Genomic DNA, 139,528 nt, shown 5'->3' with positions numbered 1-139,528 from the left:
GTGTGGCCACGCCGGACCCTGCCCCGAGTAGTGGGAAGTGTGTGTCAGGACCCTGAGACAGTGTAGAAAGGAGCAGGCTCAATCGTGACAGCTTTTTAATTTATTTTTTAAAGATTTTATTTATTTGAGAGAAAGACAGCAGGAGTGGAACAGTGGGGTGGGGGAGAGGCAGAGGAGAGGGAGAGGGGCAAGCCAACTCCCGCTGAGTGCCAGGTGCCCTCATCCTGGTAGCTTTATTCTCACTGTCATTTCCCTTGGGTGTGGCCGTCACCTTCCACCTCTCCCTGAGTAAACCGGGTGACTTGGGTCTCCACACACACATACACACTCGCTCACACACACCCATACGTGCACACACTCACACACACATATAGACACACACATGTACGCACACACACTGGTACAGGCGTCAGCAGACACGTGCAGAGACACACGGAGACATGCGGACACGCACTTACATACACGTGCTCACACACATATATGCACACACGCACCCCCCCACGCACACACACTGGTACAGGTGTCAGCAGACACGTGCAGAGACACACGGAGACATGCGGACACGCACTTACATACACGTGCTCACACACATATATGCACACACGCACCCCCCCATGCACACACACTGGTACAGGCGTCAGCAGACACGTGCAGAGACACACGGAGACATGCGGACACGCACTTACATACACGTGCTCACACACATATGTGCACACACGCACCCCCCATGCACACACACTGGTACAGGCGTCAGCAGACACGTGCAGAGACACACGGAGACATGTGGACACGCACTTACGCACGCACACTCACACACGTGGCTCACCTGTGTGCCATCTCAGCTCCATGCAGGCAGGCGTGGTGGGAGGGGGCGGGGGCTTTGCGCTGCAGGCTAGAGTCCAGGCCTGTCTGCTCTCCTGCTGTCCCCCTCACTGGCTCACCAGGAACCAGCCTGCGGCTTGAGGCGCTGCAGGTTACGTGCTCCCGAGAGGGCCTGGGCCTCTGCTGTTTCTCAGCAGGTAACAGAAGCTCAGCTCACTGGAAAAAGGCGATTCAGGGCCCATTTCCCTAGCATGGGACCCAGGTTCTCCCACCTCTCCAGGGAAGCAGAGAGAGCTCTGTATTTATAAAACAGAGGCGGCTTCTCCCCTTCAGGACTCCCCTCCCTGCCACTGGGCGCCTAGCTGCCTCCCCCTCCTCCAACAGCCAGTGGACACTGAGCTGTGCCCAGGGGCAGGTCATGGCTTGGGGGTTCCTGTGCCAGGCTGTGAGGGAGGCCTCCAGCTCCTTGGGGCAGCCAGACTGGGGTCCCACAGAGGCTTTTGCTCAGTCAACTCTCAGATACCCAACCCTCGGCTCAGAGTCAGCGTCCGCGTCACAGAAGTTTGATCAGGAATATAGCAGTAAACAAGGGAGACCCCTGCCCTCGCGGGGCCGACCCTGCAGTGGGGCAGCGTCGGTCCCGTGTACGTCGTGGTCCAGGACGAGGCGCGCTATGGGGAAGCAAAGCAGAGGGGCCTCGTAAGCGTGTGTGTGGAGGACAGAGGGCCACGGAGGGAGGGAGAAGCCTTCGGGGAGGAAGGAGCTGGGGCTTTGTCTGCCCTCCTGGGGGTACTGGCTCTTGTCTGTGTGGAAGTGTTGAGGAGGGGAGGGTGGTCCTGCCAGGTCCTCAGGTGAAGAGGGTCTGTGAGGCGAGGGCGGGGGGAGAGGGCCGAGGAGGCTGGGGAGGGCCCTTTGCGGGAGCCCTGCCCGGGGGTTCCGAAGGGGTAGCCAGGTCAGAGGACAGGACAACATCCGGAGTCTGGCTGGCCGTGGCCAGCATCAGCCTCACCTGAGGTCTTTGGGAAGCAGGGTGTGGGGCTACCTGGGCTGTGGCACTCGCTCTGCCCACATGCTCTCCCCCTTCCCCTCCAGGCACAAGCTGAGAAACACCCAAGCAGGAAGGAGGCCCGATGGCTCCCCAAGGCAGCCCAGGTCCTTCTCAGCCTGGGAAGGTCATTGAGGTCCATTACCAGAGAGCTTACTGCTTCCTGTCTCCCAGAAACTTGGATCAGGAGGGATGGGGGGACTCAAGTAGAGATGGAACAGCAGATGTGGGCGGCTTTGTGGTGACAGCCTCCCCCTCCTTCCTGCCCAGGCTCCAACAACCAGAAACAGGCCCTACTGGGTGGGACCCGGGGGCCTGTCCCGAGTTTGGGGGCATGTCTCCTGTGTGGTCTTGGTGCACTTGGTGAGAGGGGTGGAGGGGTGTCTTCTCCTCTCCTCCCCCAGAGTTCCTATGGTCACTCTGAGAGCAGGGCAGGGAGGGAGGGAGGTGCAGGTGCCGATGTGTCTCGAGTGCGAGGGGTCACAGGCATCTCCGTGTACGTAAATATGCATGTGGGGGGTGGGAGACTGTGGATGTAGCTTGACACCCTCCGCCTGGGCCAGAGATGGACCCGGGAACGGGCCGTCGTGAGCAGGTTTATGCCAAAGGTCGGTGGGCTGGCAAGGCTGATTCAGGCTCGTATCAACCCCCGCAGAGCCGTGGTTCAGGCCAGAAGGCCAGGCCGAGGGGGGCTCTGGGGGTGGCCGGTGCTTTGCCTCCATGCGGGATCCTGCCACACCGCTCAGCTTGGTTCTGGTCCCAGGGAGTGTGAGCAGCCAGACTTTTCCACGGGTGGGGCAGGGTACAGGATGCTCCACAGGCCAGAGCTGTTGACCTTGGACCAGGCTCTCTGTCTGTGTGCAGGTGATGCAGGGGTGGGACGGTTGGAGGAGTAAGGCCAGGGCGAAGTGGTCTTCCCATCTCCTGAGCCTCCCCAACTCCTGGGCAGGGGAGGACAGACCGAGCTGGCAGCTAGTAGGGCCAGACGACGGGTCCTGCTGTGCAAGGCTGCTCATTCCTTACCCCTTCCCACCTGCCTGGCACCAACCCCAGGCTCAGAGGATGGACCCTGGCCTGACCCCGGGGCCCTGTACCAAGCATACCACGCACAACTTCGCACGGTACCTAGATCCCAGCACACCTGTCCTCCCTGCCCCCCACGTTCACACAGACTCCTGGTCAACTCCAGGCCCCGTCCGTTGTCTTTCGTTCCAGATGGTCGGGCGGGGCTGTCTGGGAAGGTCACTGAGGCTGGGCACCAGCGAGGGGCCCTCTCTGGCTGGAGGGCCACCAGTGATGGGGCAAGGTGCCCAGGGCAGGCATGGGGCCCCAGGTCCCATGCTTACTTCGCCGCATTCCAGCTGCACCGGTGTGGCTAGCACATGTGCTTCCTGCCCTGTGTTCACAGCGTCTTACTCACTCTTGCTCATGTGCACATGTGATTGGTTGAGACACTTCTGTGCCCCACCTTGGGTCTGCACGTGGCAGCAGCACGAGTCTCCTCTGTGCGCCCTGGGGAACTTTCCCAGGGGCACCCCCCACCCTCGCCTTCTCTTTGGCCTCTGTGGCCAGTGAACAGGGTCCTGCTGTGGTGGAAACCGGCAGGCCTGGTGTCTGCACGGCTGTGATGTGGGGGGTGGGGGGGATTTGGGTGTTGGGGGCAGGGTTTGAGAGGGGCTGTGCCTGGGTCTGGGAGAAGCAGTCCATAGCCTGGGGCAGTGTGGGGAGGAGGCAGGGCTCAGCTGGGGGGCGTTGGAGCTGGCCCCGGCCTCTCCCTCCAAATCCTTGTCCTCCCTCCGTGCAGGCCCTGGTGTTCTGCTCTGCAAGCCAGTGTTGGCTGCTGAAGGAAGGGTGCCTCCAGGAGTGGCCCCAGCCATGGCCCTGCCCCACACTGGGTCTCCTGCTCATGGGGCTGCCCTGGGCTCCACTCACCCTTTGGCTCACTGGTACCCCTGCGGGTCCAGGTAACAGACATTATATTGGCCCACTGTGCGTGCACCAGGCCTTAGACATAGTGCTGGGGGCCCGGTTAGGCTACGACCTAGGTGGGGTTGGGGTAGTGCCTCTGTCTAGGGCTTATGGGAGGGGCCTCCTGCTGGTCAGGAGAAGGGGCTGAGGCGGGGACCCCCCAGACCCAGCTGAGGATGGAGCAGAGCCAGGCCAGCCCGGGGGTGGGGGGTGGAGGAGGTGAGGGGCACCAGGGCCCAGTGTCATAGCAGACGCTCGGGGTCTAGCTTTGAGGTGGCCTTCCGCCCTGGTCAGTGTTCCCTTGTACGCAGAGTCCCTCCAAGTGCTTCGCTGGGGCTCCTGCTCTGTCTTGCCACTGGGCTTGAGGCCCACGCTTGAGTTAGGGTGTCCTCAGGGCTGTGTCTAGCACCCAGGCCTGGATGTCCTTCCTTACCTGGCCTCTTCTTGAAGCTCCAGGAGCTGCCAGGTCTTGGAGGAGGCTGTGTGCCCCACCCCTGTCCTGGGTGAGTCAGCAAGGGCCCAGCTCCCACCCGCCTATAGGCTCTCTAGTCGCCATGACAACCCTGTCTGGACAGGTCTTACCTGGTGTCTACTTTGGCTGTGCCCTCTGAAGAGCCCCACGCCCCCCACCTGTGACCCTGCGGTTTCAGCATCCCTTTTGTGGGAAGGGGGGTGACCAGCCGTCCTGGTTTACCTGAACCTCTCCTTACTACTGAGCATCTGAACTCCAGGAAACCCCTTGGCCCTGGACAAACCATTTATCTGTGGGGACTGTCAGGGTACTTATGAGAGGGTACTTCCCCTGGAGGGAAGGCCGCCTGGTGTAGCCCATGGGGGCCAGGCCTGGGCTCTGCCAGAAGACAACTTCGTGTCCCCCACCTCCATGCAGGGCCCAGGCACCTTCCCCAAATCCCCTGCCCCACTTCCTTCTGTGTTATCCGAATGCCCACTGTGAGCCAGGCAATACCACTGGTGTTTTTGTGGCCCACGATGACCCAGGAGGTGGTGCCGCTCCTCGCCCACTCTGGAGGTGAAAACAGGAGGCTCTGACAGCCTCTCCAGCATGAGCTTGCCATCCTAGCGCAACGGGACATGTTTAGCCTCCGACGGAGCTGCCACCGTCAGCGTCATCCACGGGAGGGTACTCAGGGGCTGGCCCTGGCACCAACCACCGGCTGTTCCCTCAGGAGCCTGGTCTCCGTAGGCAGGTGCTGGAACAGCTGGAAACTCAGAGCCCCTGCTTCCCTCCCAGGGGTCGAGAAGTATGGTTGTGAGCAGAGCTCATGCTCTCACCGAGGAGACCCTCGGAGCGGGTGGCTCAGGCCACGGAGGTGGATCCTGCCTGAGGTCTCTGTCTACACCCCCAGGCAGTGGTCTGGAGTGCGGGTCTAGAGCCCTCTCTGTCTTTGCTGTGTGACCCAGGGTGAGGCACTCAACCTCTCTGAACCTCCATTTACTCCTTTGCCAAATTGGGATCATAATTTCCCTGCCTTAGAGTGTGATGGGGGACAGGCTGAGACGGTGCCGGCCGATGACTCTGCTCGCTGCCCTCACAAGTTGGGCCCAGTGCCTGTTGATGCTGGGAGGAGTCTGCCTTCCTACCTGCCCATGCAGCTCTGGAGCTGGTCTGGTGTTTCAACCTGGGGCTTGGACAGCTCAGATGAACACCGGGAGCCAATGGTGACCTCACATCAGCCGTGAGTGGGACAGGAGGCTGCTAAGGGGCCGTGGGCTGCATGATACAGGGGAACAGGGCTTCCTGGAGGTGGGTGTGCCGGGGAAGGGGGGGATCATCAGCTTGTATAGGGAACTGGGAAACCAGGAGGCTAGCTACTGGCCCAAAGCACCTTGAAGCCCCCCTCTTCCAAGAGGCCCTCTCAGATTAGTTCTGTCTAACCCAAGAAGGGCAGCCATTTTCCCCAAGGCTCGGTGGAAGGGCAGCATCCCCTCCATCTCCCAGGCCATGTGCGTTCTGTGCAATGCAGCCCAACCCTGACACCCAGTGGCCAGTTTTGAGCACTGCTGCAGAAGAGACAGGACAGCTGGGAGAGCAGGGCGACTCCAGCCCTCGGTACCCTTTCTAAAGAATAACCTGGACAAGCGGGGCCTGGGGACAGGCTGACTTTCAGGGGAACTGCGGGTACCAGTGCCCTTGAAGACAGAAAGGTGGTGCTACCTGATGCTGGGAGACCTGGGCTGGAGCCTCAACGGCCAGCTGACCTAGTGGTGGAGCAGGTGCGGAGGGGTCCGTGGGGGAGGGGCTCACCCGTCTCAACTACCTGGAGACGTCTCAACTCCGTCCCTGCCTGATGCTTCAGTCTGCTTTCTTCCCAGCGGGGCAGGGGCAGTGCAGAGCTCTGAGGGCAACCCTGGCGGCCAAATCTTACATTTCCAGAGAGCAGAGAAGAAGGTCCCAGGGGTATTTTGAGAGTGGGGAGGTGTCTGGGCAGTGGAAGGCTGCCTGCAGCCCAGCGGGATGATAGACGAGGCAGGGGCCTGGGGGCCTAAGCAGGGACATAGCCGCTTGAAAGGCTCCAGAGATGTCCAGAGGGGCTTTGGGGACTTGATGTTTCTTTTCTTCTTTTCTTTTCCTTTTTTTTTTTTTTTTAAAGATTTATGTATTTATTTGAGACAGAGAGAGGGGGAGAGAGTACATGCGGGGGGGAGGGGCAGAGGGAGAGATGAGATCCTCAGGCAGACTCAGCACTGAGCGTCCAACTCGATGTGGGCCTTGACGTGGGGTTGATCTCACGACCCTGAGGTCATGACCTGAGCCAAAACCAAGAGTAAGACGCTCAACCGACTGAGCCACCCCCGGGGTCCCTGGGGATTTGACATTTCTGTGTGATCTGTGTGTGTCATTCCTACGTTGGTGCGAGCTTATGTGATGGGCAAGAGAATATGCATGTGTATGTGTGGTGTTCTGAGCACGTGTGCAAACTATGTGTTGTGCATGCACGCGTGTGGTGTGTGCACGCGTGTGGTGTATACACTGCGTGTGGTGTGTGCACGCGTGTGGTGCGTACACTGTGTGGTGTGTCGACGCGTGTGGTGTGTGCACTGTGTGTGGTGCGTGCACGCGTGTGGTGCGTGCAGCGTGTGGTGTGTGCACGCGTGTGATGTGCACTGCGTGTGGTGCGTGCAGCGTGTGGTGTATACACTGCATGTGGTGTGTGCACGCCTGTGGTGTGTGCACGCGTGTGGTGCGTACACTGCATGTGGTGTGTGCACGCCTGTGGTGTGTGCACGCGTGTGGTGTGTGCACTGCGTGTGGTGCGTGCACCCCTGTGGTGTGTGCACAGCGTGTGGTGTGTGCACTGTGTGTGGTGTGTGCACGCGTGTGGTGCGTACACTGCGTGTGGTGTGTGCACGCGTGTGGTGCGTACACTGCGTGTGGTGTGTGCACGCCTGTGGTGTGTGCACCGCGTGTGGTGTGTGCATGTGTGTGGTGTGTGCACGCGTGTGGTGTGTTCACACGTGTGGTGTATACACTGCGTGTGGTGTGCACTGTGTGTGGTATGTGCATGCCTGTGGTGTGTGCATGCGTGTTGTGTGTGCACACGTGTGGCGTATACACTGCGTGTGGTGTGTGCACGTGTGTGGTGTATACACTGCGTGTGGTGTGTGCACGCGTGTGGTGTGCACTGCGTGTGGTGCGTGCACGTGTGTGGTGTGTGCACTGCGTGTGGTGTGTGCACGCGTGTGGTGTGTGCACTGCGTGTGGTGCGTGCACGTGTGTGGTGTGTGCACAGCGTGTGGTGTGTGCACTGTGTGTGGTGTGTGTGCACATGTGTTGGCTATCTGGGCGTTCTCCTTTCTGCCTCTGCTAATTTCTTCAGTCCTTCTGTACTTGGCAACCAGACTGATTTTTCTAAAATCCAGTAGGATTATGTCATTTCTCTCTCTAAAATCCTTTAAAAACTACTCATTAAAATATTCATGAATGAAGTGATGCGATCATGTTTGGGATTTGCCCCAAGATAACCCTGTCGGCGTGGACACAGAGTAAACAAAATGGGAGTGGTCTGGAGCTGATCTTTGTTAGCGCTCGGTGACCAGCAGGGGCAACCCTTGCGTTCTTTACTTCTGTGTATGCGTGAAGTTTTGTCAGGATAAACTGTAAGGAAATGTCAAAAAAAACTACTGGGTGTCCTGTTGGCTCTCCCTTCCAGATTTTCTGTCTTTCATTATCTTTGAGCTATTTTATAGCTCTATAATTGCAGAAAATTGATAGTAATGCCAACGTTTCTTGTTCATTGAAATGCAAATTAATTTTGTCTGGTGGAAAGCAACTGATGATTGCTCTTTGGGTGGTGAACAGCGGTGCGTCTCTTACAAATTCACTGATTGCCTGTGTATATGTTTGTGGTTTGGATTTTCCTTTGAAGTAGGTTGTAACATTTTACTGGTTTCTTCATCAATGAGTGTTGTGAGTTGAGTTGTGTCCTTAAAAAGATGAGGCTGACGTTCTAAACCCCAGCACCCGTGAACGTGACCTTATTTGGAAGTCAGGTCTTTGCAGATGTGATTAGTTAAGATGAGGTCACACGGCAGTCAAATTCTTATTGGAAGAGGGAAAGTTGTGTCCAGACCAGAAGATCCAGCAAGAGGGTCAGGCGACGCACGATGCAGGCGGACATCGGGGTGATGAGTGTCTACAAGCCACGGAGCCCTGCAGACCACAGACGCTGGAGGAAGTGAGAAAGGGTGCTCACCTAGAGGCTTTGGAGAGAGTGTGGCCTTGCTGACACCTTGGTTTTGGGGTTCTGCCTCCGGAGCTGTGAGAGAGTAAATTGTGCTGATTGAAGGGTTCTGTGCACCCCCACCCCTCCCCATCTGTGGCAGGAAATGTGCACAGTGCTTTCATGCTGCTCACCGCTCTCTCTCCCCGGGAACTCCAAATAGAGGGGTCAGGCCTACAGGAAACGAGGGGGGTGGAGGGGGGGTCATGGAGACGAGTTTGTACTTTTTCCAAGGCAGTGGGAGGCATTTGGGAAAAGATGCAAAAGGTGAAAACCAAAATCATTCTAAAAATGTTGAAGAATAAACTTTTGAAGGTAAAGTCAAGATCTTCATGTCCAAGATTTCGTTTTACTTTCTTTTTATAAAAAGTTTCTATTTATTCATTGGAGAGAAAGAGTAAGAGAGCACAAGCAGGAGGAGCAGCAGAGGGAGAGGGAGAAGCAGGCTCCCCGTGGAGCAGGGAGCCCGACGTGGGACTCGATCCCAGGACCCCGGGATCATGATCTCAGCCGAAGGCAGGCGCTTCCCCGACGGAGCCGCCAGGTGCCCCGTTCGTCTTACTTTCATGAGCTCTAACTCGTGGGGCTGAGAACAGGGTGTGCAGCCTACTTGCTTCTGCAGGTGATGGCGGCAGAGGTCAGCCCAGGGGAGGGCAGGGCTCCTGTGTGGGAGGTAGAGCATTAGTCCGTCTGTCCTGGGTCGCCGACGCTTTCTCGATCAGTCCACAAAGGACAGTGGAAGTGGCTCTGGCCCTCGTGGCTCCAGATGTGCGTATGTGTGTGCACACGTGTTTGTAGACACAAGGTGAATGCAGACGCGGACCCGTGCCCTGGAAGGTGAACTGCAGATGCACCGCGGTGTAGACCCTTTGGGGTAGACCCACTCCACTCTGCACACTGCAAGCTGGATGTACAGGGTGTCGCGCAGGGAGGACCCTCTGCAGTAGACATGCTGGCGGCAGTATAGACGCCCTGCAGTGTAGACTCTGTGGTTCAGAAGCAGGCCTTGGAGTGGACCGTGTGGGCCGTCTATGCACACCACTGTTCCGAGGCATCTGGCTGGGCCGGGAGGCAGGGTGAGGACGGCTGCTGGGCTGTGGCTGGGCTGCCCATCAGAGAGGCTGAAACTCAGCCCTGAGCCCAGGTCAGCATGCCCTGGGGGGGGGGGGGGGTCATGGCCTCTCACATCCTGTGGGGACCCTGTCACTATCTGTCCTCATGGCCCCCCAGCCTGAGCTCTGTCTGTCCCATTGGAGCCCTGTGGTCAGGCCACGTTTCTCCTTGGGGTCATTGGGCCATTGGTCCTGGTCCACAAGCCACGTTGGAAAGGGCCCAGCTTGCTTCAGGAGCTCCTGGGGATTGTAGTAACCTCAGGACCGCACCCCACTGCCTAGGGCAGGGCGGGCCTGGTGCCTGAGTTTTCTTTATTTTTATTTTTTATTTTTTAAAAAAGATTTTATTTATTTATTTGAAAGAGAGAGCGAGAGAGCATGAGTGGGATGGAGGGGCAGAGGGAGAGGGAGCAGCAGGACCCTGGGATCATGACCTGAGCTGATGGCAGACGCTTCGCTGACGGAGCCGCCCGGGTGCCGCTCTGGATTTATTTTTAACTGAAGCAAACACACTGATGCGCTCAGATCCAGTGTGTGCCCCGTGGGCCCTCACAGAGACCCCTAGGTCACGCAGGATGTGGCCCCGGAACACGTCCCCCCCAGGTTCCAACAGGGCCTCAGCCTGCGTCTCCTCCGTCCTCTGCCAGAGGGCAGCAGAGTCTCCTCGTCCCGGAATACTGGGGGGAGCCGTCTGCGGGGGGCTGGCGTCGGCAGACGCTCCCGTCTCAGAGGGGCTGGCATCAATAGGGGGCGACTGTTGTCCCAGCCCCTGGTCTCCCAACACTCAGAATCACTTGGGGGGTCATCCCCACTCCAGGCCCCAGGGTCGGAACCTCTGGGATTGGCTGCAGGGTTGGGAACTAAGAAAGGTATATATCAATATTTTAATACATTTTTTTTTCCTTTTTGGAGGAGAGGGTTAGGGTTATACAAGCAGATGGTTCACACAGAAAAAGGCATGAGGGAGGGACACAGTGAGGAGGGACCTCTCCCACTCTTCAGCCACAGAGAGTGACCAGTCTCTCCCAGGCCCTTCAGGGCAGGTCTGTGCTACGCACACGCACACGCACTTCCATGGAGTCTGTCCACGTGGCCTGGTGTCCGAAAGAGACCCCACAGGGTCCACGAGCTGCCTAGCCGTTGTGCGTGGACATTCAGGCTGTTTTTGACCGTGTGTTCGTGGACGGTGGTGCCAGTGACGTCTTGTCTTGGGCTGGGTTCCTGGAGGTGCTGGGCAAGAGTGTGCAGTTCTGACTTTGCAGGATCTGTTGTCAAGCTGCCCTCGTCAGGGCCGGCCCAGGCCCCGGCCGCAGCCGTGTGAGCTGCTCCGCCTGCACTCTCCCCACGCGGCCGTGCTAAGAAGCCCTTGGATCTTGGCCAGTCTAAGGGGTTTGGAACGGAAGCTCCACGGTTTGAGATGACATTTCTCCCCCAGGACTCAAGCCGAACAACTTCTTATATGTTTAAAAATCATATTTCTCCTTCTATAAATTATTTAATCCTTGACCCACTTTTTATTGGGCTGTTGGACTTGGTCTTACCGATCTGTACGGCCTTTTGGCACAGTGAGGCTTTATGCCTAAATACTTGCAAATATTTTTCTTCGTTTGTCATTTGACTTTGTCTTTGTTTAAAGTAGTTTTGCCTTGTAGAAATGTTTTTACTACGTGAAGTGATTAATTTTTTATAATTTGGGCTTTGTGAGCTCATAATATTCTTATGATTTCTTCCAGTACTTCTATGGTTCTATTTAAACGTCTGCATCTTCGGTCCATTTGTATTTATTTTGGTATAAAATTCAAGTTAGATATCTGTGTCAGTTAGGGTCTAGGTAAGAGACACATGTCACGCTCCAGCTGGGAAACTGAGGAGAGCTGAATAAGGGGATTAAGGTGTAGGCAGAGGGACCACCTGGGGTAAAGTGGGGTCTACCTTTAGACCCGAGAGGGCCCAGGGCAGGCCCCCTACAGGAGCTGAGACCTGCGCGTGAGAATAAACACCCCAGTTCCAATCTCCTGCAAGGCTCCTCAGCCAGTAGCCGGCACACAGGTGGCTAGCAAGTGCACCATGGCTCCGGGCAGAGCGGAGAGATGAAGGCTGGGATAGGCTGCGTGCTGGGCGTGTCCAGCCCCAGATGGCGAACCAGTTACTGAATCAGCACATTGACTTGGGAAGGGGGGCTCTTTGAGGAGCTCCCCAGGGGCCTTGGACAGAGCCGCCAGGGTACAAGACGGGATTGGGAGTTAGGAGGCTCTGGAGGCCAAGGAGAAGGATCTGTGCAAGATGAGCTGACCTCAGGCTGGTGGCCCTCTGGATAAAGCCGTGACGCCTCTCCAGCCCCAGGCTGTCTCCACGGAGCTCACGGGACCTCTCTGGGGTGGTGGGAGGATGATGCTAGGTTGTGCGTACAGCAGGGTCTGTGGGGATGGACAGTGCGGTGGAGGCCATTGGTGTGAACAGGGGCCCCCAGCCTCCTCCCAGAGGAGGACCCAGAGGCCAGCGAGTGCACCGTGCTGCACCCTCATTCACTCATCCACTCAGCAAGGGGTCAGGCCCTCGCCAAAAAGTTATGTTTCTTGACATAAAATTCAACATTAAAACAATATTAAACTATAAATTGGCGTAGCGAAGTCCAAAACATTGTTAATTTTCCTCAGGATGACTATTTGCACACTTTTGGGAAAAAAAAGCTGCGGGGCGCCTGGGCGGCTCAGCTGGTAAGTGTCTGACTCTTGGTTTTGGCTCAGGTCCTGATCTCCCGTTCATGAGATCGAGCCCTGTGTCAGGTTAAGCACTCAGCAGAGAGTCTGCCTGAGACTCTCTCCCTCTCCCTCTGCCCCTCTGCCCCCTCTCTCAAATACAGAGCCAAATGAATAAATAAATACCTTTTAAAAAAAGCCAAATTCTTAAAACAGTTGTTTTTGGTGCTTTGCTTAGATAGTTCCTTAAACACTTCCTCTGAATGTTAGAAATTCAGTGCTCAGGTACGTGGGGTCCCTGTGGGTGGAGCCTTGACTGGGCAGACCTAGGAGAGGGGAGTGGGAGTTTGGGTGCAGCTCAGGCTGCCCAAGGAAAGGGCTTGGCTGCCATCCTGCAGGAGCTGTTGCCAACAGCGTCCTGGTCCCTGGGGTGGAAGGAACAGGAGCCATGGGCCACGGAGGACAGCAACGAGCAGAGCTTGGGCAGCGTGACTGTGGTGTGCGAGGGGTGGCCCCCGTGGTCCATGGCTAAGTCAAAGCAGAAGGTGGGGAGACGAGGAGAGCTGGCAGGATATTCCTCTGGGGGCACCTGGCAAAGGGGTCCAGAACCCACAGGAGGTCCTGCAGCACAAGGGCTGATGGCCCCACTAATGGCGGTTGAATTGGGGGAATCCACAGGGGCCCAGGCAGATGCAGTGCGGAATGGGCTGAGGGCCTGACCTGCTGCTTGCCTGACCCTGTGGTCCCCCACTGTGGTTTGCTTGACTGAGGGTGTTTCTAGGACTCTAGGTTTTAAAATCTGGACAGTCTGGGAAAACCTTGGCAAGTCAGCCGCCCTGCTTGTATGTCTTTGTTCTTGACGTGGCTGAGTTAATAGGCAGCTGCCCCTGCATCTGAGGGGCTGGAGCCCTGCAGGAAAGAGGGAAAGACGTCAGTTCAAAGTTCCAACCCCGGGAGCCATAGATGCAGGGGCAGCCCTGCCCACCGTACCTACCAGCTCACAGAGGAGGCGTCCAGCCCGGTCCTGCTGGTGCTGCTGGGACTTGGGCCACCTGAGACCCCTTGCTTCCCTGTTCCTGGCAAGATCCTCTGTATACCCCAGGGTCTTGCCCATCCTGTGGTTCCATGGGTGGTCGCAGCCCCAGCAAGTGGGGAAGACAGGGAGGGTGGCCTGGCTCTGCTCACCTGGGGTGAGGTCACTTCTCCTTGTCTGTACAAGGCTGGCCTGCTCTGCATTTTCACGGTAAATTTGTTTTCTGAGCCGCTCTTGAAATTCTGGAGGCAAAGAAAATGCATTTGCTCCATCACCTTCCCGGATGTGACAAGTCCTATAAAATCTATTAAAGCCTTTAATGAAATCCCTGCTCAGAGCTGCTCCGTGAATGAATGTGGAATCAGAATTTAAATTAAAATGTTGTTTTTGTAGTCTGGAGGCTTTTCCTGGGAAGAAATTAAAGGGACAGTTCACCTTTCTACCATCATTCTCAGGCTCATTGGGTAATTGTGCTTGGTGGCCCTCTGACTGGGGCCTGGGGGCCTTCTTCTGACCCTTGGTTGGGCAAGGCATGGGATGGCGTGGCCTTGGCTGTCCTTCCACCCAAGACTGTCCCCGCCTCAGGCCCCTGGAAGAAGACGCCGTGTAGAGGGAAGGCAAGGTGCACCTGTGGACCGGGTAGCCATTCAGGACTGGAGATAAACGTATTTACCTATAGGCAGGTACAGTTTTTGTGCCAAGAGCCCACACTCTGGGGGGACAGACATGCCTGGAAGACGTGTCTGTGGCCCAGAAAGGAAAGGGAGAGCAGGAATGGGGCTGTGGAAGGGCTGGTGCAGGATGGATAGGTGCAGAGAGCCGCACTTGGGAAGGTCTGCAAGGAGTCCGTGAAGAGGTGTGGGGGTGTGTGGCTGGGTTGGGGAGGAGGTGCCCTCCCTGCAGGATTCCTTCCTTCCCCCTCAGACATCTAAGTCCTGCCCCGTGGAGTTCAAACACTAAGAAACAACCCCAAGGCCTCTCTCCACCTTTGTCTCTTCACGGCTGTGGAGCCGCTGCTGCTCTGAGGTCTTCTGCCAGCTGCCCCCTCCCCCCGGGCATGGCTGCCAATGGGACAGACAGATACAGACACAAAGAGCTTGCGCAACAGCCTTATGTGGCGTGTACCCGGAGATAGCCGTGGGAAATCACACTCGGGACACCAAAAGAGGCGTTTCATCCTTATTTTCCAGGTTGGAAACATCATCCCATTCCTTCTATGAAGAAGAGGGTTTCTCAAAAACACCCGACACACAGAGCAGGAAAGTGCTGCGAGGCGGGGCTGGGGGGAGGAGCGCTGGCTCATGGAGGGAGGCCCCACACTGCGGGCAGGCCAGGGCAGCAAGGTATGCAGGGTCAGCGGTAAAGGGGCAAAATGTCATCAGGAAGGAAAGTGAGGGCCAGCTGGCTGTGGAGGTCTGTCACATTCGCAACCAGCAAGGGTTACTCAGAAACACGGAAATGTTCACAAATCAATCACATAATCACTACCAAACAGGCATAAAGGGCAACAGGGCGTGTGCAGGAGTGGGAATGGAGAAATGGCTTTGGGGACCCTGCGTGCTGCCTCCGTCTCTCCCCAGAGAAGTGGCCCTACAGGTGCTGAGCGTGACACTCACAAGCTGTCCTGGGCAGCAGACGGTGGGCTCCTGGGACTGAAGGCTGTGATGCATCACCGTCTTGCATGGAGATGTTCTAGGCCCGGGGGTCCTCAGGAGCAAGACCCAGGAAAAGCCCCTCCTGCCCTTGAAGACCATCCTAAAGCTCAGGGTCATGGCCTCCAAATTGGGAACTGGAGTGTGTGGTGCCTGCTTGTCCGTGAGGCTGTCACTACAGCCCCAGTTGTCTGAAAGACACCCAACCTCACTAGCCATCCAGAAAACACAAGAGGCTGGCAAAGCCAAAAGCTCAGGAACTCTAAGGAAGGAGAGTAGAGGCGGAGGGGTGAACTTTACGCGGTGGCAAGAGCCCTGGAGAAAGAGATCTGAGGCACCGGCGTCATCTGTAGCAGCCAGGGTCAGCGAGGCGCCCAGCAGCAAGGACACAGGACCATTGAAAATGTACTTGTCAGGGCGTCTGGGGGGCGCAGTCATTCAGCATCTGTCTGCGGCTCCGGGTGTGATCCCGGAGTTCCGGGATCGAGTCCCACATCGGGCTCCTCCGCTGGGAGCCTGCTTCTTCCTCTCCCGCTCCCCCTGCCTGTGTTCCCTCTCTCGCTGGCTGTCTCTCTCTGTGTCAAATAAATAAATAAAATGAAAGAAAGAAAGAAAGAAAGAAAGAAAGAAAGAAAGAAAGAAAGAAAGAAAGAAAGAAAATGTACTTGTCATGACAAAGTTGCAGGCCCGTGTGTCCCTCAGCGGGAAAAGACAGAGGCATGTGTACCCCTTCGTCATGCCACACAGGGGTAAACCAGCCAGACCAACTCTGAAACACCTCAACAACAGTGCTGAGCAGTAAAAGGGAGCTGGAAAAGGTTTGTTGTTTGTGACCACAGTAATGTGACCTGCAAAGAGGGCTGTGCGGCTGTTCTTGGATGTGTATGTAAATGGTAAAACTATGAAAACAAGTGGAGAGATGACACAAACCAATTTTAGAGATGCTCCCTCTAGGAAGGGTGGTGAAGGCCCAAATGTTTCTCATCGTCTTTGTTTTTGAACATTTCCATGCTTAAAAAAAAAAAAAAACCCAAAATACATGATGGGAGATGAGATGCAAAGGCAGCTTGCTGAAGGGCGTTCGTCCCCAGGTGGTGGAGGAGTGGGGGGGGGGGGGCTGGGCAGACGGAGAACTCTGAGGGTTCCAGACAGAATTTGGTAGCAGGAAGAGCTGAAGAGAAGGGAAAGAGTCCCGGGCAAAGGCCTCTGGAGAGGACTGGGAGGGTCAGGGGTAAGGCAGGTGCTCAGTTTCTGGCGTCAAGGTGGCCGGGTGCCGAGCAAGTCACGTGGTCTCAGAATGACACTTGTGGGGACGCCTGGGTGGCTCAGTTGGTGAAGCGTCTGCCTTCGGCTCAGGTCACAATCCCAGGGTCCTGGGATCGAGTCCTGCGTCGGCGGGGGGGTTTCTTGCTTGGCAGGGGGCTTGCTTCTCCCTCTCCCTCTGTCTCTCTCAAATAAATAAATCTTAAAAACAAAAAGAATGACACTCGTGGGAACGTGGGGTGAGGCGGGGACATGCATCATACCGCAGAATCTGGACAGTAGAGGCAGCGTGTGGCCCAAGGAGGGGTCACGTCCTCTGCATCCAGGCTTCTGGGGTCAGGTAGAGGGTCGGGATAGAGCTGGGCACGGAGGCATGGAGTAGAGAGGGCTGGAGGGCTGAAGAGTGGGCCTCTCCCGCGGAGGCCGAGCGCACACTTAATTATGCATCGTACGGAGAACGTCTCGAGCAGTACACAGAGCGTTACAGGCTAGCTCAATCATGGAGCTGTTTCCTGTGGTTCAACAAGTTTATAATAAACACAGTTAAACTTTTATTTATGGCACAGCTGCTAATTGCACCGTAAACGTTTTTCATCAAGCAATTGCTGTTTACTCATTGCCAATCAGCTCGTTATCCAACTACCTTTCTCCACTTCCCAAATCCTGCTGTTTGTCATGACTGCCCCCAAAGCTGTCCTCCAGCCCCGGCTCCAAGGCTGTGCCCACCCACGTCCCGGCAGGTCGCCCCTGCTCTCCAGCCTGCGGGGCACTGCTCTAGAAGCCTCATCCCGTCTGTGGATAAGCCTGCTGACCTGCTCTGGCTTGTCTTCCTTCTCCGGCTCCTGAACCTTGCAACCCCCAGGGCGCGCCTCACCTTGTCTCTCTCCTTGCCTTTGTCACAGCCCCTCATCTTGCCTGGAGGTCTCCAGCCATCTCTGCAACACTGGGAATTACAGGAAACTGAAACTTGGGATCCCTGAGGTTCATTCCTGTCCTGAAGCCAGCCGTGTCCCTAATACCCAGCTCTTGCTGTGTGCCTGTGGGTGCCTAGGGTAGCACCTGGGAGGCTGGGCTCGCACCTGCTCATGCCTTTGTGTGTCCCCTTGCTCAACCTTGACCACCTGATGTGTATGGGATGTGCTGGGAGCTCTTCTCCCTCAGCACTGCAGAAGTCCTCTTTCCCTCCTTCCCATGTCCCCTCTGCAGGCTGGCCCCTGGGCTAGTGGACACCCTGGGTGGGACAGACTTTCCACCCAGCACTTGGACACCCTGATGCCTGCCCCACCAGACCACAGGCCTAGGGCCTTGGTTTCTGAACTTTCTGAGAATAACTGATTAATCTTCTGGGTGGCATTTCTGGAGTCCTCTCTAGTCCCCTCAGTACAGAGAAAAGGGCTTCCTGTGGTCAGGGCCTCCTGAGATATCATTCTGAGGGCTTCCCTTCCATGCTGGGGGTCTAGCCATGTCACGTGGCCAAGCTTGGGAGGAGGACATGTTAACACAGGAGCCTCTTGGGAGGAAAGGGAGAGAGACTACCCCATCCCACCAACCCTTTCTTTTCTTAAATCAAACACTATTAGAGCCTCTCTGATGGGTTGAGTGTCCAGACTAAAGCCCGCTGGTAGGAAAAGCCATCAGGGCTTCTCCCCACAGGCTTTACTCCAAGCGGGAAGGGCAAGTCCAGGATTTGAATCCTGAGCTGGTGAGGGGCCATTTATACCCACTCACCTTCCCAAATGTTTCCTGGCCCCTTCTCTTGGGGTCCAGGGGAGGACTTGGACCAGGCCTGCTTTTCAGGTCTCCTGGTTAGGTGGAGAGCAAATCTGACATAGCCACATCAAAGTGAGACATGGGGGTCCCAGGACCCTTTGTCTTCAGGCCTGGGCCTGGTGCGTGGGCACTGGTATTTGTCAAGTGTATCAGCGGACCAGTGGGTTGGGCTGCATGCAGCCCAGAGGCCTGGCAGGATGCCCTGGACCAGCTCGTGGGATCTGCGGATATAAGAGGGCCTGTGGGCCCTGTCCTGTCCTGGGATTGGACACTCTCTGGCTCTGAGTCTGGCCCTTTCTCCCTGTGCCCACCAGCCCCACCTCCAAATCTGGCAGGGGGCTCAGGCTAGGCCTGTGGTCAGGAGACAAAGAGCTGCCCGGGCTGAGGCCCTGGGCAGCTGAGTGGCGTCAGCTTGGGCTGGGGGATGGGCTGCTGACTTCTTGGACAACACCCTTTCCTTCCTTCATACCCCTCACCCCCAGACTCTGTTTTCAATCAGTTCAATTAGTACAACTTTAAAGCAATTAGAGAGAATTAGCAGTGGGCTGCTGCAGGCATGTACTCCTGGCCCCCCCACCTGCCCCATCCCCCTTTGTCCCCAGCCTGGCAGCTGCCCTCCAGCTCAGTCCTCACCTTCTCTACAGGGTCTGCAGAGGGGAGGGCAGGCAGCCCTGGGGAGACACCCAGAGACACGGGTGCTGAGACTAGAAGTGGGGCAAGTAAGGGGGACAAGGAAATGAAAAACCATGGAGTTGCTTTCAGAGAAGACAAAGAGAGAACACTGGTTCAAAGCTCAACCCCTGAGCCAGGGTGCTGGGTGCAAACGCAAAGCCCTGACCAGAGCCAGCCCTTCTTCTGTGCACCTCCCCTCCTTCCCCCACCTCCCTCCACCTCTCCCTCTTCTTTCTCCTTCCTCTCCTCCCTTCCTCCCCCTCACTGACCTCCTTGACCTCTCTTGGAGGGAGAGAATTAAACCTTTCCCTTCCTGGTGCTGAGGGCACTGGGTGTTTGTGACTTTTCTGCTCAGACAGCTGCTCCCACTTCTGTGGTCTCAGAGGAGGAAAGGGGTGTGCAGCAGTTTTCTGGGGAGGGGGGATGTGCCAGCTTCTGCCTCCACTCTGTGTCCTCTAGGGGACCCCAGCCTGGGACCCCTTGCGCCCCTTGGCCAGACAGGGAGTTGTGCATCAGAAGGAAACCTCTGTCTGGGGCTCTGGCGCCTGCATTCTGCATACCAGGGTGAGTGGGTGCACAGCCCTGTAGCCCTGCATGTGGCAAGGGCTAGCTCCAGAGCAGCATGGGGGAGGTGGCCCCTGTGCTGCAGAACCCGGGTTGGGTCCGAGGCCTGGGCCCCTCTTCCAGGAGGATGGACTGGGGGGGGGGGGACAGGCCAGGTGCAGGCCTGACTTTGCAGACAGAACCCTTTGTATTGGGACCCACCCACCCCTCCCCAAGCCTTCCGGCCCTGCCCCTCCCCACTCCCCCAGCCTCTCAAAGAAGGCCTGTTCTCTGAGCCTCCTCTGGGAGACCCCCCCCCCCAAAGAGCGCAGCCTCCCTGAGATGTGTGTGGGCCTCAACAGGGCCCTTCCTTCTTTCGCCCACCCATGCGGCTCTGAAACTATGAGCAGGCCCTGAGCTGGGCCCTGGGTAAGGCAGACCCGCATTGTCCCTCATCCTCTCCCTGAGGAGTCGGCTGCTGGACGAAGGACGGTACAATTACTGTGCCGGCGCATCTGATAAGGCTGCCAGGAGGAGGGACTGGGGACCAGCAGAGCTCCAAGGACACCAGACCCAATCTGGAAGCTTCCCAGGGAAGGCTTAGCAGGAGGATGGGAGGGGGAGGGGGGAGGAGCTGGGTGTGGCAGATCCCGGGAGGTGGGAGGGAGCAAAGCTGAATGTGGCTGAGCTCTGGGGAGAGAGGCCTGAGGCCTGAAGGGGGTCTGGGTGGCAGGTGGAGGTCTGAAGGGCTGGGGCAAAGGACTGGGTGGTGGCTGCAGTCAGGTAGGTACAGGGAGGGGCTGGGCGTGTATGTGTGTGGGGGGACCCCATCTGTTCCCCAGCCTGGGAAGGGGCATGCCTAACTCAGCAGGGATAATGTCACAGGGCCAAGCTTGGCAGGCCCACACATTTCCCTGTGGACAGCTGAATGGTCTGGGGAGGATGTTTGCCCCTTGATGGCAGGAGGTGAAGGCAACCAGCCCACCTCTACTTGTTACACTGACACTTGGGTCCGGTCACCCCTGTCTTGCTCTAACTGTCCCTGGCCATGCCTGCTGGCGGCCCTCCCTGGGCCCAGTCACCCTTGGCTCCTGCGCATGCAGGTATCCGTGCCCCCTGTCCCTGAAGCTGCCACAGAGCAGGTGAGTGTACCTGGGGAGGCCCCCCGCCAGGGAAGGGATGCTGAGGCGTACAAGGCAGTGGGCTCCAGACTTGCGGATCTCACAATCTAGTCAAATTCCATTAGAAATGGTGGGACCACCCACAGGGCCACTGTGAACCACGAACTCATGTCACCATCTGGTCAAAACAGAACACGTCTTAGATGTCCCCCACCTGAAAGGGCATCATCTCAAATCCAGGGCAACTCTTCACATTAGAGACCTCCCTTCTGACCTTGTGTGCCAGTTCCTGGGTTTGGGGGCCTCCCAGTAGAGAAGGGCTGCTTTCTGTGCCCCCCAGCCCCCGCCCCACCGAGGGCTTCTGCGCAGACACAGGAAGGTGGAGAGGTCTCAAGTGATGCTTGATGGGCAGGACCTTCTGTCCCCGGGACTCACTGCTCCCATTACAAGTTTTCCCTTCCTGAAGCAATTTACAGCATAACGGCCCCACACTGCAGGATAAGTGTGGAAAACTGCCGGAGAGAGGCAAGGGGACGAAGGCACGTCGATGTCACCTGCGGAAGGCACAGTAGGGGCCGGTAGCTTGTGGTTGTGGTCTGACACGCTCAGGTCTGAAGAGGGCACCCACCCCAGACCAGGTGCCCGTCTCATGAGGCTCCCAGGCCAGCGGGAGAGGTACACATTTGCACCCATGGTTGGGACATGGTGCGGGGGGTGGGGATGGGGGGGAAGGAACCCCAGGATGGGTGTGGTGCAGGGCAAGCCTCTGGAGGGAGAAGGCAGCCTGCTCCCTTGGCGGCGGACAATTGGAGAGTGTCTTTGCTGTGGCCGGCACGCAGAGAGCCCTGCGGGAGTGGGGGCCCCAAAGGCCCTTGCTCCGGGGGATGCACACTGCCCACCTTGAGGTAGGCCTCCGAGCCCGAGGAGAGGCGTGTAGGGCAACATGATGGGCCTTGGGTTGAGAGGGAGGTCACCACGGTGAGGATGGGCAGGAAGGATGACCGCTGCTGGGGGGCCGGTCCATGTGGGGCCCTCTGGCGGGTGAGGGGTGGGGCCTGGAGCTCTTACGCTTTCTCCAGCTCCAGGCGCCTCCAGCATCCCCAGCGGTGCTGTCACACAGATGTGAGTGTGGACTGACACATGCCCACATGCACCGATGTGCAAACACACGTGCACAGGCACACGTGTACAGAGATCCACAGAGACCCACACGACACACAGGCGTGCACACACATGCACACATAAATGTGCAGTAAACCTGTACAAGATGTGCACACGCAGACATGTGATCACAGATGTGCTCACAGTGCACACGTGTGCACACACATGTCCACACGGGTGTGCACACGTGTGCACAGAACACACATACAGCAGCCCCTCTGTGCGGCTTCTCCCATCCATGGGTTCTCACTCCAAGACAGCAGAGCTCAGGGATGAGCGCGCACTGTTTGGAGGCCTGGGTTTGAATTATGACTCTCATCTCCGGGCCTCAGTTTTCCTGTCTGTGGACTGGGGACACTGGCATTTCACTCACAGGTTGCTGGAGGGGTTCAGTGCGCTCTCATGGGCCAGGGGCCGGTGCTGGGCCATCAACGAGGTTACTTATTCCTGTAGGGGCAGCGCCACCCTAGTGTCTGTGCTCTGGGGCCCAGGAGTGGGTGGGTGGGCTCCTGAAGAAGGGGAGGGGCTCTGTCTGTGCATGTGGCGGGGGTCGACGGGATAGCAGGCGTCACTTCCCTGCAGTGGGTTGGCAGGACTGGGTTCAGTGCCAGCTGGAGACTTACACCTACGGCCCCCTCCCATGCTCTCCTCCTTGAAGCCAGGCCCCTGGTGGGCCAACCCGCTATAGACCCTATACATTCTGAGGGACTTTTGGAGAACTTCTGGTCAAAAGGCCAAGTGACTGGGCAGAGTGGGGTCAGGAGGTCCCAGTGAGCTGAGAACTTTTACCTCAGAACCCTGGTTCAAGGACAAAATCTACGGACCCATGGAGACCTGGCTGGGGTTGGGGGATCCACCACTCTCAGATGGGATCTGGGAGCCACCCAGCAAGCCCTGAGACAACTGATTCTCACAGGTGGCTCTGTTGTCTTGCCCTATAGTGTGGCCAGCGTGAGGCCGCCATGGTGTCAGGGCAGGAGTCGGCGCTGGACAGTCACGCCCCCGTCCACGACCCGCCGGCAGCTGCGTGCAGTACCCCCTGAGCACATCAGCAAGGCGGCTGTCCACGGCCTGGCCTGGCCTGGCCACCCCAGACCCAGGGGCTCGGAGTGGGTGGGACTTACTGATGTGGGTGTCCCAGTTTGTGATGACAGGGTCATGGTTTTGGCTTTTCCTGCTGAGATGTGGGGGACCCACGTGTGGGTCTGTAGACTTCCGAGGGAGTTGGGAGCAGGCTTGGTTTGGGGCTGCAGAGTTTTCTCTTGTGACTCTTTGCTCCTTCTCTCAGCTCCGTGCAGACACAGGGACCCAGATGGCCCACAGCTCACTGGAAGCCAACCCTTCCCGGAGCAGGGGGGCCGTGTACCTCTCTGATTCTTGTGTCTGTATTCACTCATTCAGGAAGCACACAGGGCCCCCGTTGTGGAGAGCAGGGTGGGGACCACTCTAGGTGTCAGGACGCTGTGGGGAGCACGGGCAGGCCCTTCCCTGGGGTGCTGGAGGATAGGCGGGCCCCACTTTGTTGTGGGAGGAGGGAGTGCCATGGGGAACGGTCAGGCTGACACACAGGAGGTCACCCAAACTGGGGAAAGTATGAAGTGCCTGGGGTGGTTGAGCGGGGGTCAGGGAGGCCTCCCTGAGGAGGGGAGGGGCCCAAGGAGCCGGCTTTGGGAGGGGAGCCAAGGGCCATGGCTGGAGTGAGGCGTGAGGGTGTCTGTGGGCAGCCGCTGCACATGCTGCCTCGGGAGGGGAGGCGTCGGGGCCGCGGTGTTTGTTCAAGAGTGCCCGGGAGGTTCCAGGAGCACTAACAGGCCTCGCGTGGAGTTCGAGCCCCCGTGCCAGAGACAGCAACACACACACAGTCCTCAGTCACAGCTGGGGCATCCGAGGCCCTTGGGTTGGTCAGAACTGGTCTTGCTGGGGAGTTGGAGGACCGCCCAGGGAGGAGGCTCATGTGGTCACTGGGGTGGGCGGGGCCCCCAGGTGACCTGGGGCGGGGCCAAAGACGAGTGCAGAGCAGGCTTGGCGTGGAGCCAGGAGGAGGATGTGGCTGCCCCGCCCTGGAGGAGGTAGGGCTCTGAGCTTGGCTGCTGTGCCGCCCAGTCCGGCCCCCTGTCCCCAGGATGCTGGTGGGCTGCCAGGGGCTTCCAACCCACCTCCGTCCAGGATGGAGCTGGCAACAGAGGGGACGGTCATGGGAAAGCACCAGTCATAGATAAGTCTCCTGCTGGTTTTTCACTTGTGTTTGTCTTCTGCCCAGCACCGGGAGAAATCAGCTTTTTTGCAAACGTTGAAGATGAATGTTTAGTTGCACAAAGGGAAATGGCGGGAGTGGTGGGAGTTTGCAGGCTGCCTGTTCACGTGGAGCCTGATGTGGGGTCCGGAGTCTTGTTTGATTTAGAAGCAAGTGTTAGGGTATGAGTCAGGGCCGGGTTGGTTCGGGAGGGCCCAGGACACGCAGCGAGGATGCAGGACAGGGGCATGTGGGGGCATGCGGACGTGCCGTTGTCTCAGCTGCTTCGATTCGGACCCCAGGACTCGGTGTGTCACACTGTGCTTGGCTTCCTGGGACGCGTGTGGGACGTCGGTGTGGTTCTGGGCTTCCCTGTCTGTCTTGCCACTGTGGCCTGCTTCTGTGGACCCCAGAGAAGTCCTTTAATTTCTCTGAGCCCATAAAACAGGTAGAATCCCTGTTAGCTGAAACTCAGGCATGGTTCACTGCGGTAAGCGGGAGCCTGCGAGGGGCTCCCTTCATGGTCACTGACCCTCATTATCGGTCTCTGCAAACCCAAGCCGGCAGGGTCTCCGTGGAGATCCCACAGCTGCTGAAGGTTTAGGTTCACGCAGGGTCCTGTCCTATTCCTCAAGCTCAGGGCTCCCAGCCCCTCCTCCCATGACCCCATGACCCCGCTCGTCCCTTCCGGGGTGGGGTCCTATGGCCACCGCAAGCACGTCTCCCCAAGGTCAGTGGGTCCTCTGAGGCTGCCCTCCTCCCCACCCTCCTCACCAGCACCCTGCCCGTGTCTGGTCTGCTCAACCCTCCCTCCCCTGTGCCCCCCGCGGGATTTGCATACAGGTGCCCCTGTCTGGTGCAGCTGAAGGGGTGGGGGTGGGGCTCAGTAGCCCACGCTGGGAGGGCCGTGGCGAGGGAGCACAGGTGCTGGGACAATGGCCACTAGCAAAGTGGGTTTTATTCTCCTGCCTCCTTCTCAGAGCTGTGGCCTCGCTCCCGGGCCAGTTGGGGGAGGCGGGCTCTAACGCTGGGAGCCTCTGGGGAGCCCTTGTTCTGCCATTAGCTCCCCCTGGAGCCTTGTTCTGCTTAGTCACTGCTGAGCTCAGTTCCTTGTTTATAACTGAGTTGTTGGGGGGCACAGGGTGTGGCCCAGATGTGAACTTGCACAAAGACTTTGGGGCTCCCTCCACATGGGGTGGGGCTCAGCACGTCCATCAACAGACCTTGATGTCGCCGAGTGTCTGACATGGTTTTAATACTAATCCAGCAATTATCTAGTAAATTGTCCAACTGTGAAAAGGGTTGAATTTTAAAATGTACATGTTGGACCCACATCCCATTTTTGGTGGTGCTGCTTTGGCGTTCTCGGTTTCCTAGCGCCCTGGGAAAGGGTCTCCCTTTCCTGGTCTCATGAGATTCTGGTACCACCTTGGTGAAAGTTGGGGAGTTTCCCGTCTCCCAGTACCCACTTTCCGGCCAGCTCTGGGCCCTTTCCCAGATGCCTGTCTCTCATCTCCTTTCCCTAGCCTGTGCTCCTGGGGTGGAGGGGGGCCATGTTCTATTGGCCTGTCCCTCTTTCCTTCCAGACTCATGGATGCCTGGCATTTGGGTTGGGATCAATGTTATTCAGGTCTCTGTTTGTGCGTGGGGTTGCCTTGCCTGGATGTGTTCAGGGCTGTGTGTGTGTGTGTGTGTGTGTGTGTGTGTTAGGGGTCAATTAGGTAGGGGGACAAAGGGTTCTGGGCTTCAGGGGCTTTGTGGAGTATTTTCCTGGTGGCCTCAGTGAGCCATGTCTCCTGTGTTCAACTCTGGGTGTAGCCTCTCCCACATTTGCTGATCTGCACTAGGAAACCTGATGCATCCATCTCCTATCCCCTATTCACAAACCCACCCACCCATCCATCTACTCACCCACACACCCATCCGTCCTCCATCCATCTGTCCACCCCCAACCCATTCATGCACTTGTGGATGGCAGGGTTGGAGCTCTGAGGGGTCAGGGCTGTTGATGGGCTCATTGTGGTCTCATCCAGGAGGTTCAGGACTCTGGTGTGTGTGGTGGGTGGGAGGGCTGCACAGAGTTTGGAAGGTTCCAAGCTGCTCTTACCTGTGAAGGCTGGGATATCTAGAGATTGAACTGGGTTGGGGTCCAGGGAAAGGTGAGGCCTCGGGGCCCCCAGCAGAGCTGCTAGGTCTGGACTGGTTCAGATGGGCAGCCCTGGGCTGACCAGGCCCAAGCCCTGAGGCCTGTGTTCCCTGTGGTTGTCCTTGAGAATGTGTCCTTCGGGCATCAGCCCAGGAACCCTTCAGCTGTCCTTGCTGCCCTCCTACCTTTCTGGCTTTGCTCGCGTTCCCATCAGATGCTTCCTGCCCACTCCAGGGCTAGGACTAGCCGCTGAGTCTCATCATCCCCCTCCCCCACTCTACCTTTCAGCCTATGGTGGGACCCTTCCTCAGCAGAGGCTTTCACTAAAGACCTTTTCCCAGTGAGCTCCCACTTGAGGAACAAATGCCTGGAGGCTCTCTTTGTGGTGCAGAAGGCCCAGGCCCGGGCCCCAGCCCTTCTCCGTCACATCTACAAGTCAGGAACAACAACAGTCCCTGTAGGGCTGCATGCCTGTGGGCATGTGGTACCCAGCATAGACGGACAGTCTCCTGTTCTTCCCCCTCAGGGCCTAGACCTGTGGTCAAGTAACCAGTGGGGACATACTGCCTGGCTCCCTTGGTGGGGTTAGTGTGTTTGTTGGGTTGCCAAGACAGCATTCACCACGCTCTGTCCCCCACCACTAGCTCTGTTGAGGGCCCCAGTTGCCCTTTCCCCCTCCTGGGCTCTGGGGGCCCATTTGGAATGCGAGGCCCTGGTCACCTCTGGCCCTCACCCTGGGGCACTGTGTGGGAGACTGGGAGTGACGGTTCTGTGCCTTCACTCCTTCACTCACCCACGAAGCTGTTGTCACATCCAAACTGTGCTGTTGGCCCCTGGCTGGCTTTTAGTCTGCAGTCCTGGGTGCAGCCACAGTCTGACAGGGTCAGCCTGTCCTGGGCTCCAGCTTGGGCATCTCAGCACAGAGTTTTGGGAGGCAGTGCTTCTCCTGATGTGGCCAGAGTGTTGTTCTCAGACCTCAGCCCGTGACCAGCCAGTACCACGGGCTCCAAAACCCGTGCCTGCTACGGTGGGGTGGGACATTCAGGCAAAGGTGTTTCCCGCCTGGGACTCTGCTGGGGGGCTCCCTTCCCCATGAACCCGTCTTGACATTGTGGGCCGTGCTTTCGTGGCCACTAATAAGCAGACACCACCGGCCCAGCCTGCCATGGCAGCTGCCGCGGCCTCCCTCCCTGTCCGGGCTCTGGGCAGCTTTATCTCCGAGGCCATCTGCTTTGAGAGCAGCATTCCAGAGCGGTTTGAGCACGGCCTGGATCGGGGCAAGGAGCCGAGCCCTGTACCCGCCCACGTGTGTGTGCACACGTAAGAACACAGCACACACACTCACGCCCCACGTACGCACATGCACGCGCGGGCGAATGAGGCGCGTTCCCTGCAGGTGCAAGGACAGCGGAAGGGCAGAATCAGGGGAGGCTCCCACCCAGTGCTCACTTTCTCCTGGGCCCAGGGCAACCTGTCTCCTTCATAGCCCCTCCCTCCCCTTCTCCCTCCTCTCCTCACCTCTCTCTCTGTCCAAGCCCGTCTGATTTCGGCCTTTGTCTCTCCTTCATCCCCACTCTGGTCCCCTTTTTTGCTTGTCTGTATCTGTCTCTGGTCCCCTTGACCCTGGTCTCCAGCCCCTCCCCATTTCTGCCTCTCTCCCAGCAGCTCAGCTGCTCTCTTTTCTTGCCTTCTCTGTCCTCAGGAGGCTTCCGATCCTAACCCTGGTCTTCCTGACCCTGGTCCTGGTTGGCCCAGACAGTTTGGCAGGGCCAGCTGCTTGTTCATACCTGGACATGTTTGCTCTCCATGCTCCCTTTCCTCCCCTCCTCTGACCCAGATGGCCAGAGACTGCTCTTGGCTTCCTGGCTCTCCCAGGGTTTGGGGTAGCCTGGGGAGCCTGCCCACAGCTGGCACCATGACCCTCGCTGTCTGGGCAGGCAGCCCCCAGCCTCTCTGGGACCACGCAGTCCTTCCTCGGTGCTTGTGCTGTGGTGCTCTGTCCTTTCCCTTCTGGGCCTGAGCTCTTGCTAAATTTTCTGAGAGCTGCCCAGAGACAGGTAGGCAGGGGACCTGAAGGGGCAGACCAGGGGTCCTCTTGGGCACACATATTGGGTGGGGCTCTGTGAAAACACTCCCAAAACTGGTGCAAGCCTGGATTTCCAGTGGCTGTGATCCGAAATGCCTTTCCCGCCTGGGCACCTTGTGGCGCCTGGAGCCCCCACAGGCCCCACTGGGCAGACCCCACTCTCGCTGTTCTTCAAGCACACAATGCTGACCCCTGGAGCTGCTCACGTCTCAGCAGGAATATACCTGTGGCGGGCTTTCTTCGGTCAGGACAGTTGCGCTCAGGGCTGCGGTCTGGTCAGAGGGAGGGAGGTGCCATAGCGGCACAGGCCCCTGGGAGAGCCTGGGGCCATGGCTGCTGCCGGCGGCTGGAGCCGCTGCCTACAGATGGAACTCTCCCAGGGGCCTGCGGGTCACTGCAGGCTCCTGTGCTGGTCCCTGAGCACACTTTAAGTGGGGTGGGCAGGGAGGGGGTGGATGGTGGGGGGGTGGGGGAACCTCGAGGACCACCCCCTGCAGCCCCTCAGGCCTTCAGAGAATACATTCTTTGCCTCACCTGACCTGGAACTTGTATGAGTGGTTTTTTCATATGACGGATTATGAGGCTGTTTGGTTTTATTCTATTTTATTTTTTTTAATATTTTATTTATTGATTTGTCAGAGAGAGAGAGAGAGAGATCAGGAGCAGGGGGAGCGGCAGGCAGAGGGAGAAGCAGACTTCCCCCTGAGCAGGGAGCCTGATGCAGGACTCGATCCCAGACCCCGGGATCATGACCTGAACCGAAGGCAGACACTTAACCCACTGAGCCCCCCAGGCATCCCGCTGTTTGGTTTTAGTAAAGGAAACAGCACCAGTGTTCCCACACTCCCCTCATTGGGACTTTAAATAACCGGTCTCAATTAACTACATCCAAAGAATGCATTTTCTCAAAGTTAGGGAGTCCTACTCAGGTGGATTCTGCAGTGCTGGGAAAAGGCCTTTCAGGCTTCTGGGGGGGTCTCCAAGGTTGAGCGGCCAGAAGATATGAGGGGATGGGGGCTCATTAGCAATGACCACCAGCCAATGTATGTGGGCCCCATCGGAGGACCCTCAGGGAAGGTGCTCTATTGCTCTCCCTTTGGAGATGAGTAAACTGAGTCACAGAAGGGTTAGATAACTCACCTGAGGCCACCTCTCTGCAAGCACGTCTGTCACTGCAGACGAGGCACAGCGACGGCCTAGAGGGGGCCTCCCACTCTGCCCCAGCAGCCTCTGCAGCCGCCACTCCTCCATGCCTCTGCTTTGCCTCCAAGCTGCCCACACCTTCACCAGGCTCTCTCAGTACCACCTCTAACCAGATGACTCACCTTTTATTTCCAGCTTGATCTTGGCCCTGAGCCTCAGATTGGAGCCGCGCTCCTGGGGACAGCAGGAGCCAATTCCCACAAACCTGCTCCCCACCAGCTCCCCCTCTCAGTAAGTAAGCATTGCCCCCACCCGATGGCTCAGGGCTGCCCTCTGGAGTCCCACCCACATCCTCAGTAGCCCAACCTGGACACTCTTCTCCTTGGACCCCCAGCTGTCCATTTCTCTCCAGTTGACCTTTACTGGAGGTTTCACTGGAGGTGTGGAGACATTCAACCAGTCACAGGGCTGGGAGGGGTTAGGGGATCTGCCTGGCTCTAGGACGGTGAAGCCTAACCACACAACCTATTCCTCCAGCTTGGAAGGCAGCCCCAGAGTGCCCAGCACCCCTGCTGGCCTTAGCAGATAGGTGGTCTTCACCACCAACAGCCTTTGCTTAAGGGTGCGTCTGTGAGGACACAGACTGGGAGTTCCTTTCCCAACCCCATCACCTGAGAGGCCAGCTTTGGGGCCTTCTGCTCTAGAGGAATGCTCTGGTAGGCATGGGGCTTCATCTGACCTTCTCTCCTTGCAGGGGGTCCATGTCTGGGACCCTTCATGGCCTGGAGGGCTCCACCTGGCCCTAGGTTCCAGGCCTGCTCTAGAGTCAGTGAACAGAGGGCTCCTGTTATGGGCCGCAGCTACCCCACAGTGGACTCAGGCCTCTACCTGTGGGGGATAGACACCTGCACAGGAGCAGGCCAGTACCCAGAGCTGAGGATGGAATGGGGGCCTCCTAAGGAGGTGGCATTGGACTCGCCTTGGGATTGAGTGGGAGCTTCCTCCCAGCATTGGGGAAGTCTGGTGGAGGGGATGGCCAGGCTCGAAGCTGGGAGTGTCCAGCCAGGTCCAGTCTTTTTCCAAAGGGCACTGGTGGGTTGTGAAGGGTCATGAACATGGAACGAGGCAAGAGAGGTCAACCCAGAAAGGCCTCCTCCACCCTCCACCCCCACCCTGCACCCCCGCCCTCCCCACACCTGGTCTGGGGAGCAGGTGGAAGTCCAAAGCCAAGTTCTTCTCCTTGTCCCTGCAAGTTCCACCCCTCCTAACCCTCCACCTCTTGAGGGAGTGAGTTCCTGGCCCTCCCTTCACCTTCCCCACCCCTGCCCCCAAGCCTCCTGACCTGGGTGGTGGTTAGTCCATAGTTCAGGGGCACCAGGGGCCTATCCCCTTGGCAGCTGTTGTGTTAGGGAGAGGCAAGGACTCCCCAGACCTGATCCCACCCCACCCCATCCAGACCATTCTCCCACCAGGTTTCTGGCCCGACTTTGTCTGGAGTGTGGCAAAGAGAAGGGAAAGTGGGAGGAGGAACGGGATGGGGAGGAGGGGAGAAAGAATCCAGGGGGAGGGGGAAAGTGGGAGAGGGGAGGAGGAAGCATCTTTGGGAATAGCCCCTCCCCTCCCTCATTTGTTTGTCCCCCAGTGAGAGGAGGCTTCGCTTCCCCCACCTGCAGGAGGGGCTCATTGTCTGGGGTCTCCAGGCCCATTGTGTGGGGAAGGGAGCCTCATTGGCAGGGCATCAATTTGTGACTATCTGCTCCCTGGCCCGGATTGGCTGGACGAGAAGGAGACTCCCCAGGGCCCGGGGACACAGAAGTTTGTAGCAACTTTTTCCAGCGTGATGTGACTGTGTGTCCAGACTTCGGAGTGAAGGTGTGCCCGCCCAGCCAGGATGACGCTCTGTGGGACCTTCCTGGGTGCGTACCTTTCCCAGCCCTGCACACCCCTCCCTGGGCCTGTTCACACATTTCTGCCAGGACACCAAGGGGACTAATTAGCTGTGTGTCCGTCAGCACTCAGCGTTCTTTTCTGGGCAGCCGAGGAGGTGACAGACATATGCTCCCTCCTGAGCGAGGCCAGGGTCTTTGGCCCGACGCCTCTCCTTCCCGCTGCTTGTGTCTTGCGGGACTCCAAGGCTGCCCTGTTTGTGGACTTGCCTTCAGAGGTTGAGGGTGAGGACAGTGGGTGGGGCTGTATGCAGGGGCCCGGAGGCTCTGGGGGAATGTGGGGTGGAAAGAAGGCATGTGTGTGACCGACATGCACCTGAGACTAGCCGTAGCCAAGAGGCTTTGACGGGGACTGCTGCTGTTTGTGTTTCCAGCACACACAGAGTTGCTGCGTGTGTGTCTGTGTTTGAAATATTAGCACAGTGTTAGGGCAAGAGTTCGTGCGTGAGCCCCACAGTACCCCCCAAACGTGTGTGTCTGAGCATGTGTGTTCACACAGTGTCAGAGGGTTGGTATTTGGGTGTCCCAGCACAAAACCATCCCACAATATGGCCCAGAGCATGTGTGTGTGTGTGTGTGTGTGTGTGTGCGTGCGTGTGAAAGGCTCAGAACCCAGCAAGTGTGAGACAGGCACACAGAGTCAGCCCAGGGTGTTGGTAAGAGGGGCTCTCGGTTTTGTTTGCTCCATCTGCCAGAGCCTGCCTGGGGCAGCGGCCCCCTCGCCCTCAGCTGTTCCTATACAATATTAATGCTGACCATCTCGGCTCCACACACAACGGCCCTAATTGTCGTCTGCAGCTTTAAGGCGGGCGCCCATCTGCAGGGAAGCTTTCAGAAGGAAACAAGAAAACTCTCACCCCCAGCTGGTCACCGGAGAAGGTGCCAATTACAGATGCAGAAAGTTGAGACCAAAATTACTTGAAAGAGTTTTTATGAAGCAAATGAACTGACACTTGGAATGTCTGTGTGCAGATTTGCACAAGTAATGACATTTTATGTGAAATGGTCTTACCGCGAAGCCATCATTAAGCCTGTTTCCCCCGATTCCCGCAAAGCACTTCCTCAGCAAGTGCTGCAGCCACAAGTTTGGTTCTGCAAATCTCCCCCTTTTCTCCCCGTGCCCGGTTCGTTCGGGGGACCCTCCGGTCAGACAGAGGTTGTCCCCCTGTGTGGCTCCCAGACTTAAAAGTCACGTGCGACTTGCCCACAGATTCTTAAGAAATAAAGCTTACAGGAACAATGTACTCCATTCTTGGTTACGGAAAAGAAAACATTTTATGACCAAAAAAATCCCGACAGTTTTCAACCTGTATCAGAAAGTTTTCGGTTACACCATGCTGTTGTCACTCGGGCACGGCTGGGAGCCTGGGTTTGAAATCCCTTCTCCCAGCCCAGAGTCCGGACAAGACGTCAGTGTGCGGAGAACAAAGGGCCCGGCTCCGGGGGAGGGAGCGCTGTCCAAAGTGCTGATCAGACCGCGGGCGCGTCCGCACCCACCACTCAGGCTGGAGCAAGAACCCAGACCCCCGGCAAGTTGCCCGCACAGTCCCTGCCCTGCTCCTTGCCTATAACCCCTCTTTGTTCTCTAGACGGAGTCGCTAAAGATTTTGAACCTTTACTCATCAAAACCCATCTTCTGAAACAGCTCATTCAACTGTAACCTCCCAGTGGGAGTTCCCGGGGCTTCTCTCCAGGTTCTTGGAACAGGCACCGACTTGAAATCTCCGAGCACATTCAGAAAGGCTGGCCCGAGCAGCCTCAGGTGGAGCCCTATCCTGACCACCGGAGCCACGCTCCTCAGGACACTGTGCCTGCTCTATGGGGGAGGTGGGCAATGCCGAGAGAGGCAGAGGTTTGCGCAAATACGACGTATGTTACCTGGAAAACCAGTTATGCACGCCAGGCTGTGTGCTGTCTACACAGCGATCTCTCCCTCTTGTCGCTGCTGTCGGCTGTTGTCCCCTAAGTTTGACGGTCACATATCTGAATTAAATACTTTGATGAAACACTGGGTATTGTTGGGGAATACGGCTGATTCAGCACCGGCCCTCCCTTTGATTCTATCTTCCTCGCGGAACAATGGCGTGCAGGGCTGCCTCAGCCTGCAGCCTGCCGATAAGAGTTTAATAGAATTTCTGAATGCCAAAGGTTTGGGATGTAAAATATCCCAGCACTCACAGCGTGTCCAGAGGAGACAGAAAATGGCTTTTCAGGAGAACTCTCGGCTGAATATGTCCTTCTATGCTAATGGATATGAGCTCACAAAAGAATAAAAACAATGGTAGGCAGTCATTGGAGGAGCCTCGAACTGTTCTCATTTGGCTAATTACTATTTCATCCTCAGTTTGACCAGTGAACGCTTGTGTTTATTTCCTTTTACTCAATCTAAAAGGGTACCCTGAGCACATCGCGCACTTTGTTTGTTGAGAAGAATGTGTGTGTATGTAAGAGCTGAACATACTTGCTTTAGGACGAAGCTCGTTGGTTTACATGGAAAGTGGGCTGCAGCACTGCATGTTAAAAATAATTGCTTGTGGAAGAGTTTGGGCTGATTTTCAAAACATGCTTTCTTAGAGGAAGCTCAATGTTTTAAGCCTAATTCATGCTTTTGGTGGCCTGAGCCATTTAGTGCTGATTAAGCCGGGGGGCTTGTGCTCCTGCTTAACATAGCAGGAAATGATATTTACTGTGTTGAAATCTCTGCCCCGAACTTCACCGGGCTGGCCTGCTTCTGCACGTGTCTTAGACAGCCGCTCATCACGGGCGTCTAAAACCCAGCCTGTGTCCTGTCTCAGGGCACAGCTTCTGACAACCTGATGACAATCACGGTCACTCGTTTGCCTGACCGACCAGGAGGAAGAGGAAGTTTGGGTAGGAAGCAAGAACACCCTGGCCCCGGGTCCTCTTCCTGAGGAGGTTCCTACATTATCCTTGAAAGGGGAAAACAATTTGACTGCTGGAAGTGTAGGTGGGCAGTTCCCTTGTGTGTGTGATGCCTTCTCCTCCTCGATTTCACTGGGTGGCTGCTTGCAGTCAGTTTAGAAAGACTCAGAAAGACAGAGCCGAGAACTTGAGCCGTGTGCTCCCCTCTGGCTGGGATAAACTTGGTGGTTTTAGGGCATAGAGGACTTGTGCCCAAGAGCTCATGGAGAGGATTTTATTATTTTAAAACTTAAGCCAAAAAGAGAATGTGTGATAAAAGAAAAATATCTTTTTTCTGATCTCTTCTTTGTGTGTATGACTTTGGTTTTGGGTCTGTGGCCATAGGCACCTTTTACGAACTTTAAAAAATATACACCTCTCCTTTGAAGTCACTGATACTTGAACATGCAGATGAACCCTATGCACCCCTCCCGGTCCATCTGAGTAATAAATCTGCAGTCCGTCCTTTATGATGGTAGGTCATATTCCTAACCACCAATAAATATTGTAAAGTACTTTCGCTGCAGCCGTGCTAACCCAGGGCATCTGTCATTCCGGTTGCTGCTATTAGGAATTATTGGACTGAACCACTGGTGGAGACAGCACAGGGGGGTGAGTATGGCGGTTGTGACGCTCTCTGCCCTTCTGTGTGTTTTGCATAGAAAAACCCCAATCATGCTGCATATTAATTATGATTCAGTGTGGGCAAACACAGCCACCTTCTGTGGGCTGATGCTTGGAGCAGGAGACCGGGGCTCTGCCGGCCTGGGCACCTCTCACTTTCCAAGTCAGCAGATCCATCTTTCTGATGCTATACTGTAAATTTATTTCACCTCGGAGAGTAAACAGATATATTGGAGCCCCGAGGGTTCATGGGTAGCGTATTTACAAAGGAGCCTCTCCGCCAGCCCGTGCCACCGCTGCTAATGAGAGCGGTCATTAAGTAAATGAGACGTCGCCTTAGCTGGCTTAGGAGTCGCACACTAAGGGGAGAAGATATTTAATTGAAACCCGCACACAGGCTTCCCCACATGTGACCGCTGTAAGGGAGGCAGCTGCCTCCCCTCTCCTCCCCCGTCCACCCTGCACCCCCCATGTAAATTTCATGATTGCTTTCCGTGATGTCATTTTGAAGGAGGACAGACAATAGCTGTGGGGAAAGGTAAGTCCATGTTATGCTCTTTCGCTGACAAAGGCAGATATCCAAGTGCTTGGCTTTTCCCCTTGGACCGAGACAGGGAGAGGGTGTGCGAGCAGAGTTAATTTCTAAGATGAAGGCGTTCTTTGCAGGAAAAGCAGGTCTGGGGATGGCTTTTTAAAGCTGCTCTGTTGGACTGAGGCTTTCTTCTCCTACCGGGTCTGCCCGTGGCTGTTTTCCTTCTCTTTTTCTGTCCCTCCCTGGCTTGTTCACGCACTCGGCCTCTCCGAGAGTCTAGTGGACATGCAGTGCGTCTGACAGAAAAGACATTGGGGGGACCGTGTACCAAGACAAGAAACTTTATGTGCATTTCTGGACGAGGAGCACAGATCTGTCAGCAGCCGTGGGACCCAGCAGCTATGTGCTGGGGGAGAATGCTGCCCCCTTAAGCGGAAGACCTCTCTGGAGCGGGGATCTCAGAGTTGCTACCTCGTGTGAGCCCCCCATCCAAGACACGGAGGAGAGATGGTCATGTGAGCATTTTGTCTTTGCGTGTCACGTATTTCTAAACTTAAGGAACAGCATTTAGGGTGCATGTGTCTGTGGGATAAGCGCACAGAACTAAATACCGGCTGCTCTCCCCAGCTGCTTTTCCTGCGGTGATGGGGGTCACCAGTGTGCCTGTTTATAATATTAGTGTAACTGGATTTGTGTATTTAAAACTAGAAATCAGGGTTGGCCAGGAAGATGGTATGAGCTTTGAACAGCATCACGCCGTTCCCTGTGGGTTGATGTGTTCTGGGGCTAGGGACTTTGTTCTGTCCTTTGGATTCACTTCCTTCTTTGTGAATCAGGAAATAAATAGGCCTCTGGTGGCTCTGGTGTTGTGGTCGTGGGTCTCACCACGAGGGTCCTGTTTGCTGTCTCCGAGTCATGGAGGGCTGTTCTGGTCTCACTGCTACCTTTGCGTCAGTGGGACCTCATTCCTGGCCCAGTTGGGTATGTAATTTCTGAAACAAAACCTCTGAGAGGTGTGTCTGGTCGTGGGCCCTCACACTGTGTCACCCGGATAGTGCTAATGACAGTGATTATTATTATTACCCTTTTGGGAGAGGGAAGTGAGGGATTTTGCCCCAGGGGTCTACATAGCAGCAGCAACAACAACAACCAGAGATGAGAGAAAGCCGAGGGCCTGTCTGAGGCTACCGGCTGAGTGAACAAACGGCAAGAGGAGTGTGGGGACGAACCTGGAGGAGGCGAGCCCCAGTCTCCGTGAGAGGCGTGGATCCTGCCCCTTGCGATGCTGAGGGAGCTTGCCTTGCCCTCACTCCACCCCGGTGCGGGGGGGGGGGGGTGGTTTGCGGAGGGGGCAGGGGTGTCCTTGCCTGGGGCTGGGCAGGCACTGGGGAGAGGCCCAGGCTCCTGGTCACCAGGGCTCCCTTCCCATTGGTGCTCGGCTGTGATTATCACCTCCTTCCATATGGCCCTGTTAACTAATGGTAAACAAAAGAGTGGGAGAGCAGAGATTGGAGTTTTGTGGTGTCAGTGGGGACGGTGTCACCAACAGGGCAGGACTCTGCCTGTCTCCCCAGAGTTGTTCACTGTGCAGAGGAGGTCGGTCAGGGTTAGAGGGTAGTTTGTTTGCAAAGAGGAGGCGACAGCTTCGTGACCCCTCTGTGCCCTGGAGCTGGAGACTGAGGCCTCCGGCACCTGGGTCACCCCCTGATCTCATAGGATGTTTAAGGATCTAGAGGGCTCAGCAGGGGCTGTGGAGAGTTTGACATGGAGGCCTGTCCATCCTGGACCATCTGAGCTCTGACTTCCTTGGACCATAGGGCCTAGATGTGGGCCTGGGAACTCACCAGGGAGGGGAGCTCTTTCTGTCTAGAGTATATCCCAGGGGGCTTCTGTGACCCTCAGGCATTGGCCCCAGGTCTGGAGGCGGCCCCAAATATTCGGAGCCAATGCTCTGGGCTCTCTTGAAAGATTCTGGGAATGGCAGCTGTCACCCATTGCCCACCTGAATGCTCCTGGTAGCTGAAGGAGAGGAAGCTGTGAGCAGAGACTCCAGGGAAGCAGAGCGGCTCGGTCCCCGAGCTGGGGCGGTGGGTCATAGCAGCGTTTCCCAGGGAAGTCCCGTCAGTGCCCGGAGGTGTCAGTGCCCGGAGGCATCGGGGAGAGGCTGGCAGAGTGTGCTGCCTCGGGAGCACTCGCTGGGCACTCAGACACGCCCCGGGCCTATGGCAGTGCAGGTTTTGGCCGGGGTTTGGCCAGCTGCCTGGCCCTGGCTGTGGAGGGCACTCTCCCTGGTGCTGCCCAGAGCCCAGGCCCCTCCTGTCTGGGCCCCATGGTCCTCCTCTGGCCTGGGGTCACTGAATGGGTCCACGAGGACACGAGTTCTGTGTGAGCGTGTGGGGTGGGGCAGAGAGGATCTGTGCTAACTCTGGCTGGGGAGTTGAGAGTGCGTATGACACAGAGATGGGCCGACCATGCGCTGGCAGTGCCCATGCCTGGGTTTGCATGGACCAGCACCGGGCAAAGACAGCAGAGAAGTACCCCTGGGCCTCTCACTGCGGCCTGGATGGCAGTGGGCAGGCTGGTGGGGCTGAGTGCCTCCTGGAGGGACACCATGCAAGAGGCGTGTCTGTTGAGTGAAGAGTGAGCAAGGCCTGGGGTTGCCCAACCCCCGCCTGCCTGGGGAGGGTGGGACCAGGAGCCCGCAGAACACCTTGGTCAGCACTGGGCCTGGAGTGGACGGGGAGGCAGGAAGCTGGCTGGCCTGGCCAGCAGGGCCGAGGTGTCTGCCAGGCAGGCAGGGACTGTCAGTAGTCACCTGATCCCGGGCAGGCAGGGCTCTGGGCAGCCTGTCAGACTTGCACGTTACTCAGGCATATGGGAAAGATAAACCCTGCTCCCGTCCTGGCCCTGGAAGATCTTGTTTTTGTTGGCTTCGGAGGGGTGCCTGGCTGGGGTCCCCTCCCTCCACTCCCCCCAGCTTCTAGAGCTGCCCTCTCTGCTCTTCCCTGGTGAACTCACTCATGAATAAACCAGAGTTTGGTTGTCTACCGAGGTAATTTTAACGGGAATTTTGTGGTGTGAGTTTACAGGAAAACGGTCTTTGGGAGTCAGCAACATTTGGAGATTAGTCAGCCCGAAAAATGCTGTTTCCCAGAAGGACGGAGCAGAGCTGCCCCAGGTCCTGTCCCCCAGGCGGGCTTTGTCCTCCTTGGGAGCCCTGACCAGGGGCCTCCTGCTGCCCAGCCCAGAGCGCTTGCTGGAGGCTCTGGGGCGGAACGTCTGAGGTTGTCAGCGTACTTTCTGTCTTTCCTGAATGTCACTTGAGAAAACCCTCAAAACGAAACGAGGGAGACGTTTTTCACCTGACTTGAAATGCTTTTGCTCTCAGGCTTGCAGTTGGTGTGCTTTCCGTCTTCCGGGCTGCTGAAGCTGGCCTTGTGCTCCTTTCCCACCTTTGCCCTCGCGGGCTCCTGCAGTTGGGAGCAAAGGCACTTTCCTTGTGAGAATGGGGGCTTCACCCATTGTTTCATCCCTCTTTTCTTTTAAAATTTGTGCTTAAAAAATGCAGTGTTATTTCAATCAAATGGAATAAGAATAACTCAGAGGACAGCTCCAATCTGTCCCAGCCTGACTGAGTACCCCCGACTCCATGGGGTTAGTCCAGCCGTTAGAGAGGTCGGCAAGCAGGGATGAGGGTCCCAGGCCTTGTGCTTGCCTTCCGATGGGCCCTGGGATCTGGAAGGGGCCGTGTGCCAGGGAGCTGTGGCCTGGGAGCCGGGCTGCGTGGAGGGTGCATGTGGGACAGGCCTTGAAGGACAGGCCTTGAAGTACCGGCCGGCTGGGTCTTCCTGCATCGCTCAGGGTGGTGGGCAAGGTGCGAACGTGTGTGTGTGTGTGTGTGTGTGTGTGTGTGTGTGTGTGTGTGAGATCTGGATGCTGGGAGGAAAAGCGGACGCGCCATATGGTCTGAGTTGCTGACAGATCAGCCTGCCGGGCTCCCACCTCACCCTCACGCCTGGCTTCACACCTTGATCATGCTCGACATCAGTCTGAGGGTGCCGGCAGGAGCCATCTGGGTCCTTTCCTTTTTTCCCATTTTGTTGCCTAAAAACTACACATTAGAGGAGTAGCAGAAGGGACGGCGCCCCCCAGAGCTCCAGGGCTGCTCCGCCTCGGCCTGGGAGGGAGAGGGTCTCAGTTTCTCCCTCCTGGGCAGGCCTCAGAGCCCCACTAGACCTCTGGTGTCTGCTTTAGAAGACCTCAGACCGACAGCAGCAAACACCTCGGGTGCAAGGCCCTGGGTTGCAGGACACCAGGCTCACAGCCCTGAGGTCGCCGAGGGGCACCCCTGATTCTGAAGCACTTCAGTCTCTGTACCCACAGGACTGTTGAATCCTGACAGTAAGATGGCCTCAGCAGTCAAGCTGTGTGTGCCCAATGGGAAGGGAAGCCTGTTCTCTGAGAGGGCTTTCGAGGACCCAGAACATCGCCTGGGAGATAGATAAGGAGCCTGGGGACGGGGGTCCTCTCGGCCCTGGGTTTCCTGGGGCGGTGACTGTCCTCGGGTTCCCCAGACTTGGTGGTTCAAAGTGACCCGCTCAGTCATGGGACTGCTAACTGAACAGTTAATTGGTTCGGTAATCCTAGTTTTACACATGGAAAACTCTGGTTTTCCAAACTAAAGAGTGCCTCTTGTTAGTACTTTTTCTCCCCCCCGAAGATTTTATTTATTTATTTGAGAGACAGAGAGGGAGCGTGAGAGCGAGAGCACGAGCAGTGGGGAGGGGTATAGAGGGAGAAGCAGACTCCCCGCTGAGCAGGGACCCCCCCCCCAATGCGGGGCTCGGTCCCAGGACCCCAAGATCATGACCTGAGCCGAAGGCAGACGCTTCATGGACTGAGCCCCCCAGGTGCCCCTTGTTAGTGCTTTTTGATGGTCTGGCTTTGTTCTGGCGAGCTGGCTTGGGTTTTGTGTGATCTATTTTATACTCATGCAGCCCAGGCCCCAACTCCAGCCTCCGGTGCTTCTTGAGGCCTCATTGTGCACCGAAGCAGCCTAACCGGAGGGCTCTCGTCTCCACGACACACACAAACCAGAAATTTCCACCGTCTGGGAAGGGCTGTGTGCCTGACGCCTTCTCTCATCCAGCAGCTCTGATGCTCCCTAGGAAGCCACTGGGGCCATCGGAAAAGCTCACAGAGGCCCTGAAGTCCTGGAGTCAGGGGTCTAAGTGCTCAGCACATCATCCCGGAGGGAGAAAAGAGGTGGATCTGTTGTTGGAACTGCGTCCGGCGAAGCCCTGTCACCTGCAAGGCTGCTGGAGCATGTCACCAGGGGTCGGCTGTCTGTCGGTGGCTGGGCCCTGACTTTACTTGCCTGGCAGCAAATCCCGTGTTCAGCTCCTGAGTTCAGAACCTGCTGCTGGGTGTGGGGTCCCCTTCATGCTCTCAGCTTGGGGGCTGCACTTCCAGCATCTGAAGGACCCGAATGGACACTAGAGTCCGCTCCTGTGGTCAGGATGCGTTCCTGGAGAGCACTCCACGAACACGTGTGTTAGCACGGGGGCTGGTTCTTCCCAGCCCTGTTCTGCTCTGCGCCTCCCAGTGAGGGCCCCCTTCCTGCCCCAAGTCCCTCAGAGGCCTGTCACCTGTGGTCTGTGTGAAGTGTTTATGTTTTCTCCAAATTCTGTTGTGTGCTGCCTCTCGGTGTGCTGGGCACTGTCCATCCAGACTGGGGAATCAGCATGTGCAACACCCCAACATTTCTGAGCCTAAAAGGCAGGAGGGTGGGCTGTTGCTGCACAGCACTAGGAGGATGACAGGTGGGTTCCCCCTCCCCCACCCGAAAGTTGGGGGCGACTCTGAGCCCTGGAGCTGGGGCTACAATTAAAAGCACGGGGAGCAGCTGCCTCCCGTCAACCGCCTGGGGCTCGCCCTTCTCCCCCTAAACAGGAATGCTTCCATTTCCTGCAGAGGGACTGGGGGTGGGAGAAGGAAAAGAGCACTGTTGTCAAAACCTGCTCCCCCACCCCCAGGGCTGCCTGTGCCTGGCTGGAGGGAACTCTCCCTCCTTTCCTGCCTGGATTCCCAGGTTGGGTGCCTACGAGCCTTCTCCTCACTGAGCTGGACATGAGCAAGGGTACGGAGAGACCCTAAAGAGAACGCTGAGCAGATTAATTTTATTCTGTTTGTACAAGAGAGAGCCCGTTTTAGTTGGGTCACCTTCAAGAGCCTAAATAAAGTGTGGTTTCCAGGGAGATGGAAGTGACCCTTTCTCCTCTCCCTGGGCTGGACAGTTCTGACTACGGAAGGGCTTTCTGGGACTCAGGGACGAGAGGCATGGGAGCAGAATTCCAGAGAAGGCCCCTCCTGATCCTGGGAGGCCAGTTTGAAGACCCCAGAGACCTACAAGGAGGGTGCCCAGAAACTAGCCTTCTTGGTTCCCAACCTGTTGGATAAGGCCAGAGCCGTCCCCGTCCCTTCCCCCTGCCTTGGTTTCCCTCTGTGGACCTCCTTGTGCACCCCAAGGCCCATGGGTCAGCCTCATCGTCCACACCTTCCTTTCCTGAGCCCTTGGTGTGGCCCAGGCTCCAGGCCTTGGAGAGCAGCAGGACGGACACATGATGGGTGGTTGGGTCTTGGGGGGGGGGGAGTTGTGGGGGCCTGGGAGCTGTGAGTGGGTGCAGATGATTAAGGGGGCCCCTTGCCCAGCACCCCCTCTGGACTGCAGTCTGGCTTGGTCAGTGGGGTGGGTCTAGGGGAGTGGGAGCCCCTCATCCCATTGCCTTTGTGGACACAGTAGCTGCACCCCTTTCCCTCGGGCTAGCCTCCTGTTCTCTCCTGTTGGCCTATCCTCCTGGTGTGGGGAGGGGGAGACACAGGGCTCCTGGAACCTGCCTGGCTCCTCACCTGGGGGCAGAGTGCGTGTGCCCAGCCTCTGGGCTCCGAATTTTCTTGCCAGCCTGGATGGAGGTGGGGATTGGGGTCGCTGTTGAGCCCCTCTTGGGGTGGGAAGTTCTTGATGAAACCCTATGAGTGCCTGCGTGGAGCAGGGCTTGAGCTGAGCGGTTTTGTCCTGCTGCCTTCATTCCTGGCTCTTGCCTGGGGCCTGGGTGTCGGAGGCTGGCCGCCACCCATTGCGCCTCTCCCCGGACACTGGGCGCCCTGGGGCGGAGCACCCTCCCCTCGATCCTGAGCTCCTCCCTCTCCTGGCTGGCTCACTGACAGGCCGCCTGGAGAGCTGTCCCGTGATTTGGTTTGGAAAGTCATTATTACCGCCAAGCAGTGTAGCTGTTGTTTTTACAGCACTGGTAAGGTTAAAAGAAATAATAATAATAATAATATAAGAAAGACTCAGCCACAGTCACTGCCTGCAACATGCTATTTGCATTTTTAAGGAAACACTTCTTTGAGACAGCTTGGGTGAAAGGTCACGATTTGCATATAAATGGAAGAGAAAGTGTATGAAGCTGGAAGTTACATCTGTATTATTTTCTCAGCAGTGAGCTGCTGTTGGAGGGATTACGGGACATGGCTTGGATCTGGCTTTTATAGAAGAGAGAAAGTACCAGCGAGGCTGATGTAGAAGCAAAATAATGAGAGAAATGTGCAAAGCTATAGAATTGCCGACTCCCCTGCCCCCACCTCCCCCTTCTCTCATTTTCACCTAAACTCAGCAAAAGCAGGTCTGCTTTGCTCCACTCAGCAAGTCTCCATTTTACTTCTCTCTGAATTCCAGCTAAAAAAAAAAAAGGAAAGAAAGAGGAAAACTTGCCCTCGTTTTCCCCTGGGCCGTGATGGTGTTTCGGCCAGAAGGTGGTCCAGTGGGTGGGGTGCTGACACTGCTTCAAGACTCCCAAAACCCAGGACAGAAACCCCACGCAGTTGTGCTGTGTTCACTGGCACGGAGCTGAGAAGGGCCCCCACGCCGGTGTGTCTCGCCCCTGAGGGATGCGGGTCGAGGGGAGGTTGCTCAGGCCTGGGAACTGCTGGGGGCGGAATGAAGGGTCTTGAGCGTGCCCTGCCTTCCCTGCAGTCCCTCCCTGAAATGTTCAGGGCACGGATGCCACTTCCTTTTGGATTTTCAGGGTTGTTGGACTCTCCCGAGGGCCCACCCTGCCCCTCTGTCCCTGGGCTCTCCAGGGAGACGCCAGGCCTGGCTGGGCCGTGACCCAGTTGGAGCCGGCCTTGGCCTGGAAACATTTTAGCCCTTGTAGGCTTCCAGGAGCAGCTCTCGGGTATGTGGAAGGTGGAGACTTGCAGCTGGAGGGACCTGAAGACCCCCGCCCCTGGGTTCTGGCTTCAACACCTCCTCACAGAGGCCTCCACTGACCACCTTTTACTGAAATCACACCCCACAGCCCGTTATTTTAAAAATATATTTTGAAACGAACTCAAGCTCAGGGACATGTATCAAATACAGGACAAAAACCGTTTTTCCTGAGCCACCTGAGAGTATGTGGGCCACGTCCACGTCCGTTGCCCAGAACACTTGTTTGGGTGTTCCCGACACAGAAGGGCTTCTCTTGCAGAATCGCAGTCGCCTGCGTGGACATCTGCTCCTCAGACGGTGCTCAGACTTCTCCAGCTGCCTCAAAGGGTGGGCTCAGAGTCACCCTACCAGTGTGGCGTCTATCACGGCATTCACCTTTCGGAAGAATGCTTGTCCGTTTTCAGTAGAGCGCCCCTCAGTTTGGGTTTGTTGGCTGTTCCCCATGACCGGACGTGGCTTCTGTGGGACACTCAGGAGTCAGGCTCTTCTCCCTGCACCCTCGCGCTGTTACTTCAATCACTGGGTTACAGGGTGCTGTGCCACCATTTCTTGCTGCAACGACGCTCCTGTTCCCTTTGCAGTTAATAAGTATTGGGAAGGTACTTTGAAGCCATGGAAATACCTCATTCCTCATCAAACTACCAATTTACTTATTTTTATTGATACCTGTATTGACTCACAATTTATTTTATCCAGTGGGTTATAATTGTTATTTTGATGTTTGTGGCTGTGGGCCAGTGAGGCCACCCAACCCGGCAGTGTGTCCCGATGCATCCTTAACGCTTTCCAACGCCCCCTTGCTCACCCCAGGCTCCTGTGGTGCCTTCCCGGCCAGAGCCCGGCGTCCACCCGGCAGCAGCTTTCCGTGGGAGGACCTGGTGCTGGGTGGGCCCCCAGCCTCTGAGCACGTGCGCGCGTACACACACACACACACACACACACACACACACACACACAGTTACACACATGCATCCTTGTGCCTACGTCTGTCTTTATTTCTCCATTTTCTCTAGATATCAAAAATCACAAGTCCACACAGATACCTCCAACACTAATTTCCCACAGGGTACATTCTAGGTTTCTGCCTTTCTTGGTGTGTACCTTCTTCCCCCAACAGTGAGAAACCTGGTTTCCATCATCCTTAAAATATATTCTTATTTAATCAACCCCCGATTCCCGCCTCACTCACCCTTCACGGGACAGCCCCGCACTCCATTCAGGCCAGGCCTTCCAGGGGAGGCCTTCTCCTCCTGCTTGGGATCTGATGGCCCAGTTTGCCCAGGACTGTGGTCTGTGGGGTAAGCTCTAGGACAGACCCGACGTGAGGGACAGCCTCAGGACAACCTTCTTATGTCGAACAGCGTCTTTGTTCATTTATTTTCATCATGGGGCCAAGCGGTATGTGCCAGGGTTATTTCTCATATAAGTTCTTGTTTTTCTTGTACATAATCATCCCCGCCCCTCTCCCCTGGCTCACGTAGTGTCCAGTGGGCACGTGCTTTGGTGACTATGTGTCTCCTGAAGTATTTTTATTCTGCTCTTTCCCTCGCCTGATATTTTGTCTGGGCATAGACAGCACACAGGTTGATTTTCACCCTCCTAGTTTTGAAGTTCTCGCTTTCCTGTTGAGAAACCTGAAGACATTCGGACGGTATCTTCTGCTTGTGACCTCTCCCCTGTGGACGCTTCCAGGACCCCCTTGGCATTCCTGGTATTTTAGAATTTTACTGTGCTCAGCTTGGTTGGAGCGGATTTCTGTTTCGTTAACTGCTGGGTACTTAATGGGTCTTTTAATCAAAAAATATAATTTCCTTTAATGCTGGGAAATAATTTTTTGTTAGTTAATTCCGACTTTTCCCTCCCATGTTTTCGGTTCTCCTTTTCTGGAACCCCGGAGTCAGGTGTTTCTCCTCACCTAGTCTCCCTCCTTATTCCCGTCTCCTTACTAACTTTTCCAGCACACATCTTCAACATCTTCAACTCTCCCTACCAGGTTTTGTACTGGATTCTTCCTGTGGATTTTGCATTTTATTTCCGAATTGAGAAAGACAGACACAGAGGTGTGGAGCCTTCCCAAATAACTCCCATATCAGTCTCCAGCACCCACCGCTGGCTGGGCCAGGCCACGTCTGCTCTGTCTGGCTGTCCTGGGCTCTGTCTTAGCTTCTGCTCTGTTCCAGCCTGTGGAAGAGGGAGCTTCCTAAGACATGGACGTGCTCATCTGGTACAGGCTCCTAGATGCACTCCCCCCACCCCCCAACCCAAGGTTCTGGCCCACAGATGTAGGGAAGGTCTTGGGAAGAGGGATCTGGGATGGCGATCTTACTTTGAACTTGGAGAGGTGCTAGACTGCCTCTTGCAACCCCTGGGAGCTGCATGACATGTACCTCTGTGCCCTCCGAGGGCCTTGTCTTCCTGCCTCCGGAGGCACCGTCTGGACCTCAGGGTTTTGGGTTCAGAGAGTCTCTAGGTCTGGAGGGTGGAATTCTGGGCTGTGGTTCCCCCAAGTGTCTACTGTGACATGTGGTTGGTTTTGTGTGGGCCTTCAATTATTTCTACATTCTTTTTTTTTTTTTTAAAGATTTTATTTATTTATTCAACAGAGAGAGAGACAGCCAGCGAGAGAGGGAACACAAGCAGGAGGAGTGGGAGAGGAAGAAGCAGGCTCATAGCGGAAGAGCCTGACGTGGGGCTCGATCCCAGAACTCCGGGATCACGCCCTGAGCCGCAGGCAGACGCTTAACCGCTGTGCCACCCAGGCGCCCCTATTTCTACATTCTTATTCTAACTTTCCTTCTTGAGTTTCTGGGCTTTGCCTTAAGTCTGAGCGGCAGGCGAGAAGGCCTGGGAGCTGAGGGGATGGATGAAGATGGAGATGAAAAACAGAAAAAAATGTTTTTCCTTTTAAATGGGAAGATTTGTTCGTCCTCAATTCCAGGGCCCAGCTTTTCAGTGGATACATTCGATTCACGGCTTTGAGGTGGTTTGGGAACGATGGGGGAGAAGTATGCACGGCCAGAGTTCCACTCTGCTCAAGGGCCCAGGAAACTGAGGAGGCCTGCCCTCTCCCGGGCAGCAGGGCCCCAGGCAGGGGTGGCTGGGGCTTGCCCAGCATGGCGGCCAAGTGACACACAGGCCCAAGCTGGACAGGGGGCCCTGTGGTTGGTTAGTTACATGCGGGGGTGGGGGAGAGATCGGCGGAGCCATAAAGCTGCCGATACACCCCGACGGCAGAGGCGTATTTGTTCCGTGTCTGTGCTGATCGGGCTGCTCAGAAGCTCTGGTTGTGTTCACGAAGCTGCTGGGGGTACGTCCCCCATGCATCCCCCTGCCCTCCACGGCCTCCAGGAGAGGGACTGGTGGGTAGTCCAGGCCAGACCAGGACACAGGCTCACAGAACCCCGGGCTGGGAGAACCGAAGGCAACCCACTCAGACCTCCTGCCTCTGTAAGAGTCTCCAGAGCTGGCCTCACTGACCGGCCACGTGCCTCCGGGTCAGGGGCTCCCACGTCACAGCGGGAGGCAATTCCTCTCTTGTAAGGCAGCTCTCTCCAGAAAATTATTTTCTGATCTGAGCATCCACTTGACGGTCCTCCTGAAACTACCAGAACACACAGAATCCTCTGCGCACGGCCCCTGATGTGTGAAGCAGCCCTCACCCACCCCGAGCTCCGCTTTCCCCCGTGACCTGGTGTTCGGCAGGACCACCTGCTCTCCCTGCCACCCTCGAGGTTCACTCCCCTGGGCTGAGCAGGACGCTGCAGACGGCATCCGACCTGTGCAGGCCTCTCCCTGCCATCGAGCTGGTCATCGTGGCCCAGTGGGTGAGCCCTGGTGAGTGAGGGAGACTCACACCAAGGCTCCTTTGTGTATGCCACGGACTGTTAAAAACGGCATTATTGAAATATAATTTACCCGTCATACAACTCACCCATTAGCAGTGCACAGCTCAGTGGTCTTAGCAGACTGATGGCTGCACATCTGTCACCACAGCTGATTTCAGAACGTTTTCGTTACCCCAGAACCAAACCCTTGCCCATTAACAGCGGCTCTCCCCTTGCCCGCCTCCCCCGCCCAGCCCTCCTGGCAGCTAATCTCCTATGCTACCTTCCGTCTCTGGATTTCCCATTTCTGGGAATTCTGCAAATTCCATTCCATAAATACGGGATTGTACAGTACGTGGCCCTTGTGTCTGACTGAGTACGTTGTACCGCGTGGGATCACTTGAACGCTGTCTCGTTGCCAGGTACTCGGTCTATTCAGACCACGCACGCTTGGGCATTCTCCGTTTTGGACTAATCTGAATAAAGCTATGATAAATTTTGTGGACAAGACTTTGAGTAGATTTCTCTTGCGTCTGTATCTAGGCGTGTAATTGCTGGGTCATATGGTCAATCTGTTTAATATTTGGAAGAACTGCCAGACTGTTTTCCAAAATAGTTGTGCCGTTCTGTGTTCCCACTGGCAGTGTTTGAGGGTTTCGGCTTCTCCACATTCTCTCCAGCACTCGCTGTTATCTGTCTTTGTTTGTTTGTTTGTTGTTTTTAATTAGGGCCATTTCAGTGGGTGTCAAGTGGCAGCTCGTTGTGAATTTCATGGCCATTTCCCGAATGACTACACGGTGGGCTTCTTGTCATGTGCATGTTGGCCATTTATGTGTTGTCTTTGGAGACATGTCTATCCAAACATTTTGCCCATTTTTAAAGTGGGTTATTTGTCTAATCATGAAGTTTTAAGAGTTTGTCTTGTATTCTGAAAGAATTAGGTGTTCATCTAAAATGAGTTAGATATATGATTTGCAAATATTTTCTCCCAGTCTATGGGTTGTATTTTCACCTTACTGATGGTGTTGTTTGTCATGCAAAAGTTTTAAACTTTGATGAAATCCAATTTATCCATTTTTTTCTTTTGCTGCTTATGCTTTCGGTGTCCCACCTAAGAAACCACTGCCTAAGCCAAAGTCAGGAAGATTTACTGCAATGTTATGTAACATGAGTTTTAACTTTAGATCTGTGATTCATTGTGTGTTAATTTTTGTGTATGGTGTGAGAGGGGTTCGACTTCATTGTTTTGGTTATCCCATGTTCCTTGAATTGCCATATGAATTTTAGAATCAGTGTGTCAATCTCTGAAAACAAAACAATGGCTGGAGAGGTCAGAAGTGGTCAGATTCCAGCAAATGGCAACGGCAGGATTTGGGACTTGGGACAATCCCCAGTGTTCATGCTCGAGGAGCTGATGGCTGAGCTTGGGGAAGGGGAAGCTTGAGTCCTGTGAGAAGCTGATGTTATGAGAAGTGATGGAGTTGGAAAAGGAGTATGTGGGATGGCAGTGGGGAGAGTGAGTGGAGCAGAAAGAGCACGCGGTGATGGAGAAGAGACACTCAGGGTGCAGGGGGATGTGGGGGAGCACGAGGAGGGAGTCAGCATGTAATGGTGCACAGTGGGGATGTGGTATAGACATTAGTGGTGATCTCCCACCCACTGTTTTGGTGGAGGGCTGTAGGAGGAGGCCACTTGGAGTGGGGAGTGAAGAATAAAGTTAGCAAATTTGAGTTCCTTAAGAAACATGGTCATGCAGGGGGTGGAGATGGAGTGGTAGCAGGGCTGGGATGTGTTGTCCAGATGGACTGTGTTCTTTAAACATGGATGTCTCTAGTTAGTTGAAGAGTTGAAAAGCCCTAGGGTTCAGTTTAGAGGGAGTGATCAAATATTCGAGAAGAATATGGTTGATACTCTAGGTACCCTTTAATCAGTAGTGGGAAGGAGGGGATATCAAGCCAGATGGAGTGGTTGGCTCAGCTGGCATGCAAGACCTCCCTCCCTGTGTTGGGGACAGTAGGGACCGAGAAGGGCTGGGGCTGAGGGCCTGACATCTCCTACTAAGTGGTGAGAACTTCTGATAAGTGTGAGGAACATGGGAGAGCCCAGATGTAGGCTCTCTCTGTGTGAAGACCATTCCCCCTTCGCATGCTGGGTGAGGGGCAGGTGAGACCAGCCTCTGGCTCCAAAGGCAGCCCATGGTCACCAGAGATGCAAAACCTTGCGAAGGCTCTGAAAACACTTTGACTTTTTGCAATCACCTCCTGACCCCTTGCTCAGGCTTCTTGTCCTCTGTTCTCATTTTGGAGAGGGTGGGGAAGGTTTTGAACTGAGGAAGGTGTTGGGCTGTCAGTGCTGAGGCAGGGCTAGAGGGAGAGTGGTCTAGGAACCCACTAGGAGGACATATCATTCTGTATGGGGCCCTCCAAGAGTCTGTGGGGTTGGGAGTGGGCACAAACACTGGAAGGAGAAATGGATGCCACCTGTGGGCCCAAGGGTTTCCAGATGGGCCGCCTGGGGTCTCCCCAGGTATGGGAAGGAGGGTTTCGCGCTGCCTTTTCAGGGGACTGGCTGGGCTGGTTGCCGGTCTGCAGTATTCTGCGTTGGGGTGGCTGGGTTTCTTTAGTAGATGAACCTGGCTCTAGCCTGGGTCATGGCTCTGACCCAGTGGAGGGAGATGCCAACTGATCTCTCAGGAGATTCCCCTCCCTGAGGACCCACATGTATCTGCTAACAGACCTTGATTACTTTTCGGAGCTTATCTGTCCGCTAGAGTCCTGTAGAAGTGAGTTTGGGGCCTCTGTGGGGACAGATGCTAGGCAGTATGGAGCAGGCGGGGTGTGCAGGGCCAGGCCCCAGAGAGGTCATAGCCAGTGTCACCGTCCTTGCCGCCTGCACTTAAGGAACTTTGTGTCTATGAGCCGGTTCAGAAGAACTCATTGGAGGGGCGCCTGGGTGGCACAGCGGTTAAGCGTCTGCCTTCGGCTCAGGGCGTGATCCCGGCGTTATGGGATCAAGCCCCACATCAGGCTCCTCTGCTATGAGCCTGCTTCTTCCTCTCCCACTCCCCCTGCTTGTGTTCCCTCTCTCTCTGGCTGTCTCTATCTCTGTCGAATAAATAAATAAAATCTTTTAATAAAAAAAAAAAAAAAAAGAAGAACTCATTGGAGACCTAAGAACCCAAGAAAGGAACCTGTCTTGAGGAAAACGTGTTCCTCACTTGCAATTCCTGATAATAGAGGAAGTGATATTCTCATGTATTCACTATGCAGCAGACCCCGAGAGGCCACTTTCCAGACATGCTCCAATCCCGATGGTTCTTTCCTCCCACTTAATGTGTGGATGAAGGAGGTGACTTGCAGGTCAGGTGTGGGACCAGGAGCCAGATCTGCATCACCGCCTGCCTCCCTGCCACCCCCTGAGTGCTGGTTGGCAGCATGACTTCCAGAAGCAGCATCTGGAGGGGACCCCCATGTCTCTGTGCAGGGCCTTCCTCTGGCCTGGGGACTCTGCAGTTGTTTGGAGTGTGGGGGCTGCCTCTGTGCGGGCTGGGCTGCTAGCCGCTCAGTACTTCCAGACAGGCAGGGTCTTGCCTGTCGTGGGGCCTGGCCACACGCACTCCCCAACGGGGGACAAAGAGGGCCGCGCGGGGGTTTCTCAGCAGCGAGAAGCACGGCTGCACTTTACTGGGCTTCTAATAGTGACTATAGTTTGCTGCCAAACATTTCCCAGGAAAAGGAGACAATTGCATCAAGGTAGAGCTGGGTCCTCCTAAGTGAGGTTCTGGCCTTGAGAGTGTGTGCCTTGGTTCACATGGCTCCACCACCCAGGGGCACAGCACTAAATGTGTCACTAGGGCGCTCTTAGGCTCCTTTGGCCAGAGGAGGCAGGAGTGGCTATTTAGAGGTTGTGAGGCTAGAGCAGATGTTCGGGAGGCCCTAGTGCTTTGCCTCTGCCGATGGGGGCTATGGAGCCTTCCACAGGCTCTACTTGCAGACCCCCGGGGCAGGTGAGAGTGTCACACAGGAAACCAGAGGTCCCTTCACAGACTCGTGCAGCTCACCTTGGCTGGGCTCCCCTGGGAAGCAGAGGAGACTGAAGGAGAAAGAGCTCATCCCCCTCAGCTTCTAGGGCACCCTGCTGGCGTGTGAGGAGGAGGGGACAGTCCTGCTCCTGCCAGGATCTTAGGATCTCACGTCCTTCCCTCCAGCTGTTAGATGTGCTGCAGTTACCTCATATATTTACACGTGTTACCGTGACAAGAAATTCCTCCTGGGCCTTGCGGCTCAGCCCCACGTGCAGGGTTCTTCCTGGGAGGTATGTGTAGAAAGTGAACCCCATGGACTTTGTGGCCTGGGGTCTCCCAGCTTCCACGGTCACCAGAGTTGCAAGGGACACTCTCATCCCCCTGTCAGGGGTGATGGGTGATTCTTGTTGACTCATCTCCTTAATTTCCTCCCTCCCACCCCCGTGGTGGGATGCTTCCTCTTCCATCCTCCTCCTTGTGAGTTCAGGGTGATCCCCCACATTCCCAGCATAGGTCTGGGAATATGAGTACCCAGTGGGTGGTCTGGTCCCATTTGGAGTGTGCTGTTGACTGCTGGACACCCACCCAGGAAGAGCTACATTGCTCTCACTGCCCTGGGGGAGGCCAGTCCTCACAGGGTCCCCTGCAGGTGACCCATACCTCAGCGAGAGGGAGGCACACAGTAGGTGCACACGGTAGGTGTCAAGTCCTGGTGGTTTTACTCATTCCTTTGAAGACCTTGCATTAGGCCATCTCCTTGACAACCAGTCTGCTTCCCTCTCTGTTTGTGCTCCTTGAGGTCACAGGAGGCCCTTTAATGGGATGGAGACATTTTCAGACAAGAGGATGCTCTGGCCGGAGCCACAGGGCTGCCTGGGGCAGGAGTGGTGGAATTTAGAAAAGCAGCATTTGGAGTGCATGTCAGAAGCATGAGGGGAAGAGAGATAATGGGTATGACAGCACTGTGCTGACCTACCTTCAGCAGAATCCAAACTCACTTCTAAAGAGAAGCAGAGAGCAGAATGCGGGAACACTCATTTCCTGTTTTTATTGTTGGTTACTTAATGACCTTCCTTTGAAACGCTGCAGTTGTAGAAAGCTAGTTGTCATGGAAACAGGGAGTGCCATGCAGGGAATAGGCATTTCTTTGTCATGTCCAGCTGATGCCTTCAGCCTCTGCTTAGACATGTGAATTTATGTGTGGAATTAAATATTCACTGGAGACATTGCCCTGAAGAGAGGCAGAAACAGGGAGAGGAAAGATGGCGGAAACCAGGGCAGAGGGGAGGCAGGGTGTCCGACCTCACCTGACTTGCATCTGCCCCCTGTTGGAGCGGCCGTTAGTGGAAACCACACCCGCGCTGAGGCAGATTCCCGGACATGGTGCAGGGGTGCAGGGTGCTGGGAACCTCTGGGGAGTGTCCCAATCAGAGGCTGGTTTTCCTCAGAGAGCTTCTGTCCCTTGCCCCTGGAACAGCAATGGGGCCTCGACTTTGCACATCTTTCTGGTGGATTCCAGAAAGGGGGGATTGCATAAATCCTGTGAAAAAGAGTGGTCCAAGTTTCTCCATCTCCCCACCTTGAGCTGCCTTCATTAGGTTTTCTTTTCTGACCCCTCAGAAAATGAGTTCCGGGGCGAGCTGCTGAGTCAGAGGTGGACACAAGGAGACAAAGCCAGCAACTGCAGGACCTCGAGGCTTCTCCTGGGCAGACGCGGCAAGGTGAGGCGCTTGGAGGGCAGCCCCTTTCCTGCCCCTGCCCACCGGCAGGGGGCAGGGGTCCTTCTCACTTCCAGGCATGCAGTGCAGAGGTGACTTTTGGTCTGGTCGCCATTATTCTTGAGTAGGTAGAGGGTTAAGTGGGGTCTAGGACCATCAGTGATCTGGTCACTGTAAACTTAAAGGAAGAAAAATGACTCTGAATAGAGTAAAACTAAAATGTGACAGCAGAGTGTCACCTCGGGCCAAGTCCCTGCTCCATGTCTGGCCACACCTGGGCTGCCTCCATAGTTGCTCCCTGGGCAGGCTGAGAATCCTTGGTAGACTTTGCTGCAGGAGCTCACGAGGTCTGTTGACCTTGTTCATTTCCATCTTCCCAAGTGGAGGCAAATGGCACATGCCTGCTCATTCCTACCTAGAACTCACTGATGGAGGTGACTCAGGCTCCCTGCCTCACCAGAGATGCTCCCAAACCCAGGGCATACCATGTGCTTGCAGCCACACCAAGCCTCCAGTTCTGGAACCTCCCAGGATGCACTCTGGGTGACGCCGGCTTCCCAGGGGCTGGTGACTCTCAGAGGTGGAAGTAGAGGGGACAACAGGCCTTTGGGTATTCCTTTCTGGACCTCAGACTCCAGTCTCTCATTTTTTTCACATGGAGATGGTCCCCATCAAGGATCCAAGCTGTGAGGCAGGGCATGGCCCCCAAGATGTGATGGCCCAGGGTATGGATGGGAAGGGCTAGAAAGGTTGAAGCAGCAAGTTTATTTGAGGATGTTAGTAGTTTCCTTTGAACCTGGTGACTAGAATATACTTCTTAATGGGTCTCTCCTGGCACCTTGCTAAGTTCCTCCACTCCCACTTTTATTCCTGTAGGCTTGTCAGTGTTCTGCCATGCTGGAGCCTGAGGCAAAAGGAAAAGTTGGTAGTACCGAAACTATCTTTATTTAAATTTTGGGCATTTTGTTCATCATGGATTTTTGGCATTAATTTTGATATTTTGAAATATCACATTAAACCATTATCTCCATCCCTGAATTTTTTTTTATTTTTAAAGATTTTATTTATTTATTCAACAGAGATAGAGACAGGCAGCGAGAGAGGGAACACAAGCAGGGGGAGTGGGAGAGGAAGAAGCAGGCTCATAGCAGAGGAGCCTGATGTGGGGCTCGATCCCATAACGCCGGGATCACGCCCTGAGCCGAAGGCAGACACTTAACCACTGTGCCACCCAGGCACCCCACCATCCCTGAATTTTTGTTTCCCACCTTAAATTTGCACCTGGGTGAATGCCTCACTCATCTCTTCCCAGTGCTGAACATTCAAACAGACATTTTGTGACTGAAAGAGTTACCTGAGGTCAGGGGCTTTGGATGACATGTCTGGACAGATCTTGGAGGTGTGGGATGGACAGCGCCGGCTGAGAAGCTCAGAGGGTTCAGGGCCTGCTGTGAGCAGCCTGGTGGCCTGTGGTCAGTCTTTCCCAGCAACAACTTCTCCGTTACAGAGTCTTCCCTCTAGTTTGGGTAGATAGGGCCTGATTTACTGTTCTAAGCAGAGAAGCTAAGAGGACAGAGAAGGAGGGAGGATGTGCCTTTGACAGACAGGGTGGGTTTTCAGAAGGGCTAAGGGGCTGGCCCAGGTGGTATGTGCTCACTGAGCGGGCTAGGGGAGGCCGAAGCAGGGGGGCAGTGGTGGCCACAGGAGAGCAGAGTATCACACAGCCGGGGTGACTGACTTCATATGGGGGTGGGTGATGTGGACCTCCGTGTCTGGAGGGTGGCGGGCCGGAGCACAGTGCTCAGTGCCTGCCGCCTGCCTCTGGGTTCAGCACTAGGCGTGTGGACAGCTCAGAGCTGGGTTGAGAAGGGGCTGTTAGGAGGTGCTGTGTGTTTGGGGAAAGTGCTGGGCATTGAGCTGTGTATTTTTAGTTTTTAACTTAAGGAAAACAGGAGTAGGCATTGATGGTAAGTCCTTAACGCACTTTTTGACCTTAAGAATGAAACATTTAGGCTCCAATCACATAATATTCAATGGAGAACTTGGATATGAATCCAGGAGAAGGCTGATTGTGTGGGAGTCTACCAGTCCTTCTTCCTGACAAGGGAGGGGTACCACTCTGCATGACCTTTCTGGCCTGCTTCACTGGGTGTCCCTAGATTTCTACCCTTGAGTAGATAGAAATTCCTTTTATGTTAGAGTTTTAAACAGATGGACCCACACATAGCTGCTTTATCAGGGTGTCTACTACAGGGCTGTAATTTTTACGAAAGATTTATTTATTTATTTGAGGGAGGGAGAGAGAGGGAGAGAGAGGGAGAGAGTGCTTGCAAGTGGGGGGCGGGGCAGAGAGAGAGAGAGAATCCTCCACAGACTCCCCTCTGAGCACAGAGCCCGACTCAGGGCTCGATCCCAGGACCCCGAGACCATGACCTGAGCTGATACCAAGAGTCGGATGCTCAACTGACTGAGCCACCCAGGTGCCCTTATAGCTATAATCTAATGAATTAATGTATTTTTAATTTCCAGCACAATTAACATACAGCGTTATATTAGTTTCAGGTGTACAATATAGCGATTCAGTGATTCTATACATGACTCAGGGTTCATCACAATGTGTGTGCTCTTCATCCCCAACACCTGTTTCACCCATCCCCCACCCACGTTCCCTCTGGCGGCCACCAGTCTGTTCTCCCGAGTTCAGAATCTGGGACTTCTTGTTTGTTTGTTTGTCTCCATGTAACTATAATTTTTAATTTGTGGGTTGGAGTGAGCCCCAATCCCCTGCTCAGAGATGTTAGGAAAACTGCTCCCAAGACATGCGTTAAATAATGCTCCCTGGGGTGTCCTTTCTAGAAACCAAGGAGAAGCTTGCTCTATTCAGCTGCCAGTAGGTTGAACAATGGGTGGAATGTCAGCAAAATTTCAGAGACACAGTGGGACGCCCCCCAAAGGGGGACAGAACTATCATTTCAAGGGACCCAGGGGTGCAGTGATGGCTCTGGTGGGGAGGCAGGGCTGTGGGCACGCGGTTTAGCCTTGAGGATCAGAGAATGGAAAGCTGAATGTGTGCACAGGGGTCCTGAGGTAGTAGAACGTGTCCCTCTTCGAAGAAGAAGGCTGCTCTTCGGGCTGACCCTTGGTCCGCATACAGGTATGTGCTCAAAAGAACGGGGAGCCAGGGAGGGTGGGCAGGCAGGCAGCCTGTGGGACTGGGGATGGGGGCTCTGAAGGGTTCCACTGCAGTGCTTGGTGGGGAGAAGCAGCAAGGAACATATTTGATGCTGCTCCTAAATCCTTCAATGGTGGGAATGTGGGTCTGCTGGAAGGGCTTCCTGGTGGTGGTGTGTGAGCTGGCATTGCTCTTGGCTGTGTGCACCCAGATTGCTGCCCCTCCCCCACTGCCTCCCGCCCCCGGAGAAAGGGGACACTGGCAGATGTTGTTGCAGCCAATAGGGTGGGGGACAGCCGGTTCCCTGCAACTCCTGCTATGTCCCTCTGCCCTCCTCATCCCACGTCACCCCTTCCTTCTAGGCAGGTTTGCCTGTGGTCTCCTGGGAGTCAGTGGATGCCCCCCTCTCTTTGTCTAGGTTTTCCAGGAGGGAAAACACCGAAACCCGCCCACAGGGACACTATAATCCATAAAATCTTGTGGATTTAAAAAACGGTCCTAGGTTCGTGGAACACATTCTAAATAAACTGGAACACAAACCTGTCTCCTCCTCCAGCCCAGGGCTGGGAGGAATGTCCCCCAGGGTCAGGAAGTCTGGAGCCCCTGCCCAGCTTCAGGCTTTGGTATGTGCTCAGCCTCTTCTGACTGCTCCTGTCCGTATTCCCCAGGTCCAGGATCTCAGAGTTATTTCCAAGTATGGCCATCTCTCTCTGTTCGTCTGTCTGTCCCTCCTTACATAATATGGGCTGAGCAGTGAACGAAGCCCCGTAGGAGAGGCAGTGACCTTGAAAACGTGAATGGATGAGCTCGTTGCACGTTGAGATGAGGACCTCGAGGGAAATGAACAGGCACAGAATGGAGGCCGGGGGCGTGGCGGTGGGAAACAGGAGGCACAGGCCTGACTTTTGAGAGGACACTCAGGGATGTTTCCTGCTTCCCAGGACTAGAGCACCTCTCAGCCTGAGGCCATCACCCCTAAGACCCTCAGGTCCTCACTGACTCCCTGAGCCTCCCCGCTCCCACCCAGGATCCCAGGTCTGAACAGGCCCCTCCCTCCTGAGCTCTCCCTTGGGGTAGGGACCCTGCCACCTGGCTGCTGAGGCAGGCATGGCTCCTGCCAGGACAGGGGCTGCCGAGGCAGGACAGCTTCAGCATGAATTCCATTCTTCGTCCCACCCTTAGCCGTCCATGCAGAAGAGCAGGGACACGGCATAGGCTGGAGAGGAGTTGTGAGAGCCTGGGAAGAGTCAAGATGTGAGAGAGGGAGGATGTGCGAGGGGGGAGGGTCCCTCCAGAGACCACCACGGATGTTCCTGAACTTGGGGGTGGGCAGGGGGTCAGGGAGAGACCTGGACTCTGAAGGTAAAGGCAAAGATTGGCACAAAGTCTGTTGGGCCTCATTGCACACCTCGTGAAAAATCTCGGACTGGACTTTCTTGGACATTGGTAGTCTATCCTCTGTGCTTTCTTCCTGGCTGTGTGGCTGGTTTCTGAGTGCGTTTCTGAGAATCCAGACAAATCTGTGGTTTCAAGGCTGCATGATTACTGCATTTGCTTTTTTTGGTCCCCAAGTTTGTAAATGTCCAACTTAGGGAACTCAGTTCTGGTAAAGGTGCTACGCAGATAGGTCTGAAAAGGGTCTTTGTAGAATGATGTTGTGAGAACCGTTTAGATTTAAAAAGAGCTTATGTGATGAATCCTGACTTTATAAAAAAATACAAAACGGAACAAAATAGTAACACCTTCTTGAGTGAGACCCATTATACGGCACTAACAAAGTAAGTTAAAAGGAAGGGTGAAGAGACAATTCTCTCTGGTTAATGGATGTGGCAAAACAGGATGTATCTGCATTTGTAAATGATTCTCCTCCCCATAGTTTTCCTATTGAAATATTAATTACGGTGGAGTGATGGTTTAAGGAGCACAGGGAAGCTGTAAGACATGGTCCTGGTGGCAGAATGAGGGTGGCTCAAAGAGGCAGAGTGCAGACGATGTTCTCGAGAAAGATCACTGTCCCCTAGTGAGGGGGGGATTGAGGTTGGCTTGGCTGTGACAAGGGGGCCTTTTCACCTTCCAGGTAAGAGGCCATTCAGTTATTTCTGGGCTGTACAAAAACAGAGACGTGATTGACTTGTGCTTGGAACAAGAGAAGGGTTCTTAAAAATAAATCGGTGAAACATTGGGACATGTCTGGTCTTTGGACCAATGAGTGGCCTGTCTTTGTGTGGTGAGGGACAGAAGGCCCTGGGGGGCTGCCAGGAAGCCAAGTAGGAGCATGAGCCCAGGGGTGCTGGGCTGTATGGGCTTTGGTTCTCCATCTACAGCCCAGGGAGGGAGGCCAGCAGAGAACCCGCCTCTGAAGAATTTCCAGCTCTCTGGGAAGGAAGACAACGGAAATCGGAGATGCAGCGGGGCTGGTTTTATCACAGCTTTGCCCAGACGCTTGCGAGGCAGCCACCACTGCTCCTTTCAAGCAGCCCAGAAATCAAAGTCTCCCTGTCCGTTGTTGATGTCCCACGTCATCCTCTCACAGATTCATTCTCATATTAAAGAGCTAACCCGTTTTTCCTCCTGTGGTTGAGGTTTTCTTTTTTTTTTTTCCCTTTTAAAATCAAAGCTACATGCACTGAAGAGAACTTCTCACTTATTGACCATTTGATGCAGATAAATTGCGAATGGAAAGGTGCTCGGCAAAATGAATGTCACAGCTGTTAGCTTCATCAACGGGAGCTCGCAGTTTGCAAGCAGCGCCCATTACGCATCCCTGCAACCCTCTCTATTCTCTGCTCTTTGAATAATTTATCTGCAGGAAATCCAAATTGCCAAGGCACGCTTTAACCTAGCAGAATGATTGCCAATTTCCTTGGGAAAACTGACAAAAAAAAAAAAAAAAAAAAGAGCTGTAGATTGCATTTCAGCTGAAAGCAGGCGCCGGCAATCAGACGCATTAGCTCCATTGTGCGGCCTACATGGGAAGGCCCTGCGCTTGGGCTCCGCGCAGATGACATTTGAAGGCTCATAAATGTAATGAAGTCCCTTTGACACCTGCTCCTCTCTTCACTTTAAATGTGAGTCATTGGTCCACGGGGAACCTCTGCTTTAAAAATAGAGATTATAGTAATTGTCTTCCGTGCCATTGGAAGGCTGTAATAGACGCACGGCTCCTGACGCGGGCTCTGCAGCCCGGGGTGGGCAGGTTGCACGATCTACCCCAGGTTTTGATTTTTCTTCCCTAACAAATCATATAAATTGTTGTATGTTAGTGCCGCCTGTGGGGAGGTTCACTTTGCAAGTTCCGTCTTCCTAACTGGGGGGATTCCCTTCCCCTCCTTGGAGGGTCTTCTGCACCTCAGAGCTCAGGCTTTCTTGCAGGTCTCCAGGCTCTAAAGCCCACTTCTGTCGCCCTTCCTTCCGTTCTCCTGCCATCTGGCCTTGTCTTTGACAGCCTTGGTTATGGCCTGGGACAGGTGGAGTTGCTCCCTCCCCTTCCTGACCACAGGGACCGGTGGTGAGCCTTGTGGGCTCATGGGACTCATGGGACACACCCTGACAGAGGCCCCTCCCCACCTGGCCTCAGAGACAAGGAGCGCTTCAGGGGTCCCACCTACCTCCTACCTCTTCATGGCCTATCTGCCCAGATTTGTTATGGGTGACATAGGCCCAAGATTCTATGTGATGACCTGTAGCTCCAAGGGGCATCCCCTCCTCGGGCTTCTCTGTCACCATTGTCCCCAGGCTTCACCCTCCTGAGGGCTCTTCCTTGACTCCCTCACAGGACTTTGTGGACAGTGTTGGTCCATGGAAGTTGGTCAGGGGCAGGGAATGTGGGGGTACAGCGATGGGCTCAGGTTGGGTGGCCAGAGGATGTGAGGGGTCTGCACTGTGTGGGGTGCCCTGTCCCCCTCAGGGGGCCCCACTCACCCTGTCCTGGGAGAAGCAATGTCCCTGGGAGGGTGGCCCGTGGGTCCTGTCCAGATGGCCCCTGGGCCTGCATTCTTGCCTGAAGCTGGCTCCCACTTGAGACTGCTTCCCAAGTCTAGGGCCATGCTGTCCAGCACAGTGGCCATGGGCCCGTGGCATGTGGCCAGCCACACTCAGATGTGCTGTGAGTCCAGGAGACATGCAAGGTCTCTGTAAGTTTGTACAAAACAGCATCCCACTCACAGTGTTTTCTGCTGATTACTGTTGAAATGATAATGTTTTGGGTAGATTGGGCTAGGTGAAGGTTAGTATTAAAATCCATGTCGTGTGTCCTGTTACATGTGTAATGTGGCTGTTAGGACACTGAAAGCACTATGCCTGACTTGCTCTCCGTTCCCACGGGGTCGTAGTGCCCCACCTCTGGGAACACACACTCAGTAAGCACATCCCGTCTTGTGTTAGGGACGGTCTGGTCGGCTCAGGCCGCCTGTCCCTGGGCTCTCTCCAGGGTTGTACATGGTAGAAATCGAAGTCATTCATTTTCTGGAACCTTTGTGGAGGCCCGTTCTGGTCCCATCCGTCTGTTTCTAAAGGATGATTCTAGCGTGGTGGGGCACTCACTGCGATGGGAAGCTGGGCTCTGGGGCCCAGGGGGTGGCTGGCCATAAAGCCTGAGCAGTTCGCACCCCACGTGATCAGTGGGTGGTGCCCCTCAGCCTTGCCAGGAGACCGTGGGCCGGGACCCCTACCATCCATGAGGGTCCGGCAGGTGGGGTGGGGCTCCTGCTTGAGGTTCCTTAGGGGGTGGGAACCTGGGAGCAGCGGGAGGGCTGAGAGCAGGGCCGGAGCGTGGTTTCCCCACTGAAGCACCTCCCCCAGCCTGTTGCCCCGGGTTTCAGGTCTTCCCCTCCTGCGAGCCCACCCCCTTCTGTGTCACAGATTCACCGTGCCCAGCACAGCTGGAGAGAGACCACGGCTGGAGGCCCCGCGCAGCCCTCCGGGGGTGGTTCTGTGCTTGGCCTCCGTTAACATCACAGTTGTTTTTGCTTGCAGATGAGCTTAGAAAATGAGGATAAGCGGGCTCGCACGCGCTCCAAGGCCCTCCGAGGTGAGTGCCGCCCCCTCTCAGCCGGGTCTGGCTGTGAGTCCCAGGTCCGAAAGCAGCAAATGTCACGTTGCTCAGGAAAGCAGAAACTCACAGTGATGACCAGGCTCTGGGACGCTCCTCCCCTTATGCTGGGCCCTTGGGGTCCATGGTGTGTGGCGCCTGAGAGTGTGCTGTGGGGTCCAGACAAATCTGCCTGGGGTGGAGGTGAGGAGGCAGACGGCTGCACAGAGTAGGGAAGGCAAAGCTCAGCCAGGACACCTTTCTGTTTAGAGTTGAAATGCTGCCAGGCTTCTGTCCCAGCCTCCTGCCCTCCCAGGATGTCAGTCTTGGTGCTGGAGGGCATTGGGAGCTTGTCAGATTGAACCGGCAGCGGGCAGTGGGCAGGGCCCGTTGGCCGGCTCACCTCCCTGACACCGTAAGCACATGCTGGGCCAGGGTTGCATGTCCCATGTGTGGGTGGCCAGAGCTCTGAGCTTCTCAGGTGAGCTGCCCAGTTGGACCCCGAGCATTTTTGCCCCCAGTGGCCCCATTGCTAGGGACCAGCCGCTTGGCCCATCTGTTCTCTCTGTCCAGCTTTATCTGCTGGGTCAAGTTTCCTGTCAGAAGCTGACTTCCAGCTACAATTAGAGAAAGAGATACTGTCCTGGCTCTGAAGGCCCAGAGAGCTGGTGTTAGGTGGGGGCGCCTGATTCACTCTGAAAACCACCAGCCTCTCTGGGGGAGAGTCTGGTGCAAGCATCAGGGGAGAGGTGGCAGCTCACTCCGCTGGGCCCTGCAGGACATTCCAGGAGGTCAGGAAAGGAGGGGTTCAGTTCTCACTGGGATTGCCTCCACTTTTTTTCCATTTGTGCCATGAGGGCAATGTGCCTTTTCTGTTCGGACTCCCACATGTGTTTCCATTTCTCTCTTTCTCTCACCCAGTGCCCCCAGAGCCTACAGGTGCTGACCTCAGGTAAGAAAGGCTTTCTGCTAGCACCCAGCATTGCGCATGCCTGTGACCCTGAACACCCCAATGTCCCGCATGGGGCACTTCGGATTGCCCAACCGCACTCCTGAACCCCTTTCCTCCTTGCTGTGAGTCCCACTGTCTTTACCTTGACTCTGACCTCTCCCACCTCTGTCCCGGCCCCACCATGCAGCCAGCCTTGAGACAGGGGCACAGATGCGCAGGACCTGCCTGTCACCATGGTCCCCAGCCAGCAACAAGGTGCTGTATTAGGGGGCTCTCACAAAGGCTTCTGTGTCTGGTGGCCGGAGGCCCCGTTTGGCCAGAGATGAGGGAATGGGCTGTCCAGGTCCCAAGTCATCCACGGGCTCCAGATGCAGACAGTGGTTGGTGTGTTGGTGATCTTGCAATGGCTGAGCTCTGTGACTTTCCATATTCTAGGTCATGGCTCACCAGGGATGAGCACATTGAGGAGAAAGGGAGGACAGCCCACTGCAAGGGTTTGCTGGGTCCAAGCAGGAGGGGCCAGGTTGACTTGCCCTCACCTGCTGGCTTCTGTTCTGGCATTGGCCCCAGGGATTGGAGCAGGGGGATGGCCAGACAGAAAGCCCACCCAGGCCTGTGTGTCAGGGCTGTCCCAGAACCACCCACACAACCTTTGAACCTCAGACTCTGTGGGCCTGGGTTCTTGGTGCAGTATTGCTTAGACGGTGCTGATGATGTCCAGTAACAGACAAGGAAAACCAGCCCCAGAGCCCCCTGTTTTCTGAGGAGGGGTACTGCCAGTGTATTCTGGCTCTAACAGGAAAGATGAGAGGGAAGTGGTGCTCGTGGAGGGTCCCAGCGTGTCAGGTAGGCATCAGAGGCCCCCTTTAATGGTCACAAATTCCCCACGAGACGAAGCTAGGCTTGGACTGCAGCCGAGGCTACCTGCAGAGGTTTGTCCTTGGCGGATGGAAGGGCTCCAGGCCCACCCTCTTTCCCATAGAGCACACCACAGAGCCCTCAGCCCCCAGGCCCCCAGAGATGGCTGGCGAGGGCTGCCTTGGTGAGGCGCTCTGCCCATGTGGAGGGCCAAAGGCGACCACCACACCTCAATGGGGCTTCTGTGAGCTTCTGGACTCCCGGCTGGGGATGTGCAGACCATTCCAGTATCTTAGGGCCTGCGCCGTTCCTTCCCTGCCCCCTCTGCCCCCAGCCTGGAGCAGCCCTTTCCACGTCACTGCACGTGTCCAGAGCTTCGGCGCTTCCTAATTCTTAGGGGGAAAGATTTGCACCAAATTGAACAAGTCTGGGGCCGGGGCCACCTCGTTCTTCATCAGAGTTATTGATGGCTGGCTTTTGCCAATCAGGACAACAAGAGGACCCCGGAGTGTCCCAGCATCCCTCAGACCTTTGAGGCTGCAAGGGAAGGGGCTGGAGGGAGGTTGGAGGCCCTGGCTTGTGACGGGCTCTGCGATGGCCGCACAGCCTCGTTTTGCTCTCAGGAGGCGCTGCCTGGTGCTATTATCACCCCGTTCGTGAAGTGGGGAAACCGAGTCTCAGAAGGTTAGCGTTTGACCAGAAGAGTTGGATCCCACGCTGCACCACTCAAAGCCCCAGCCCAGGTCACAGGGTGAGAGGGTTAGGGTGGAAAGGCCGCCAGACCAGGCCGGTGGAGCTCAAAGGGGCCAGGGGCACCCGAGGGAGAGAAGGTTTCCAGGAGGAGGCTCCACTTCCCTTGGGCATGTGATGCTCCCCAGAGGACATCTTCAGGACAGTGAAGGGAAGGAGGCAGAGGACTCGAGGAAGCTCTGGGTTTGGGAAACAGCAATTAATTTTGGCAACAGATAAAGTTATGGAGGAACTTGCAAAGGCAGATCCAAAGAGCTTTCTCGCATAATTCTGAAACAGCAGAAGCAAAAATGACTCTGAAGGTAGAATGTTTTGAAATAGTCTCAGAGGGGACTCGGCCACGAGAGGGGTCTGTGAGCACCTTCATTAACCGTGTGGTTCCAACCTACTTCCGCAGTGATAGTGAGACTGGTAACAGTTTTTAGTGGAGAAACTGGGGACGAGCGCATTGACGTCTAAGTTTTAGCAGCAGCGTCTCTGACGGTTCCTCAAGTTTCAGGGAATGGCTGCTTGCCGTCGAGTGGAGTGGGCGTGCCTAAGCGTCGCACACGCTCTTCCTGGAAGGTGCCGGTCACGCTGCGTCCCCACCGCTCGCTGGCCGTGAGCTACGCCCGGAGCTGTGATCTGTGGCACCCTCACGGCTCTCGCTCCTTAACTGTGCACGTCAGCCCCACGGGCACCTTCATGCCGTGCGAATGGGCAGACAGTGCCGGCCCGGACGTCTTCCCCAGCTCACCAGCGCTCTGCCCCGACCTGGTGAGGCTTACAGTGGGCGCCAGTGCAGGGAGATCACGACCTGGAGCAGGACGGCATGATGTTAGATAAACTCATGCAGGGTCACTGGAAGCAAGAGCTGAGTTAGGGTGAAGCTCTACTGTGAGACTTCTCCACAGATGAGGGATGGGTGCCTCCCTGTCCCAGAACTCGACCACTTTCCCCTGCCCCAGTGTGTCTCTTCCCAGGAAGAGCAGGCTCCCAGGAAGCTGCTTGCTCTCAGGGTGGTGGCACGGCGGTTCTTAGGAGCTGAGCTGAGTCAGGGCTCTGAGTGCCTTCCCCCACCCCTGGAGCCCACGTTGCTTCTCTGGGCCCTGGACTGAACACTGAGTGCCCACGAGAAAGCAAACGGACTTGACGGGTTCTCCCTTGCATCAGTGAAGAACCGGTAGACACTTCCATTTGTATCTTAGTCTGGACCCATCCGCTGCCACACAACCTTGGGGTGGCTCTGTTGGAGGTGTTGGCCGGTGGAAAGGTGAGGCACCTGCCCCTTCACAGACGCAAGCCGCCGGACCCCTTCCGGAGCATCCTCAGGGCTGCTTCCAAGTCCGAGGAGAGTTGTCTATCTGTCACACCTGCATCCGGGTTCCCTCCCAGCCCACGTGACCTCACCTGAGGGCCTCCTCTGAGTCAGTGGCCAGCTCCTGCCTAGGGGGCGGGCTCTTCCTCCTGCTTCCGGGGGCTGGAAGGAAGCCAGACCCTTTGAGGGCTGGTAGCTGAGTGCTGGGCTCCGGGTGGGACTTGGTTCTTCGTGGCCTTGGCCTTGACTTTCCTTGACACCTATTGTTTATGGTCACCAGGACCCTGCTCAGTGCTGACTGTGAGCAGCCCTCTGTAAGCCTCCCTGCCTATCTTCCTGTCTCTGCCACACTCAGGGAACCGCACCGGGGAGTTCAAGGAGAAGGTTGGGCTGCATCTGCCTCATTCCTCAGGCTGGGAAGAGGCTCCCGAGGCCTGGAGCTGGTGCTGCTTCTTCACTCTGGCCCTGAGCACCGTGATGGCACCAGTGATGCCACCCTGGGGGTGCTTGTAGGGGAAACGGTGCGAACCGTGTGGCACAGGCTGCTTGCAAGCAGCTGCTGGGCTTCGGCCAGGTCTCCGGTCGCCGCTGCATGGGGAGGAGTGCAAGGGCTCCCGCTTCTTCTCTCGCAGTGGTCCTCACCTGCTCCAGACATGTGGGTTCGCAGCCTGGGCTGCTGCCCCCTGGACTAGAGGCCAGGACTCTTGTGAACTGGGGGCTGGAGGTGTGGCTCGGAGCTGGTGACGTGTCTGGGGGCAGGGCCAGTGGCCTACAGGACTTCACAGCAGCTGTCCCGTAATTGCCTGATTAACTCAGTGATTAATCGGCTAATTGGGACCTCAGCTTCAAATCCCCAGTAACAAGGACCTTTTGTGAAAAGTCTCAAAGCTAGCTCTTGAGAGAGAGAAAGCAAGTATGGGGCATAGATTTTAGAATAGACAGGCCGGGTGCAGGAGTAAGTCCTGTCTGTCTGGAAGGGAAATCCACAATAAAATGTGGCATGTCTTCCCTCCCTCTCCCCTGTCCTCTCTCCCCCCTCCTTCCCTCCCTTTCTTTTCTCTCTTCCCTTCCTCCTTTCCTTTCTTCCTTGTGAACTCTTGAAAACCAGCCCTGAGTTCAGCCATGGTGGCCCCAGCCTGTAGGGCTGCAGGGAGACCGCCGCTCCCCCCGAAAGCTGCTGCTGAGCTCAGGGTGGGTGGGGCTCTGCCTCCATCGACGGTTCTGTTTCTCCCTGACCCATCTCTCATTGTGACCTGCATGGTCAGATGAGCCCCACAGTGCATTGCAGTCAGGCCCCTGATCAATCAAATTAGAGACCACCAGGCATGTCTAGACAGAGGTCTAGGGCCATGTGCCTTCTGGGGTCCACCCTGTTCTTCCCTTACAGAATCTGGAAAAACAAGGTCTTCCCATCTTGGGCACCTTGGGACGGCCACTCCCAGGAGGGGCTTGGGCACAGCCTCCTCTGGGCGACCACCCAGGCGTTCTGCCATTTCTCTGGGCATTAGCTTGCCACTCCGGAAGAGGGGGTGATGCCTGCTTCTTGATGTCTGTGGTCTGTGGTCATGCCTCGCAGCCTACAGGGCCCTGGCCTTGCATGGAGCTGACTCCAGGAGAAGTGGGTTGGGTGGCCTGCCCTGTGCCCATGATCAGAAGCTTCCAGAGCTTTCTGTGGTTTGGTTCAGTGAGGAGACAGATGATAGTGGAGGGTGAGGAACTCCTGGGGGCCTTGCCTTCATCCCCATGCACTAGCTGGCACACAGGGTGCATGAGGCCCAGCAGCTCCCTTCCCCACATCTATGGGTAGCCCCTGGGTCATCAGCCCTCCTGGCCTCACCTCCCTGCACCAGGCTGCCTGTTCTAGGTGGGTTGTCGTTGGGGCCAGGCCTGCGTGTTTACATTGAGCGGGTCCCGCCTGGAGGCAGCTGCTCAGTCCGCCAGGCCAGGCGTGTGCCTGTGGGGGCTGCGGCCCCAGAGCACCAGCGATGGCCTGCTTTGTCCTGGGGCCAGCCTCAGGTGCTGGCTCTGGGGCTCCACAGAGTGTCCTGTTTCCCAGCTGCTTGGAAGCCTGGTGGCAGTTTGCTGGCAGTGGGAAAGACTTATCCACAGAAAAAGAAGCCGTCTAGGAGACACTGATATTGGAAGTCTTGATCTCATACATACAGATCTTTAATTAAACACACATAAAATTGTAATGAGCCATTCGTTTATTTAAATGGGGTGAGTTATTTCATTAATTTTCAGCCAACTGCAAGCAGCCATTCTGAGATGCACTCTTTGGAGACAATCTCCCACTGCCCAGAGTGAGGGTCTGGGTTGGGCGGGTCCTTCCCCCAAGTGACCACCCCTGCTTGTCTCCCCCCAGCTGCCCCACCCCAGGATGCACCGGCTCAGGGCACATCCGGGGCAAGTACTCCAGGCACCGCAGGTAAGGAGGTTCCTGGGAGAGAGGTTGGGCTGCGGGGTGTTGGAGCCCCTCTCCCTTTCTGGGCCCTGCTGTAGACTTAGAACCTTCCATCTCTGCCTGCGGCTGCTGGGGCCAACAGGGCCAGGGCGTGTCATGCCGCGGTCTCTCTCTTGGGGGCTGTGAGGCTGGATGAGTCCACGGGGGAGAGCTCAGAGCAGACCTGCCATGCCTCGGGGTGACCCCATTGAGCTGCCCCCGGTGTCATCCTGGGGTGGGGGCGGTTCAGCTCGACTGCGGGCGGGTGAGGGTGTGCAGGGTCTGGAGGTGGAGAAGGAAGGGTGTAGGGCGTCCTGATGACCTGCTTGATGGGAGGAGGTGGGCTGGGTCTGACAGAGGGCCAGTGCCCTCCTCTTTGCCACAGGGGGAGTGGTGTGGACAGGGCCACTGAAGTTAGGTCTTAGAGAAGAACGAAGTGCAATTTAAAGCACATCACGAGTTTTTGATGTGGACAATTGATGTAAAATTGTAAGCACGTCAATCTGCCTGTCGTGAATGTGGGGCTTCTGATGGAGGGAGAGTGATGAGATGTGGAAGAGCTTTCACAACAGGAGGGTGTGAGGGTGAAGAGTGGGTGGGGGACCCCAGGGAGTGTTGACGGCGTGGCCCTGGTCCCCTTCCTCCCAGTCTGCAGAGCTGCCCTCTGGCCAAGAAGAGGAAGCTGGAGGGGGCCCAGGCCGAGCACCTGGCGTCCACGCGGAAGTCCCACCCCCTGAAGCTGGCTCTGGACGAGGGCTACAGCGTGGACACCGACGGCAGCGAGGACGCCGAGGTGAAGGACGCCTCTGTTTCAGATGAATCGGAAGGAACTCTGGAGGAGGACGAGGCTGAAATGTCAGGACAGGAGGGGATTCATCGTCCTGAGCCAGCTGAAGGTGCTTTGTGGCTCTTTTTCCCCCGAAATAAAGGGCGCTTAGTGTGGCCCCGGAGAATCGCAGCCTGTGAGTGGGGAGGGGGCCCCACTCCGCGTCAGTGAAAGGGCCGCCAAGGAAGCCCTTCCTGAGAACAAGCGAGGTCTTGTCCTGACATTTGTTGGGGCTTCCTGGAGAGGGGCTGGTACAGGGCGTTTGAGGGGCCTGTGGGCACGTCTCTGTGAGCACTGTGTGTGTGAGTGCGGGTGTGTGTCTGTGCGCATGGGGGAGATGGATGGACAGATGGACATGGGCTGTGTGTCGGTGTGTGTGGGGGGGGTCTCAGACAGACCCTCCCCCCACTTGGCCCCAGGGAATAGCAGCTGGGGGTGGGGGTGAGGGGGTCTACTTGGCATCAGGTGAGACTGGGGCGGGATGTGGAACCCAAGGGATTCCCTGCTGCACTTTCTTCCCTGGGGGGGCAGCCAGACTTTGGCAAATGCTGGTGTGAAGGTGACCCCAGGTTCTGGAGGGAAGTGTCCATTTGCCCCCCAGTCTGGCAGACTTCAGAGTCCTGGGGGTGGGACTGAGACCTGGGGTCCCAACCCCCCAGGACCCCCCAAGGTGCTTGTGTCTTCTGACCTTGCAGGGTCTGAGATGGATTTTTATTTTAGTTTGGAGCCTATCCTTAGGGAGAGTCCTCACACTTGCCTCCCTCCTGGGGGGTCTCTTGTTGTGCTTGAAGTGGCGTGCGGCCCCATGGGCTCTAGGGAGAAAGGACTAGCTTGCCTGCTTTTCTTACAGAGGACAGAGTTTGGGGTTTGGGCACCAGCCCTGGCGGGCTCCCTCCTGGAATGGGGGATGTCAGGGCCAGCTCCCGCACCCTGGATACCCCTGTCGACCGTCCCACAGGGCCTGTGTGTGCTGAGCAAACACCACAGCCCAGTCACGGCAGCTGAGGGGTCTAAGTTTGTGTATTTTATTTTATTTTATTTTATTTTATTTTATTTTATTTTTTAAAGATTTTATTTATTTATTCGACAGACATAGAGACAGCCAGCGAGAGAGGGAACACAAGCAGGGGGAGTGGGAGAGAAAGAAGCAGGCTCACAGCGGAGGAGCCTGACGTGGGGCTCGATCCCGCAACGCCAGGATCACGCCCTGAGCTGAAGGCAGACGCTCAACCGCTGTGCCACCCAGGTGCCCCTAAATTTGTGTCTTTTAGAAACCTCTGTTCGGTTTCTGCTTTGTGTTTGTGAAGCGATTTTTAAAATCTGTTGTATTCTTTAATTTCCATTTTGTGAAATTCAGGTTTACCTGATTTGAGAAAGTAGCTGTGAAGGGGAGGACCATTAATCACAAGTATCAGAGTGTTTCTCAGCTTCTCCTCCTAAAATAAGTTCTCCAAGGTCCAGGTGGAGGGGCTGGCACAACGACCACACTCCTCTTACTGGGGGTTTTGTGTTCGCCAGGCCGTGTGGGGCAGGGTGTTCCTGTGCTCATCCCGCACGTTTCTGATTCTGTGCAGGAAGGAGCCCCGTCAAGTCCCACTTCGGATCCAAGCCCATCGGCAGCTCCGCAGGCCCCGCCAAGGGCAACTACAGCAGCTACCAGGAAATCATTGCCACTTCTCTCCTAAACCTGGGCCAAATCGCTGTAGAGACCCTAGTTGGGGAGGACCTGGGCCAGGTGGCCAAGCCGGGCCCTGGTGTCGTGCACCTGGTTCAGGAGGAGGCTGAGGAAGGGGCCACCAGTGACGAGGGGGAGAAGGACGTGTTCCTCCGGCCAGACGGTACCGAGGAAGTCGTGGGAGGCACCAAGGAGCACTCCCAGGAGCTCTGTCCCCAGTCCGTGGAGGGTGTGGCCAGCGAGGAGTCCAGCAAGATGAAAGTCGCCCTGGGTAACGAGGAGGAAGAAGAGGAGGAGGAGGAGGAAGAGGAGGAGGAGGAAGAGGAGGAGGAAGAGGAGGAAGAGGAGGAAGAGGAGGAGGAGGAGGAAGAGGAGGAGGAGGAGGAAGAGGAGGAGGAGGAGGAGGAGGAAGAGGAGGAAGAGGAGGTAGCCGCTCCTGATGTCCTCTGCCAGGAGGATGCCCCCCTTGCCCCCACCCAGAAGGCCCCTGAACTCCGGCATCCGGCGTCTCCCAGCCCCAAGCCCGAGTACTCTGTTATAGTGGAGGTGCGCTCTGATGACGGCAAGGACGAAGACTCGCGCTCCCAGAAGTCTGCGGTCACGGACGAGTCGGAGATGTATGACATGATGACACGCGGGAACCTGGGCCTCCTGGAGCAGGCTATCGCCTTGAAGGCGGGGCAGGTACAGGCCGTCTGCGAGCCAGGCTGCCCTCCCACCGAGCAGGGCCCCTGCGAGCCCGGGAAGGCAGTGAGGCCCCTGGATGCTGCCCGCAAGAACTATTGCAGCAAAGGTAGGGCTGGCGGCCGGGCCCCGCACACCCACCCTTCCTCCCTCCATCCAGGGATGGTAGCCCCCTGTGCCCACGGGGCGCAGAGATGCGGGCTGAGTGAGAGGCGTGGCCAGAGGCACTTACAGGCTGGAGGCAGGGCTGACAGGTGCAGACAAAGGACAAACATACACATAACCACAGAGCGGCTGTTGATACTGAGAAAATGGGTTCATGCTGCTCACACAGGGTGGTCTGGGGTCAGGAGCAGAGCTCCAGGTGGGGAGAGGAGAGTGGGAGGGACACTGAGCTGGGGGGTCTGCCTTGGTCATGGAGAGACACAGGCCGACCCTGGGAGGACACATCTGGGTCATGGAGACACTGGAGTGAGCTTTGGGGAACCCCAGGCGGTAGGTAGGTAGGGACATAGGGCACAGATTTTCTGGGGATACTGACACGAGACAGGTTTGGGGCAGATATGGAGGACACAGCTGAGGGTACACAGATGAGGACATTATTTCAGCCTGGAGGACAGCTGTCAAGGGGACCCCCTTTCAGGGTGGCACAGATGTGGGGGACAGCTGCTTGTGAGCTCAGATTCTGACTGGCAAGGCCTTGAGGGGACACAGATGCAGGGAGACCCAGGTAAAGGTGACACAAATTTAGGGACAGGTGTTGCGGCCTGTGTGGGACTCACAGATCAGGGCAGACATCGGTGGGACACTGTTGAAGAGGGCATGGCTGGGGGACACAGGCAGAGGGACAGCCCCAGGCCCAGGTATTTGAGTGACTCAGACCTGTGGGAATGGACACTGGGGACCTGCTTTCGGGGGTAGAGTTGAGGGCATGGACCCAGAGGCCAGAGCCTCAGGGTGAGGCAGATGGCCTAGCTGGAAGCACCGGGCAGTGGAGAGATGGGGGACTGAGGCAGCGTGAGCCCCGGGTAGAGTCTTTGTGGCGACAGCAGCAGCTCAGGAAGCAGGCGCTGGGGAAGGGTTGGTGACGACCCTGCCCGCTGGGTTGGTGAACCCCCAACTTCCTGCCCATTTGAACGCAGAGATGCAGAGCCAGGGGTTTCCACCTTGCCTGGGGTGGGAGTTCTGAGTGTGGCTATGTGACTTCTGCATTCTCCCAGAGGGGATGGCTCCACCTAGGATAGGAATTTCTCTGGGACGTGGGCTGTGCTCTGGGGATCATCCGTGTCCCAACAGGTGTTCCCTTCTGGCCGCCACACCCACTAGTGACATCTCCTGGCCCACAGAGGCTAGATGAGGTCAGCAACTGAGATTCGAGTTAAAATTTCTGCATTTAATAGTCACGCAGCTTTTGGCAAGTTAACTTCTTTGTCCTCCTCATTTTGTCAGATCCAAAGGACATGTCCTGGCAAGGAACTTGCCCTATCTTTCACCTCTCTGTGCAGAGGCTGGACCTCTAGGCATGGGGGCTCTTGGAGGCATGGCCCACACAAGGAGGCCAGCGAGACTCACACAATGTCAATGGAAGCAGGGATAGAGGGCGCCAGCTGCCACCTGGGTCCTTCTCTTTAAAATGCTGCATGTCCTGCTCTGTGGGACAGTTTTCCTTGAGGATGGCTGAGGTGGACCAGTTTCCCCAGAACTGTGCAGCCTCAGTCCTTCTTGGGCTCTTGGGCAGTCTGGCCGCTCTCCTCTGGACAGAGTGAATGAAGAACCGTGGCTGTCCCATCCTCCTCCCCGCTCTCCACCTGCCACACAGCTTTCTGGCTACTCTCTAACCGATGCGTCTTGTGTGTTTAGATCCCTCAAGAGCTGAGAAGCGTGAGATCAAGTGTCCGACACCAGGCTGTGACGGCACTGGCCACGTCACAGGGTTGTACCCTCACCACCGAAGCCTGTCGGGTTGCCCCCACAAGGACAGGATCCCCCCGGAGAGTGAGTAGCTGTGCGTGGCTCAGGCCATCTCTGCTGCTTAGATGACATTCCCATGGAGGAGGGGTCACCCAGGGCCCTGTCCCTTTGGATTGGCACTGTCCAGATGCCTAAACTTGAGTCCTACAAGGCTGGGGATGGGGAATGTGCCCAGTTACCTACCTTGAGACAGCAACCCGTGTCAGGGCCCCCAGGAGGCCTGCAAGGGAAGAGCCAGCCACCTGTGCTCCAAAGGGCACAAGGAGAGAGCCTGTCCTCACTTCTAGGCTGGAGGCAGTGATTGCGAACGTGAATTTCAAAGGCAAATCACAGAACAACCAGAGGGTTTGAGGCCAAGTTGATTTCTGCCCCAGGGAGGCAGGGGGCCAGAGTGGGAGGGAGAACGGCTTGACCAGGCTGAGGCTTGCGGGCCATCCTGGCTTGCTGCTCTAAGCTGCTGTCCTCCTACAAAGTTGCTGCAGGCTCCTACAGCTTCCTTGGCGGTGCTCACGGTGTCCCTCCCTCTGGTTCCCTTACAGTCTTGGCTATGCATGAGAACGTGTTGAAGTGCCCTACCCCTGGCTGCACAGGCCAAGGCCATGTGAATAGCAACCGCAACACGCACAGAAGGTACTTAGCTTGAGCCAGGTGTGGCGAGGGCCGTGGTGGGGTGGGCTGGGCCTCGTGTGTGTGCCCCGGCTTGGGACGGGTGCAAGGTCAGGGCAGGCCTCTCAGTGGGGCATCAGAAGGACGCTCAGAGGTGCGGTCCCTGTGCGGTGGGGGGTCTTGAGAGACCAGAGGACAGCTGGAGCGATGGGCACGTGCCCTTCAGAGAGGCCTCCTGCCCTTGGGAAAAGCCAGGTGCAGGCTGTGAGTCCTGCGACGTTTAGGAAGCCTTGGCATACCGGGCCTCCACCGGCCTGGACCAAGCTCTGGGCTAGACTGTGGGTGCCGTAGGCCAGGTAGACGCGAGACTCCCGGGAGGCACTCAGGGTTTGGCTGTCTGCCATCTTGCACAGCCAGAGGTGACCAGATCCCCCTCCCTTGCCTTGGGTAGCGTGGCTGGGATGGGATGTGTCCTTGCAAAGGCTGCTAGAGCTTTTGAGGCCACTTCACTGAGAAGAGGTTAAATTCCTGAGCGGGGTTGTGACTGTCACCTCGTCCGTAGCCGGTCAGTATAATTCTGACTGATGACGTTGCTCCCCTGATGTCTTAGATTGGGTCATTTCCTGGGAGGGAGCTGGGCCTCCAGGGTCCGCACCCAGGTTGTGTGGCCCCCGAGTTGGCTGATGAAACGTGAGCCAGAGACAGGTCCCAAGGGCCGCTATGGTCTGCAGTGAGGGGAGGGCAGGGAGGTGAGCGACAGGCCCGTTGCCCAGACCGGCCTAGGGGAGGTGCCTTTGCCCAAAGCTGTGAAGGTGTTGAGGACACACTTCATCTCTGTGTGTCATTGCTTAGAGTTTCCCCCAACAGAAACTGTGCAGCTGCTACCTGGAGGGCTCGGGGACAGAGTGAGAGACACAGCAGCCTTCCCTGGGCTCCGGGGGGTGCCTGCAGGGTTCCCGGCTTGGTAAGGCAGGGTCTGGAGGAGAGTGCTTAGCCGTCCTCTTTGCCTTTTCTCCAGTTTGTCTGGGTGTCCCATTGCTGCTGCTGAAAAATTAGCCAAATCTCACGAGAAGCAACAGCCGCAAACAGGAGACCCTTCCAAGAATAGCTCCAATTCAGATCGGATCCTCAGGTGAGCTAAGGGGGCACAGACTGAAGGGGACTGCCTCCCCAGATCCTGCAGGGTCTCCCAGTGTCAGACTGCATGTGCCCGTGTGCGTGTGTGTGCTGATGCCCCGAGTTGCCCTGGGGCCTCCAGGGGCGGAGCTGGAGGGTAGTTCCTGGGGCACGCAGGACAGACTCTGACATACGCTGCACTGACCAGCGTCTCGGCTGTGGCACAAACACCCGTGAGGCCGCCCTGCCTTGCTCTCCCCAAAGGCACCTGATCCTCACAGCTTGAGATTGCTCAGGGGTCTGTTTGTGGAGATGCTGGTCCTGTCTCGAGACAGCACACTACGCTAGCTGAGGGCCACGGCCGTCCAGAAGCACCAGAGCGGCTCCTTCCTGGCTGTCCTGCCTACGCCTCCCTCAACCCAAAGAGAGACCCTAAACTGAGGGAGAGGAGTGGGCGCACCTGGTGCCCTTTAGAGCATGGCCTGCTTGTGGCCCCAGAGGTTCTGAGGCAGCCGTCGGCACGCCGGTTTGTAGACGTATGTCAGAATTAAGGGGGTCCCGAAAGGCCATTTGAAATGCATCTGCTTGGCACTCCTGCCACCCATGTGACTCTGAAGCAGGGGCCACGATGAAGGCCAGAGTCTCAGGAACTTGCCTGAGGCTGCAGTTATCAGCTGGGGGAGCTGGAGCTGGCCCCGAGCCAGCCCGGCCTCGAAGTCTCGTTCCTGACCAGCCGGTGTCTCCTCCCCGGCTGCCCTGGCTCAGTGGATACTCTGCTTCCTGTCTCTCTGAGGGACTAGGACTCACAGAAGTCTTCCCCGTCCCCAGTTCTCCAGACCCGAGTTCCATGTGTGCCACTCAAAGGAGAATGTGGGAGGCTAGTGTTGTCGGGCGGTCACGAACACGGACCCTGGTCTGGAGGGAGGCCCACCTCCTTTCAGGGCCCACCCAACCCCCTGTCCCTTCCCTGGCGTGTGCCGGCCGAGGTCTCAAGCAGAGAACCTGGCCACCCACCGTGGCTTGCTCTGCGGGTTCCCTGTGAGGGGTCTCTGGGGGGGGGCAGAGCTGGGGCCTCACCCTCCAGCACTCCCATCCACACGTGCCTTCAGCGCTGCATGTCCAGTGGGCTCCCTCCACCTGCTGGCTGTTAGCGTGGTGGGGAGCTGAGGGGTCTCTGGGGGGGGCAGAGCTGGGGCCTCACCCTCCAGCACTCCCATCCACACGTGCCTTCAGCGCTGCATGTCCAGTGGGCTCCCTCCACCTGCTGGCTGTTAGCGTGGTGGGGAGCTGAGGGGTCTCTGGGGGGGGCAGAGCTGGGGCCTCACCCTCCAGCACTCCCATCCACACGTGCCTTCAGCGCTGCATGTCCAGTGGGCTCCCTCCACCTGCTGGCTGTTAGCGTGGTGGGGAGCTGAGGGGTCTCTGGGGGGGGCAGAGCTGGGGCCTCACCCTCCAGCACTCCCATCCACACGTGCCTTCAGCGCTGCATGTCCAGTGGGCTCCCTCCACCTGCTGGCTGTTAGCGTGGTGGGGAGCTGAGGGGTCTCTGGGGGGGGCAGAGCTGGGGCCTCACCCTCCAGCACTCCCATCCACACGTGCCTTCAGCGCTGCATGTCCAGTGGGCTCCCTCCACCTGCTGGCTGTTAGCGTGGTGGGGAGCTGCTCCTTACTGCCACCCTGTAACTGTCCCTTCCAGCTTCCCGTCGGTTACTAATCCAGTTCTGTTCCTGCCTTGATCCAAGTCACTGGTAAAATGTCAAACTAGCAGGCAGGTGAGGTCCTGTGAGCCCAGTTGTCGGGGGCAACACGGTGGCTGCGTTCCTGGGAATTTGGCCTCCATCTGTTTGCTGTGAAAGTGGACAACAGTGTTAACTTGTGGACTTCACACGTGTCCCGTGCGGCGTGAGCAAGACCGTGATATTTAGCCTCCCCAGGCCCTTGGTGAAGAGCCTCAAATGGTAGCTACTGGGGCCAGGATGCAGGGCCTTTGTGTTTAAGCTCTGCTCATTCGCTGTGGCCACGTTTCTGGGGGTCATAGCCTGGAGTGTGGGGCGAGTCTTTGCAAATCTCTGCTGGCGTCACAGACGCTAGGTCTGCCGCGGGGTGGAGCCCTGGAGCCCTGGCCAAGGAAGACAACGAAACAGGGCACCAACATCCAGTTCTTCTCTCCCCTGGGCGGTGCCTGAGCTCTCTCCAGGAACTTCTTCAGATGTGCCTGGCCCTCCAACCCTCCTTGGGGAAGGAGAGTGTGCCCGTGCTTGGGGGCATCTGCTTTTCCAAGGTCCAGGCTCAGAGCTGACTTCCTCATGCTTGCAGGGTCTTTCTGTCACTGGGCGCCTGTTCTTGCAGTACTCGGCCCCTTGGAGACCTTACCATCGACCCCTTCTTAATTCCAGACTGCAGTCCTTGCTTGGTTCAGAGTCAGGAGCAAAGAGAGCTGGGGTCCTCCCAGCCTCTCCTCCTCCTTCCCTTCTCTCTGAGCTGGCCAGCACAGAAGCCGTCCACACCTTGTGTGGGGGCCGTTGGCCCCTGGCTGGTCTTCGTGCCCTGGCTCCTGTGCTGTCTGGGCTGTCTATGCTACCTCTGGCGCATTGACGATGCTGAGCTCTTCCAAGGGCTTTGGTGACAGGGAATGAATGCCCGCAGTGGCCTTTTCATTCCTGCCCTCAACCTTTCAGCCCCTCTGGGGCTCTTCTCCACTGGCTTCAAGCAGAGAATAGTGGAGGGCTGAGCCCCTGGCCTGGAAGAGCTGAGTTGGGCCCTCCCTGAGCCTGTTCTCAGAAGCACCCCGTCCCCTCTGGATGCCCTGTCTCTGTCCTCACTGGGCAGCTGTGTCATTGCACCAGGACAATTCTGTTTGGGGGTGGCTGGCCACAGAGGGATGCTCCTGTAGGCTTGCCTGCCAAGGGCTCACACTGGTGGTGGTGGAGTTGTTTGAAACCTGCCCTCCTAAGTTCTGGGGGAACGTTTACAGCCCTCCCTCCTCCTCTGGTCTTCAAGGACACATTCCATTGTTTCTTCAAGGCTCCTCTTGCTTGCTCCATGCAGGCAGTTCTTCCTCATACAGAGCAGGCCCCAGGCACCCTTTAGTGGTGGGACATGGAGGAGGGTCTCTGTGCACACAGGGCTCTGAGCGGTTCCTGCGCAGGCTGTGGGATGGGGCTTGGGGTCCCTGGGCCCTGTCCTCATGGTTTCTGCACCTCTATCCTGCACCTCAGGCCTATGTGCTTCGTGAAACAGCTTGAAGTCCCTCCGTATGGAAGCTACCGGCCTAGTGTGGCCCCCGCCACACCCAGGGCCAACCTGGCCAAGGAGCTGGAGAAGTTCTCCAAGGTCACCTTTGACTACGCAAGTTTTGACGCTCAGGTTTTTGGCAAACGCATGCTTGCCCCAAAGATTCAGACCAGCGAAACCTCACCTAAAGCCTTTAAATGTAAGTTGGGGAGATCCACTCCTGGGAGGTGGAGGGTTTGAGAGACGGGGGAGGAGGGACCCCCTCGCCAGGAGCACGTAGGGAATCTCTCCCCCGGGAGTACCTGGCCGTCCAGTGTCGACCATGGCGGCTTTCCTAGAGTCTATATCTTGCTCATGGCCCTGCTGCCATGTTCACCATCAAGCTTGATGTATCTCTTCACTATCTGTGAAACAAAACCTAGGTCCTTTATGGTGTGCATGTCCAGAGGGCTAAGAATAACTTCCGTGATGTGGTCCACCCTGCGGGGGCTCAGACAACCACTAGGCTGAGCCTGGATACCTCACAGAAGCTATTTGTCTTCCTGCTTGTGGACTATCTTGCTGGATACAGTGTGTTGTGATATTAGCCCCAAGCTTTCTGGGTACTTGTACTAACAAAATGCATTCCTACAAACTTTTGAGGACAACCCTTCCTGTCTGTTTTGGTCACTGAATATACCAGTTTGTGGGTTGCAAGCCCGTTAACCCTGGAAACACATATGAAATGGAAAAGCACCCCATTGTGCTCATGAGATTGGAACTGGCGTGTCCCAGTGGGTGTTTGGCCCTCAAACGCAGCAGTGAGGAGTTTCCGTCCTGTTAATACTGAAAACGCTGAGGGATGACGTAGCTGCCAGCTACAGTGCGGACGTCTGTTCCACTTGCTCGGTGCCGTTATGCCTGGGTACCACCTAACGAGGAGCTCTTCGTAGATCTGGAAATTCACTGGTGATACCATGATGTCAGAAATGTCATAACTGAGGGTTAGTTTATGACTAAGTATAATTACTAGAAAAGATAACATTTTATGCCCTCATTGGTCATGTTTATTTGAATAGTAACATAACTTTATTAAGTTGTATTATGGGGACACCAAAAGTAGGCTTTCGAGATGTTGTGACAAAAATTTTCCCACTTGAATGACATTCCATCCACTCCTATTACAGACTTCTTTACTCTCTCAGCCAGCGCTCACCGGTAGACACGCATGTCCCTTTGATACATCAGATGCTGGAATGTCTTTGGAGGGTTTTGCTCTCTCTGCCCAAATTTTAAACGAGCCAGCAATGGCCTCCTGAATGCCCTATGAGAGGATGAGTAGGGGTGTGCTGTGGGCCCCGCGCACTCCCCGCCACCCCAAAGTTCCCCCGTGTCTGTGTGGCCACCTCCCGTTCCAGTCGTATATCAGCCTGGTGTTGTTCCCTTTTTGCAGCCAAACCTTTCCCAAAGGCCTCTCCCCCCAGGCACAGCCCCTGCACCTCATCCTCTTCTGTAGGCTTCGACTACGCGCACGACGCCGAGGCCGCGCACATGGCCGCCACAGCCATCCTGAACCTCTCCACGCGCTGCTGGGAGATGCCCGAGAACCTCAGCACGAAGCCACAGGACCTGCCCAGCAAGGTTGGCGTGTCCCCTCCAAGGAACCCCTCTGAGGCAGAGATGGGAGGGTGGGATTTACAGTCAGGACCCCATGCCCCCGCGGGAAATGTGCTCAGGGATACCCAGTGTCCACTTGATCATTATCATTCTTACCTGTTCTTCCTGCTGGTCATCGCTCCTGGTGACCAGAGAGGTAGGGTGAGTTCCCTTTGAGAGCTGTGTGTGCTGTGCCTAAGGAGGACTGAATGGCTGTGCACACGCGTATTCCTTCATGTTCTCCTAAGTCTGAAGGTCCGGTGTCCTCGTGTTCCGCTAAGTCTGAGGGTCAGGCACACACACGTTCCCCTGTGTTCCCCCGAGTCTGAGGGTCATTGCATACAACGTGTGACCTCATGCTCCCCAGAGTCTGAGGGTCAAGCACGTGTCCTTGTGTGAGCATGGTCAGTGTGTCTCAAGGTTTTGTGATGTTCGCAAGACCTGCGAGAGTGGAGGCTCCTCCACGTGAATTTCGGGAAGTGGCAAGTCAAGATTCTTGCTGCTCAGAGGTTCTCCTCTTGTCTGGGTCGGCTTCCTTCCAAGGGAAACACCGCCCTGGGCTTTCTGTAATGCTGATTTCGTGTCCCAGAAGGCACACACGGGAAGGGGTACGTCATTAGCACGGATTTTGCCTTCACACTTGCAGGCTGCGGACATTGAGGTGGATGAAAACGGAACCCTGGACTTAAGCATGCACAAACACCGCAAACGAGAAAGCGCTTTCCCCAGCAGCAGTAGCAGCAGCAGCAGCCCTGGCGTGAAGTCTCCCGAGGCCTCCCAGCGCCAGAGCAGCACCAGCGCCCCCAGCAGCTCCATGACCTCGCCCCAGTCCAGCCAGGCTTCCCGCCAGGATGAGTGGGATCGACCTCTGGACTATACCAAGCCCAGCCGCCAACGAGAGGAGGAACCCGAGGAGGTGGGTGCGGGGCCTGAGGGCTCGTGTAAAAAGTGCTGGCTTCTCCAGGAAGAGCTTCTAGGGTCCCGTCCCTGTCCACGCGGGGCCTTGCCGCCTCTAGGAAGCTAGGACCTGGCCTGCCCTCCTGGAGGGTTTTTCACCCTTGGGCCACGCTCTGGTCTTGTCCCACCCGAGAGAGAAGTCGTCTTCTCACTTCCTCGGACTCAGTGATCAACACCATTGTGGGCCCTTGGAAAGCATGGGGAGGAGGGGGTTTCTTTTGCATCCCATGGGAATATTTGGGAATGGCTCCAAATTCCTTGGTTTTGTGGCCTCCCCCCAACCTGCTGTCCAGATAGGGACACCCTGATTCTGGCAGCAGTCCCTCCTCATCGTCGGCAGGACACCCCAGCCACCTGGCTCCTTGGACAGAGGAGCCCCCGTGGTGGGCAGTGGCCTCAGTCGCAAGACCAGCACCACCTGCTAAAGAGCAACAAGCTAGGTGTCTCGGTTGGAACCGCAGTCTGGGGACGGGGAACATCCCTTTCTAACCATTCTACCCTCTTGAGAGTGGGACCGATCGAAGGCTCTTCCCCACAGAGGTGTGCGTCCCGAGTAGCAAAGCCCAGCAGTGAGGGTGGCATAGACTCCGGAGAGCCTCCGCACAGTGTGGGCAGGCCCGCCTTTCCCCTCCCTCTCCCTCCCCGTTGCTGCCAGCAGCCCCCCAACCTCAGAAGGGCAGGGGGGCTGGCCCCTGTGGAAGATTCCTTTCTGGGAAACTACCACCCTCCCCCAGCTCCCTCTGCACACCTCACATGTATCTCTACTGGGCCCAAGGCTCAGGTCACTTGGCACAGTCCTGTGGCTTTAACTTGGTGTTAGCCCCAGAAGGGAGGCACCTCTGAGACTGAGCCCTGAGTAGAAGGGGCTGGCCCGGGACACGCCCTCCTGGGACTGTGTGGATGGTTTTCTCCCTGGTCAGTTGGAGCCCAGTCTGAGGCCAGGTGGGGCCCTCCTATGGGGGGGGCCACCAGTACAGTTTGCTCTTACCTCGTTCCAGTCCTGCCCCCAGGCCTAAGCCCCCTTCCTGGTGACTGCAGCCCATCGCTTGGCCCCTCCCTGCCCCTTTCCATGACCCCCAGCTCAGGCTGACATCCCTGGCTGCCTTGCCCCTCCCCTCTCCCTTCACACATGCTCTGAGCACCCCAAGACTCATGTCATCTGTCTCAGAGGTCTTGAGGTCCTTGCCCACAGAAGCCTCCCCCCCACTCCACCCTACAGTCATTCTCCACCTCAGAGTCTCAGCTCACTCCCAGTTCCTTCCTCTCCTCCAGCTCCCTTCCAGGCTCAGGTGGGTCACCCCCAGAAATGTCTCCCTCATCTAGGCCTTCCTGGCCCCTCTACCATGGCCCTGGACTCCTGACTCAGACTCTCCAGCTCTGCCCAAGGCTCCTTGATCCATCCTGTGTAAGGCTGCACCCCACCCTCAGCCTCACCTCCCACCCCAGCCTCCGGCAGCAGCCAGGACAGTGTCCGTGGGCCTCTGGGATGCTTTCCCTGCTCTGGAACAGCCTCCTCCCTGTGCTTCTGGGAAGCTGCCATTTATCCTGAGGACTCAGCATAAGTCCAACTTGCTCAGGGGAACAAGCCGCTTCTGCCGTGCCGTGTGCCGTAATAGTGTCGGCCGTGGGAATCCAACACCCCTGACATTGACGAGGTTCACTGTCAGTTCTGGAGGGCCTCCACTGCGCCCACTGTCAGTTCTGGAGGGCCTCCACTGCGCCCACTGTCAGTTCTGGAGGGCCTCCACTGCGCCCACTGTCAGTTCTGGAGGGCCTCCACTGCGCCCACTGTCAGTTCTGGAGGGCCTCCACTGCGCCCACTGTCAGTTCTGGAGGGCCTCCACTGCGCCCACTGTCAGTTCTGGAGGGCCTCCACTGCGCCCACTGTCAGTTCTGGAGGGCCTCCACTGCGCCCACTGTCAGTTCTGGAGGGCCTCCACTGCGCCCACTGTCAGTTCTGGAGGGCCTCCACTGCGCCCACTGTCAGTTCTGGAGGGCCTCCACTGCGCCCACTGTCAGTTCTGGAGGGCCTCGACTGCGCCCACTGTCAGTTCTGGAGGGCCTCCACTGCGCCCACTCTCAGTTCTGGAGAGCCCCCACTGCGCCCACTCTCAGTTCTGGAGAGCCTCCACTGCGCCCACTGTCAGTTCTGGAGGGCCTCCACTGTGCTCACTGTCAGTTCTGGAGAGCCTCCACTGCACTGGGCTCTGCACTCTGGATCCCCAGAAATCCTGTAAGCAGGTGCTGTTATCACATTTGAAAGTGTACCATCTGGGCCACGAGAGCTCGAACACCTTGCCTGAGACACATACACGCCAACACTGGGATCTGGACCACGAACTAGCACAGACCCACTTGCAGGGTGTTGACCTTCTCTACTTTTGTCCTTGTTCAGCCTGTGTCCTCTGCTGGTTACTGATTCCCTCCAGACCTAGAACTCGAGCTGAGGAAGGGCCTCTGGGGTCGGGGCCTGGCCCTGGCTGGGGAGGCACAGGGGTCACAGGTCACATTCTGTATGCTATTGCTTGCATTGTGTCCTCATGGTCATAGTGTTTCAACAAACACTTGTCTGGTGCTACTGTCTGCGGAGCCCTGGGGAGCTGCACTGTGTGTAGTTTCTTGTGTCTAGAAGGGTGGCCTGGCCGCCGTTAGGCGGAGGGGACCACACGCCCGAGGCCGGGGGAGGGTGGTGCTGCTGGCCACACTGGGCAGCACCCAAGCCCCCTCATTCCTGGGGCAGCTGAGCATCTCTGGCCAAGGTGGGGGAGCACTCTGGCCCCTCAGGGATGCTGTCTTCTGTGTTTTTTAGGGAGGTAAGGCTTCCTCCCTCATCCAGAAGGCAGGAGACTCCAGAAAATGTCTCTGTGAACACTGTTCTGAAGGGTCCCTCTCCCTCAGCCCCAGGGTCGGGCGCCTGGCCCCCCGCCAGCCGGTTAAAATGTCTCCCTGCTGGTTTTTTGCAGTCAGAGCCAGCAGCCCATTCTTTTGCTTCTTCTGAAGCAGATGACCAGGAAGTGTCGGAAGAGAGTTTTGAGGAGCGGAAGTATCCCGGGGAAGTTACCCTGACCAACTTTAAGATGAAGTTTCTCTCCAAGGACATAAAGAAGGAGCTGCTCACGTAAGTCCCCACCTGGGCCAAGAGGCTCCCCGAGAACCTCCGTAGTCTGGAAGAAAGTGCGCCCTGGTCTGAGTCTCTGACGACTGCGTCTGCTCAGCCCCAGGCCTTGTCCCTGCCCCAGCTTAGCTCTGACCGTCCTCTTGGCCAGAGAGGTTGGACACCCTGCACGACGACCCTCTTGAGCCTGGCAATGGGTGACAGGTTTCCCGTCATGTCTGTGCTGCACTGGGATGTAACACAACCTTCAAAAGTGTAAAGCACGAAGAGCCCCTGTTCGGGCCCACAGAGCGGGCCGAGGGCTGAGGGAAGCTGACCCTCTCCTGAGTCACAGCCATCTGCCCAGGCCTGACGTGTACTCTGCTTTAGGACTCGGGGCCCTTGGCTCTGGCAGCCCAGCCAGCCCCTTTGAGCTGGTCATCACAGGGTTCAAGCAGAAACCGTTGCAGACTGGGGAAGCTGCTGGTAGATAGGAGTCACCCCATGGTTGGATGCCACCCCACAGCCTTCCGGTCAGCCCCCTTGAGAATTGCTTCTCCTACCGGACTGTGGGAGGCTGTAGCTGTCACCTGCACCGCCGGTGACCCAGCCCTCCCCTGTGCCCAGTTTGTCTCTGGGGTTCCTCTTCTCCTTGCTGTGAACCAAACCTGTAGCTGGCTCTTCCCGGGCTCTGGTCTGGCACCTTGTCCTCAGGGAGGGTCACGCTGCTTTAGGAAGGAGCTTCCTGCCTACGTGTTCACGGGTGCACACACGTGTGTGTGCAGAATCACCCTAGCTTCAGGCTGAGCTTGAATTTGGTTCCTTTTTCCTCCTTGAGTTAAGTTGTGTGGGAGAAGCTTGCAGTCTGAGGACCGAGGGTGGGGAGTCACCCCTTAGCCCGTGGGTGAGTCGAGACCAAGTGTCAGCTGGTGTCCCTGAGGAGGCTCCGCCCGGGGGCAGGCCTGGCAGGTGTGCCCTGCTCTCTGTTCTGACGCTCTTTTTCCTTTGTCCAGCTGCCCCACCCCTGGCTGTGACGGCAGCGGCCACATCACCGGGAACTATGCCTCTCACCGCAGGTTTGTCCCTGCTCGGGTCCAGCCTGGCCTGGGTGCTGTGTGGTGGGTCTTCCCCTCTCCTCCTCTGCTCCCCCTCTGGCTCACCCCAATGTCCCATCTCTTCTCTTTCAGCCTCTCTGGTTGCCCTCTTGCTGACAAGAGCCTCAGAAACCTCATGGCTGCCCATTCTGCTGACCTCAAGTATGTCTGCCCTCCTGGCCTCCTGTCTCTTGGGTGGCTCCCTTGCTCTGCTCTCTCCTTCCTTGAGGCTCCAGCCAAAGTCGGCCCTCTCCAGGGCTCCAGCCCCAGGGGAGCCCCTCCTAGCAGGATGGGGCAGAGAGACAGGCCATGGAGGGGCCGACTTGCTTGCCTGGGGCTCCTGCTGCTGCTGCCTGTGTCTCTCTGCTCTGAGTGCTGCTGTCTGCCTGTCCCTTGCTGCAGGCCCCTGTGCTGCCCTCGGCTCTGCCAGCTGCTCTGAGGACTGAGGGCTGGAGGGCCTTGAGGGGAGCAGGACCTGCCTCTGGCTCCTGATGGCCCATCCCATCCTCCCTTTCCTGAGGACGCAGTACGGGGTTGTCCGGGCCTTCTTCTTCACTGCCCTTGAGGTGTGGGAGAAGCCCAGAGCTGGCCTTGGCTTCTAAATCTTGCTGTGGCTCAGCGGGCTTCAGGCTGTGCGGCTCTCGCTAAGGATCTGGGTGCTGATGATGAAAGAGAAAACTCTTTGCCCTTCCCTTCTCCTACGACCCCTGCAGCTGCTTCTGTCTTGGCCCCTGGTGATCCTCCCAGATATGCCTCCCCATGCTCAACCCTTCTCTTTGCTGAGCACCCCCTCTTTCTGCTTCTCCTCCCTGTCCCTAACACACAGGCAGGCCAGGCCCTGTGGGCACCCACCAGCCTGCTTGACCGCCCTTCTCAAGTGCGATGCAAGCACCTAGAGGTTTCCCAGGTTCTCAGTGTCCTCTGGGGGCTGGAGTTGGGGACTGTTGTAGCCTTTGGCTTTTATGCATTCAGTTGAGCTGTGACATTGTAGCCACCATGACCCTGAGCCATGCAGTGCTGATCCTGGGCTCCCAGGCCGAGCAGAGGCTCAGGAAGGAGGTCCTACTCTTGTCCTCTCTGCTCACTCCCTCCTCAGGGGTGTTTGTCCCTCCCTTGGGCCTCCATACTGGGTGCCCCTGAATCTAGGCTCATTCCGTTCTGGGGCCAGTTAGGAGCCAGGGCCCTAGGGCCTCCAAGACGAGGAGCTGTTGCTGCCAAAGGATTCCAAGGGACCTGAGCTGATTTAGAAACAGGGCAGAAGGCTGTGGATCTCTAAGGGTGCCCCCCTCCTGCCAGCCTCCTCTTTGTCACCCTGGGGAGGCTGTTCAGGTCCCAGCAGCCAGAAGTGTGTCATTGCCCGTTGTGTTGTGGGCAACGTTCACCACCAGAGTCGTCCTTCTGCGAGTTAACAGCTTTCACGTAGACGTTTTCTGAGGCTCGGGTCATCATGGCACATTCACACACTCACTCATCCACTGGCCGTGTCCAGCCCCAGGTGTCTAGTGAAACCATCTGTCCTGTGAGCTCAGAACCCTCTTCCCATTCCTTCCTCTCTTCTCTTAACGTCTTTCCCATGTGCCTTTTTCCTATTTCCTTTTCCGATTCAACTTGCGTCTTACTATAATTAGTTTTCATGGTTTTCCAGTTTGAGGGCCTGAATGATTTTAGAGCTCTAGGACATTTCCTCCTGCAGAGCAGGTGCCCGAGGCCTGGTCTGGGTCTGGAAACATGGTCATCCGGGAGGGTTAGCGCTTGTCTACGACCAAGAGCCCGTGAGGAGCCTTAACCCAAACTTGTTTAGAAATCGCAGCGGAAGGTCTTCCTTGTGTGGAAACAAGTCACTCATCAGCTTTGGCAAGGTCTGGGAAGGTGCCCCAACTCCTCCCAAGCTCTTCTCTGGCTCCAGAGGTCTTTCTGTGGGAGTCAACTCTGTCCTCTCAGGCCACAGCAAGGGCTTGGGGTGGACGTGGGCAGCTTCCAGTGTGGTGCTGGTGTGATAGTTCTTCCCCCTCCTCCTGTCCAGTGTGTGTCTCGTAGCAGCTGCTCCTGACCCGCCTGTGGCTGTGAGGGGGGGAGGTGAGCTGTCCCCAGGGAGGAAAAGACACCTACATCACTGCCTTGCAAGCGGGGCTCCTTTGGTGGCCTCCCTATCGACAACTGGGTGCGGTGATGGTCTCTGATCACGTGTTTTCTGTGCTTTAATCGCATCCCAAGGGCGTTAGCTCTTCCCTACCAAGTGCCCAGTGTGGTCAGGGGCTGGGGACACCGCTGCCCCGGGCCACTCAGACCAGTCTGTGTGTGGACTTGCGGTGCAGGCGCCCTGCAAGGATGTGACGGGGGCTCTGACAGGGTGGGGTGGCCTCCCCACCGCAGGACAGGGATGAGGCTCCGAGGCGAGACCTGGTGTGTGCCATCAAGCTGCAGTGTGTCCCTTAGACACAGGATTCTTCCTCTTGCCCAGAGAACGCACTCAGAAGCAGATAGCGGGAGGGTTCCTGAAACTGACCCTGTGGGTCCTCAGGGGCACGAGAGTGGCTGACACAGCCAGCACCCGGCACGGACACCTGCTTCTTCAGCCGCACGAACATCACCCTCTGCAGGCCATGCCTTTTTGGGAAAAGCCATTGACTCGGGCTCGGCGAGGAGTGTAGGTGGCCCCCCTGCCTGGAGAAGGTGTGCCTCAGTGGGCCCCCTTCTGCTGGGGCCTGGCAGGGACCATCGCCATGTGCGTGGTCTCCCCTGCCAGCCTTACTCACAGATGCCATGGGGTCTGCACCGGAGTCTGGACCTGCACTTACGGGCATCGAGGCCTGGGGCTGCTGATGCCCTAACCACCACCTGCAGGACTGAGCCTGAGTTCTGTTTGCCTGAGGCTGAGAAGCAGTGGAGCTCCAGGCAGCCACCGAGCACCTGAAAACCCAGGAAGGAGAAGTGCCCTCCTCAGTCTCTGCACGTAGCCTTCCAGAGAGCAGGAACAGGGCTTCTGCTGCCGCGGGCCATGACACTGCTTGACAGGACACTCTGAGCGGAGGAGGGGGCGGCAGGGCATCAGTGGGGCCTTGGCCTCAGCAGAGAGTCGTGTGGGGGCATACCCGGACATGCCTGAAGGACTTGGTGCCCACAGCAAGGGGCCGACCCCAGCAGCTCGCATCCTGGGACCTCGGGTGAGGCAGAGACACCAAGTGTCCCAACAGGACCCTGTACCAGTTGGGGGTTTGTGTGAAAGGGGTGAAGCCCCCCTAGATGGAGGTGATGTGTGGTTTCTATTAAAATGCAAAAACCTCCACGCCCTAGACACGTGTGGGTTGGAATGCGACCACACATGACCAGAGTAGAAGCCATCATAACCTCACAGGGTTTGAGTTATCCCTAAATCCAGCAGGAGGGTGACTGGACTGGCTGACTTGCTGGCTGGCCAGGGAGGCATCCCATGTGTGGCCCACAGGACAGGGATGAAGCGGGTGCCTTGAGAGACAGAAGGGCTGGAGAAGCAGCTGGTGGGATGGGCACTGACCTCTCCAGGTTGCCATGCCAGCTTTGAGCTTCCTCGATGGGAACAGGCAGTGTTGTCCTGCTGAGTTCTAAGAGGTAGCTGAAGAGCGGCGGGGAGTCCTTTGGCTGCGCCGGCTTCCTCTGTCCTGCTCCAAACGCCAGATGTTGCATTTGCCGTGGGAAGAGGATGCTGAGGAAGGGCCGTGGGCACAGCACCGGGGCCTAAGTGCCTCAGAGAACTCTGTTGATTGAGAGGCAGAGACCTATGCTCTGTTTTAGTTGGTGTGAGTCCCCATAACCCTCTTGGGACCACTTTTATATTGAGAAACAGCCCCGGCTCCCACGGTTTCTTCTCTGTGTGAGGATGAAACCAGAACTGGCAGATGAATATTCTGAGATTCCAGATGCAAGCCCCAAGGTCCTGCCAGGGGCCACACCGTCGGAGCTGCGCCCTTCCACGGAACAAGGTACAAAGTGGCAGACCTGCTCCAGAGGTGGCTGGTGGACCCGCCTGCAGAATCAGGCGCACCTCCCCATTCTGGCACCAGCAGGAACCCACTCACTCTTCCGCTGTGGACATTCAGGGAAACATATTTTAAGAAAACCCATACTTGTGTATTAAAGTGTAATTTTCACCTTCTACGTGATATGTTTGTCAGACATTTTAGACGCATCAAGTTGGGCTTCTGTGTTTTGTGTTCCCCTCCTCACCCTTGGCCAGTGCCTGCCGCCCCTGACCAGCCGCTGGCTGTGTGAATTCTGCACTCACGGAGAGTTACACCTCTAGGGACCGGTGCTGTGGATGGCGTGTCATGGGCGCTCAGTAGACATCAGCTCATTTGCTCACGTGGGGGCAATCCTCCATGAAAACAACCCCTCTTCCTCCTAGTCATGTCAAGGAAGATGACCCATCTTAGGTGTTAGGGTTGCCTTTCTGAACGCTGTCTAAAGGCCCATATGTGTTCTGGAACCTTCTAGTCCAGCCTAGAACCCCATAGAAGGCCGAAATAGGGGCCCATCATTCCTGCAGTGGAGATGTGCTCTTGTCTTGGCCTTCTTAGACCCCTGGGGAGATGGGGTGGCAACGTTCTGAAGGCCGGGAGTCATAGCAGCAGGCTGGCCGGGATGCGCAGGCCATTTCTGAGACCAGTGCTGAGGAGGTGGGTGGGCCCACATGGGGGCTGGGCACAGATGGGGTCCTTTTCTGGTCAAGGGTCTTCCCTGGCTCTGGTTCCAGCTCCGCTGTCCTCCACAGGTGCCCCACACCCGGCTGTGATGGCTCTGGCCACATAACGGGGAACTACGCCTCACACCGAAGGTGAGCCCGCCGTGCCCCGGGGTGCCAGGCCGGATGGAGTGGGGTGGGGCTGTTCCTCAGATGAAGTTGCAGTGCTCCCAAGAAGACATTAGTGTTGCTGGCAGCTGGAGCCTGGCTCGTCTCTGCAATCTGAATTGTCGTTCCTGAGGCCCGATCAGGTTGCCCTCTGCCACCAGACCTAGGGGCTCGTGGTGACACCTCCTGCCATTGCCCTCCTGCCCTTGAGAGCGCGCCAGGACAGACGCTCCCTCCGGACCCCCTGGGGGCTGCTGGGCACAGAGCTGGAGGGGGCGGGTGGGGCAGATGGGTGTGAGAAGTTGCTGTTCTGGGACCACGGTGGCTTTTTTTCCTTTTTCAAAACTAGCTTGTCAGGCTGCCCTCGTGCCAAGAAAAGTGGAGCCAGGGTGACACCCACAAAGGATGACAAGGAAGACCCCGAGCTGATGAAGTGAGTTGGGGTCTTGCTGACTCCCGTGGTTGCTTTGCAGAACTGGTGTTATAATTTTAAAAAGCTCCTGTGTGTTATAATTTTAAAAAGCTCCTTCTAGACTCTTTTTTCATTAACACAGCTGGTCAATGACAGTGGAAGTTTTCCTGCTGTGCATATGGACACCTAGGAGCTGTGAGCCATGTGTGTCATATCGAGGGCATGCACAGGCACTGGCTCCTGTCTGGGCTTCTCAGGTCTGGGGGTGTTGGATGGGGCCAGGAGAGGCAAAGGGCCCTGCTGCCCATGCACCTGGATGGCCACCTGGGTGAGGGCTCAGGGCATGGAGCAGCCCCACAGGGTGTTCATGGGTATTGACACCTGCACGGCTGTGGTCTGATGGGAAAGGACAGGTGCAGGAGTCAAGAGGACAGGCTGGTTAGAGACATGAGCAGTCTTTGAATCATGTGTGTCTGCACACTCACATAGCTTTGCAGGGAGCTGGTGTGGAAAGAGGGAGCCCAGGAGGGTCACCCTGAACTGGGACCTCGACCCTGTTGTGCGGAGGAGCAAGGACATCCTGGGCCTTACGTGACCGAAGCCCTGGATACCCACTGCTGACCACCTCACTGGGTGCCTAACATGTCATCAGGGGAGTGTGTGTGAACTCTGACCCCGTGAGTGCCCCACTTGGAAGGGGTTGCATCGTTGCAAATTTATGCTTCCAGAACGGAAGTTGCCCCCTGAACCCCCACTTGCCAGTAGGGGCAAGGCTGGGCCACAGGAGCAAACAGAGTGACCCACCATTCAATTTCCCCAGGACTTTCAGAGCTGACAGTGGACAGAGCTGTGGGTCCCCTTGCCAGCTGGAGAGTGGAAGGGGGCGGCTCTGGCTGTGTTGCAGTGCCGGCCTCGGGGCTCTCTTGGTCAGGGCATAGCCAGGCAGGTGCTCAGAAAGCCCGTCTGCCCTGATTGTGTTGCCTTTGGGCCAAGCACAGTGGATGCTCACCCCTGCAGAGGGGAGCAAACTGGACCACGAGTCAGTAGGTCCTCCTTGGAGCTTCCCCCAGCTGCACCTGAACATCTGCTTGGCCACAGAGGACAGACCTGACTGACCAGCATCACACCCTTCCAAGGGGCCAGCCCCACCAGCTGTTTGGTGTAAAAAGGCTGTGGCTTGTTTATTTAATTTGGTGAATGCTAACGCAAAAATGCCAAGTATGTGGATGTCAGTGTCACGAATGCAGCCCACTAAATGCTAGGGTGGAGGAAGAGCATTTACCCTTCTGAGAAGCCGTATAAACGCAAGCCGCTATGGATGTAGTGCGGGTCCTGCTGCAGGGTTACGCTGAGTGAATTGTGCTGCATTTGCAAATGATCAAGATCAGCGTTTTCAAGCTCAATCACTGGGAAAGATGGTTCCCTCCTAATGTGCTGTCGACTTTGCTTTTTAAAAAACAAGATTTTTGCAGCCAAGCGGAGACTATGACTTAGAAGCAGGTCAGCATTTAGAGGATGGAAGAAGTTCCTAATGGCTCCATGGCGGGGGGGGGGGGGCTGCCCATTCAACACCTCCATTTTATAGCGCCTCCTCTCCAGCCAAAAACTTTAACTGTATTTATAATTGATTATCATTTTTAAACAAGTGCAGACTGCAGCAGAAAGTTTAATCGGTGCTCAGGTCCTGTGGCGTGACGGGCTTTCGTGAGCATGTGATTGTGGAGGCCTGCTGGAGGAAGAATTCCCTTTTATGACATCTTGTGTCTGTACCATTTAAGATTAAGTCATATTGGCACATTGTGGTAAATCCCTTTGACCAAAATGAAGAGTCTGTGGATGTTCCGGTGTGGGGTTAGGAGCTCCACGCCCATCGCCTGTGGAGAGCCCCCCTCCCCTGCCGTCCCCAACCACACCGGCTTCCAACAGAAGAGATGCCTCTGACCTTGGGGTCCTGGTGGCCCCACCACCGGCTCACCTGGTAGGTGCAGAAGCTGCCTGACATGGCACCCCACACACGTCTTACGTGAGGTCACCTTGCAGCTCTGAAGAGGTGGACACTGGATGTGGAGGGAAAGAAAAGCAGTGTGACCGTCCACATGTCTGAAATACCCACTATGAATAAATTCCAGGGAATCATTCCTGTTGAGGAGGGTTAGGGTTTTGCAAAGAATGTGAGTAAAAGGAGTTCAGAGTCAACTGTGTGTTGTAACCATGAAGAGCTGCCTCTCATTTGGTCTTTTGATCTTGTGCTGCCGGGTGCTCAGAAGTGCTTCGGGGTGTCCGCTGGGACCCCACAGCTGGGCGGCGTCCAGGTGTGAGGGGCAGACATAGAGCGGATCCTCCCCAAGCTCCTCGCAGGGCCCGTGGCTGTGTTTCCACTCTGGACTGATTGCCGAGATGACCTTGGACCGGCTCAGTAGCCACCCTGCATGGCGGAGGCCCACATGAGTGGGACGAAGAAGAGAGAGGGACGGGCACCAAGAGAGGAGACAAGTGAGGACGGCTCCAGGCCAAGGAGGCTGGGAAGATGTCTGCAGTGGCCACCTTGGGGGCAAGGCCACACTGTGGGGGCAACTTCTGGGCAGTGAGGCCCTGTCCCCTCACCTGCTGTGGCAGGAGCCCCAGGGCGGCCCTTGCCCTCCAGAAGACGTCCTGCCTCTGACTTCCCCACCCCAGGGGCCTCTGTCTAAACTGGGGCAATGTGTCCCTTTTCAGGGTCCTTTGTGTTTGACAGTCTGCAGCCCATAAAAAGTGGGTGAAAACAAACGGCAAATTATATGAGTCTCGTTTGCTAGAGGGAGAAAACGGAGAACTTGCAGGGCCAGGATGTCGTCCTCGGTCAGTTTTTGGTTCCGAGGTGGTCCTGAGCTCAGATCCCACGATCCTGAAATGTCGTGCTCAGAAGGCACCGCAGGGAGTTCCTGGTCCAGGTCCCTCCTGACGGCCACGAGGGCGGATGCCCAGAGCCCTGTGCAGCAGCCGGTTCTCTGTGGTGCACGGATTCCAACGGCAGCCTGAGGGGGACTCACTCTGGACCTTTCTCCAGTTACGTCACCTGTTCCTGGGGCATATGTTATTTCCTCAGGGGATTCTCTCCCTGTCCTGGAACAACCTGAGCAAAGGAAAATGCCATTCCAAGCCAGCCTCAGGCAGGAGTCTTTCTTGCATGAGCCCCGTGGCCTGGGTTCTTCCTTCCAGAACACACATTTCGGATGTGGCAATGCTGGGACATCTATGGACATCATGCCATGACAGTCTCATTCTGGGATGCTGTGGGGTGATGGAGCCCCTGCTGTCCCCACACTGCCTGGCTGCAGTGTACTTGTGTCCTTCTGTGACCCCCAGAACCCCCAGCACTGTGCTTGGTGAAATCCCCAGGGAATGGCCTCCACATTGCTGGGGTGATGTGGACGCGATGTGGCAGCAAGGTCTAGGTGTAGATCCAGAGGCCCCAGAGAGCTAGACCAGGGCCCAGGGGCATCCTAGCTCCCGTGGGGGGTGGGGAGAGGGGGCAGCTGCTGACCTTCCAGGGGTGCAGGGGGCATGAGGTTGCGTCTGGAGAGGAAGCATGATCCCTGCTGCCTTCGTGTCTGGTTGGGAAGGCTTCAGGAATCGCCTGTCAGTGGGAATTTATCCAGGAGCCTCCAGCAGTCTCAGTGTCTGGCTTGGGAGAGTCTCTGGGCTTCTCCTTCCTCCTCCAGTGCCCTGTGCTCATCTCTGACCTCTCTGTGCCAGGTGCCCTGTTCCAGGCTGTGTGGGGCTCGGTCACATCAGCGGCAAATACGCTTCCCACAGAAGTGCATCTGGCTGCCCACTGGCCGCTCGGAGGCAGAAAGAGGGTTCCCTTAATGGCTCACCCTTTTCCTGGAAGTCACTGAAGAACGAGGGGCCTACCTGCCCCACTCCGGGCTGTGATGGTTCCGGCCATGCCAACGGTAGCTTCCTCACCCACAGGAGGTAACTGCCCTGCACATTCTGTGTTTCCTTGGGACCCCAGCCTTGGGCGTGTGGGCAAGGCTCTTCAGGAAGGGCCAGACTAGAGCTCAGTTTTGGCCTATAGTTTCTCCAGGAAAAAGCAAGGCCCAGACTGATAGCTGACTGGGGGAAGCCACAGGCAATCTGTTGGGACCGGATCATGGTGTTTGTGACACATGTCACCCCATGTGGCTGCTGTCATGAGCCTCCTTCCACATCCCAGTAGAGTCCCTCCGGCAAGAGCAAGCAGAGCCCTGAGTCTGGTGTGTGCACTCTGGAAACAGGCCGCAAGCTTCTCCTAGAGGCTTTGTTATACCCCATGCCCTGCCCCTCCCGCTGGGGCCTCTTCTTTGAAGTTTGGGTCTAGGCCTCTGCCTGCTGTGGAGGGGACATGGTGACAAGAGCCCTCCCTGCTTGGGCTCTCACTTGCCCCCCCCCCAGTACCTGCTCCAGGGCTGGGGGGCCTTGGACCCCCATTCGCTTCCTCTGGGTGACAGGCAGTCAAGGTGTCGGCTGAGGTGCAGGGGGTTACCACACAGTCCTTCAGAAACCTTCTTTGTCTTTCTTTTGTTCTGCCCTAGTCTCTCCACCTACAAGATTAATTAGCTCATTCGTTCCACAAGCCTTTACTGGTATGTCCACTACATACCAGGCCCTGAGATAGAGCAGAGAACAAGAGCTAATTTGGGCCAAGTGGGTGGGGCACCGACTGTAAGCAAAGAAATGAGTGAGCTACCTAGGACAGCCAAAGGGGTAGATGCTGTGGGGAGAATAGCGGCAGGGAGGAGTGAGGAAGGCCTCTCTGAGAAGTGGGTAAGGAGCTGGCCCCACATCATCTGGGGATGAACCTTTAGGGCAGTGGCCCGAGCTGGGAAAGGCCTGGGCTATTAAATAAGGAGTGTGACAGCTTGGGGGCTGGAGCCAGGGAGCAGGGGGCAAAAGGAGATGAAGGAGAAAGTTCCAAGCCAGGATCCTACCAGGCTGCCAGCCAGCGAGGACTTGGCTTTCACTATGATGTGCCATCTTGGACTGGCTCTTGGTTTGTGACTTTGGACTGGTTTTTGGTGTGTGACCTTTGCTTCCAGCTTATCTGGCTGTCCCAGAGCAACCTTTGCTGGAAAGAAGGGAAAAGTCTCAGGGATGAGGTTCTCAGCACGAAGTTCAAGACGAGTGATGGTAAGGTATCCCTCCTGCAGTTCGTCCAAGTGATCTCTGTGACCTGGGTGAGTGAGCAGTGCTGGCGGAAGGGGTTAGGGAGAGAGTCCCTCCTGGAGTGAGTCATGGTGGAGATAGACCTCTGACCTGAGCCGACAGGTCTCCCAGCCTCAGGTCTGAACCCCTGGTTGCCTGGAGTCTGGGTTCCTGGCCCTCAAGTGGCCTTGCTTGCTCTAACCTGGATATTGCTAAGTGTTGGCGTCAGAGAACCCTAGTGGCAGCATCAGAAGCCACGTTCTCGGGGTTTGTGGAGTTGTGAACTCAGTTTCAAGGAAGAGGGAAGCTGAGGAAATTCAGCACCACCTGGAAAACTTCCATCTTTATCTTAGCGATTAATACCTGCCGGAGAGATCCTACCCATCACCCAGGGTCAGGAGGCAAATGTAGACACATGCTACTAGTCTCCAAGACCGACTTTTCCAGCATGACATGTGGGATACGAGGTGCCCAGCATGCCAGGCCAGTTGCCTCTGCTTGGAAAGAATCCCTAGTTCCATCTAGAAAAGAGGCCTCCACTGCACCCCCACATGCTGGCCTGGGCGTAAAGCCAAGAGCCACAACCAAGGTTTCTCTCTGGAGCAGTATTGGAGAACGATGAGGAGATCAAGCAGCTGAACCAGGAGATTCATGACCTGAACGAGTCCAACTCTGAGATGGAGGCCGCCATGGTGCAGCTGCAGTCCCAGGTGGGTGGCACAGCAGCAGTCCCAGCTGCAGTCCCAGGTGGATGGCACAGCTGCAGTCCCAGGTGCAGTCCCAGGTGGGTGGCACAGCTGCAGTCCCAGGTGCAGTCCCAGGTGGGTGGCGCAGCAGCAGTCCTAGGTGCAGTCCCAGGTGGGTGGCACAGCTGCAGTCTCAGGTGCACTCCCAGGTGGATGGCGCAGCGGCAGTCCCAGGTGCAGTCCCAGGGGGGTGGCGCAGCAGCAGTCCTAGGTGCAGTCCCAGGTGGGTGGCACAGCTGCAGTCTCAGGTGCAGTACCAGGTGGGTGGCGCAGCTGCAGTCCCAGCTGCAGTCCCAGGTGGGTGGCGCAGTTGCAGTCCTAGGTTGCCCACCAGCCACCTCCCCCCAACCCAAGGGGGTCCTTGTCCTCAGCCTCCTCTTCTGTGAGGCAGGAGAGCTGAGCTCGTTCAGGTCGCTGTTAGGCTGAGCTGATGGTGCAGCGCTCAGGGATGCTCAGAATAAGCCACCTGCCAGCTTTGGTAGTTCTTCCAGCAGTAGGGGTCCTGAGGTGCCCATGCTGGGGGGTCCCGTCAGGGTTGGCTGTTGGCCCTGTCAGTAGGAATAGTATTACAGGGTGGGTTCTGAGGGCCTGGCTGGAGTCTGATTCTACCCCCAGAACTGCCGTGTAGCAGCCTAGTGACCTGACAAACCTGCTATCAGTCTGTACTGATGTCCTTACTGGTAGAATGAGGATGATAATAGGAATCAACTCCGTGAGGTTGTTGTAAGATAAACGCATTTCTATGGGAAAGTGTCTGACCCTGAAAGAGTCACTATTGCTGTGTGGTAGGTTTACAAAGTACTATAAGTGTATGTGTCGTATCTCTCTGATTTCCCCAAAATGAACATTGGTCATCAGAAAAAAAATGCAATGAGAGTTTTATTTTGAAAAGAAGCCCTGACTTTAGCTGCTGAGTAGGGGGCCAGAGCAGAGCTGGGGGCACAGAAGGAGTGGCTACACATAGCTCTGTCCCCTATGGCTGGAGGGACAGAGGGACAAGGAGGTGACCCGGCCCTGCAGGATCTGAGGGCAGAAGGGACAGATGGAAGGTGGGGAGGCCCTTTCCCAGAGGCTGCAGTGTGACATATTGGAGCCCCACGTGTCTTGTTATGCCGTTCCTTCTTCCATCAGCCAAGAGGCTTTTATGCTGACCTCCTGTGACTCGGAAGCCTAGATAAAAATAGCAATCAGCCTGTAGAGATCAGGAAGGATTTTCATTCTGCCATGCATCACCTTCCCCAGGCTCACACACAGTAGAAGCAGACGAGTATTGGGGCATCTCTGGGTGCCGAGACACATCACTGTGCGACTGCCACCCTCATCTGTCTCTCACTGCTCTCTCTCTCCCCAAAGTAACCTTGGAGCAGCACCTCTGATTTCTCCCCTCCCCTCCCCTCCCCTCTCCCCCCTTCCCCTCCCCTCTCCCCCTTCCCCTCCCCTTTCCCCTCCCCCTTCCCCTCCCCTCCCCTTTCCCCTCCCCCTTCCCCTCCCCTCCACTCCCCTCTCCCCCCTCCCCTCCCCTTTCCCCTCCCCCTTCCCCTCCCCTCCACTCCCCTCTCCCCCCCTCCCCTCCCCTTTCCCCCTTCCCCTCCCCTTTCCCCTCCCCCTTCCCCTCCCCTCCCCTTTCCCCTCCCCCCTTCCCCTCCCCTCCACTCCCCTCTCCCCCCTCCCCTCCCCTTTCCCCCCTTCCCCTCCCCTTTCCCCTCCCCCTTCCCCTCCCCTCCCCTTTCCCCTCCCCCTTCCCCTCCCCTCCCCTTTCCCCTCCCCTTCCCCTCCCCTCCCCTTTCCCCTCCCCCTTCCCCTCCCCTCCACTCCCCTCTCCCCCCTCCCCTCCCCTTTCCCCTCCTCCTCCTCCCCCTTTCTTTCTTTCTTTCTTCTTTCTTTCTCTTTCTTTCTTTCTTTCTTTCTTTCTTTCTTCTCTTCTTCTTTCTTTCTTTCTTTCTTTCTTTCTTCTTTCTTTCTTTCTTTCTTTCTTTCTACTGATTTCCACCTTTTTATTCACTAGCATCCTTTTGGACTGACTCAGAGCCCCCTTTCCCCTAGAGGGAGTTTTCAGTCCTATGCTCTGCAGAAAGGCTCAGGCAAAGAGCAGGCAGGCCCTTAACTCCTACTCAAACTGTTTTAAGCCAAAGACTTGTCACCAGGTGTGATGTTTCCCAGCCACGTGGTTGGAAGAAAGCCCTCCACCCCATCCATTGCCTCCTAAAAGGCAGCTCCCCTTTCTGCACCTAGGGGATGGCTCAAAGAGTTACACACATTGTGTGAGCTTGCCTCTGCCCAAGGCTCCTTTGGGATCCTGGTTGGGAACTGCCCTCCCAAGCAAGTCTCGTCCAGACTGGGCCCCAGCGCAGACTTTCCACCTTCCCCACTCTGGCTGTGAACCTCTGCATAGGGTTGTGCTGACCCTGAGCCTCACCTGTCTGCTCACCTGAGCTGATCAGAGCAGGCAGGACTGCTCATGACCGCCAGCCCTGTTGTCACTGTCACTGTGAGGGTGTGCTGGAGGAGTCAATGACTGGCTCCACTCAGCCAGGAGTTGCAGAGGGAGAAGTAGTTGCCCGTTCTGCTTGCCTTCCACGGGGTTATTAAGGCATTTTGCATTTTGTCAGTCTCTCTGGTGGGGGGAAGACCCGAAAGTGGTCAGACACCCCACAAAGTGGATGCAGTAATCCCATTACAGAAAAAGAAGAAGAAACATGGTGAACTTAACTGCATAGCTGGTGCTGGGCTGGGACTTGAGATCAGGGTGCTTTGGAGTCCGTGTTCCTCCGTAGCCCTACAGGACAGATGTGGCACAGAAGGCTATGGCCCCACATAGTCCCTAGCTCAGTCAGTGCATCCCCTCCTCCGTCCAGGGACCAGGGTCCCCTGCCTCTTCACCCTCTCCCAGAGAGACATGAAATGTGGCACAGTTAGCATGCTGGCTGTGTCCCAGGAGGACGTGAGGGATGTGGTTCATGGGACACCCATGGCAGGAGGCATTTCCCATCTTGGTCTGGTGCAGATCTCCTCCATGGAGAAGAGCCTAAAGAACATCGAAGAGGAGAACAAGCTCATCGAGGAGCAGAATGAAGCCCTGTTTCTGGAGCTGTCGGGCTGAGCCAGGCCCTTATCCAAAGTCTCGCCAACATCCGCCTTCCGCACATGGTAAGCAGGATGTGGCCCTGTGGGCACTCAGCTCAGCTGGTAGCTGACCCCCAGGACTCTGGGGAAGGTGAGGAGGGCAGGGCACCCCTCTGTGTCTGGGGTCCTGCCAGAAGGGCCCCGATCCAGGCGCTCTGCCCAGCAGGCTGCTGGCCGTGGCAGCTCTAGCGCTCCGGAAGGGTTGAGGAATCCACAGCAGAATACTCATGATTGTTTCAGCCCAAGGGTGCCAGCAGTGCCCCTGATAGGTGTGGGCTTGTCTCAGGGGGCGTTCTATGTTCATCCATGGATTTCTGTGGCTTCTGAAAATCATGGGGCCCATTGCATGGGTGGGGCTCGCTAACCCTGTTCTGTTCTCCAGGAGCCAATATGTGAGCAGAATTTCGATGCCTACGTGAGCACCCTCACTGACATGTATTCCAACCAGGAGTGCTACCAGAACCCCGAGAACAAGGACCTCCTGGAGAGCATCAAACGGGCTGTGAGGGGCATCCAGGTCTAGACCTCATCGTCCAGAAGCCACCCTGCCAATCGGGACACCTGGGGCACCCCGACTTGGCTCCATCGTTTACCTCCCTCGCCCTGCCCCCGCAGTGGAGATTCCCAACTCACAGTGACTAGTTGGCAGCCCAGGGCAGCCTCAGGCAGGCTTATCCAAAGGGGTGCCTGGAAATCCGTGTCCTTCTTATTACGCTTGCCAGGCTGGAGGCCTTGACCTCCCCACACGAGTGCAGGGCAAGGCACGGCATACTACAAAGTGATTTATTTTTGTTTTTTGAAAGAAATCTGAAGAGCAGCTCAAAGTCTCCAGTGGAAGCTCATGGACAAGGTTCTCAGGGAAGTTTTGGAGTTTGCAACCACAGTATTCCTTTGTCTGTCGAGGCTGGGAGGGTAGCCGTGGGCACGGGGCGGATGGTGTGTGTGACAGTGTCAGCCTGGAGCACGCGCCCCAGGGTGCGTGTCTGCTCAGTGAGGTCAATGTGGCAAGTGTGTTTTCTGTTTTCATTTAATTCATTTTTGTCTTAAGGATGGAATAAAGCACTGTTCCAGAGGGTTAGAAATAGACCTACAGCCCATGGGTCCCCTTGAGGACTGTAACCTGGGATGCCCCTGGACGTTCCACATGAAAGCACCTCACATATCTAGGGGTGGCTGGCACCCCCTGCCTGCACAGACGTGTACAGCTCGGGGTCACGCCCCCTCTTGGGGCTGCAGCCGACAGATCCAGGTCTGGGTCAGGGCCAGGGTCTCTGGTTCTCTGTGTGTCCACCCGTGCCGGTGACCTGTCACTGCCAGCATTGCCCGGGTCACGGCCGAGCTCGACTGAGGTGGGGACGGCGTCAGCAAAGTCAGGGGATAAATTCCTAATTCGGAGACCACCAAGATTCATTTCTTTTTAGATCCACTCAAGATGCGAAAAAAATTTTAATAGAAAGTGTTAAACACAATGTTCCTAACATGTAAATAGAGTCCAAATCGATTGTGACTACAATTCCAAGTTAGTATTTAAACGTAGAGAAATTGCACTTCCTGGAAGAAATAAAAAAGTAGTTAGTTTAATTATTCTGTAAATTATTTAATTTTGTCAAGATGTAAGTATATTCACAACCTCTTATGTTAACATTTGCTATTTATTTAACATTTTTATTTATTAATTTTGTACTATTTCAACCAGACCCCACACCAGGACACCATGAGAGGGAAATCAATGAAATCAAAGCAAAATTAACTATTGGACTATGAGATAGGCCACAAAAAAAATCTTGCTGTAACTTCTTTATATAGAAGTCTTCTTATAATTTTGATGCAACCAACTTATTTTTTATATATTTTGTTATTTATTCTTTTAATAATGGAATTTCTAAAAAAGTATTTTGTAACTGAGGAATTTTGATAATTTGGGGATATTTTTCCCTGGGTCCAATGGAAAGAAAGACTTTTGGTTTTCTTTACCCCTTTGGTTCCTTTTGTTTCAGGCACAGACAACGGCCAACAGAATTCTGTAGTTATTATTTATTTAAGTGTAGCGCAGCCGTGTGTGCTCTGGTGTGATCCTCGTGTTGCGTCTGTGTGCTGGTTCTTGATGGCTGAGTCGCGCTGCTGTGAAGGACTGCTGGCCACAGGCAGCACTGAGCAGTCCCCTCTCCCAGGCTCCCTGTCCCTCTGACAGCTCCGATACTGTGATCCCCTTCCTCAGGAAACGCGTGGAACCCACAGCACAGCACTTCTCGGTGTGTTTGCAGGGTGATTTCCTAATAAAAGTCCACTCTGACTGTGCACGGGAGCGGTGTGTGCTGTGACGCCGGCCTCTGTCACCTTCTTGGGGACTCTTCCATCTGGGTCTCTTCTTGATACCACATGTGGAACCAGCAACTTTCCCCCAAGGTGTGGTTCTAGGAGATCTAAGTCACGGTGCCCTGCCCCCTCCCACGTGACTGAGCACGTGCAACGCACCACTTTCTCTTGGGCTCAGAGAGAAGTCTTCCTGTTGGGGTTGTCCAACCAGGTAGGGTCGTGGGGGGGTGGGGTTGCAGGGTGGAATGGGGGTTGCCACAGTCTATCTCTTCTGGCCATAAGGAGACAGTTTGGACATTCTGGAGGGAGGCAGAGCTGAGAAATGGAGAGATTATGGTGGAAGTGGAAGGAGGATGAGAGGACACTGATCCTTTCAGAGCTCCTGGATCCAGCCATACCTGAAGGTCATCCACCCTTGCACTTCCCAGTTATGTGGGGCAATGCACTCCTCCTCTCCTCCTCCTCTTCTTCATCCTCCCCGCCCCCTCCACTTCTTCTTTTCCTTGTTGCTTAAGCTCTTCTGTTTGGCTTTTTGGCTCTGCAGTGGCAGCCCACTATTTCCACGCGTTAGTGTTGGCTGTAACTCCAGCTCTCCCAGGGTGAGACTTAGGTTTGGGGTTTCTGACCTGACTTCGGTTTGGATATTTGATGTGATCTGTCCACCGCTTTTGACCTCCCTGGGAATCTGGCCCCAAAGGCCAAACTGGAGCTACCATCTGACCTGACAAAGGAAAATTCTTAGACATTCTGACCTCATTTCCAAACCCTGTCCGAGTCAGGGGGCATCTGGTGTGTTTGTGGGGGCAGCTGACCCTTAGGAAAGCTGCCCATGAGCCTTCATTGCACCCCAGACCCACCTCCCCACCCCTGCTTCCCACTGTCTTTGCCTCTCTCGGGCCTCTTAGTGTCTACATGTGCAGGCTTCTGAAGCCTGGTCTCTTCCCTTCTGGAAACTTCTACGGCTCCCTCCTCCCCTCCTCCACTGGGCCCTCTTCTCATCTGCCTATGGCCCCTTCCTGGTTTCTGCCCCACCCTGCCCTGTCCCTGTGGATGCCCCTCAGGGGATGCCCCAGTCCATATCCTGGCCTCCCTCCTTCCCTGAATCGACATCCCTACAGCTCATGTCTGCCACCTGCAGAGAACTCCCACACTGTTTCCTAAGCCTGCTTTTCCCGGTTCTAGCACTTTCTGGGACTCCACTTGGACATCCCACAGGCCACAGGACATATACCCAGACGACCACATTAGCCCACTGGCTGCTCCCAGCCTGACCGTCCCTGGGCCCAGCAAGATACCAGCCGTCATCCAGCTGAAGAGATCATGGCCACATGCAAGCTACATAGAGGAGCCAGCACATGGATGCTGATGTCACCACGGAACACCAACTAGGTCGTGTGTGCTGCCCAGACAGGGCCACCCGTGGGTGCTGGCCTAACGAGGGCAGTGTGTGATTTGAGGAAAAACAGGCGGTTCTTTGGATTACATGTCTAGCTGTGCAGGGATGCATGTATTATGGCACCAGCCATGCCCTGTCCACCATAGGGGACAGTGTGGACACCGTGACTGCTGAGCTCCAAGGGAGCCCCTCCCAGTAACTGAGGTGTCTGCTTGGGCTGGTTCTGGCTCTTGAGGGCTGGCCACTCCCTGCAGCAGCTTCTTGAGCCAGTATAGGTCTTAGGGGCACACCGGGAGCCCCACAGAATTGGAGGAGCTGGTACAGTCTCAGCCCTGTGGCGCCATCCCCAGTCCGCCACTTCCAGGATGAGGGGTCTAGGGGGAGGGGCAGGGAAGCCCACAGAGCCACCCTGCTTCCCACATGGGATCCTGGGAGTGGATGTAGAGGAGGAAAGTACAGCTTCCTCCCCAGCACCCTGCCAGCAAACATCCCCTCATTAGACCCACCCATCGCTGCTCCTAGGGTGCCTTCTGCCAAATTGGACACATTTCTGCCCGTGTCTTTCACACACTGTCAAAAATGTTTTCCTTGTATTTAATTCTGTCGTGGTTCTCTCTGTAGAAGTTGTCAAAACAGCAAAGGAGAAACCTGGTGCTGTTTATGTTAAGACGATAAGGAATCCACCCAGGCCCACCTGCTGTACTGTGAAGACCAAGCAGAAGTGCTTGTAAGTCCCACACCATCCCCCCCAGCCGCTGCTTGAGACGCAAGCAGAGGTTGATAACCCAAGAGCCTATCAGGCACCAAATCTGGAAGGGCTCGGTCAGTCACAGCTGAGTCACCCCACACCAAACCCTACCTGGCTCAGCCCCGAGCAAGTACAGGAGAGAAGCGATGACAAGCCCACCTCTCAACACTGTGGTGCAGGACTGTCCCCATCATACGGACCAGGAGACTGAGGCCCAGGAGGCTGCTCGGGGTCACACAGGGATTGGCTATGCAGCCAGGATTGACACCAGGCCTCTGGCCCTGGGGCTTGTCCTCCTCAGGAAGAGGAACGGGTGCCAGCCCAGCTGAGCCCCATGGAGAGGTCAGACCCAGTGGGCACGGAGGAGCCAGAGGAGAAGGCAGGAGGCACCAGGAAGAATCTGTCCAGGCTCAGTGTGGACAGACAGGTCTCCCAGTCTTGGGACAGCTGGCCTGGCAGACCCCACTGCCTTCTGGGGGGCTCTGACCCTTCCCTAAGGTGGCCGGGACCAGACACAGACTGAAGGTTCATCTAGGCGAGGGCAGGTTCTCCAGCGACCCTCCGGCTCCTCCTGCCTGCAGGGCTGAGCAGGGTGGACCACGTCCCTGCACTGGCCTCTCCTTGCCCCCATCAGCTGGTCTGGGCTGCCCGGCTGATTCTCTGTCACTAGAGCTGGCCAGGGGTTTCCCACAGGACAGTTAGGCTTGTCCAAGATCCCTATTCTAGGCTCCTAAAGGCAGTTTCTCCCCCTGCACACATTTTTAGTCAGTAACAGAAAGGGCTAAGACGTGGTCCTTGTACTGGGATCGCGGCCTCCAGGACATTCCTGATCATTCCCTAGTCACCACCGCACTTGTACGCTCATGCTGTTCCCAGAGGGTATGATAGCTAGCTGCCTGGCCCCATCCCAGGTGCTGTCCCTCTGTGTGATTTCTGCCAAGCTCACGTCTGAGGTGGGGCCTGAAAGCAGGTCTGGGATCACTGGGAGAGACCCTCAAGCACATTTCCTTCCTGTAGTGCTGAATCTGGGGAGGGGCTTTCTGGGGTTTAGAACTCTGGGAGAGACCCCAAGGGACATTTCCTTCTTGCAGTGCTGGGGAAGCCTTTCTGGGGTTTGGAACCCTTTGACATTGTTTGAGAAATCATGTGTGCATGTGTGGGGGAGGGGGGTCTTTTTCCTGATGCACAGCCTTCCCACAATCTTGAGCAGTGGGGAAACTTCCTGACTCATAGTCCCCAAGAGTCCTATGAATATGACATTCATAATGGCCATAGGCTGGAGACTACCGTTGGCACTGACTAGGCCCTGGGAAGTTGACTCTCTGTGCTGCAGTTTCCTTATCAGTACCGAAAGAGGGGGCATCTGAAGAAGTAGGGCATGTGCGTTCGCCGCAGTGGAGACCGGGTCATTCTGAAACAGTCGAATGCCCCCACTCTCCACCAGCTCAGAGTCCCTGGGAAGCTGCCTCAGAGGCATCCGTGAGAGGGGCCTGTGATGATGCTGGTCCGCTTCAGGCCTCAAGGCCCACTCCATGCCTATAGAACCCTGCCCCAGACACTAACCACTCCCCCCCCAACCATGTGGGGGTGTCCTGGGGCAACTTCCAACAGTATCATGATGCCCGAGGGGCCGGTGGTATGGGCGGACGGGCTAATGCAGCTGCCCTGCTCGTTGAGGCCCTCAGTCAGGACTGGTGACCTTCAGACATTGTTCAAGCACTCACACCCTTTCCATGGAGGGTCACACAGAGCCGCTGTGCTGTTCTGGCTAAGGGTGAGGGTCAGAGCTGGTGCGGCCCAAGGGAAAGGCCCAGCACGTTTGGGCAGCTCCAGACAGATGTTCCCTGAGAGAGTCTCTAGCCACCTCCCTCACCAGCCACGTACAGAGCCTACGAAACCATGTGGAGGAATCAGCCAAGTATGGGATGTGTGCTCTGTAGGGTTGGGCGGGGGGCAGGAAATGTGTCTGCAAGGGGTGGCTATATGGACGAGAGTTGGGGTACTGGGCAATTCCCCTTTGTGGGGGCTCCTGGTTTCAGACACAGCTCTTTCCGTCTGAGTCAGGGGCCGTCTCACAGCTGGGGACATTGGGCAGGTCATTTCTAGCTTCTGTGCTTTGGTTCCCTTCTCTGTAGAGGGGTCCACAACACATGCTACTGAAGGAGGGAGGGAGAGACGGTGGAAAGTGTGGGCCCAGGCCCCAGGTCAGGCACTAACCCCCAATACTCTGAGGAACCCTTGAACTCACCTCCCCTTCCCTGCATCTCCCCATTTATGTCAGCCACCACTCCCAGCTCCAAGGTCTGCCTCTGGGGGGTTGCCAAGCCACCTTACATGTGACCACAGCTGCCAGGTAAGGTCTGGGTTTGTAGGCACCAGCCAGGGCCCTCCTGTTTGCACCCCCGAGTCTAGGTGCCTGAGGAGTGAGTACATCTGTTCCCAGCTCTGCTAGCAACTGGTCTGGCCCACCAACAGCTGCATTCCAAAAGTTCCAGAGTCTGGTCTTCCCAGACTGGCCTCCCTTCTCCAAGGCTGCTGCCCACTCATGCTCTCCCCTCAAGCCTTTCCTCTTGTAAGTTATAAGCTAGGGAGGAGAGTCTGAGGGGCTGGCAAAGGGGGAGGGGACCCTTGAACCCTAGGACTCACAACTTTAGAAATGTGGGGGTGGCTCAGTTGGGTAAGTGTCCGACTCTTGGTTTCGGCTCAGGTCGTGATCTCAGGGTGGTGAGACTGAGCCCTGAGTCAAGCCTGCTTAAGATTCTCTTTCTCCCTCTCCCTCTGCCCCTCCCCTCTCTCTATTTCTAAAAAAAGAAATGTGGGTGTCAGCTCCTCAGGGTGCTTCCATCCCAGGGACACTGACCCTGTGGGCAGGCCTCTGAACCCTGGTCTGACACTACTTCTTTGTGTCATATATGGAGAAAACTCAGACACACAAACAGGAAGTGGGCTGGGGAGGGGATTTATTTTGTGGAATTGGCTCACTCAGTTGTGGTGGCTAAATCTGAAATCTGCAGAGCATGGGGCAGGCTGGAGACCCCGGGAGAACTGATGTTGCAGTCTGGTGTCCAAGGCTGTCGGAGGCAGAATTCCTCCTTCCCTGGGGGATGTTAGGGCCTCAAGTGCTTGGATAAGACCCCCGCACATTATAGAGGGTTAATTTGCTTCACTCAATGCTTGCTGATTTAAACGTTAAGCACATCTAAAAACCACCCCCGGAGTAACATCTAGACCGGTGTTTGACCAACACCTGGGTACCATAGCTTAGCCAAGCGGACACATAAAATCAGCCATCACAGACCTCTTCCCTGTGCCCATGCATTACTAACTTTTTATTCAAGTGGTTTGTTTTAAGACAAGAAATTATTTTTTGGACTCCCTTCTCAATCATTTTGTAATACGAACACACTGGCGTTCGCCAATGCTTCCAGATCACGGCAAACTGCGCTCACCTGCAGAGCAGGGAAGTGCGAGGCACGTCTGCGAACTGGTTAGTACCACTTCCGGGCTGCAAAAGGGTTATGAGGAGGAAGAACTGTTTCTTCCCTTTTTGGTGGACGGTTTGGAGCCTCTCAACGCAACAGCGGCGCAGGGGCGACGCCTCGTGGTCAGTGTGGTCTTGTAACCCGCGTCCTCCTCCTCTGGATCCTTTGTAACATCTCTTTGTTCTCTGGGGGTTTCAAACTTTTTCTCTTCATCATTGGTTTTTAGCAATTTGATTCTATTGTGCCGTGGTACTTTTCTTCACGTTCCTGTGCTTGGGCTCATTGAGGGTTAGAGTTTTTATCAAATTGGGAAAGATTCCAGCGTTTTCTCCATTATTTCCTTCTGTCCCAGCTTGTGTCCCTTCTTTCTGGGAAGGTCATTACATGCGTGTCAGGCCACACGAGGTTGCCCCACAGGTGCCATCGATGCTGTTAGTTTATTCTCTTCTCTCTTCACATTTTATTTGGGATAGTTACTACGGCTGTGTCTCCAACCCTTCAGCAACATCCAATCTGCTGCTCATACCATCCACTGTATTTCCAACTCAGAATTGTAATTTTATTTCTGGAAGTTATATTTGGGTCTCTTTATGTAACCTCTGTGTCTGCACTTGACTCCTTGTTACACCTCCTTACTTTATATTTCTGACAATTTTAGATTGGATGCCAGACATTGTGAATTTTACCTTGTTGAGTGTCCGGTGTTCTGTATAGATATTCTTGACCTTTGCTCTGGGACACGGTGGCCAGGAAACATTTTGATCTTTCAGATCTTTCTCTGATGAGTTAGGTGGGGTCTGAGCAGTGACCAGTCTGGGGGGACCTATGACTCACTTTTGAGGCAAGACCCTCGTGCGTGCTCTTCCCACTGTTCATGAACCAAGAGATTTTCCTGGTGTGGCTGCTGGCAACCGACGCCAGTCTCTGCCTCGTGCTACCATGGGCAGTGTGACCTCTAGCCCTTTTGGACAGTTCTTTCCCTAGCCTTGGGTTGTTTCTGCACACACGTGTGCTGATTAGTTCTCTGCTGAACGCTTGAGGGCGAGCTGCTGCAGGTTCCCAAGTCCTCTCTGTAACTTTCTCCCCACCTGTACTCTGCCCTGGGACCTCTAGACACTTGGTTTCCCTACACTCTCAGTTTTATCTTCTCAACTCAGGGAGTCCTCCAGGCTCTGCGTGGGATGCCCTTCCCGCCCTGCAGCCTGAAGACACTCGCAGTGGTGAGATGAGGCAGCTGTAAGGGCTCAGCCCGTTGGTTTCTCGTCTCTCAGAAGTCACTGAGCTTTGTTGCACAATGCCCAGGTTCTGAGAACTGTTGCTTCACATATTACTCCATTTCTTGGCTGTCTCAGGCATGAGAGCAAGTCCAGTCCATTTTGGTCAGAGTTTCAGAGTTTCTTGGCACATTTCAGTTAGAGATGAGGAAAAAAATGCTGGAGATGAATAGTGGTGATGGTTGCACAACAATGAGAAATGTACTTAATGCCATTGAACTGTACACTTAAAAATGGCTAAAATGGTAAATTCTATGTCTTAAAAACAGTTAAAATGGTAAATTTTATGTTATCTACATATTACTACAATAAAAACATTTTTTAAAGGGCTACCTTAATTGAAAGGAAGTCTTCATATTGCACTTTGAAGATAGCAACACAGCCACTGCATGCGGCTCCAGCCACAAGTGCCCAGGTACACCCTGACCTCAGGCCTCTACATGACCTTCCCTGTGCCTGGGGACTCCTCCTCCAGATATGCCAACCACAAGCAGCCCACACACACCCAACCCAAGCCCTCACCCTTCAGTAATCCTTCCCAACACCTGCTAGAGACACCTCCAGCCATCCACGGTGTGCATCCCACCACGGAACAAGAAGTACAAGCTCGTCCGCATCTGGCAGCCTCTGGCAGGGTGCTGGTACCTCCATTTGACAGATGGGGAAACACTGAGGGGACTGCTTGCTGTTAGGAAGCAGGGTCATCTCAATACGTGATGTCTGTTAGGAGGGCAGGGGAGAGAGGCTCACCTGTAACAGTGAAGGAGCAGGGGTTGCTGCTATTGGCTAGGAGACAGAGTGTCTGAGATTCTGTGGATGACTCAGGGACCTTGTTTTGGTCTGTGCTTGGGCACGATTATGACTTTTTTTTTTTTAAGATTTTATTTATTTGACAGAGAGAGAGACTGCCAGCAAGAGAGGGAACACAAGCAGGGGGAGTGGGAGAGGAAGAAGCAGGCTCCCAGCAGAGGAGCCTGATGTGGGGCTCAATCCCAGAACTCTGGGATCATGCCCTGAGCCGAAGGCAGACGCTTAACAACACAGCCACTCAGGCGCCCCACGATTATGACGTTTTGTCTCTCACTGTATCACAATGCAGTGCCTCTGCAAGACTGCCCATATCCAACAGGAGAACCATGGTGTTGGTGTGAGCGCCAGGCCAGCTCCCAATGTCAGAGACTGCCTTTCTCATCCTCAGAGATCATTTTAGGATCTACGTCATGGAAATAACCCATGTAAAGTGCTTACTGTGACACTCTACAAAGATTAATACTGATAGGTATAGAGATGGTGGAGCTGACAGGGAGGTGGGTGGGGGATAACCTCGGAGAGCCAAGCACATGGGTCTTAAGGGAAGGTCTAGAGGACCGATGTGATCAGACCGTGCTTTAGGAAAACCACTTGGCAGAGCCCAGGGAGGGAGCGTAGTGAGAGGGTATGTAGGAGGTCAGTGAAGACATTATCCTGGTAAGAGGTGAGGGGTACAGGGACAGGACAAGGTGAAGTATATGGAGGGTGTAGACAGTGGGGAGAGGGTCAAGGATGGCTCTAGGATCTCTGTAATTTGAAACTGTCACAGATGACCAAAGGTATGCAGTAGAAAGGACTCTGAGAGTGAGTGTCAAGGTCATGAGATTGGTGGCAAGTCCTCTCCTCCACAGCAGCAGGGCTATAGCTGCTGTATAGATGGGGTGGCTTCTAAGACTGTGTCCAAAGAAAGGGTTCTGCTGTTAAAAGCTCATTTGGAAAATCACAGGTGAGGTTGGGCTGAAGTGAAAGGAGGAGTAGGGTAGAATTTCACAGAAGTGACCGGGTAGGCTGTGCAGGCAGTTCACAAAAGGGACATGGTAGGCAGGTGGCAGAAGAGGACAGGTCCCAGGGTGACTGGGGCTGGCGAGGGGAGGCAGCGTTGAGGACCTGGACAGAGAGCCACAAGGTCACTTTTGGGATGCGGGATGACCCTCACTGATGTCCAGCAAAGGTATCTCAGATTGTTCTCACATGGAGGGCAGCCTGTGCAGGGGCCATGGGCCTGGTCAACATCTAAAGCATGATGCTGGCGAGCACAACTTCCCTGCTCTGAGACTGGGTCCAACTTCAGCCCTCAGGGGCTCGGCCTCCTACGTGGTGTCCCACAAGCCACAGAAGCTTAGGTTGGTCTGCTTCACTAGGACAAACAAAGCAGACACACCCTTGCTCTGCACTCTCTGTGTGAAACACATGTGGGTGCACACACACCCTGGCTCCTGCAGGACTGTGGGGTCTGCAGCCACATCCTCTTGTCAGCCAGCACATGACCCACCCAGCAGCGTTCTCCTCCTAGAGGCGGCGTTCTTCTCCTTCCTCCTGTGCAGTTAGGAAGTTCGTATCATAATGGTCCTTGTTATAGTATTCCTATTCCTATTATTCAAAAATAGTTCTCTTTGCCTCGTAGGACCCAGAGAAATTGTTACTAGTCTGCCCCCTTGCCAAAACTCCATCATCCTCTAGGAACAGAAACCTTGAGAATCCACGATGCTGGGTCTTTGTGTCATCTGAGACGTCTCCAGTTGTCTGTTATGGAGACTACTGTGCACAGCAGCTCCACAATATGGGGATTTATGGGTTCACGGTTCACTTTGTGGGACAGAGCTTAGATGGGGTCTATTCCAACTCCGTGTTTCCCCGCTGAGGCCCATAAAAGAGGTGAAGGGTCTGCCCAGATGCAGGTGTTGGAGGTGGCAGCCTGCTGAAGCTGAGCAGAGGTGGCAGGGCTGCTTGCTGTGGCCTCCTCTCAGGTGTGTGCCCGGCAGGTGGCTCCTGCCCACTTCCGCTCTCCGTGGTCTGCAGCCAATGGACCCTCTCTTCGCACGGTTGGATCTTTCTTGTCCTACGCACCTTAGCTCGAATGTCCCTTCCGTGTCATCAAAGCCAGAGTAGCCACTGCCGTGAGTTACGATTCCATCACACGGGTTTTTCATTTCTTTCTCACCTGTTGGCCCTTCCTCGCTGGGTCCCAGCTTTGGGTGGTGCGTAGAAATCATAACCCTCACCTGCAGCTGTCCTTTGACCGCTCCCCCTCCAATACCCCCGAAGAGTGCAGGGCCGGCCCTGCGTCTCTCTCCTTCCTCTCATGCGCCTCACGGTCAGTCCGCCGTGGGGAAGTCGAGGGCAGGGACGGCCCCGGGGCCCACCAGCAGCGCTGTTGCCCCTTTAAGCGCCAGGCGTGGGCGCACGCGCAGTCGGGCCGTTGCGCGCATATGCGCAGTGGGGCGGCGGATGTTTACGGCGGCAGAGGTCGGGGCGGCGCAGCCGGGCCGCGGACGGGCGAGGGGCGCCCGAGGAGCTCCAGGTCGCGGCCTAGGGAGCCCGATCTCGCGGGCCGGCCGAGCCCGGAGGTAGAGCCGCCACCGCCGCCGCCCTCGGCCCGGCTTGTGGCGGGCGGCGGCGTCTCCCCCTGGACCCCTCCCTCCTCTCTGTCTCCCTTCCTCTCCCCCGGTCCCGAGCGCCTGGACCCCCCTCCGGGGGGCGTCCCCCTCGGTTTCGGCGTCCTCCTATCCTGTCTTCGCCTTCCCCCGGACTTCCCTGGACGTCTGAGCCCCCCTTCCCCGTCTCCCCTTACCGGCGACTCCCCCCAGCCCCCGCCTGGCGTCTCCCCCTCCTCCCCTTCCCCCACCAGCGTTCCTTAGCCCTCCCCACTGCGTCTCCCCCTTCCAGTCCCTGGGCTTCCCCCTCCTGCGTCTCTCCCCTCAACCTTCCAACCCACCCAGGCGTTTATCCTCCAAGACCGTGTCTCTTTCCCCTGCTGCGCTCCGCTGGGGGGTTGTCCCGGGTGCGCCCTGTGGTTTGCCCTCTAGCGATCCAGGGCCTCCCGGAGGTCTCTCTCCTAGTGCCCGTTGCTTGCACCCTTGGATGTTCTTGACTCTACAGACATGCAGTTTGTCCCTAGTTTATTAAGTAGGAAGCGTTTGCAGTTAGTTCTGAGGCAAGTCAAGGCTTATCAACGTTTAAAACAAATTCTATCTTGGACCTTTTCGGAAGGTGACAGTCTAGCCCCCCCCCCCCCCCCCCCCCCCCCCCGCTGGCTCCATCGATGGAGCGTGTGACTCTTGATCTTGGGGTTGTGAGTTCAAGCCCCATGTTGGGTGTAGAGATTACTTAAAATTAAATCTCTAAAAAAACAAAAAACAGAATTCTAAAGATAGTTGCCTTTCCAAGCCTTGGGGATACCAAGAATTGGCACAGAACCCTGGGACTTAACTTCAGGCGCCTGAAAAAGGTCTATAGTTGGGGGAGGAAAACTTGGCTGGGCTTGGTGCCCGTGTTTGTTTTTTTCGCCATAGGATGTGCCTCCCAAGTTGATGTGTGCTTTCAAAAAAGTTACCTAAATCTCCGTCTGTCCCCTTTGTTTGTCACAAGCCTATGATAGTTTTCTTCTTTCTTTCTTTTTGGCAGAGGAGTAGCTAAAGTAAAGAACTCCGTTTTGGGTGTTGAGTAGACTGTCAATCAAGTATTAGTGAAGTCAGGGTCCTGCAAACAACTCAGAACTTGTGGCTGTGCTTGGGTGAAATAGAGCTTTAGAGGTGGAATGAGAGGGGATGTCTGAGGTGATGGGGTCAGTGCCTAGGCCTTCTGGGCCCACCTCAGCTTGTACCTAACCTGGAACATCCCTGGGGGTGACAGGCTGTCGAGGTTCTAAGAACAGTTCAGTATTTAGAATTCTAGTTGTTAGAAAGCTTTTCTGTGTTTAGTAGAAATTGTCTTCATCTAACATGTTCCACGGACCCAGCTTTTACCAGCTCCAGGAATAGTATGTACATGGCAGCCTTTCAAGTGTTTGCAAAAAAATTCTTCTATATGTATTCCTTACAAGAGTTCTAGTTTTCAAGATAAGTCTGTATTTCTTTCATTATTCTGCCAGCAGGAGGTGTGGTTTTGGTTCTGTGTTCTGCTGGTCTCAGTCTGTCAATAACCAATATGATTATTACGATTGCAAGACACCTTTCAGCAACAACCATCAGGAAACTGAAAAAAAAAATAAAGGTTTATTACTTACTATTAGAGAACCTGGAAATTTTACAGCATACCTGGGGCTACACAGTGAGATGGGGGCTGTGAAGAGAGAGCTCGAGGAGCACGGGCCTGTGTTTCTGCTTGTATTAGGGTTGAGGGTGGGAGCCTAGGGCTTCTCAGGCTTGCTCTTTTTGGGGGAATATAAAACAAAAGAGGGAATGTAAAGCATGGGAAGAGAAAAGACAAGTGGCCCAAAAGGTCTGTTGTGGATATCAACTAAGATCTGGTCTCAAGCAAAGGCCTGGCTCTTCAAGTGGAGTGGCAGGAGGCAAAGTGTTTATTCTTCGCCAGTCAAAACTTAAGTCAGGCCCTTGCATTACAAAAAAGAGAAGCCTTTCAGGGCTTACACGACAGGGTCCTTTCTCCCAGCTCATTTTTCACATGAAATTACCTTGTCCACATTTCCCTTAAGAAGTGATATTCAGGTTGGAACATGGCCCTCCATGTGTAGTCTGACAAACCCAGTGTAGACTGGAATTGCAATTCCCATTATCATGGCTTCAGGCTGTGTTGAGCCAACTATAGCCTCCTTAGCTGTCAGTCATGAGACCTTCCCGTGTCTGCTCCTCAACTGTCTTCTTCACTGTGCTCTCGAAGTTGGTTTTGGAAGGAGCAGTGTGAGAGTAGGGTTGTCCTGTTGGCCAGTTACCCCAGAGTAGTGAATTATACTGGGGATTGCAAAGTATAATTAAGTACAGCATCCAGAAATTATTTCCCATTACTTTGAACAATTGGATTTGACGGGACTGTAGATCCATATTTGGTTTGGCAAGGATATCTTTGAATCTGTTGTTGCTGTTTTTGGGTGGTCTTCTGACCAGTCACAGGGGCGGTCAGGAATGAGCAGTGATTGTATCCAGTGTGAGGGAGTGGGAGATGACCCGGCAAAGGCAGTATTCTCAGACCCTGTAGATGGTCACACGCAACCTACCACCCGTAGTTACATGGTCTGTTGTGTGTGGCAAGGGTCACCGACATGGTATGTATTAAAGAATGTTTTCCCTTTGACAATTTGAGAACGTAGGCCTTTGGCTAGACAGTCCTGGGTTTGAATTCTAGCCTTCTCTTCATGCGCTGGTGTGTGATCATAAGCAAAATAGTTGCTCGGCCCCAATTTGCCTCAGTAGTGAAAGTAACGTGACCGCCTGTGACTGGCGGGTGGTGCCTGTAAAGGTTGTAGCTCTTTTTACTAAAATGCTAGCTTTTGCATATGAATAAACTTTCAAAGTGAGGTGAAGTTGAAAATAAGCGATAGATTACACAGTAGAAAATAAAATGTGCCCGATATATAGTTAGCGTCTGCTTTCTGAAGGTAGAGTAATGGTACTGAGCTGGCGTGGTAGGACATCACGTGCACGGTTTGATCCGCGGTGCAAGATGCGTGGTTTCCAGGCCTGCTCCTGAGCAGACCTTTAGGCAATAAACGCAACTCCACTTTTAAGCAGTGACCTAAATTTCCAGATGACTGTCCTAGACTACAGATGTAGACTGTAGCCTCAGAACTAAGTGGCTTATCGAAGATTAAACTCGACCTCATTAGTACTTTATCCAATCGGCTAAGTTAACTGGTCGTGGACCTTAACCTAACAAGGGCTCAAAAACAACTGAAATGGGGTCAAAATCTGGTGATTTGGAAAGTATAATATTCAGCTCTAAAATCTTGATGATGAAGACAAACTGTTCCAACTGTGAAGTGTTAGAGCATTTATACTAAGCCCTACGTTTCACATATCTTGTGTATTTGTTGTGAGAAGCTGAAGATTTATCATGTGCTCATTAATTTTTATTCCTGGGAAAACGTCTGCCACCACAGTTGCCAGTAGTGTGCATGGTGTGTGTGTGTGTGTGGAATCTCTTCCCCCAGTGTTTATGCTTCTCGTTCTGCTGTTAGAAGTCCAGAGGATTGCAATAATAAATTATAGTATGTTATTATGGAAGTTGTCCTGAATCAGAAAATGTGTCAGTCTTTGTGAAGTCTGGTGTTTTCTGTTTTTCCCAACAATTTACATCCGATGTTTTGTAAAACATTACCATTTCATGTGAAGTAAAATCATTCTTTTGGAAAGAGTTACATGGGGTATGTATAAAATTGGAGAAGATATCTTTATGGTTCATGAAGATGAGGCCCCTGTGAATTAGATGGAGGCACATTGTATGTTAGCAGGTGGCTCAGAAGTGATCACACTGTTGCTTTTTCTTCTTAAAGGCAGTTGGGAAGAAGGTAAGCAATGTATCTTTTATTGTTAAAGAGGTAGAAAGGTTGCCTAACATACACTTCCAAAGGGGGTGTAGGAGTTCTTGGAGCAGCTGTAGCCTGAAAACAGATTTTGTGTTTGTTACGATAAAATGCCACCATTCGTCCTACCGGGTAAGAGTTTTGTTAGTGGTATTTTTGGCTGAAATGTGTACGTCTGAATCCAAGTGAACAGATTGAATGGACCCCTCGCGTACTCGCGTGTGGGTGGGGTGTAGGGTTGTCAGGTGAGATTTAGGACACCAGTTAAATGGACCCCTTGCGTACTCGCGTGTGGGTGGGGTGTAGGGTTGTCAGGTGAGATTTAGGACACCAGTTAAATTTGAATTTCAAATAAACTGTAACCTTATAGTATTTGTTGTTTATCTTTATTTCATTTTTTTGCTTTTGGAGATTTATTATTCAAAATTGATCTGTAGCACTTGAAATATTCAAAGGGAGTTGATATTAGTGTGATTTTTCTAGACATATCTGTATTCTTTTTATGCTTATATCCATTGACGTTGCCATGCGTGAATATATTTCCATTAAGGAGATCTATAGTCAAGATAATTTTAATCCTAAATACCTGGCTTTGTAGATTGACGACTTGTAGTAAAATATTGAGTTTCTACTTTAATGATGTTTTCAGCTGTCAAATATGTGTTAGGTACCTCAGGTTCATTTGAATTCATTTGATGTTGTAAATTACAAACTTATTTCCGGATAGATACAATGGAATTTCGTATTTAACTGGTTTGGTTTTTTTTTCCTTCTGAATCTGGCGGGGGTGGGGTAGGTTGGGTGGGTGCTGACAAAATATATTCCATCTGTGATATTTTCAGAATTCAGAATTTGAAATTGCCATGTTATGAGAACTTTAACTGTTGTGCTCTTACCTTTAATGTAAATAGCTCTTTAAAAACACTTTTAATTGCAGTGTTGCCTAAGTGTGATCTTGAAGATGGGAGGTGCTGTGAGTGCTGGTGAAGACAATGACGAGCTAATAGACAACTTGAAAGAAGCACAGTACATCCGGACAGAGCTGGTTGAGCAGGCTTTCCGAGCTATCGATCGCGCAGATTATTATCTTGAAGAATTTAAAGAAAATGCTTATAAAGATTTGGCGTGGAAGCATGGCAACATCCACCTCTCGGCTCCGTGCATCTACTCGGAAGTGATGGAGGCCCTGGACCTGCAGCCGGGGCTCTCCTTCCTGAACCTGGGCAGTGGCACTGGCTACCTCAGCTCCATGGTGGGGCTCATTCTAGGTGAGTCTGGGCAGAGTGTGGCCGAGCACCTTCTGTCTCATGGTGCACGGCAGTGTTTCCTTTGTAGGGCCCTTGTCTGTGGCCTTCTGAGCAGTCGTCTGCTGTGGTTCATACATAGTCATTGGGTGGGCTGGTGAAGGGAGGGCTCCGAGTTTTCGGAGGGACCCCTCCTGTTGCCTACCCCCTCCCACCTGTACCTCCACTGTCTGTTCAGCGCACCCTCCTTCTGGACAACAGAGGACCAAGAAAATTGTGTAAATTGGGACCTTACAGTGATTTCTTGTTTAATACAATCACCCAGCCTGCTTTGTCACTTTGTCTGTAAACTGAGACTAAGTTTAAAGTTCTCTGGAAGTTAAAGTTCTTCTAAGCAGTTTTGGTTTATATTGTTTTAATGCTCTAAGAGCTAATACTTGTAAGTTGTTCTTTGTAAATAAATTCTAGGGATGGTAAGGACTTCACAGGTTTTGCCTCTTTTCCCAAATAAGTTGTGAGACTACACATGGGGATTGGCATTTTTGTTATTGAAACAACAATATCAGATAATTGAGGGTTTAGGTGTCTGTTTTTACTCTGAGATAGAACGGTTTTGCTGGAGGAGTAACAGGGGCTGACCTGTCCTTTAAAAGATTTCTCTGAAGAGGAAGCAGGGCTGAGGCTGCTGCAGCATCTGTGAGAGAGGGTGGCATCTGGACCCCAGGCGCCATCACCACTACACCACGGCATTGTTTCTTTGAGGTTGTTACAGAAAATCTTAGCAGTAACAGGTGATTTTTGTGGGTATGGAATGGTATTTTTGTTCTTTATAAGTTCATAGACTTTGGAATTTTGGTGAAGTTTTGTGACATCATTTGACTTTAGGCTATAGATTGCTATCCTCAAATTTTTAGGTTTGTTTTTGTTTTGTTTTTTAAAGCTAAATGCTTTTTGAACTTAATTTGTCTTGGATTGAGACTGCTTTGTGAAGAGCCCAGGTGATGTATCCTTCTGGAATTAGCAAAGGGCAAATCAGTGGAGCAGAGAAATTGGGGGAGCTAAGGATGAGATGCTGTTTGGGGAGAGGGGAATGGGGCATCAAATTGACTAGGTTAGAAATGCTTTTGAAAAGAGCTGAGATTCTCAGTTCTCACAGTAAGCCTGAGGTGACCTGGTGCACTTGACATTCCCTGGAAATTATAAACAGCTTCTCTTCTCTGAGTCAGCTGTTTGCTAGGAATGTAATTACATGTTGGGGTGGAGAGAGATCTAAAGGAAGGGAAGCTTTTTTGGGGGCTGCAGTGGATACTCTGTACTGGTGTGATGTATTTGAAGGAGGTGGCTGGAGAGTTTCCTTTCACGGGTAGACTCTTGCACTTGCAGGGAGGAGGCTGCACGCACTGCACCATGTGTTCTGGGGCTCCCTCTCTAGGTTCCTCAGCCGTTAATGTTGCTTCATGCACATCACTCCAGAGCTGAAGACCGTGTTGGCGTCCCAGTGCCTGCAGATGTGAGGTCTGGAGTCTTTCATCTGACTCTTTTATAAACCCAACTGCCTTTCTGTCTGGCCCCGAACTTTATCCCTTTTCTGCTGCATTCCTGTGCAGCTGACCTGAAAGTGCTGTGTGATTAGGGCGTGGAATGTCCTCCTGCGGGGGGCAGGGGGTGGCTTTCAGTCTGGCTTCAGTGCTGCCCTTGATGTCTTAGTCCTAACTCCTCCTGTGCCCTCCCTCTCCTCTTAGTCATCTTTTTATTGGGGTGAGTCAGGGTCAATATGTTATTACTCTGTTTGGTGTTAAGCTTCTTGGGGGTAGGAACTATGTCCTATATCTGTTATGAGAATTAACTACTTAATAGGTTTTGGTAAAGGGTGAGAGGGACTAATGAAACTATGACGAGTAGGAAAGTAAAGGTTTCCTTCGTTTCTGGCATGTGCTGCTAGCCAGAGGGCAGCGGGGATGGAAGTCAGTGACTTGGTTATAGTTTTATTTATTTATTTTGTTCATTTTTTTCAAGATTTTATTTATTTATTAGAGACAGAGTGTGCGCATGCACACGAGTGGGGGAAGGAGCAGGGGGAGAGGGAGAGAGAGAATCTGCAGCAGACTCCATGTTGAGCACAGAGCCCGACACAGGGCTCGATCCCACAACCCCGAGATCCTGACCTGAGCTGAAATCAAGAGTCGGACATTTAACAGACTGAGCCACTCAGGCGCCCTTGTCATAGTTTTATTTTAATGATGATCAAAAGCTATTTGTGTCCATGTCTGAGTGTTTGGGGCGACCTTTAGTGGAACACGTCCTGAGTCCGGTTTCATTTGGAAATAACATTTTTCTTTCTTAATTCATTAGTAAGATCTTGATTTCTTCGTTGCAGATCTTGGCTTTTTTACATCTTCAAATAATTCTTTAAAAGTTTAAGAGCAGGGGCGCCTGGGTGGCTCAGTCGTTAAGCATCTGTCTTCGGCTCAGGGCGTGATCCCGACGTTCTGGGATCGAGCCCCGCATTGGGCTCCTCCGCTATGAGCCTGCTGCTTCCTCTCCCACTCCCCCTGCTTGTGTTCCCTCTCTCGCTGGCTGTCTCTCTCTCTCTGTCAAATGAATAAATAAAAAAATTAAAAAAAAAAAGTTTGAGGGGTGCCTGGGTGGCACAGCGGTTAAGCGTCTGCCTTCGGCTCAGGGCGTGATCCCGGCGTTGTGGGATCGAGCCCCACATCGGGCTCCTCCGCTAGGAGCCTGCTTCTTCCTCTCCCACTCCCCCTGCTTGTGTTCCCTCTCTCGCTGGCTGTCTCTATCTCTGTCAAATAAATAAATAAAATCTTTAAAAAAAAGTTTGAGAGCAGAGAGACCCGGGCTTTGGAAAGCTGTGGCGTTGCTAATGTCAAAGAAAGAAGCATTTACAATGTTGTGAGCATAGTCTGTCCTGCATATTTAAAGATTAGCTTGGGTGATTTAGGTCCAGTAATGTGGTAAGACCTCAAAACCTTGCGAATTTCTTCATGTAATTATACATGCTGATCTGGTGCATTGCAGTTGATAAAGTAGAGATTAAAAGTAAGAGTTCTTGCCCTAGTTCTAAAAGTTTTCTTATTCTGGAACATTTTAGGTCCTTTTGGTGTGAACCATGGGGTTGAACTCCACTCGGACGTAATAGAATACGCAAAGCAGAAGCTGGACTTCTTCATTAGAACCAGCGACAGCTTTGACAAGTAAGATCAAATTCTACTCTTGGGTTGCTGTGTGGATTATAATTTAAACTTTTGAGGAGGCGGGAGAAATAAATTTATTAGTGTTCATATACCAGCAAACATGATTCAACTTTGGCAGGAGAATCAGGGTATATGCATAGCTGTTCTAATTATTTTTTAAATATTTTGTGCTTTTGAGGGCTTTAGGTTTTTTAACTATGATACCAGGGAAAGGTAATTTTTCACCAATATAATAAGGGAAGGAAATGGAATGTTCATTTTGCCCAATTTTCATGTTTCCAGCACGGACAACAATTTATCATCTAATTGTTTCTAAAACAGAACTGTTGCATTTGTCTTTAAACAGTATATATAACTACCTCTTGCCATTTTTAAATAAGGCATTAAAGTTCTTATTTTAGGGTTTAACATTTTTAGAAACACCAAATGTAGTTTTCTTTCATTTTACTTGTTTTTATATATTTTTTTGAAGATTTATTAGAGAAAGGGAGAGAGCGCGCGGGCATGTGCACACAGCGCGGGGGAGGGTCAGAGGGAGAGGGAGAGAGGGGCTCTCGGGCGGACTCCGCGCTGGGTAGGGAGCCCGACGCGAACTCGCTCAGTCTCACAGCCCTGAGATCATGACCTGAGCTGAAACCAAGAGTTGGACACTTAGCCGACTGAGCCACCGGACACCCTCGTTCTACGTGGTTTTAGTAGAGCTTAAGTAAGGTAATGATTTATAAAAACAGAGCAAAGACAGTGATGATTGGATGTTAGATGATTTAAGTCTGTATTAAGTTTATGACATTCACTTTCACAATATTTTGTTTGGAATTTCGAGGGTTCTGTTTATTAATAATATAATTCTTTTCGGAGGTCTGACTTCCAGCTTCTGGCTCTGTCAATTTATTATGTCATTATAGGGTTGTTCAAGGAAAACATAACCTGTGGTTAGTATAGATTTACTATAGAGACTTGCTACACTGTGATATATTCAGTTACAGAAAACATTTTTTGCTTTCAGATTTGACTTCTGTGAACCTTCCTTTGTTACTGGCAATTGCCTGGAGATTTCTCCAGATTGTTCTCAGTACGATCGTGTGTACTGTGGGGCTGGTGTGCAGAAAGAGCATGAAGAGTACATGAAGAGTCTTCTCAAAGTAGGGGGCATCCTTGTCATGCCACTGGAAGAGAAGGTCAGATCCCTCTCATAACTGACACGCTTACTATTGGCCAAGGTCTGTTCTAAGAAGTTTCCGTGTATTTTTCCTTGGATCCCTCATGACACCTCCCTCCGTTTCACAAACGAGGACGCAGGCGGGGACAGGTTAGAAAGACAGCCTAGCTTGGGCCAGGGCCTGACTCAGTAGGCACCCTGGAGCCTGCACTGTGAGCCCTTACCCTCACCTCCCTTCTGTCTCCTCCTCTCTCCCTTCCTCTCTCCCGCCTCCCTCCCCTCCTCCACAGCTATTCTAGTATGCTTATTCTGTTGTTAGAAATTATATGTAAAAGTCATTAGGGTAGTTCTGTTTTAACTGTTAAATTCTGTGACAGCGAGTATTCAACAGGAATCTCTTCCTTAGGAGGAACCTTGTCTCAGTCTGCTGTTTGGTCGTGCATGTTTCTGTATGTTGTAGCTGTTGTGCTTCATTGAGAAAAACAAGTTGTAATAAACAAGCAGATTAATCAAACCTGAATTGGTCATCAGGGAGAATGTCTTAGTCACAAAGAACTAGGAAACGGGTGTGATAAAAATTAGGAGAGTGTGCATTTTTGTGTGATTTTCTGCAATTTAAAAATGTTAGCATTTAATTTATTTTGCTTAGAAAGTAATCATTCATTGTTGAAAATCCAGAACATATGAAAATTAAGAAAAATTGCTCACAATCCTCACCTTAAGCACTGTTACTGTAGGATTCTTGTAGTTTGTACCCTTTTCCAAGAAGGTCATTGTGCATACGGTTTAGAAGTTACGATGTTTTACTTAATTGATGAGATAATTTTAAGCCATTTAACATTTCCTATCATCATATTGAGCGATTATATAGTAAGCTGTGGAATTGTGGACAATAGCGTATCCTCTGGTTCCTGGAATTGGGCATGAGGCTGTGTGTATAATATTCTGTGATTTACTGTTTTATACAGACTATAGTGAATATTGCTAAGTAAAACAAAATTTTTATCCATAAATATTTCAAAGTGTATCTATAAAAGATAAGGGCTGTTTTTTTCAGATACCACAAAACCATTATCGATCTAAAAAACTACCACCAATTTCCTAGTAATGGTCAGCTAGTGTTCCAATTTTCCTAATTGCCTCAAAATTTGTTTGACTAGTTTGGAGAATAGAATGGGTCTCCATTTAAGATTTATGTCTTGTATTTGGTTGTTCGCTCTCTCTCTCTCTCTTTTAAATATTTTATTTTTAAGTAATTTCTGCAGCCAGCATGGGGCTTAGCTCATGACCCCAAGAGTAGGACTTGCACGCTCCACTCACTCACTGAGCCTGCCTGGTTCCCCTGGTTGATAGATCTCTTAAGTGTTTTTTATCTGTAACTTCTTCTTTTTTCTTTTTACTTTTTCCTTGTAATATACTTGTTGAGGAAAAGAAATCAGGTGATTTGTCTTACAGTTTCCTGTAGCCTGGATTTGGAGGTGACATGACTCTGTGCTGATGTTGTCCATATTCTTCTGCTCCCGGTTTCCATTATAAATTGTTAGTTGGACCTAAAGCCTTGCTTAGTTTCTAGTTGGACTTAGGTTTTGGAGGACTTAGGTTACCACGTGCTACAGTGTACGTCGTATGCACGCACATCACGCCTGTTGTCTCCGTTTCCGATGCTGGCAGTGCGGTTGTGGTCCCGATCCATTATCTCATTAAGGGATGCAGAACGGTACATTCTGATTCGATCATTTCTCTGCATTTCGTACCTCGACTACTTTTTTCTTTTCAGTTTTAACTCCAGTATAGCTAACGTGCAGTGTTACAGTAGCTTCAGACGTGTGAGGCGGTGATCCAGCACTTGCATACGTCACCCGGTGCCCATCAACATATGTGTTCTCTTCATCCCTCACCTGTTTCCCCCACCCCCCACCCACTTCCTGTCTGATGACCCTCCGTTTGTTCTTTAAGAGAACATCTGTTGTTTGGTTTGTCTCTTTTTTTTCCTTTGTTCAGTGTTTGTGTTTCTTAAATTCCACATGAGTGAAATCATATGGTATTTGTCTTTCTCTGACTGGCTTATTTTGCTTAGCATAATACTCTCTAGCTCTGTCCATGTCATTGCAAATGGCCAGATTTCATTCTTCTTTATGGCCAAATAATATTCCAGTGTGTGTGTGTGTGTGTGTGTGTGTGTGTGTGTGTGTGTGTATACGCCCTCTATCTTCTTTATCCATTCATCTCTCCGTGGACACTTGGACTGCTTCCATATCTTGACTATTGTAAATAATGCTGCCATAAACGGGGGTGCGTGTATCCCTTTGAATTAGTGTCTTTGTATTCTTGGGGTAAATACTTAGTAGTGCAATGCTGGATTGTAAGGTACTTCTGTTTTTAACTTTTTGAGGACCCTCTGTACTGTTTTCCAGAGTGGCTGCACCAGTTTGCATTCCCGCCAGTGGTGCAGGAGGGTTCTTTTTTCTTGTGTCCTCACCAGCACTTGTTCCTGTGTTATTGAGTTTAGCCATTCTGATGTGTGTGAGGTGGTATCTCATTGTGGTGTTTTGTTTTTTTAAAGATTTATTTATTTATGTTAGAGAGAGAAAGCGCAAGCAGGAGGGGCAGAGGAGAGGGTGAGAGAATCGCACAGACTCCGTGCTGAGCATGGAGCTTGATGCGGGGCTCAATCTCACAACCCCGAGATCACGACCTGAGCTGAAACCAGGAGCTGGACCCTCAACCAGCTGAGCCCCCCAGGCGCCCCTTGCTGTGCTTCTGATACGCACTTCCCTGGTGACGAGTGATGTGTGTGTGTTGGCATCTGGATTCTTTGGAGAAATATCTGCTCATGGTCATCTGCCCATTTTTAAGTCGGATTATTGGGTTTTTGGGCATTGAGTTCATTGAGTTGTGTAAGTTCTTTATGTAATTTAGATACGAACCTTTTATCGGATATGTCGTTTACAAATATCTTCTCCCATTCAGGAGGTTGTCTTTTAGTTTTGTTGGTTGTTTGCTTTGCTGTGCAGAAGCTTTCTATTTTGATGTAGTCCCAGCAGTTAATTTTTGCTTTTATTTCCCTGGCCTCAAGGGACCTATTTAGAAAAATGTTGCTATGACCGATGTCGGAGACATGACTGCCTGGGCTCTCTTCTAGGGTTTTTATGGCTTTAGGTGTCACGTTTAGGGCCTTAATCCATTTTGTGTCTTTGTGTTGTCTTCAGTTTCTTTCATCAGTGTTTTATAAATTTCAGAGTAGAGGTTTTCAGCTCCTTTTGAAGTTCATTTCTAGATATTTTGTAATTTTTGGAGCAGTTGTAAATGGGATTGTTTTCTTAATTTCTCTTTCTGCTGCATCTTTATGAGTGTGTATATGTGCGGTGGATTTCTGCACACTGATTTTGTACCCTGCAACTATATACTGCCTTGGTTACCCCAGGTTCACTGTATAAGGAGAGGCTGCATAAATTCTGATTCTTAAGCTTTGTTTATCAGTTTGCTCAATAATCTGGTTCTCTAGCATCTCTTGAAAGTGGTGACTAATAAGATTTTTTTTGGTTTCCAGTGGCGGTCTGAATTTATGGATATAAACATACTTAAAATTTTAATCATCGTGTGATTCTTATTAAAGCTTAAAATGTCCTGTCTTGACCAATGGGCACCTCTCCAGTTTGGCTCTTGGGCTCTGATATACTCTCAGTGGTCTTTGATGGTTTTGTTACTTTCTGGTAAGAAAAGCTGTTCCACGCATATTTTGTGTATTTTTTACCACAAAGTTGGAATTAACCATTTCTGAGGATCTGTGTTAATTTTAAGTTCAGTGGGAATTGGTGTTTAGAGAACACAGGTGGGGCCTTTGTTGGAATCTTTAATACTGGGTTATATTTTTCAGTGGAATTCTGGAGCTAGGAAGTCCCCCACCCCACCCAGTACTTACTTACGTTTCTGTTGCTTTGGCTTTTGGACATAAAACACACCATGGGTTTATATTGGTATTTCCAACTCAAAGTCAGGACCAGAGGGTTTTTCTGACTTCTTCCGTCTTAAATCAGCATTACCTGTGTCCTATCCTGGAAGGCCTGCTCCCTGACTGCCCTTAGATTGCCCTTCTGTTCCCCTGGGGATGTACAGACTCACGTGTTTGAAAGTTACTGGGAATAATGCTTCCCTGTGAGGTTGTACCGTCAGCCTGACTTACAGCTCATCTGTTCCAGTGTTTAGGGATTGCCGTTTTAGGGTTTATAACTTTGTAAAGTATTTCCAAGTTCCAAGATCTAAATAATGAGTACTCACAGAATTCCCTTCCACGTATGTTCCCTCCTCTTCCTCTGTAGTAGCCACTTTGTTTGTCTTTATCTGTTTACTCAAAAAATATATAAGCAAACACACTTTTTTCATAACTTTACTTTGGTGAAAATATGCAAATTTTTTTCCATTCCATGTATTCATCCAGACATATGAAATAGGAATTGATAGTTTTAGGTTTTACACGTCGCTTATTGTTCATTTTAAGTATTTGATATTTGGTATAAGTGAAAGTTCTTTTCTGTCCCTATTTTGTTTATTTAAAAATGTTCTTTGTTGGCATATGAAAATGTGATTTTTTGATGGACGTTTGGGTTCTTTCCACTCTTCTGTTTGCAAGCAGTGCTGCTGTGAAGAGTGTGTGTGTAGACATGTTTGTGGGTATTATTTATCTTAATCTTTGTCTACACCCATGAGCTCTTCCAGGTGCAGTCTCAAAAGCAGAAGTGCTTGATCAGAGGCTCCGTATTTTAACTTCGGACAGCTGCCTTGCAGGAGAGGAGCCACCCATGCCCTTGCCGACAGTCTCACGTGCTTATTGCTGTCATCATTGTGGATAGCAGGGCTACATGTCCTCCTTTTTCCTCTTCTTTCTCAGAATATTGTTTTAAATACATCTTTATTTAATTTATTATTATTTTTTATTTATTTATTTTTTTAAAGATTTTATTTATTTATTTGACAGAGAGAGAGAGACAGCCAGCGAGAGAGGGAACACAAGCAGGGGGAGTGGGAGAGGAAGAAGCAGGCTCATAGCGGAGGAGCCTGATGTGGGGCTCGATCCCAGAATGCCGGGACCACGCCCTGAGCCGAAGGCAGATGCTTAACCGCTGTGCCACCCAGGCGCCCCTGTTATTATTTTTTAAAAGATTTATTTATTTGAGGGGCGCCTGGGTGGCTCAGTCGTTAAGCGTCTGCCTTCGACTCAGGGCGTGATCCCAGGGTTCTGGGATCGAGCCCCGCATCAGGCTCCCTGCTGTGCTGGGAGCCTGCTTCTTCCTCTCCCACTCCCCCTGCTTGTGTTCCCTCTCTCGCGGGCTGTCTCTCTCTCTCTGTCAAATAAATAAATAAAATCTTAAAAAAAAAAAGATTTATTTATTTGAGAGAGGGAGTGCTTGTGCAGGGGGTGTGGGGGGGTGAGGGGGGTGGGCGGAGGGGTGGAGGGAGAGGGAGAATCCTGGAGCAGACTCCCTGCTGAGCACACCTGATCCAGGCTCTCCATCCCACAACCCTGAGATCGTGACCTGAGCTGAAATCAAGAGTTGGCTGCTTAACCAACTGAGCCACCTGAGCTCCCCTTTACTTAAATTATTTTAGAAATCTTTGTTGTATCAGAAACATATGTCAGCCCTTTTACTGGACTTGTGTTACGGGCATATTAATTTGAGGGTCGTAGACATGTTTTCAGTACCCATCCCCTTGTCTGGAACATGGATTTCCTGAACGGCTCACACATTATTTATCGGTTGTATTTAGATACTTGATGTTCATTGTAAGTAGAACTTCTCCTTGAAAAAATGTTTTTAAGAAGAAGTTTTTGCTGGTACATAAGAGTGTGAGTGACCTGTTGATGTTTACCTAGTACGTGGCTGCTTAATGCTTTCAGTTCTAAGATTCATGGTATAAAATCTTAGTTTTTAGAGGATTTGCTGGCTTAGATATTTTTAGACAAGAGTGTGTATGATTCTAGCATGTCAAAAGTGAGCAGAAAATAGCACTGTGACCTGCTTGGGCCTTTCAGAAACTGGTACCATCACACAGAACACACTGGAGGTCCGTATTGTCTAATGAGGGTCTTCTGGTGCCCCTAACACTGTGATTCGTAGGGGTGTTTCCATGAGCTTCACTGCAGGGGGGTGTGTGTCGTGGTGGTGACGTCACAAAGCGCGATGCTGTAGTGAGGAGAAGCTCCTGAGGTGACCGTGAAACCGCACTAGTAGCTGCTGTTTGGTGTGTGGTCATGTTGTCGCGAGAAGGTCTTTTTATGGTCTCTGTCCTCCAGAAAAAACAGCCTGGGATCCCGTCTAGATGGAAGCATTGCAGGTGGTGGTGAGCGTCTTTAATAACTTTGACTTTAGGGTGTCTGTGCCCCCCCCCCCACTGTTGCCCTCAGCACTGACTCTTGTGGAGAGCCCAGGGAGGTTGTCTCATCTGATTGTCTCTTCTTGGGACCCTTTGACTTCTTTTCTCTAACATACGTATTCCTTGTAAACAGAAATTAGGTCTAGACGGTTTGAACATTTTCTGGCAAAACATCCTTGCAACAATATTAATACATTATGGGTACTTCATGTCACATCACATTAGGGGCCCCTGTTGTCAGGTTATGTCATTATTAGCATATCTGTGTATTTTTAGTTTATACGTAGGAATGATTTAATATAAACTAACAGTAGCCAAATCTTGTGAATATTCTTGTTTTCTCTTTGGGGCAGTTGACTAAGATAACGCGAACTGGCCCTTCTGCTTGGGAAACCAAGAAGATTCTGGCAGTTTCTTTTGCTCCTCTGATCCAGCCCTGTCATTCAGAGTCCGGAAAATCAAGACTTGTCCAGTTACGTAAGTGCAAAGACCCTTACTTATCCTTTAGATCTTTAAAAAAATCTCATTAGAATTTGAAGAGAAAGACAAATTGTAAGGAACCTTTTGATATTAAAGAGCATTTTTCTACCTATTAAAACCTTAAAATGTCAAATGATTTTTAGACATTGAAAAATCATAATGTGTTTTCGGCCTATTTTAGGTTATTTTCGCCTTCTTTTAAATCTACAGGAATTATTGCTGGTCATGCCACTGAAAGCAGAAGACTCCCATGAGAGGGAGTTAATTCTGCTTTGTGGAGAGGTCTCACAGAGCGAGTGTGTTCCCAGCACCACTGAGCCAGAGGGCTCTTGCAGAGTCATGGGACCCTTTCCTCCTTGGGGCTGCCTCGTGGGCACATGCTTCAGCCGGTCTGCTGGTGTGTGGTGGGAGGCTTACCATGGAGCCTTACTTGGCTAGGCCTGTGTCTTCAACTCCTTCAGGATGTAGAACCAGAAAGAGCTGACATCAGGGCCAGCATTTATCCAGATACTGGTTTATAATTTAAACAGAAATTTACACGGGAATGAGAATTGCAGATTATTGTATTTAAAATAAAACCATTCAGCATGGATTCTGCATTCTGACCATATGCACGAAAAAAAGGGAAAAAATAACCATAATCTCACCACCCAAAGATAATACATGTTGGCAAATTCCTTCCAGATTTTTTTTTTTTTTTTTAATTTATGAGGAATCGTTTATCAGATAGTCATGCTCTGCCTTGGTCTCTGCTAAGTGGAGGTTGCATGCCGTAGATGTGGTCCTTGAAATGTGGTAACGAGCAACAGTACAATATAGAAAGGGGCTGAGAGGGACCAGGGACGGTTTGACAGAGGATGGGACGTTTTGGGTGAAAGTGAATTCTCTGCAGAGAGAAGAAAGGGAGAAAAAGCACGAGCAGAGGCTGGTGGGGACTTTGAACATGGATGATCCTCCGCGTGGTCCAAGTGGGGGTCCACTGTGTAGGTTAGACTTGTCGTGGAGGCTGTGGGAGCCACCAGATGTGTGAACTAAAAGCTGTGGTGCTTCTGTCTTCTTGACGACACTGGTGGCCAGGTGGAGGGTGAATTTGTCACATGCATGCTCCCTGGAAGTCTCCCCAGGAGAAGCTAGCATTGCTCGTAGTCAGCCAGGGTGCAGCCTTCCAGAACACTGCCCGAGTGTCAGAAGGTGGGGCCATAGTCGGTGCATCTATGAGGCTTCTTGGGGGTTTGGTTGAAGACAGGTCTCTTGGTGTGAGGGCTTGATTGGGTCTGGGTAAGAGTTGTGACAGCATGGAGGACACCCTGAGATGCTGGTTTTGAGGCCAGAGCTTCACAGCTAATGCTGGGCGATAAATAATCATGTGATGTTGTTTAGGGTTCCTGAAGTTATGTGTAACTTTGTCTTCCTGGGCCAGAGTTTTCTACACTAGCGAAGTTGTGTCCATGGAGATGGTGGCCTTGACAGCGGAAGGGATTCAGGGGCAGGCACATAGGATGTTCCTGAGGAAGGATGTGGGCCCTGAAGTGTCCGGCATCTGTTGTCGATGTGGGTCTGGGGGAGTCTCAGGACCCCAGTCAGGAATGGAGCAGAGCCCTGGGAGCTGCCGCCTAGTCTTTGTTACTTGAACCATACACAGCGTGGCTGTCCAGCCAAGGATTGATAGACACGTAGAGTGGGAAAATAGTAGAAATCAGCACCCAAGGGAACACTACTAGCCATGGTGGAGGAGGGGCTGGCAGGAGAGACTTAGGCCAAGTTGGTTCCCCTCAAACAGGACCTCGGGAGAGCCAGAGAAGAAGTCCATTCAGCAGACTGAGGGGCAAGGCAAGGAAAAGGTAGGTGTATTGAGCAGAACGTCATGATTACAGTGTTGGCGTAACAGGGCACGTGGGACACGTGCTGGAGCCTGTCTTGGACAGTTGAGCAGGAGAGGAGGCCTGGTGTGGACACTGGGGCGAAAGTGCCGAGAGCCTGGGGCCCGGGCGCTTCCCCGGCTCCTGTGGAACAGGGAGCATTGCACGGGATTCTGTGCAGGCCGCTCTGATTTGGGTAATAAATGTTGCAGACAACCTAAGAACCCTCCCTATACGTATTGTCATCTTTTTTGGAAGAAGTTAGGTACTGGAGCCCCGGATCTTCCTCTCCCGCTCCTGCTGCTTGTGCTCTCTCTCTTTGTCAAATAAATAAAATTAAAAAAAAAAAAGAAGTGAGGTCCTGGAGGGAAAAAAGTGATGGTGGCTTTCAGTATAATGTATTTGAACACACAACCCCGATTCCTCCCCCTTTAAGAAGAACGCTCCTGTCGCCATGTGTGTACTGCCACATTAAACTGAGCTCGACTTTAATCACCAGATTTTATTTTTCCTCAGTATGCTTTGGAGTTTTTGTACTTATTAAAAATGTTTTGGATATGCTTTTCTCTAATAAAAAAGGAACAAATACTCAATTTGTGAAGTACTGTGAAAATGTGAAGGTAGATAAAAGAGTTCTGGAACCCTACGTTCACTGTGTTTCCACTGGGTGAGCTAGAGTCCAGGAGTGAATACAGTCAACAGAGTCATGAACCTGGGGTTTTCTTCTGCTTCTGACTGATGAGATGGACGACCTTGCTTCCTTTCCTTATGAGTTCGGGGTTAGTGTGTTTGAAAATACCATTTGGGAAGGACCACATGCATGCACGTTAGAGCTGTCATTGCCATTTGCTGGGAATGCTCCCCTGTGCTTGTGCTATAAATATGCCTGCGAATGACAGTGACTGCGAATGACCATGAGGGGACGGCCTTCCAAGAGTTAGGGCTCTGTGCTGTCTGGGTCCCTCACTGACGAGGTTGACGCGTCTCCTTTTTTGCTCCGCAGCACCGCTGGCCGTGCGAAGCCTCCAGGACCTGGCTCGTATCGCCATCCGGGGCACCATTAAAAAGGTCATCCGTCAGGAGACAGTGAGCAGCAGCGGAAATGGACTGAAGAACACTCCCAGGGCCAAGCGAAGGAGAGTGCGCCGCCGTCGCATGGAAACGATTGTCTTTTTGGACAAAGAGGTATTTGCCAGTCGGATCTCCAGCCCCTCTGATGACAACAGCTGTGAGGACTTGGAAGAAGAACGAGAGGAGGACAGAGCCCCACCGGAATCGAAGCCAGCCCCGCCAGTAAACTTCCTACGCGAGAAGGTCCTAAGCCTCCCTCTGCCAGATCCCCTGAAATACTACCTGCTCTATTACCGCGAGAAGTAAGTCTGTGGGGGACCAAACCGAGGCGGAGACCAGGCCTGCGCCCCACGCTCTTGCAGGGGTCGCCCGGGCACATGCTGTGGGGAAGGAGAGCGTGGTCCTCTCCACTTTCCTGTGTTCAGTTTGTTCTTGGTTTTCCTCTAGAATTCCATTCGTTGGTATTGTTTCAGTAAACATAATCTGACAAACAAAGTGCATAGGAGAATGTTTTCTCAAAAGGGAGAGAGTCTCCTGGAGAGGGTGTTTGCTTTTTGCTCTGGTGAAACTCTGACATCTGCACGCAGAGACCTACCCAAGATACACACGTCTGCATTACCCATGAAGCAGTGAAGTTGAAATTAACCTGTGTTGCTTATAAAATGTGAAAGAAAGCACAAGTTTGCAAGTGTGTAACATCTTTCCTGGGTGTGACACACCTGTGTCCAAGTTAGAACTTTATGGTATCAACCTCTTAATTACTGGCACTGAGCTCCACTAACCCTTTTAGTTCTCTGGAGGGGGGAGCATTATTGAAAAGCTCTCCCTTATTTTAAATAAATGTGATTAAATCTTATGTGAGTTGTCGATTGTAATTTTAAAAGAGGGAAATTGTGATGGGGGAGGAGGAAAGTATCAAACTGCCAGATGTCTCTCTGGAATTCCAAAATAATTCAAGGAATATTTTCCTGACACCTTTTCTTACCTTTAGAAGAACGAATGTCAGATAATCCCGTAGAAAATACTCAAGAATGAAACAAGTGTGTGTAATAAGCCACGTTACTTTTACCCCAAGGGTAGGGATGACTATTGACCCAACCATGAATATGCTAAAGGGTTTCTAAGGCCTGGATGTGCTCGGTCCTCAAAACAGGTGGAAAGCATTAAAACTGCAGGAAATCCAGTGGCGACAATGTTATAGACAGCCTATGCTTTTTTTTTTTAAACTTCAGTTGGCTATTTTTCCGTAATCACATTAGAGTACTGATTAATAGATTTTATCTTTTGTAATTCTGGAGAAAAGGACATGTTAGTTTTCTAATTCTTCTTAATAACAAGTAGATGTATTTTAGTAGCTCCATTGCATTAGAATGATGGTCTAACCGCCAGTGACTTGTGAAATCTACCTTCTCCAGGCCCTTTGGGTTGAGCGCTCTGTCTTTACCAAGTTCTGGGTCTGGAAGAAAAGGCCATCCTGTCAAGTAACGTTGGTCATTCCAAAACACTGGTTCTTTTCAAACTGACTTTTTGTTCCCAAAGAAAAGAATGGTATGAAATGGTAGCGAGAAACTCGAACTCAGAGTGCTGACGTTGGATCAGTCGTCCAGAGTTTATGACGAATTTTATCCCTTAGCCTCTTGGGTGTTGCTGAGCTTGAGTGTCTTTGTGGTTTCACCAGCCGAACCGAGTTCTGGTAGTTTATTTATTTATTTAATTTCTTTCTTTCTTTCTTTTTAGCCTTTTCTTCTTCTTTAAGTAACTGAATCATTTGTTTCACGGGATACTGTGTGCATGCATAGCTGGGAAAACGTGTCTGTTGCCCTAGATCTGAGAATGTAACCCTTTGTACAGACAGGTACTTCATAGTCGTTTTTAACCTGGCTTTTAATGGAAGGTCGGGCATCTTTGTCTCCGAAGTGCGTGGTCTGTGTTCACTTGCGGTCACTTCTCAGTGCACGTCTTTGCTGACATCGTCCCGATTGACGCGGAGCGGTCTCTGCGGTACGTGGACATCTGGAGCGTGATGTTTGTGGAATCTGTTACACTAGGTGACTTGACTAAGTTTTTTAATTGTATGTGGGTTTTATTTTTTTTGAAACCACATTTGCCTTTATGCTAGACTGTAGTGCATAAGATTTGTTTTTTCCTATGTATGTCAACCCTTTCCTAACATTTGTGTTTGTATTTACATGTTGTCAGTTTGTGAGGTTGAAACCAGAATTTGGTTAAAAGTATATATAGATATAACACATGTGAAATAGTTTGGTGTCTATGTTATACATGTAGAGAAGAATTGTAAGTGGGTTCCTGGGCTAAAGCGCCCCTCGCCAGAGTCCAGTATGATGCGCACGACTGTCTGTTTCCTGACAGACGGGTCAGGTGTCGCCTGTAGCCTCTATCGTAAACCACATTCTAGACAACTGTTGACTTTTATGTTTTGAGGAGTCTGTATTTCTGTATGTGACTTTTGTCTTGAAAGTAGTCAAGCCATAGACATGTGCAAAGGAAATATCAAATGTATAAATATCAAGTATGTAATGTAAAAATCAACTGTGTATGTAACATTGCTTTTGCGAGTCTGGACCTTTCAGGGAATTAATGCCAGAAATTTCAAACAAAAATTGTAGTGAGCGGATATACATTGGACAAATACAAAGGATGTCAATAAACATAGTTACGGCACTTGGGCCTTCTTGGCATGGCTTGTGTTTCCTGTGTGGGATTGAAATTCTTGACTACATATTTTCCAAAAATCTTTTGAAAATAAACTTTTTTTTAATTATAAGCATGTGTTTTCTCTCACTGTTTGTGACATTGCCTCATTCTGTACCATGCTAGTATACTTGCAGAAGACATCGTTTTTTTTTTAAAGATATATTTATTTGAGAGAGAGTGTGGGGGAGCGCGCGCTCCAGTGGGGGGAGGGGAGATGGAGAGGGAGAGAATCCCTCAGACTCTGTGCTGAGCACGGAGCCGATCCCACAACCATGAGATCGTGACCTGAGCCAGAACCAAGAGTTGGACTCTCAACTGACTGCGTCACCCAGTCGACATTATTTTTAACTAAACACACTTAGTTTGGCAAAACAGAAAAGTGGTAGCTCGGACTCCATGAGAGAGTATGTCTGAAGGGTGTTTGTGGTTAATTTTGGGGCACAATTTTCCCATTTCATGAAAATGTTAAAAGATAATTGGGTAATGGTAACGTATCTTTCATGGCAGCAAGGGATGAGGGTTAGGGTGATGGTGAGAACTTAGGTTTAGGATTGGGTTGGGGGGGGGTGGTCAGAGACCATTTGCCAGGGCCATGCTTTAGGATTGGAGCCTAGGCTCAGGGTCAGGATCTACGGCCAGGGTGAGGGCCAGAGATCAGGAGTAAAGGCCCAGGGTTTATTTATTTTTATAATAATTTTTTATTATGTTATGTTAGTCACCATACAGTATATCCTTAGTTTTTGATGTAAAGTTCCATGATTCATTTTTTGCGTATAACACCCAGTGCACCATGCAATACGTGCCCTCCTTAATACCCATCACTGGTCTATCCCATTCCCCCACCGCCTCCCCTCTGAAGCCCTCAGTTTGTTTCCCAGAGTCCATAGTCTCTTGTGGTTCATTCCGCCTTCTGATTACCCCGCATTTCATTCTTCCCTTCCTTCTCCTACTGATCTTCCTATTTCTTACGTTCCATAAATGAGTGAAACCATATGATAATTGTGTTTCCCTGCTTGACTTATTTCACTTAGCATAATCTCCTCCAGCCCCATCCATGTTGCTGCAAATGTTGGGTAATCGTTCTTTCTGATGGCCGAGTAATATTCCATTGTATATATGGACCACATCTTAATCCACTCACCTGTTAAGGGCATCTCGGCTCCTTCCACAATTTAGCTATTGTAGGCTCAGGGTTTAGGGACAAAGTTAGGGGTAGTGTTTGGGATCAGACTGGTTGCTGATTGTTTTAGCCCATCTAGACTGCTCAGACAAAACTATTGCATTTTGGGTGGCTTATAAATGGAAATTCATTTCTCATAGTTGCTGAGGCTGGAAGTCTGAGATCGGGGAGCTGACATGATCGGGTGAGGGCCCTTTTTGTAGTGGCACGCTCCTCCTATTTTCACATGTAGGGAATGGCTTAAGATCCTTCATAGGGGGAGTAATCCCATTCATGCAGGCTCTACCCTCATCACCTAATCGCTTCCCAAAGGCATCCTGTTCTAACATCATCGCATCCGGCATTAGGATTCCAACATGTGAATTTGGGGAGAAACAAACATTCAGACCATAGCACTGGACCTTTTTTATATTAACCTCTACTTTTTAATAAATCTCTATATTTTTCCAATCAAGGTACTGGAATGATGGGCTCTATTTCAGTTGGAATTTACAAATTATGGCACTGAATAATCAGAACACTGAATTTCAGGTATTCACTGGACATGCCCTGAGGGGCTAAACTGTGAGTGGGGTGTGTCCTGTGCTGCAGCCTAGCAGGGAGCAGAGTGCCCCCTACCCTGGCTCTCTGACCTGAGGGGAGAGCATGCATTTCCCGGTCCCCACTCCTTTGTGAGGACATGAGTGGGCTTGAGGGTACCCCTGCAGCTTGGGGACAATGTGGGGCAGTGAGGACAAAGCTGGGAGATAGCTTTTGTTGGCATCCCCAATGAACTTCAGAACAGACCTCCCCAGTGTCCTCCTAAAACCTAATAAAAGCTGCCCTTCACTTTGTCTCTTTGAATGTTCCTACGGTTCGCCATAGCTCACTTGTTCCAGCTAGCAAATCTGCCTTTCCCAAATAAACTCATTTCACTGCTAACCATAACTGGTATTTTACCTTTACATTGATAGTTTTTACGTGGAACTGTCTGTATGCATATTGGGCTAAAGAGTTTATACAGGTGTCTCTAACCTGATCCATTGTCTCCCTTTGCTCATCAGTAACTTACAGCTCTAACAGTGATGAATTGGGCTCCTACCACTTGTCACTTAATTCATTGCTCCGTTTCATATTACAGACGCAATTGCTTCTGCATCATTGGGTACCACCATCACGGGAAGGAACTTTATAAAATAGAGTTTACTGTTTACGTGACTTCAGTCTACACATTCCGTTCGTCTCCGAAGCTGCTTAGGTCAACACCTGGTACCCCACCACTACAGTGAGTTTTTCCATACATTTCTAATACAGTTAGATAATTTGTCACATTCTGTATTCCATCCTGTGACAATCCCACATCCTAAATAATTCAAATTGAATAATTATTGTGGTGCACTCCTCAGCCTATAAAAGTCTATGAGTGTTGACAAAAGCATGGTGGCAGGTATTCATCACCATATGGAATACTTCAAGCCCTAACCCCATGATCCGTTTATCATCTCTGGAGTGTTGCCTTTTCCAGAATGTCCTATAAACAGGGCCATACAGTGTCTAGTCTCTCCAGACTGGGTTCTTTTACTTAGCAAAATACTTGTAAGATTCATCCATGTCTTTGTAGGGGCTGATGGTTCATTCTTTTCTACTGCTGAATGGTATTGCGTTGCATGTAGAGGTGACTAAAAACAATTTTCCTTTATTCTTCTAGCTTCTTGGCTGAGACCACTTCTAGCAATAAAAGATGAACAGGAGAAAAACAGAAGTTTAATAACGTGTACATCTTGTGTACATGGAGATACACGGGAAAACAGATTAGCTTCCTGAAATGGCCCAAGTAATCACTTTAAATACCATCTTCTGCTGAAGACAAAGGTTTTGGGTGGTGAGAAGGCCAGTCAAGGGAGGTTATCAGACCAAGGACGGCATATAAGGGTAAGGTTGTTGTGCAGGTTCAAGTTCAGGCCTTCTCCACTGAGCTTCTTGAGATTCAGTCATCCTTTGGTTTCTGGTGCAGAGATGGATGGAGATACCCTTACAGATGGGGATTTCCTTCATCAATGTAACTTTTGCTCACTATAAGACAGCTTCTACTCGGTTTTCAGAGAGTCTCCTTTGTCTGATTTTCTCTTTCTTTCTTTCTTTCTTTCTTTCTTTCTCTCTCTCTCTCTCTTTTTCTTTCTTTCTTTCTTTCTTTCTTCTTTCTTTCTTTCTTTCTTTCTTTCTTTCTTTCTTTCTTTCTTCTTTTCTTTTCTTTTCTTTTCTTTTCTTTTCTTTTCTTTTCTTTTCTTTTCTTTCTCTCTTTCATTTACTTGTCCCAGAGAGAGAGAGAGAAAACACAAGCAGGGGGAGCGGCAGATAGGGAGAGAAGCAGGCCCCCCGCAGAGCAAGAAGCCTGATGTGATGCAATGCATTGTGATGCGGGGCTCGATCCCAGAATCCGGGGATCATGACCTGAGCGGAAGGCAGCCGCTTAACCAACTGAGCCCCCCAGGCGCCCCTGTCTGCTGTTTCTTAAAGTTAATCAGGCCCAAGTAATCCTTGTGCCCAAGAAACATTTTTAGGTGGAGTCTTCGGCTTCCTTCACATGGACGTACTGCAGTTTGATTATGGATTCATCTGTTGAGGGATATCCTGATTTTTTAAAGATTTTAGCCAGGATGACTAGAGCTGCTGTACATAGCTAACTGCGAGTTTTTGTTTGGAAACAGTTTTCCAAAGCAATTATATAAATAGCTGAAGTGTGATGATGGTTGGATCCTGAGGTGAGACTCATTTAGCTTTGGGGAAAAATTGCCAAACTGTCCTTGTTAACCTAAAAAATGAAATTGCCAATTATTTTACCAGCAAAATGGGTTTATTTGGGAATAGTTGAGAAATTCAATCCAGGACGAGCAAGCTTAGGCGAAACCATAGGCAAGTACACTGAACAAAGCAGAGGATTGTTTTCTTTTATACAGAGGAAAGCGGGACTTCGGGAGGGGCTGTCATTAACCGAAAGTCCACTGGAGTAAACTGGGGGCTCAAAGTGTGGCTTCTCATTGGTTGAGCTGTTGCCTGGGAGGAGGAAACCTTTCTTCTTCCTTCTGGGACAGTAAAATGGTCCATACTGGGCAAGGTCTACGTCTTCCTGTTGGGTCTGCAATCGCTGTAGAGTTGTAGGTGTGAGAACCTCCCTGATGGAACCTCCCCAGACTCCGTTACTAATTTTCACTTCCAAAGTGCCTGTACCTGCATCCCCCAGTGAAGGAGAGCTCCTCTCATCCCACACCCTCCAACAATTGGTACTGTCTTTTTTTTTTTTTGGAGTTCAGCAGTTGATAGATGTTGAACAATTTGTAATTTCCTAATGGTAGATGATGGAGAGCGTATTTTCGTATGCTTATTTACTATCTGTATATCTTCTTTGTCCAGGTGTCTGTTCAGGTTTTTACACATTTTCATTGAGGTTGTATGTTTTCTGATCATGGAGTTATGAGAGTTTTCTGAGAGTTCTTTGTATATTTTTAACACAAATCCACCAGTTTTTTTCTTTTGTGGATTGGTTTTGGTGTTGTGTGTTAAAACTCATCACCACACTCAAGGTCATGCAGATTTTATGTTTTCTTTCATATTTCAGTAGTTTAGCACTTTAAATTTACCTGCAAATTTTAGTGAATTTTGGTGTCAGTTGTAAAGTTTGTGCCTATATTGCATTGCAGTGCATTGTATGGCATGCTGTTTCCAACGAACTGTTCCTTAAATATTTCTAGAGAAGTCGGGGGATAGTGGGCTCCGTTTCAGTTTGAATTTCCGAAAGTGAATGGCTTCAGTCTGACTGGAGGGAGCCCAGCGAGTTCTGCGCTGCCTGCTCCGCCTGCAGGGGGCGCGCGGGCCCGGCTCCCGGACTCGACACGCTCCGCCCGCAGGCCTCCTTTCCACCTGCGCTGACAGGTGTTCCGCCTCCCCGGGACCCGCAGTGGAGGACATGGAGCGGTGGCCACGCCGACAGGACCCGGGTCTCCTCAGCACCCGCCGCGGGAGGAGAAGGTGAGGAGAAGCCTCCTAAGCCGGAGCTGCCGAGGGCTCCGTGCTCACAGGACCCCGCGGAGGAAGGGCGCGCTGTGTAGACGGTGGAGTTTCCGTGGATTGTGTGCGGTGCCGTGGGGTCGCTGGCGGGGCTGTGGGGTCTCCCCTCCCTGGGCCCGGATCCGCTGGGCTGGTCCGCGGGTCCGTGTTTACGCGCACACGGATCCGGTTCCGGGGGCTCCGCAGGCAGTCTGCAGTCAGGGAGCCTCCGGCCGCCCGCCCGGTGCTTGTTCGGCCCCGCAGGGTCCTCCCCGCGTCCACACCCGGTCCGGGCTGTCGGTTCGGCGTCTGGAGGTTCGGTAGCGACGGCGCGCGCTCTGCAGACAGACGGCTGTGGGGAGAGCAGGTGTTCTCACGGCGTCGGTTCTTCCCGAGCGCAGAGTGTCTTCCGGTCTCCGTGTGTCTCCCTCGACGTCTGTCGTCGGTGTCTCCGGGTGTCCGTCTGTCGTCGGTGTCTCCCGGGTGTCCCAGGGCAGGGCTGTCCGACTCCCTCGATGTCCATCGTCGGTGTCTCACTGGTGTCCGAGGACAGGGCTGTCCGTCTCCCTCAATGTCTGTGGTCGGTGTCTCCCGGGTGTCTGAGGACAGGGCTGTCCGTCTCCCTCGACATCTGTCGTCGGTGTCTCAGAGGTGTCTGAGGACAGGACTGTATGTCTCCCTCGATGTCTGTCATCGGTGTCTCATGGGTGTCCGAGGACAGGGCTGTCCGTCTCCCTCAATGCCTGTCGTCGGTGTCTCCCAGGTGTCTGAGGACAGGGCTGTCCGTCTCCCTCGACATCTGTCGTCAGTGTCTCAGGGGTGTCTGAGGACAGGACTGTATGTCTCCCTCGATGTCTATTGTGGGTGTCTCCTGGGGGTGTCTGAGGGCAGGGCTGTCTGTCTCCCTCGACGTCTGTTGTCGGTGCCTCATTTGTGTCCGAGAGCAGGGCTGTGCCCTTTTTGGTATTTCACGG

At 53.8% G+C, this 139,528-nt stretch overlaps 2 protein-coding genes across 4 annotated transcripts; both read left to right on the top strand.

Annotated features, from left to right (window-relative positions):
- Nucleotides 1–50,800: 50,800 nt before the first annotated feature.
- MYT1 (myelin transcription factor 1) lies at nt 50,801–99,261 on the top strand. The gene is given in 25 exon segments (XM_026502885.4): nt 50,801–50,823; nt 52,974–53,076; nt 61,220–61,274; nt 62,196–62,226; nt 67,497–67,559; nt 68,223–68,470; nt 69,975–70,868; nt 72,620–72,754; nt 73,270–73,360; nt 74,355–74,468; nt 77,671–77,885; nt 79,182–79,306; nt 79,968–80,237; nt 83,242–83,396; nt 84,386–84,448; nt 84,560–84,628; nt 89,214–89,276; nt 89,641–89,724; nt 93,439–93,660; nt 94,764–94,813; nt 94,816–94,854; nt 95,476–95,579; nt 98,620–98,704; nt 98,707–98,762; nt 99,121–99,261. Coding segments are annotated over 25 exon segments (3,498 nt in total).
- Nucleotides 99,262–111,203: 11,942 nt separating this feature from the next.
- Nucleotides 111,204–133,421, top strand: PCMTD2 (protein-L-isoaspartate (D-aspartate) O-methyltransferase domain containing 2). 3 transcript variants are annotated; one of them, XM_048222317.2, is made up of 6 exons: nt 111,204–111,331; nt 116,180–116,510; nt 119,593–119,695; nt 120,702–120,873; nt 127,580–127,703; nt 130,569–133,421. In XM_048222317.2, exons 2-6 carry the CDS (start codon nt 116,204–116,206, stop codon nt 130,940–130,942), a joined length of 1,080 nt encoding a protein of 359 aa, XP_048078274.1. In that variant the 5' UTR covers nt 111,204–111,331; nt 116,180–116,203; the 3' UTR covers nt 130,943–133,421. The 3 variants fall into 3 exon arrangements, with proteins under 3 accessions (XP_048078274.1, XP_057168387.1, XP_048078273.1); XM_057312404.1 differs by lacking the exon at nt 130,569–133,421 and adding an exon at nt 129,487–130,532 and having other exon boundaries at nt 111,211–111,331; XM_048222316.2 differs by lacking the exon at nt 111,204–111,331 and adding an exon at nt 112,079–115,227.
- The last annotated feature ends 6,107 nt before the right edge of the window (nt 133,422–139,528 follow it).

The sequence above is a fragment of the Ursus arctos genome, unplaced genomic scaffold (genome assembly GCF_023065955.2).
Source record: "Ursus arctos isolate Adak ecotype North America unplaced genomic scaffold, UrsArc2.0 scaffold_16, whole genome shotgun sequence".
NCBI classification, from domain to species: Eukaryota; Metazoa; Chordata; class Mammalia; order Carnivora; family Ursidae; genus Ursus; species Ursus arctos.
The sequence above is the reverse complement of the archived record's forward strand: the minus strand, read 5'-3'. Positions and strand labels throughout refer to the sequence as shown.

Bases quoted from the DNA above. Each gene is read 5' to 3' on its own strand.
- PCMTD2 (XM_048222317.2), top strand. From the start codon at position 116,204: ATGGGAGGTGCTGTGAGTGCTGGTGAAGACAATGACGAGCTAATAGAC. The intron at 116,511-119,592 runs GTGAGTCTGGGC...GGAACATTTTAG, and splicing joins CATGGTGGGGCTCATTCTAG to GTCCTTTTGGTGTGAACCAT. The intron at 127,704-130,568 runs GTAAGTGCAAAG...TTTGCTCCGCAG, and splicing joins ATCAAGACTTGTCCAGTTAC to CACCGCTGGCCGTGCGAAGC.